The sequence below is a fragment of the Mustela putorius genome, unplaced genomic scaffold, assembly GCF_011764305.1.
Source record: "Mustela putorius furo isolate JIRA1106 unplaced genomic scaffold, ASM1176430v1.1 tig00003863_pilon_pilon_pilon, whole genome shotgun sequence".
In the NCBI taxonomy this organism is placed as follows: Eukaryota; Metazoa; Chordata; class Mammalia; order Carnivora; family Mustelidae; genus Mustela; species Mustela putorius.
The window spans coordinates 867,984-1,012,162 of record NW_025422015.1 but is presented as its reverse complement, the minus strand read 5'-3'; positions in this window follow the sequence as shown (position 1 = coordinate 1,012,162).

The window sequence follows — 144,179 nt, the reverse complement described above, 5'->3', positions numbered from 1 at the left end:
AACTAGGTGCTTAAGCAATCTTAACCCCAGGCATAACAACGCTTGAAAGCATTCCACAGCAGGAACATATGGACTCTGGCAACAGACAATTGAGTTCAAAGCCCACACATGATATTTACAAGTTATATGTCCTTGGGCAAATTAGCTAATATCTTTAAGCCTCAGCTTTCTCATCTACAAATGAGAATATAATAATGACTCTGTAGCATTGATTTTTTTGTGTGGATGAGTGGAATAACAAAAATTAAGTATCTAGTACCATGTCTAACTCATAGTAGGTACTTAGTAAATAACCTATCATTAGGAGGATTGGTAGTAATAGTCATCAATAAAAACATTTTTGTTTGCCCTCTTTCCTTAGTTAGAGAAAATTTTTTACAAGACAGGTGAAAAAGCAGGGAGGATAATTTATAACAAACTCGAAGGTTCTAGTGGCCACCTTTTTTTAATGCTTTAATCTTTCAGATAGAAATGTAAAAGAAAAACACAGGTGTATGTATCAAAAAGTTCAGGTTAGAATGTCATTATGGAATTTGATGTACTGGACATCTCACTGTGATGGTAAATAGGTTAAAAAATTCTCTATATTAAAAAAAATGAACTAGAATTGTGGGAATGAGTTGAAAATAAAAGTTGTCCTATGAAGTAGTGATGGTTGTTCTCTTGTAGTCTTTTTTTTTTTCTTTCTTGGTTTGTTTTCTGGGGGAGGGGTCTGCCACGTGGGTTTTCAGTCAATGATGTTCCCTGAGTTAAGTCCCCTGCCAAACCAGTTGGCTCTGAGGAAACTGGTTTTTTTTCAGGCTTTTGTTCTCTGGTGGTTTTTATGTTTGTTTACTTTTTTTTTTTTTCCTCTCACCTTGACCGCTTTCGATGGTTGTTGTAGTTTTAGAGGAAAACAGACTGCACCCTGACCTCCCTCTCAGAGAGAAGCCTCAGTCTGGCTGCAGAGCCCAGATGAGTTCCCCCTTTGCCGCTGGCAGAGCAGGTTCAGAGTCGTGGTCCCTGGGTAAGCAGGATCTTTTACTTGTACCCAAAACCATGGCAGTGGCGGCAGTCTGGGAGCTCCAGACAAGCAGAGAGGTTCCAAGCAGCGATCGCACACTGATATTTTCCTGCTGGCCTGGCCACACTAATCCAAAAGAAAAGAGAGAAAGCCCAAATTCATAAAATTATGAATGAAAAGGGAGAGATCACAACTAATACCAAGGAAATAGAAACAATCATCAGAAGTTATTATCAACAGTTATATGCCAATAAGCTAAGCAACCTAGATGAAATGGATGCATTCCTGGAAAACTATAAACTCCCAAAATTGAACCAGGAAAATTGACAACTTGAATAGACCAATATCTAGTAACGAGATTGGATCGGTGATCAAAAAACTCCCAAAAAACAAGAGCCCAGGACCTGACGGATTTCCTGGGGAATTCTACCAAACTTTCAAAGAAGAAATAACACCTATTCTCCTGAAGCTGTTTCAAAAAATTGAAGCAGAAGGAAAACTTCCAGACTCTTTCTATGAAGCCAGCACTACCCTGATCCCCAAACCAGGCAAAGACCATACCAAAAAGGAGAATTTCAGACCAATATCACTGATGAATATGGATGCTAAGATTCTCAACAAGATCCTAGCAAACAGGATCCAAGAGCACATTAAAAAGATTATCCACCATGACCAGGTGGGATTCATCCCCGGGCTACAAGGATGGTTCAACATTCGCAAATCAATCAATGTGATAGAACAAATTAATATGAGAAGAGAGAAGAACCACATGGTCCTCTCAATCCATGCAGAAAAAGCATTTGACAAAATTCAGCATCCATTCCTGATTAAAACGCTCCAAAGTATAGGGATAGAGGGAACATTCCTGAACCTCATAAAATCTATCTATGAAAGACCCACAGCAAATATCATCCTCAATGGGAAAAAGCTTTCAGCATTCCCATTGAGATCAGGAACATGACAAGGATGCCCACTCTCACCACTCTTGCTAAACATAGTATTAGAAGTTCTAGCAACAGCAATCAGACAACAAAGAGAAATACAAGGTATCCAAATTGGCAATGAAGAAGTCAAACTCTCTCTCTTCGCAGATGACATGATTCTTTATATTGAAAACCCAAAAGACTCCATCCCCAAACTACAAGAACTCATACAGCAATTCAGCAATGTGGCAGGATACAAGGTCAATGTACAGAAATCAGTGGCTTTCTTATACACTAACAATGAAAATACAGAAAGGGAAATTAGAGAATCGATTCCATTTACTATAGCACCAAGAACCATAAGATACCTGGGAATAAATCTAACCAAAGAGGTAAAGGATCTGTATTTGAGGAACTACAGAACACTCATGAAAGAAATTGAAGAAGACACAAAAGATGGAAGACCATTCCATGCTCTTGGATCGGAAGAATAAACATTGTTAAAATGTCGATACTGTCTAGAGCAATCTATACTTTAATGCCATTCTGATCAAAATGCACGTGCACCCGAATGTTTATAGCAGCAATGTCCACAATAGCCAAACTATGGAAAGAACCTAGATGTCCATCAACAGATGAATGGATCAAGAAGATGTGGTATATATACACAATGGAATACTATGCAGCCATTAAAAGAAATGAAATCTTGCCATTTGTGACAACATGAATGGAACTAGAGCGTATCATGCTTAGCGAAATAAGTCAAGCAGAGAAAGACAACTATAATATGATCTCCCTGATATAAGGAAGTGGTGATGCAACATGGGGGCTTAAGTGGGTAGAAGAAGAATCAAAGAAACAAGATGGAATTGGGAGGGAGACAAACCATAAGTGACTCTTAATCTCACAAAACAAACTGAGGGTTGCTGTGAGGAGTGGGGTTGGGAGAAGGGGGTGGGATTATGGACATTGGGGAGGGTATGTGCTTTGGTGAGTGCTGTGAAGTGTGTAAACCTGGTGATTCACAGACCTGTACCCCTGGGGATAAAAATATGTGTTTATAAAAAATAAAAAATTAAAAAAAATTTCCACTAGTATTCTTCAAAGAGCTGGAGCAAATAATCCAAAAATTTGTATGGAACCAGAAGAGACCCCGAATTGCTAAGGAAATGCTGAAAAACAAAAATAAAACTGGGGGCATCACTCTACCTGATTTCAAGCTTTACTACAAAGCTGTGATCACCAAGACAGCATGGTACTGGCATAAAAACAGACACATAGACCAGTGGAACAGAGTAGAGAGCCCAGATATGGACCCTCAACTCTATGGGCAAATAATCTTTGACAAAGCAGGAAAAAATATACAGTGGAAAAAAGACAGTCTCTTCAATAAATGGTGCTGGGAAAACTGGGCAGCTATATGTAGAAGAATGAAGCTCGACCTTTCTCTTATGCTGTACACAAAAATAAACTCAAAATGGATAAAAGACCTCAACATGAGACAGGAATCCATCAGAATCCTAGAGGAGAACATAGGCAGTAATCTCTTTGATATCAGCCACAGCAACTTCTTTCAAGATATGTCTCCAAAGGCAAAGGAAACAAAAGTGAAAATAAACTTTTGGGACTTCATCAAAATCAAATGCTTCTGCACAGAAAAGGAAATAGTCAAAGAAACAAAGAGGCAACACACAGAATGGGAGAAGATATTTGCAAATGACAGTACAGTCAAAAGGTTGATATCCAGGATCTATAATGAACTCCTCAAACTCAACACACACAAAACAGACAAGCATATCAAAAAATGGGCAGAAGATATGAACAGAGACTTCTCCAATGAAGACATACAAATGGCTATCAGACACATGAAAAAATGTTCATCATAACTAGCCATCAGGGAGATTCAAATTAAAACCACATTGAGATATCACCTTACACCAGTTAGAATGGCCAAAATTAACAAGACAGGAAACAACATGTGTTGGAGGGGATGTGGAGAAAGGGGAACCCTCTTACACTGTTGGTGGGAATGCAAGTTGGTGCAGCCTCTTTGGAGAACAGTGTGGAGATTCCTCAAGAAATTAAAAATAAAACTTCCCTATGACCCTGCCATTGCACTCCTGGGTGTTTACTCCAAAGATACAGATGTAGTGAAAAGAAGGGCCATCTGTACCCCAATGTTTATAGCAGCAATGACCATGGTCGCCAAACTGTGGAAAGAACCAGGATGCCCTTCAACAGACGAATGGATAAGGAAGATGTGGTCCATATACACGATGAAGTATTATGCCTCCATCAGAAAGGATGAATACCCAAATTTTGTAGCAACATGGACAGGACTGGAAGAGATTATGCTGAGTGAAATAAGTCAAGCAGAGAGTCAATTATCATATGGTTTCACTTATTTGTGGAGCATAACAAATAGCATGGAGGACATGGGGAGTTAGAGAGGAGAAGGGAGTTGGGGGAAGTTGGAAGGGGAGGTGAACCCAACTCTAAACAACAATGTGAGGGGTTCGAATTAACGGGTGGGTGGGAGGTTGTGGTACCAGGTGGTGGGTATTATAGAGGGCATGGATTGCATGGAACACTGGGTGTGATGCAAAAATAATGAATACTGTTATGCAGAAAATAAATAAATAAATATAAATCCTTCAGATATTTGGAGTGGCAAAGAGAGAGTTTGGTCTGATATTCTCATGCATATAATCATCATGATACTATGAATATCTACAATCTTGTCTCAAAGGGGTACATTTTGGAAAAAAAAAACTTATATACGCCCCCAAAATCTCTTCTTCAGCAACTTTTTACTTATTCCCAGTTGACCTCCCTTCCATCAATATAACAACTCACAGCTCAAGTATATGTGGTGGTGTCATCCAAGATGGATCCAATTTCCCCTCAGGAGGTTTACAGGATTTGTGAAGCCTCTGACACCAATGACACACAAAACATCTATAGCCTTTGGACAGTTTTAGATGGACCCAGGATATACACAACAACTGGATAACAGTAACAATAAGAATATGTGTGAACTCTATTCAGATCCTGTGCTAAGTCATTACACTTCTTTTAATCTATATAACAGTCTTATTAGGTAGGTGTATAATTATAATCCATATTTTATAAAAGAAGAAACTGAAATACAGAGGCAAGATATAACTTGCCCAAAGTCACACACCTGAAGTAGTAGTCAAATTGGACATGTCAGACTATAAAGCTTTTTTTTTTTTTTTTTTTTTAAGTCTGCTATTATTCTGCTAAGTAGGTTACAGCTTTGGTTTTAGCGTGGGTTCTCCAATGTGTTTGGCTTTACTCAATCTGAGAAAAGTATTAGACGTGCATAAATCTTACATGAAGACTTGGAGAGAGATGAAGCTAAACTATCCTAAACACCAAAAATGTACAGTTTACTGTCAGGTGGCTCTAAATAACAGAAAAAATACATATATATGAGCTATTACTGGGTGAGCATTGTTAGCAGTTTATGATGGTTGGTTCTGGATCTCTGCTGAGGATGGTAAATGAAATGGTACAGGATTTCCCTCCCTTCATTGTGGTTGAGGAATCCACTCAAGGAGTTCTTGGAGTCTTAGAGTATTAGGAAATTCATACCAGAATTATGAAATTAGACCAACCACCTAATTAGCCTGAATTTGAAAAAAAAAATAAAACCAGATTCTGCTCACTCTGTGAGCACATTTTGGGAAATACATGCTGTAGGAAGGGTTTGACTCTATAATTACTTATTTATGTCAGAATTTGTCATATATTCATGAATTATGTCACATATTCATGAAGAAATGAAACCTCCTCAGTTTAAACTGCTTAAACTCTAAAGTCTGTCTCAACATCAAATGTGCTAACTAAAAAAAAAACCAGCCAAGTAAAATTCCAGTGTTATTTACACAAGTACAATAGATATAAAGCTGTTTTTTCCACAACAGTGGCAAGAAAGTTTTGGTTACCATTCTTGCAAAAAGTCCTTCAGGTCTCCACATCTATTGTTAGTACACCTTCCAAACAATACAGCAAGCAGTCAAAATAATTTCAGTCTCATAATCTGAAGGTCCTGAATTTTTCTAATAACTGATTCAACCACATTTAACCTGAGCTTTCTGTTGGTTCTCCAATGCATGTAAACAATTTAGCCTGGCATTCAAGGTTCTGCCTGTATCTTAGTAATCCAGTTCTTCAGCTTTCCTCTTACCTAAGTAAGCAACAGTCAGCACATTTAAAAAAAAATTATATATATTCTCATCTTAGCATCCTCATTCAGGTTTTTATTTCCTTAGGGACTTAACTGCTGTCTGTATATCTAAACCTTAGTATTTACTCAAAGACTAGTCCACAAATCCGATCTTTTTATTATTTCTTTTGTGCTCAATGCAAATTTTTCTCTTCCCCTCAGAATTAATGAACTTTATTTTTTCTATTGCTTAGTATTTTTCAGTCTAATGCTATTGTATATCTTAAAATATATTCAATTCTTCTATGTTTATATTACCATTTCAAGACAATGGTGACTATGTATGGTTAATTATAATTACTTTAAAAACAATAGATGATAGAATAATTTATTTTCAGGCTCTAAACAAGGCTTTTTGAGGAGTTTAAAATTTTTTTTTAATTAAATTTCTTTATTTTCAGCATAACAGTATTCATTATTTTTTCAGGAGTTTTTAATTTTGATGCAATCTGAGTAATTTTTTTAAACAAAAAAATTAGCTTAGAAATTGTCTTAGCTAAGAAATTTGTACTTCACCAAAGCCACAAAATTTCCTCTGATGTTTTCTTCAAGAAGTTTGGATTTTACTTTTATGTGTTATGATCTGTATTAAGGTAATTTTTGTATTAAGATTGAAACTCATTTTTTGCATGTGAATATCTTGTTGTTCCAATGTGATTTTTTGGTTAGAGTTTCCTTTCTTCACTGAATTGCTTTACATTTTTCAAAGTCAGAGTCCCATAAAACTGTGAATGTATTTTTTTTATTAATTTTTTATTTTTTATAAACATATATTTTTATCCCCAGGGGTACAGGTCTGTGAATCACCAGGTTTACACGCTTCACAGCACTCACCAAAGCACATACCATCCCCAATGTCCATAATCCCACCCCCTTCTCCCAACCCCACTCCTCACAGCAAACCTCAGTTTGTTTTGTGAGATTAAGAGTCACTTATGGTTTGTCTCCCTCCCAATCCCATCTTGTTTCATTTATTCTTCTCCTACCCACTTAAGCCCCCATGTTGCATCACCACTTCCTCATATCAGGGAGATCATATGATAGTTGTCTTTCTCTGCTTGACTTATTTCACTAAGCATAAAACGCTCTAGTTCCATCCATGTTGTCGCAAATGGCAAGATTTCATTTCTTTTGATGGCTGCATAGTATTCCATTGTGTATATATACCACATCTTCTTGATCCATTCAACTGTTGATGGACATCTAGGTTCTTTCCATAGTTTGGCTATTGTGAACATTGCTGCTATAAACATTCGGGTGCATGTGCCCCTTTGGATCACTATGTTTGTATCTTTAGGGTAAATACCCAAAATTGCAATTGCTGGGTCATAGGGCAGTTCTATTTTCAACATTTTGAGGAACCTCCATGCTGTTTTCCAGAGTGGCTGCACCAGCTTGCATTCCCACCAACAGTGGAGGAGGGTTCCCCTTTCTCCGGATCCTCGCCAGCATCTGTCATTTCCTGACTTGTTGATTTTAGCCATTCTGACTGGTGTGAGGTGATATCTCATTGTGGTTTTGATTTGTATTTCCCTGATGCCGAGTGATATGGAGCACTTTTTCATGAGGAAGACACAAAGAAATGGAAAAATGTTCCATGCTCCTGGATTGGAAGAACAAATATTGTGAAAATGTCTATGCTACCTAAAGCAATCTACACATTTAATGCAATTCCTATCAAAGTACCATCCATCTTTTTCAAAGAAATGGAACAAATAATGCTAAAATTTATATGGAACCAGAAAAGACCTCGAATAGCCAAAGGGATATTGAAAAAGAAAGCCAACGTTGGTGGCATCACAATTCCAGACTTCAAGCTCTATTACAAAGCTGTCATCATCAAGACAGCATGGTACTGGCACAAAAACAGACACATAGATCAATGAAACAGAATAGAGAGCCCAGAAATAGACCCTCAACTCTATGGCCAACTAATCTTCGACAAAGCAGGAAAGAATGTCCAATGGAAAAAAGACAGCCTCTTAAATAAATGGTGCTGGGAAAATTGGACAGCCACATGCAGAAAAATGAAATTGGACCATTCCCTTACACCACACACAAAAATAGACTCAATATGGATGAAGGACCTCAATGTGGAAAAGGAATCCATCAAAATCCTTGAGGAGAACACAGGCAGCAACCTCTTCGACCTCTGCCGCAGCAACATCTTCCTAGGAACAACGCTAAAGGCAAGGGAAGCAAGGGCAAAAATGAACTATTGGGATTTCATCAAGATCAAAAGCTTTTGCACAGCAAAGGAAACAGTTAACCAAATCAAAAGACAACTGACAGAATGGGAGAAGATATTTGCAAACGACATATCAGATAAAGGACTAGTGTCCAGAATCTATAAAGAACTTAGCAAACTCAACACCCAAAGAACAAATAATCCAATCAAGAAATGGGCAGAGGACATGAACAGACATTTCTGCAAAGAAGACATCCAGATGGCCAACAGACACATGAAAAACTGTGAATGTATTTTTGTATTCTATATTCTATTTCATTAATCTGTTTGTCTATCTTGTTGAACACTACACTACCTAAAAAGCAGTAGCTTAAATAACTATAGCAATCAGCTCATTTTAGTCCTTCAACTTTGTTCATTTTTCCAAGGTTGTTTAGACTTTATCCTTTGTATTTCCATATGGATTTTGGAAGGCTTGGCAATTTATATTTAAAAAATGGATTTTGATTGAGATTTTATTAATTCTATAGTTCAATTTGGGGAGAATTGACATCATGAAAATATTGTACATGAGCCTAGTGTATTGCTCTATTTATTTATTATATGATTAATTTCTGTTGGCAATGTTTTGTAATTTTCACTACATAAATATTTCATGACTTTTGTCAAAACTCACCCCTACTTTCGTATTTTTGATGCTATTGTAAGTGGTATTAGTGACTATTTTTTAATTCGTGATTGTTAATTGCTAGTATATAAATACAATTGATTTTTACCTATTGATCTTGTGCCTCATTTAATAAACCTTGATTAACTCACTATTTCTCGTAGCACTTTTCTTAATTGCTTTGTACATTCTGCATACACATTCCTGTCATGTATGAAAAGTGACAGTTGTACTTCTTCCTTTCCAATTTGGGTGAATTTTATTTCTTTTCTTGCTTTCTTTCACTTGCTAGTCCCTTTGGTACAACATTAAGTAGGAGAGAATTGATATCCCTGTCTTGTTCCTGAACTTAGGGGGAAAGCATTCAGTTTGTCACCATTAAGTATAATGTTAAGTATAAAGTTTCCTCATAGGTGTCCCTTTTAGGTTAAAAAGTTTCTTCCTATTTCTACTTTGCTGTGAGTTTTTATCTGGAATAGGTATTGGATTTTCTTAAATACTTTACCTGTACTTACTTAGATGATTATATCTTGGATTTGTTGGTTTTTGTTTGTTAATATAGTAAATTACATTGATTGATCTTCAAATTTATTTTTTTTAAGATTTTATTTATTTGTCAGAGAGAGTGCAATCACAAGTAGGGAGAGAGGCAGGCAGAGAGAAAGGGGGAAGTAGGCTCCCTGTGGGGCAGAGAGCCTGATGCAGGGTTCAATCCCAGGACCCTGAGATTATGACCTGAGCTGAAGGCAGAGACTTAACCCACTGAGCCACCCAGGAGCCCCAGATTCATTTTCAAATCTTAAATCAACTTTGCATTCCTAGGATAAATCCCATCTGGTCATTAAATATTTTTTTGTTTTGTTTTGTTTTATAAACATATAATGTATTATTGAACTATTAGTTTTTTTTTAAATTGTATTTGATTCACTAAGATTTTATTTAGAAATTTTCTTCTATATTCTTAAGAAATATTGGTCTGTGGTTTTCTGATTTGGGTATCAGGGTAATCCTGGCCTCAAAGAATCAGTTAGGAAGTACTACTTCCTCTTCAATTTTCTGGAAGAGTTTTTGTAGAATTGATACTAGTTTTTTCTTAGTTATTATTATTTTTTTTAATAGAATGTACCGGGCAAAACATGTACTCTTGGGGTTTCTTTGTGCAAAGTTTTTTGTTGTTAAACTCAGTTTCAGTTGCTCTAAGGGATGTAATTCAGATTATCTATTTCTTCTTGAGTTAGCCTGAGTGAGCAAGGTAAAGTAGCTTGTATCTTTCAAGGAATATGTCTATTTTAGTTACGCTATTGTAGTTATTAGCATAAAGTTGTTCATAATCTCTTATTGTCTTTTAATATTTGTTGTACCTGTATTGATGTCACCTTTCTTAGTCCTGATATTGCTCATTTGTGTCTTCTCTCTTTTTTCCTGATATCTCAGTCTAGAAGTTTATTAATTTCATTGCATTTCTCAAAGAACTAGATTTCAGCTTTTATTTAGTTTCTCTATTGTTTTAATTTTTAATAAAAAAAAATCCATTGATTTGACTCTGGTTCTGGATGGCAATTTTTGTCTCTCACTATTTAAAAGAAATTTTTGTTTTGCTATCTTCTCATTTCTATTGTCTACAATAGGACGTACACTTTCATCCTTATCTTTATTCTTCTGTATATAATATGTCTCTATTCTCTCACTGCATTTAAGATTTTCTGCTTCTCACTGGTTTTGAGAATTTAATTGTGATGGCTGTGGTATGGTTTTCTGCATGTTTCTTGTACTTTGGGATTCTTGGATTTGTGTACTTACAGATTATTTTTCAAATTAAAAAAATGTCCATTAGTTTTCTTTTCTTTTTTTTCTTTTAGCCTCCCTCCTTCTTTCATGGTACAAATTATACACATACCAATGCATTTGAATTTTTCCCACATTTCATTAATGCTATCTTCATGTCTGAATTTCGTCTTGGATAGTTCTATCACTATATCATCAAGCTCATTTATCTTTTCTTCTGTAATGTCTAATGTCTACTCTGGCATTAATTCCATCAGTGTATTTTTTAAAATCTCAGTTGTAATTTTCATTTGTAGAAGTTTATTTTTTTATATCTCTCATATCTGTATTTAACATATGCAATATGTTTATAACTCATGCTTTATATTCTTACCTGTTATTTAACATTTGTGTCAGTTCTGGCTTGGTTTTGATTGATTGACCCTCATTCTGGGTCATATTTTACTGCTTTGTTGCTACCTAGTAATTCTTATTAGGTGCTAAATGAGAATTTTATTCTGTTTGGTACTGAATATTTTTGTATTACCATAAGTGTTGTTGAGCTTTGTTTTAGGATGAAGGGAAATTACATGAAAAAAAAGTTGGTTTTTTTTTGTTTGTTTGTTTTGCTTTTAATATTTGTTAGGCAAGACTAGGACAGTTATTCTTCTATAGCTAATTATTCCCCACTCTTGAGGGAAGACCATCTTGTGCATTTTACCTGGTGACCCATGAATATTGAGGTTTTTCTGTCTGGTTAGTGAGAACAGGTATGATTCCTTTTCCTGTATGAATGCTGAGAAATGTTATCTCTACCTTTTTGGTAATTTTTTTCCCCCTGGCTTGGGTAGTTGCCTCACACAGATTTGTGATCACATCTCAACTGGATACTCAAGATGAATCCTCTTCAAAACCAGATCTCTCTCTGTGACTCTGATACCTTTTCCTGGGAACTCTAGATGCCTTGTTCTCCCCAGAGTTTCAGCTCTGTTTTCTCACCTAAAAGAGTTTCCAGTCTCTCTGTATTCCTTCCTGCACTGTGACCTAAAAAGTCTCCCAAATTAACATATGGGGCAATTGTAGGTCTCGTTTGTTTGTTTCCCCTTTTGCAGAGATCAGTGGTTTTCCTTGGGTGATGCGTGTAGTATCCCATAAACCCTTTCTCATATGCTTTATCCATTTTTGGTTATTTCAGGCAACAAGATAAATTTAGATTCTTTTACTATTTGGTCAGAATTGGGAATCCAAAATAGTTTTTAGACTAAGTATCCTGTAAGAAAATGAAATACACGTTATCATTTTGTCTGAAATTTACTCATACGTAAAAAATACCATGGTTCTTGCTTGTTATAAGAATGATGGTAAACAATTTTTTCTTAAGAAACCTTGAAAATAATTGCAGTCTCATACACATAGCCTAAAAGAAATCAGAGTGGAGCAAATGAGAATCAGGCAACAGGCTAATGATGAAAATCTTAAAATATTTAGTCTGTTTCTTTTCTTTTTTTCTTTTTTTTTTTTTTGTCTGGTTTTCATGCTAATCTGAGTTTGTGCAAGATTCTAAATCTAGTTGGGATAGAGAGATTCTTCTGTTCCTTTTAACTCTTCATATGGTTAGGATCTAAGGTAGGGAAATGTAGTATAGATGAACTGAAATGATAAATGACATAGGTCAAATAGATTATTTGAGGTCATGATCCATTTTTGAGAATTATTTGTGATCTTACATTAAAATAATTTTATACTACAGGATGTTTCAATTACTAATGAAATCAACATAGTCCCACATTCTAGAAACGTCAGTTCTTTTACTGTCTTGGTAGAAGTATAGGTGATGTGGCTGACATTTGAAGGCAGAAGTTCATGGAAAGGCCAGTAATGGTGCCACAGATAAGAAACACCATAGATATGAGGAAGGAACCAAAATGGTAACACACTCTGAACCTAAATCCATCTCTTTCTCAGCTAAGAGCCCTTGTGCTGTGGCCATAAGATAAATGTGATTGAAGCTTTGATGGAGTATTGATATCAGTATCTTATTTTGTAGAGTGTGTTTTGCCATATGGTTTCCATTCTGATAATCTATTCTTATTCTCCTCTGAGAAACTATCATTGTGGATAAATATTTAAATTTTTCCTTCATCCAGTTCATTACTTAGGTCTGAATGGTCCTGGTTACATTTGCCTATTTAAGTTAAAAGGGTTGAACTTGGGGTATGAAAATTTCAGCCTCAGAATTTTTCAGAACCATAGAAAAGTATCACCCTTTCAGAGATGAGGGGAAGGAAGAAAAATGAATGTGCTGAAATGTCAACCCAGGCTTTGGACTGTGTAAGGGTAGCCTGCCATATGTGCTGCTTTCCAAGTTTGTCCCTCCTACTGAATCTGTGTTTTGAATTATTTTCCCCACGATGTGTTAGTTCTTTTTTCCAAGTTGAACCTTATTTTATTTTCCTTGCTAGGGCCCATTTTATTATTCCAACATTTCCCATTTTAGTATCATCTGCAGAATTCATTTAGACCCTGTTTACTTCCTTGCTGAAGTCTCTGAGACAGAGTGGGACCAGCCCTGGTTCAGGCCATGCATTCCCTCTCTTCCATGCAGCCCTCATCATCCACACTGGCCCACATAAAGGAGAATTTAATATGCTACAAGTTTTCCCTCTGGAAGGTGATTTCTTAGGCTTCCCTATAACATAAAACTGAAGTGGAAAATGGGAAGAATAATAACAACAGTATGTTTGCCTTTGCAGCTTGGGAATAGAACAATCAATAAACATTTATTAATCTTCACTCAACACATGTCCAGACCTTGGCTAAGTAGTGTGGGTGATATAAAAGGGGGAAAACCTTGTCCCCTTCTTTGAAAAAAATGTAATGTAATTTAGCAAAAAAAAAACCATAAACACATACAAATATATAAATGCGGTTCTGGAGCAATGAGAAGATACTGTGCATGGATACACTGATGAGAGATGCAAAATGGAATTGCCCAAAGAGTGGAAAATACGCACATGGATCATAAAGCTCCGGAAATATTTTGCAGGGGTGGAAGAGCTTATAGGCCAAGTATTTATCCATAAATTCATACTGTTCTATTCCAGGTATTTATTGAGCATCTACTGTATGACTGGAATTCTCCCCCGGGAGAGAGAGTAACAGGCACAACCTATGCCATCACTAAGCTTTCAGCTGACAAGAAGCAATCATAATACAGTGTGATAGGAGCTACCAACACTTTTTATTCTCGGATGCTTTCCCTGATACGAATAGCCAGGAGGGCAAGATATGATAATGCTTGGGTTGTTGAATTCGTAACTTCTTGACTCATTTATTCACTTACTCACCTTGAGTGTTTACTCTGTGTAAAAAATTAGACTAGACATTATTCAAACATGAAGAAGAATTGGACTTGGACCCTTACATCAAGATTTTGATGTAATATAGACAAAAATGCTTAAAATACGTAATGCAAAGTAGAAAATGATTGTTTTGTTTTTACTTGGCTTACATCTCAGTAGGCAACATAAACCTAAGATAATTCAAAAACATTTGTGTTATATGGGAAGGAGGTTTTAGTTGGGAGGAGGAGCCATAGTGAGTGTTTGGTGAAAATCTTGCCTTACCCTGTGAGCTACCAACCATGCCCTCTCTCCATCTGACTATTTAAATAGCATGGTTAATAATCTGAAAAGTATGAGAGCAGCAGCAGTAGCTGGAGTAACTGGATATATTCAGGCGCCTTAGTTAATTATTGTAAATTGCAGAATCTCATTTAATCTTTCTCACAATCCCATGAGATAGCAGATATTATTTTCCATAATTCACATGAAGAAATCTGAGCCTTAGAAACTAACGAGGCCCCTCCCAGCTAGTAGGGGCTAAAACTTAAACTTAAGCATGTCTATGTCTATGGTCAAAACTCAAGAAGTAATCATTGTCATGAGACCAAAAAGTTCTGGCTTTGTACAGTGGCCAAAGGCAATTGTTCTGAACCTCAGGCGCACATTAGAAACACCCAGGAAGCTTAAAAATACCATTGTTTAAATCCAATATAATCAGAATCTCTAGGGGCAGATTTCAAGCATCAGAATTTCTTAAAGCTCCCCTGGTGATCCAAATAGCAGCCAGGCTTGAGAATAAATGTCTTTAGATCTTCCCCAGAGCAAAGGAGTAAAGTAAGAATCTGAAAAACAATATATTATATTATAATATATTAATATTATATATTAATATATTAATATATTAATATAATATATTAACTGTATTATATATAATTTCTGTGGTTATGCTCCAAATTCATATGTACATTCATAAGTAAATTCTGTAGAGCTAAAACTTACCCCAGGAAAAATCAAATTCCCTGTTGCTGTGAATTGTCCTGCTGTAGGCAAAATCCACACCCTTTAGAGAGATTATGACTTTCCACCAAGTGCTCCAAGAAATCAAAATGTTTGTGTCTTCCTTGCTCCAGTGGGTCTAACATATTTTTGTGTATCAGCACTCCATGGTGTATCTACAAATTATTGAAAATACTTTTCTCTAAGTAGAAAAAAAGGACCACTTCTTTCAGAATATGGGAGGTCTAGAAGACCCAACATCAGAGGAAGTTCCTTCAAATAAATATTGAGCTCCCTTTAGAGCCATCCTATGGTTTTCCCTTGCCTTTCCTTGGCACACACCTCTGATATACATATGATATAAGCTCAAGAAAAAAATTCAAACATATATATAAGAGGTTGTGTATGAAAAATAATCTGTCCTGAATGTTACCGATGATCCATAGACAAATAGTATTTTCCTATATCCAATGGCTGTCTTAGCTTAGAATTTTAAAACACATCCTGATTTATTCATTTGACAGGTAAAGTGAAAGAGTTAAGCTATATATATTCAGGGATATACTGGAAATGAGAAAGCAGGTGGGAACATCTCTATATTGGGGTTATCAAATATTAAGTTTTCAACAATTCCCTTCATGAAAACTTTGCTTGGCAGATCAAAAATTAAAACTTATTCCTTGATGAAGTTAAGAGATCAGGGATAATTGCTGGTAAATATATCAAATTTATCAAATTATATAAAATATAAAATTTCTTTTAAAAGTTAATGTCAGGGACACCTGGGTGGCTTAGTTGGTTAAATGTCCAACTCTTGATTTTGGCTCAAGACATGATCTCACGGTGGTGAGATCCATCCCCATGTCAGACTCCTTGCTGAGCATGGAGTCTGCTTGGGATTCTCTCTTCCTTCCACCCTCCCCCATCGTGTGTGTGTGTGTGTGTGTGTGTGGTCTCTTGTAAATAAATAAATCTTTAAACATTTTTTTAAACATTAAATTCAATGTCAGGCTTAAAATAATACCTTTCTCTTTAAACATCCCTATATTCACATTTTGTACATTTTCCTAAATGTTACAAATAAATTTTATGTTTTAAAGATGTCAATTAATTCATCCAGTGAATTACAGGTTTCTAGATCTTGAGCCAATGCTTTTACTTGACAATCGAAATTTGTTCCTGGAGTATTATTATTTTAGGCCAACTAAAGCTAATGACCTTTCTGCTCTCCAAGTTTCAAGCCACAGATTTCGGGAACAGAGACCAATGAAATGTGTATCCTATGTTCCAGCAGGCAAAAGTAGCAAAGAGTTTTTCCTGTGGCTAGTAAAGGGCATGTTTCTTAATAAGAAAATGACGGAGCACTGTAAGACATCAAGTCATTTCCTGGCCTGTGTTTTACATGTGGCTTTCTATTATTATCTGATACCCTGACTTCGCACCCTTGATATGTCTGGACTTCATCTCCTACTGCATTCTAAATCTGCACTTCTACCTTTTTCCTCTACCTGTGAATTCATCTCCTTGCTTCCCATTTCTGACAAATATTGAAAGGCAATGGAGGATGTAGGAAATGGGAGCACTAATCCAAAAGGAAATTTCTTCAAAGGAAACTGAAATACATTGTTATTACTTTAGTTTTTAAGCAGGGTTCTGGTATCAGTCTCTGCGCTACCAAGTTGTCAACTGGCATTGCTTTTTGTTTATAGTCCCACAGGGAGCCCACTCCTTCCTTTCCTGCCATCAGTCGTTTATAGTTTGGCCCACCACTTCTCTATATAATCTCCAGCAGTGTTTTTCTTTTTTCTTTTTTTTATTTTAATATTTTTTCCTGTGTTTTTTTTTTTTTTAAGATTTTATTTATTTATTTGACAGACAGAGATCACAAGTAGGCAGAGAGGCAGACAGAGAGAGAGGAGGAAGCAGGCTCCCTGCTGAGCAGAGAGCCCTTTGTGAGCAGGTCAATCCCAGGACCCAGGGATCATGACCTGAGCTGAAGGCAGAGGTTTTAACCCACTGAGTCACCCAGGCACCCCCTCCAGCAGTGCTTTTCTGTGAAATAAAGGAACTCAGAAACTGAATAAAAGACAGGGGAATGGATGAAGCAGAGACGGTACATGCATATATACCTTCTTTCCCCCCTCCTTTCTTAACTAGCTCCATTTTTTATATTTGACTTCTTGTTCTTAAACATTTTGGCTTTATTCTTCCTAAAAGATCGCTGGTTTTTAATTTATTTCCAATTTATAAAATGGGTCCATGGCAGTAAAGATAGATCGCAAGGGCCATTTATAACTAATAGAAATGATGAGTGACATTGAAATGGATGAGTACAAATTATTCTTCATATATCCTTTAATTAATCATCAACTTACTGGGGGCTATGGTAATGGCCATGAGGTGTAAATAGAAATAAAATCATCTTACACCAAGATCTTATAGTTTTCTGGAATTTGTAATACATTCCCATTCAAATATCAAAAAGAAGTAGTATAATGTAGTGGAGAGAATACTGGAGCAAGTGACAGAGAAAGTCAGAGCTACCCCAACATCATAGTTTCCCAGTAAAAACCTGTTATAAACAGAACTATGCCCCTCACAAATTCATATGTGGAAACTCTAATCCCCAAAGTAACTGTAGTTGAAAGCAGGGTCTTTTTTTTTTAAATTTTTTATTTTTTATAAACATATATTTTTATCCCCAGGGGTACAGGTCCGTGAATCGCCAGGTCCACACACCCCACAGCACTCACCAAAGCACACCCCCCCCATGTCCACAACCCCACCCCCCTTCTCCCAACCCCCCTCCCCCCAGCAACCCTCAGTTTGTTTTGTGAGACTAAGAGTCACTTATGGTTTGTCTCCCTCCCAATCCCATCTTGTTTCATTGATTCTTCTCCTACCCACTTAAGCCCCCATGTTGCATCACCACTTCCTCATATCAGGGAGATCATATGATAGTTGTCTTTCTCGAAAGCAGGGTCTTTTAAGAGATAATAAAGGGTAAATGAAGTTTTAAGGATGGGACTTTAATCCGAAATGATTTATATCTTTCTAAGAAGAGGAAGAGACACCAGGGATACGCAGAAGAAAGACCATGTAAAGACTGCAAGGAGGCAGCCACATGCAAGCCAAGGAGAGAGGTTTCAGGAGAAAAAAACCCGCTTCCTGAAATACTGTCTTTGTTTTCTCTGACAGTTCTTGGTTGTTTATTCTTGACTCTTTCCCAAGCAATGTTGTTGGAGCATGTTGGAATCTGCTTCAGGTCTTCTCCCAATTTTCTGAGAGTTCTGGATCACCTTGCACACTCCTATGACATCAGTAACCACTGATTTATAGCTGGTGGATCACTATACCCAGATTTCTGGTGCAGATCTTTCTTTTTTTCTTTTTTCTTTAATTCCAGCTTTATGGGTGAATAATTGATACAGAAAATTGTAAAGTATTTACAGTGTATATCATGGTAATTTGATATATGTATACACTGTGAAAGAATTCTTCCCACCTAGTTAATTAACACATTACCTCACATATTTATCTCTCTTCTTTTGATAAATACTTTTAAGTATTTAGGGAGTAAAGAACTTAAGAGAGTACTTAGCAAATTTCAATTATACAGTGCAGTGTTATCAACTACAGTCATCATCTTATACATGGATCCTAAGACATTGTTCATCTTATACCTAGAAGTTTGTATCCTTTTACCAACCTATTTTCCCCCAGCCCTTCATCTGCCACAACCACTTTCTATCCTGTTTCTGAGTTTGACTTTTTTTTAGACTCAACAGATAAGTGATACCATGCAATATTTATCTTTCTCTATCTGTCTCATTTCACTTAGCATAATGCTTCAAGATCCATCCATGTTATCACAAATGACAGAATTTCTTACTTTCTCATGGTTGAATATTTCATGGTAAATATACACCACAACTTCTTTATCCATTCTTCTGTCAAGGGACACTTAACTTTGTTTCCATACTGTGACTATTGAGAATAATGCCATAATGAACTGGGAATATAGATATCTATTTGGTATCCTATTTTCATTTCCCTTGGGTGTATACCTAAAAGTGGGATTGCTGGATCATATGGTAGTCCTACTTTTAATTTTTTGAGGAACCTTCATACTGTCTTCCATAGTGGCTGTACCAATTTACATTCCCACCAATAGTGCACAAGGGTTCCTCTTTTTCCATGTCCTCACAACACTTATTTCTTCTCTTTTTGATAATAGCCATTATAACAGGTATGAGGTTAGAGTTCACTCTAGTTTTGCATTTTCCTGATGATTAGTGAAGTTGGATATCTTTCATATACCTATTGGCCATTTTATGTCTTCTTTGGAAAGATGTCTGTTCAGTTCCTCTGCCTGTATTTAAATTGGATTGTTTTTTGATTTTTTTTTTTTTTTTTTGCTATTGAGTGGATGATTTCTTTAAATTTTTGGAAAATAACTTCTTCTCAGATAAAAGATTTGCAGATATTTCTCTGTAGGTTGAGCCTTAGTTGTGTAGTTTCTTCCTTGATATCTCTACTGTTTTTCAGTTGCCTAAAATTGAAAATATTCAGAAACAAACTAAACTTATGTTTATTTGTTTAATGTCTCCTATTTCCTTGGAACTTCCATCTACTCATATTCTTTAAGAAGACCCCCTGGGTATTATCTCTGGTTCCCTTTTCTCCCTCAATCCCCATAAGCAACCAGTAACAAAGTTTTATGGATTCATCTTTAAAATACATGAGAGACTATGGACTCTGAAAAACAATCTGAGGGGTTTGAAGCAGCGGGGGGGGGGAGGTTGGGAGAACCAGGTGGTGGGTATTAGAGAGGGCACGGATTGCATGGAGCACTGGGTGTGGTGCAAAAACAGGGAATACTGTTATGCTGAAAATAAAACAAACAAACAAAAAAACATATGTCTTGAGACTATATTTATCTTTTTCCCTAGGATCATCATACTCGTATGTATGGGCAGATATGCATTATCTGTTTTATGTATATTGTATGATATTTAGAGTGATATTAAATATTAACATTTTAAATGTATTAGTGATTTGGAAATTTCAACCCATAAATCTACAGTTACATTGGGAAAGCACTAAAATTGGAATTTTACTTTCTTTTCAAATCATTTTTATTTTTCAAGCCTCCAGTGTTTCTCTTGCAAAATTCATTTAGTATCTATTGATTCTTACATTCCTGAAAAATCTTTCCATGGTCATGATTTCCAGATTCTACTCTAATGTCACCCTCTGCAAATTTTACTAGATCTTTTTATATTTGAATATTTCTGTATTCCTGACCTTTTCTCCATGTAGACTTGCCTGATTTAATACAAAAATGAATTATATTTGGAAAAGGTTGTATGGGTTATCTTACAACAATCCTATCTCCAGTTACATGGTTTTCTAGCCTTAACTTGAGCACTTTCAGGAACTTGGCACTCTTTATTGCTAAAAAAATTCTTCTTAGAGTTTAAAAGGTTTTACTCTTATTACTCTTTGTTACTAACATCTATCTGCTTGTCCTAGATATTTTCTCATATGGCAAAACTGGTTGTCCATAAGGCAATACTTCTAATTTTTTAAATTAATTCAAACAGTTGAATATGGACTTGAAATATTTGCTGCTTACATTTTTTCTAATTTATGACTTATTCTCTAAATATTCAATTAATAAACATATTAGATAATAAATAGTTATAATAATTAGAATTTTGTATTTCTTAATCTATGTTTCCCACCACACACATGCCCTTTTAATGTCAATGTAATGTTGTTTTATGTAGATGATATTCCCTACCCAGTGCTCTGTATTTTAGACTAAAAGTTTTTAGTTCTCAAATGGGTCCCAATACTAAGGTTTTGGATTCTGCTATGTTCTGGCTGTTCTCAGGATACTCTTTTGTTTGCCAATGTCTCTCCCAAAGTAAACCTTCTAGAAGTAGATACAACGTTGTAAAGCTGGAATCATAATAACAGAGAACAGTTATGAAATTCCACTGAATTTGATATCATGCATAGAATGAGAAAGTCACATGCTTAGGCAATTGTCTGGATTCCTCCACATCTCTCAGCTATTGAGCTATAATGCTGGTACTGAAACATATTGCATACTGATTTAGCTCAAAGTCTAACTTTCATGACAAATATTGGGTTTTAATTTCAAAGATAGGTTCAAATTAAACTGCTATTAATTCAGGGTTACCCAATTTGTAAGTAGCATTCTGAATGCAAGTGAGAACTTAATAATTGCACTTAATATTCATTCTAGTTTGGTTGACCTAGCTGAGGTCATTTTGAATCATAATTCTGTTGTTCAGAAGAGTACATTATACCTTTCAACCAAGTCTGATTAAAATGTAACACAGGGTTATGGACATTAGGGAGGGTATGTGCTATGGTGAGTGCTGTGAAATGTGTAAACCTGATGATTCACAGACCTGAACCTCTGGGGCAAATATACATTATATGTTAATAAAAGTTTTTTTTTTTTTAATGTAAAACAGGATCAAATCTTATGGCAGGCCAGTGATGAACATTCTCCTGATCTACAGGACACTGTTAATCATTAATGCAATGCAGTTATCTCTGACATACACTCACCCAATAACTTTTAAAAAATCCTACAGAGGTATTATATTTAACTGTCAAAATGCTTTGTCTAAATAAACTCCATAATATATGATTTATTACCCTAACCAAATAGTGAAAGAATTTGTTTATTTTAGTGCAGAATAAAGCCACATTATTTTCCTTATTAAAAGACCTGTACCCCAGGGATAAAAATATATTATATGTTTATAAAAAATAAAAAATTTAAAGTTGAAATTTCCCGACATAGGCCCTTCCCCTTCATTGCTCATCTTCTTGTTTAAGGAATATCTACAAATCTGTTTATAGTGTTCCTATTATTCTTCACAGTCTCTGTTTTTTCTGAGCTTTATTCTCATGGGCACTATTTTTAGAGGTGGATGCCACTCTTGTATGTTTATTTCTCTTTTGGTGGTTTTTCCACCCATCTGTGGTACATATCTTTGAAAGGATTACCTTTGATAAACTGATACATTTTTTTTGTGGAGTTTAATTTTTTTTTATTTTTATAAACATTTTTTTTAATACTATCTTATTTGTACTATCTTGAAAGCAAAGATCAAGGCTCTGGATTAGGGACAGCGTATTATCTCTTGTAGCAATTATGTTAATTCACTGTGTCCTAATCTTTCTCCTTTGGGGTGACACAGTCAGGGCCAGATGGACCATATATGTGCAAAGGAATCTTTTGCCCTATGGGATAGGAAGCCCAAAATTATGAATGTGGGAATTTACATAGGCTACAGAGTTGTTCTCTCTTCCTGAAAAAAGGAGAGAAATCTTTGCTAATGGTTTAGAATTCTTTGAAATGTAAAAAATATCTCTGGGTTCCATCCTTTGAAGTGTAAACAAATATCAAGGAGGTAAAACCTTTAAATCTTCCTGAGATCTTTCATTATCTATTCACTCATCTTTTAACTAACTAGTCTTTTCCTTGATTCCAGCTTCCAGTTTTCTTTTCTCTGAAAGTTCCTAACCATACAGAAAGATGAAAATACTCATTTCTCTACACTGTCCATGAGATCACTAATCCTTGTGTAGGGACATTCCAATTAAGAAAAATATACATATACTTTTTATCATAAGATGTTTAAATAATTAGCAAGCAGATTTTTAATGTGAAGAAATAAAGGACAATCAAAGGGAAGAAATACATTGGGTACACATGGAAAGGGAAAAATAACACAAATTACATGCTTTGTCCAAATGAGATCCTTGCCTTCAAGTTTTCCATTTAAGTTGATAAGCATCTTGTGTTTTTAGACAGTAGTTTCTTGCATCTCACAAAGATAGAACAATCCAGTGATCCATGTTAGGCCTAATTAATGGCCTGATGATACATCTGAGATGGAATCCTTCTCCACTTCTCTTCTGCCCATTCTTTAGTATCTTATCAGGATTATTATGATCGTCTCTTCCTTCTAACCATTATATCTACCACCATTCTCTATATAGCAAACAAAATTTAAAAAAAAACCCAGTATAGCCTTTAAAATATCTAACAGTTTCTCAATATGCTTTAGCCACAGTGGTCTTCTCTGAGATATTTATAACAACAATAATACAGGATATTTCCACTTCAAGGTTTCTTGTATCATTTTTTTCTGACTGATGTGTCGAATGATAGCCAGCCCCACCAAACTACCCCCAAGTATTTTCCAGTTCTTCTCCTCTATCAGGTCAATAAGTTGTAGCAGATTTAGCTAATTGACCATCAACAACAACAACAAAAAATGTGTTACCTTTTCTGAAACATACAATTGTCAATGGGAATTAGTGCATTTCCCATCTTTCTTGCAGGTAGGTAGAGCTATATAACTAGTTCTGGCCAGGGGGATATGAACGGACATGTCATGTTACACTTCAAGGTTTAGCTGCTAAAGTCCTCCCCCATGCTTCCTCGTTCGTTCTGCACTTTCCGTAGGGTTAGAATTCAGGTACCCTTGAAATCAACATGTTGAAAATGTCAGTGGCTCCATCAGAATGAGTTCTTGAATATTTGTGTGAACAAGGATGACCCCACTAAACTGTGTAACTATCCAGTGCTTCTATATGAATAGAAATAACCTACTGTACTTAAAACAGTATATATTTTAGGTTCTGCTTTTTATGGCAATTAGTCTAACCTTACTATTAAAAAGAAACATTGCCTTCAACTACTCAGAAGGCAGAATAAATACCTACAAAGTTCGTAACTCTGAAGGGTTTGGACAACAGAATGTGAGTAACATGGGTCATTTGTTATTTACTGCAATTAAGAAGATATTCTACAGAAACACTGAGCTTAAACAAGACTTGACTCATGAACAGAAATAAGAGTAAAGTCTAGAAGATTAAATATTAGGAAACAAGATTTTAAAAGGACATAAGTAATAAAGGTTCATCCAGGGTTCTCATTAACAGAGGAACTCAGCTCTGAAAGATTTGAATTAAAAATTCTTCCTTTCCACTCAAGTGTGTTTCTTCATGTGACCTGAAGGAAGTGGCCATGGAGATAGACATAGGGGCATGGAAGCAAGGAAATAAATCAGTCTTGAGAATTATATCTAGGAGAAATTATAAATTGTGGTTACTGGCACCTGGTACTGACTGGAGACAAGTAAATTAGAACCCTACTGTTTTTGAAAGACTTGTGTTTCCAAAGAAATATGACCCTGCACCAAAGAAATCTTTGACTATCCAAACCTTATAGCAACTCCTTAGCTATCAAATTTGTGTTGGAGTGCTTATACATCCCTGAGGCTATTTGTTAAATGTTACTTCCTCAGACAACATTCCTAGCTGTATATTACCCATCTTAACCTGGGCACATAGAAGGTGGACATTAACTATTTTTTGAATGAATATATATATATAAAAACCTCCTCATTTGAGTTTTTACTTTCAACACATTTTCTTTCCTAAAATTTTACCCATTAAAGATGATTTACAATTTAGATGTATTCTTACTCATCTAAACATTTTCTATTTGTTATGCATACTCAGTGAAGTTTCTGTTATTCTCTCAACTCCCAGATAATAAATGTTATGACCTTTTTCTAATTTTATTGCCTCTGGACAGTTTCTCAAAACTGTTACACACAAACACACCCCATAGAGAAGTAGAATTCCTGGAGTTAGTGGGGGAAAAAAAGAACCCTAGAATTACCAGTTCATTCTTTTATCTTCTGAAGAAAGTTAATGTAGTCTTAAGCCATGATGATGTGATAGTCTTTCTTTTAATATGATAAACATTGAAGGTTGTTGACATTTGACTATGAGAATTTATTTGGTTCTTTACAAAAATATCTAGGCTCTTTTTCTTTCACTCTTTTGGCTCAAGTTAACAATGAATTGGCCACAGGTATTGGAAAAGGGTTTTCCTTTTTGTCCCTAGTTCTGTGTTGGTTCAGTGCATTTCTAGAGTATAACTCTTTCACCATATGGGCTCAGAACTCTCCTAAGAACTAAAAATATGGGAAATGAACAATACAGTATTATTACATAAAGTACTTACTCATTTTAACTTGGAAATTTGTGAGATTTATTTTTCATTGCAGCAGAAAGACTCCTTTCAACAGATCTTCTGTTTCAAGCCACATACAGATTATCATGTCCTTATCACCAGAGTTTAAGTGATCAAAGTTGACCATAAGGCCACATTCTTGTAATTCACTTTTTCAAAAGAAGCAATCTCAAGTCTTAAGATTTTCTTAGTATCTGAAATAATGGTGAGGTTTGATGAGGAAATGGAATGTGTAACAATAAACCTTTTATGGGATGTGGAGGATTTTTATTGTACAGCAGAAACATCATGGAACACAGATTCATTCATTAAATACTTTGTGTATGTGTGATTTGTTTAAAGGTTTTTACTGAATAAGAAAACTTCATTTTAGTAAAACCAACAAAAGCTCAAAAAATAAGTGTTTCTAAAAATGAATTCATGGAAACAAAAATCATTCTTTTATTTTGAAGTAGATATCTTCCAAGAAAAAAAAAAGTTATTTTCTCAGTAGGCCTACAAAGCTCATGAAGTCAAAGATTTACATGAAAATTTACTTAATGTGAATATCCCAAATTTTAGCTATAGAGAATTTTCAGCGAAGTTCTGCACAACACGTAACATCCAGTAGATGACCAATTTTCCCAGTTTGTTTGGGACTGTTCATAATGTTCTTAACGTTCTCCTCAGTTTGATCAAACTGCAGACAGGTTTTTTACTGATTCTAGGCCAAGGCCTGCTTTTTTTAAAGCATTAACTTTAGGAAACTTTCCATTGTAAATTTTCTCTGCCTCTTTGAGATAATAAATCTTCTCACAGCCACTTGACAGTTTCACATCCCAGCAATATCTTTCTGAGGGACCCAAGAGTCATCTCTGACAAGTAACCGTCAGGAAAGCATGTTATCTCTTAGTTTTTGTGTGGAGGTAGCCTAATTTCAATAAACAACAACTAGCAAACACAGATGGACTAATTCCATTGACCAATTTCCCACCTGATGTCCTCCAATACTTTCCCACTAGCTTACTTCAGCACTTAAAAACCTTTCACCTTTGTTTCAGTACAGATGAATTCATTTTCTCTCCCCTATTGCAGTAGTTTTGAATAATGTCTTCCTTGCTTTAGCTCCATTTGATGCTCTTTTCCTTTGACAGATTTCTCAGAGTTAAGATTAAAAATGCAAGTCCCAGGAACCTTTTCACTCTCTGGAACAGTTAGGTTTGTTTCTTAGCATAACCCTTTAGTTCATTTATTGATAGTTCTAAAGTCTGTTGTTCTCTCAGAAGAGCAGGAGTTGTCAAAGACCATGCTGCTTGTGTTATAGTCTGCACATCATTATTCTGCTGGATATTATTTTTAGGTGTTCAATCAATATTTGTAAAGTAGATATTGTTCATCAAGAATATAGACATGCTAAAGTCATTGCATCATTTTCCTTCATTGTTAGATCCATGTAGAATACAGGATGACCCTGTTCACTTATTTATTCATTCATTAACTTATTCATCTGTACATTCAACAAATAGTTCTTGATAGCCTCACATTTGTCAGCCTAATAGACTTTGTCCCTGATCTTAAATATTTTATAAACTAGAAGAAGAAATAGTAATGATTCAAAAAACAACAAAAGAACAATCCTTTCTCTCTCTAGATCTCTGTCTCTGTTTCTCTCTCTCTCTTTCTCTCACACACACACACACCCAGACACACACACACACACTGTAGACAGTCCTCTGGATAAATTTAGAAAGTGATATGAGAGAGTGCAAAGTAAGTAAGTTTTGGCCATAATTTCCTACTTTAACCCCTTATATTCTGTTAAAAGTTCTAAAACTCATTAGAAGACTTGAGATTTGCTTTTTAACATAATTATTCAAATATTGTCCTGGATGCAATGAGGTGGTCCAATATATTTTTGTGAATATACCAAATTGTTAAGAAGGAAAAAAAAAGTATACTGAGGTTCTTACATTAGCTACGATTAAAATAATTTGGCATGTGTTAGAAACTATTTTGGTAATCTGATTTTCTAAGATTTATTTATAATATTAAATAATGAATTTTAAATTCATGTTTTAGAATATGAATATGAGTCCTTTGAGAGAGGTTATCTTGTGGGCTAAAAGACCTCACATGACCAAACAGATGGAATTTTGCTATGGACATCATTTTTTCCTATCATTCTGGGAAAGAAAAAATGATTACTATTCCAAGTAATACAGGAGAAAGAATGATATGGCCATGACTGACGAAGATTTGTGGTTGGAAATACAGGCCACTTCTATGCCTTTCTTTTGGCTCAGTAGAATGACGTGTTCATTATATGTGTATTCATAGTTCAGTGTGTGTGTGTGTGTGTGTGTGTGTATTTGACCTATTGAGTGTTATCTTTAGATATAGACCTATTATATGCTTGCTATGACTGTAAGATTAGAATTTAGGATTCTGACAAATGACTGAAAAAAATGTTTTTCAGTTCTTTATCCCAGTGTTGGTTAATCAAGCATGCTTTATTCAACCTCGCAGAGATTCTTGTAAGGTCATCAGATAGGCTTTGATTAAAAATTTGTGGCATACTTTAGCAAAGGAATCAGCTAACAGGATATATGGTTCACAGTCAGCAAAATTACTATATGCCTGAACATTTGTTAGTCAAGTGAAAGCCTAGGAGATGGATGTATCCTAATGGATATGAAATTACTATTTGTATTTGTTAGAATATTTTAATTGCAAATAACAGAAAACTCAACAGAAATGAATTTATTGACTTTAACTCAGCAGTCCAGATCAATGCTTCTGTGACTTGGCACAGTGAATAAGTCATCTCGTTCTCTCTCTCTCTGCTCCATCTTCCATGGCACTAGTGTTCTTTCTTCAGTTCTACATGGTGGTTTGTTGATCTTCTTTTATGATGATTGCAGTCCTGCACCTCATATTATCTGTTCAATTCAGGTAGTAGAAGAAAAATTCTACTTCCACATGGTCTTCCTGGCTTGAACAGGGTTAGGGTTCTTTCTTAAAAAGCAACCAATTGTGAGGAGATGATTTGACTGGATTAAGTCTGCCAGGCCCATCTCAACAGCATTGCTACTACATTGTGGGGAAAGTAAACTCCCTTTCCAAGGAAAATCACTAAGTTTTGATAGAAGAAGGAGGAAATCAACCCTTTGTATACTAATGTTTAGAGGCAACCACTAACGGTCCCTATGTAATTTATACAAAGACTGATTAGCTGTCAAATAGACTCTTTCAACATGGCTTACGGACACCAAACTAATATACTTTTAATGTTCTTTCTTTGGCCCATTCACTGGGTGCTTTCCAGAAAGGACTCTAGGATTATTCTGTAGATTTGCTGTCTCCTTCTCTGTAATCTATTACTGCTCTTATCACCCAAAGCTCTCCAATCTCCCTGCCTCTACTCATTGATGCACATTGAACCTGCATTCTTTTATTTACTTACACAATAGCATTTGGTGGTCTATCAGGTAAAATCTCAGTGACCCATTATAAATGGACTATACATCATTACTTAAAAACTACTTTTCATTTTCTTGAAGATATATTTTCATAAACTATAACTATCTAATTTTTCCTCTTGGAAGGGAGGAAATTTATTTTTACCTAGTCTTAGTAAAATAGTCCCTTTTTTTTAAATTTTTTATTTTTTATAAACATATATTTTTATCCCCAGGGGTACAGGTCTGTGAATCACCAGGTTTACACACTTCACAGCACTCACCAAAGCACATACCCTCCCCAATGTCCATAATCCCACCCCCTTCTCCCAAACCCTCTTCCCCCCAGCAACCCTCAGTTTGTTTTGTGAGATTAAGAGTCACTTATGGTTTGTCTCCCTCCCAATCCCATCTTGTTTCATTTATTCTTCTCGTACCCACTTAAGCCCCCATGTTGCATCGCCACTTCCTTTTTTTTTTTTTTTTTTTTTTTTTTTTTTTTTTTTTTTTTTTTTTTTTATAAACATATATTTTTATCCCCAGGGGTACAGGTCTGTGAATCACCAGGTTTACACACTTCACAGTGCCACTTCCTTTTTATAAAAATGTATAGAATGATTCTTTAAAATGCTAGAAGAGAAATGTAAAATTAATTTGAGTTTAACTTTCTACCTTATTAAAATATTACTATTATTAAAATATTACTAAGCTATATCTTTGGTAAGAAGAGATGCAAAGAGAACAGAAGGCTGTGAGTTACAAATTTATACTAACTCTACTCTGTTTTCCTATTTTCAGAGATGTGAGTTAAAACTTAAGATGATAGTGGTTAATAGCAAACACACATATTACATCTATTATGTGTCAAGCAATGTTCAAAGATGTAATTATTTAATTCTCACAATAGCTCTATAAGGTAGATAATATTATTATCCATATTTTAAATAGAACTCTATCACAGAGTAGCCAAGCAACTTGCTCAAGGAACGTAACTAACAAGTGGCAGAACTGAGGTGGGGACCTGGAAAGTTTGAATTCAGAATCTATGTTTTCACTCTGAACACTATATTACTATAAAAGATTACATATTTTGAGTTGGTAGTGAGCCAAAAAAGTAACTTAGATGAAATGATAGAATATATGGGCAGAAAGATGTTTTTATTTATTTTATTCTTTTTATAATAGATTAAGACCCAGGATGAGCCTAATCAGGGAGAATATGAAGCTTTTGTTGACTTTTATAATAATTCTAGAGAACACCAACTACCTTTGTGTCCTACCTGATAATGAGTTTGAGGATGTGATTGACTTTAAGATCTTTTAGTCTAATCTCTTATCATTTTTATATCATTTCCATGAATTATTCCAGAGGTTCTCTTTATTTTGTTGTGATAAAAATCTAAGTCTTGGTTAAGAATCTCAGGAAACATGTAGAAAATAAACAGAATTGGTCTTTTAATAATTCTTAGAACTTAACTGATATGAAGTCCATGGAAAAAGTAGAAATTAATTAGCCTACATTATATGCTATATAGGTTGGTCCATTCTCCCTAAATGTGTGTATATATATATAATTTTCTGCTACTAAACTTTTTTTTTCATTTATATCACCTTTTATGAATTCCATACATTTTTAAATTTTTTTTTATAATCATATATTTTTATCCCCAGGGGTACAGGTCTGTGAATCGCCAGGTTTACACACTTCACAGCACTCACCAAAGCACATACCCTCCCCAATGTCCATAACCCCACCCTCCTTCTCCCAACTCCCCTCCCCCCAGCAACCCTCAGTTTGTTTTGTGAGATTGAGTTCTGCTACTAAACTTTTAAATAAACTTAAATAAATGTATTTGAGTTTAGAAAGAATAAAGGTACATAAGAAAGCATCAAGCTTCATGATTTTTATAAAAAACAGCCATTTCTGTTAGACATAGGAAATACTTGAGGGATACATAAAATTTGCTGTTTGTATTTTTCAATAACTCAGAAACTAGTTTTCAGCATATGACAAAATATGTTTTTAAGTGTAATTGTTTAAATGATGATTTCTGTCTTCCAGTTATAAATGCCTACTTTATCTAACAGGCATACTTCCTAAAGTTTTGAAGTTTCATGTTTATGTCTGGAAATAAATCTTTAAGTTGCATGTTGATAATGAAAAACTTGAATTGCGTCACTAATGTTGCCAGATGGTTGGATTTACTCCAGACTTAATAACTTCTAAAACCCATGAAGTTAAAAGTTCCTGTCATATTTTATGTTAATTTTAAATTTGTGTGAGTTTTAGAAATACCCATGGGACCAAATCAACTGAAATTTCTCCTTGTTTATATAATTCAAAGAACATATGTAATCTAACTTATTGATGGGATTACTATATTCACACAATAAAATAAACTACTTCATCCCTTGAGCTCACCTGCCACTCCTTAGAAATGTTTCTCTGCTCTACAACTATTGTGCTATCAGTCAATAAACACTTCTTTATCTGAGGACTGAAAGTGATCTTAGAGATTTGTTTATATGTTGGCCTCTTACTAGTGCTATAATTAAATCAGCCCTTCACAGAGCTGACCCAAGTCAAAATTGTGATGTAAATGAAGTTGGTCTTTGGTCCTCCACCTTTATTTTTATTTGGGGCTTGAATGTTTTAGTGCCTAATTACCATACCCAAGGTTTTGATGCTACCAAAGTTCTCTCTTCATCATCTCAACTGGAACTACTCACCACCCTAGAAGCAGTCCTACCTCTTCTGTCTTCACCTTGCATCCAGCAGACCCACTGGTACTTCTCCCTGGTCTTGGCTGAGATTTTTTGGCCAGGTAAATCTCCTGAATCTCTTCACTTAAAATTATTGTCAGATTGGGTCTACCCCATGTCATCCTTACACAACTGGTTTTTTTTGCTCCCAGATCAAGACCTTACCCTTTTCTTCATTCAGTTATGTTGTTTGAACCCATCGTTAGTCAGAGTACTCCTGAATCTCAGTCTTGTCCTTCGGTATTTTAGCTATTTCCTTTACCTTTATGCTTTATGCTGTTTTAATCTTCATGGCTTCTGTGATCTCATACAAAATTGTTTATGGGAAATAATGAAGAACAAAGCCCTACATGGAATACTCAGAAACACTATGTCCATTTTTAATATCATTTTTGGATTTGGAATATCAGCCTGTTGAATATAGGCTCAGCAAATCCATATTACTTAAGCTTCTACAAAGTAATATCACAACTTACAGAATTTAAGTCTTGCTGTATGGACAGTATTTTCTGAATTGCCAGTCTGTATAATGTTACAATCCCTGCTAGAGGTAGAAACAAGGCTTTACATTTAATAACTGCTCAGAGAATGTTTACTGAATGAGTGAAAATAGGTATTAGTTTGAATGTCATGAGTTATTCTTAATGATGCTTTGTTAAAGCTTCACAAAACACCTCTATTTGCCAGTTTCCAGAATTCTAGGGTCCTCTGCAAGTCTTCATAATTTTTGAAAATTACCATTTACAGTTACATTCCCAATATTTTTTAGTGAGGATGCAATGAACTTAGGCCTAAACAACTGGACTTCTTAAAATGGCTGTTGCTTTTTCTCATTTCAAATTCCTCTTCATTCTTTTAGCCTATCTCTTCTTGTCAAGGATGACGGAAGATAAATAGAAATTAAAGACAGCTTTCCCATGTGAAGACTACAAAGAGCTCTTCAGATACTGATGCTGGTTCTTGTTTGCTTTTTCTTTGCTATTATTTTTTTTATGAGTTTTATGAGGCTTTATGAACATCCTAATTTGTTTATGAAATACAGCTTATCCTAAGCCTAACTTTTCCAAAACTCTTCCTAAGTAAGTGTGTGTGTGGGTGTGTGTCTGTGTAATTCTTTTTTTTTTTTTTTTAAGATTTTTATTTATTCATTTGACAGAGAGAGATCACAAGTAGGCAGAGAGACAGGTGCGGGGAGGAAGCAGGCTCCCCACTGAGCAGAGAGCCTGATGCGGGACTCGATTCCAGGACCATGAGATCACAACCCAAGCCGAAGGCAGAGGCGCAACCCACTGAGTCACCCAGGCATCCCTGTGTGTATCATTCTTGAAGAGGGCAATTTTACCTCTCTTATTCTAAAATGTGCCCATCTGCAGGGCCGATGTGAAACTGTTGCCTGATGCTCAGCCTGCACTATTTGGTTCCTGCTTCTGTCCCAATCGATAAGTGTGTATGCCATGCTGTTATTTAATATATATTTTTTAAAATTTTATTTATTTATTTGACACAAGTAGGCAGAGAGGCAGGCAGAAAGAGAGAGAGAGAGGAGGAAGCAGGTTCCCTGCTAAGCAGAGAGCCCAATGACCTCAGCCAAAGGCAGAGTCTTTAACCCACTGAGCCACCCAGGTGCCCTTATTTAATATTTTGAATATCATCTCATCTCCTTATTTTTTAAAAATTTTTTATTATGTTATGTTAGTCACCATACAGTACATCAATAGTTTTTGATGTAGTGTTCCATGATTCGTTGTTTGCGTATAATACCCAGTGCTCCATGCAATCTGTGTCCTTCTTAATACCCATCACTGGGCCAACCCATCCCCCCATCCCTTTCCCTTCTAAAACCCTCAGTTTGTTTCCCGGAGTCCACAGTGTCTTGTGGTTCATCTCCCTCTGTGATTTCCCCCACTTCACTTTTCCCTTCCTTCTCCTAATGTCCTCAGTGCTATGCCAGAGCTCATAAAACACATCCCTCAACAGCCATGTTATTTTTTATAGTTGGTGCGTCTCTTTATGGCTTCCACTTTGGTAGCCAGAATTTTGTTTCTTAAAAGCTCACATTTCTCTAAGGCCACATGACGTAATATTAGAAACTTCTTATATACAAATTTATTGTGTTAGAAATTACGGAAGAATCATAAGAACACTTTTTTTTTTCCTTATAGTCCCTGTGGTTTAGGTCATATTTCTAGTTATATCTCAATTTTCAAAATTTAAAATGTAAATATAAATTTACATTTGTATTTTTAGAATTTAGACTTTATGTTTGATATGTCAACTTTTTATTCAGTATGATGAAAGGTAACATAACAGGATTTTTTTTTGTATATTTATTTTTGGTCCTCTTCACTAAGTTTTATGTTACTTACGTATAAAGTAGCAAACTATAACCTTTCCTTCTACAAACTTCTGAGACACTTCTTTTATTATAACCAAATGTTTTCTACTATAACTAATTTATTCACCAAGTACTGACAGAATACCTATACCAAATATCAGACATAATATTAAGATAATTAGTTTAAAAAATAAACAGAAGAACAACCTTATCTTTGTAATTCCACCATTTATTATTTATTCTGTGTCTTTTCCAATGAGATAAACATAATTTTCTCTTCCTTCCTCTTTTACTTATGTGTTCTTTTTGAACTAAGAAAGCACCATTTGTAAACCCCCTATTACAAAGTATGATAGAATATTAAAAATATTTACCACCTGTGATTAAGATTGTATGATCATTTTGTTTGTTGGGGTTCTCAACTGCTGAATACCCATCAAAATCTTTTGAGGTTTGTTTCTTTGCTTGACTGTTTTAAAATTATAGACTCAAGGGGCACCTGGGTGGCTCAGTCAGTTAAATGTCTGCCTTTGGCTCAGGTCATGATTCCAGGGTTCTGGGATCAAGTCCTGCATCAGGCTCCCTGCTTATGGGAAAGCCTGCTTCTCCCTCTGCCTCTGCCTGCCACTTCTACGTCTTGTGCTCTCTCTTTCCTGCTCTCTCTCTCTCTGTCTAATTAAAAAGCAAATAAATAAATAAATAAATAGTTTTTTAAAACGTTAAAAAATAAAATAAAATAAATTATAGACTCAAGAGTTCTACTTCAAATCCACTCCCTGAGTTGGAGTATCAGTAAGTTTGATGTGCAGCAATAGATGCTCTTTTTAAAGGTCTGCAATTAAGTCTTATAAGGATGTTGGGTTGAGAACCATTGTATGTACTCATTATGAAGAATTTCAAACTTTATGCATTAATAGACTTTCTTCTCAGTTATTTTCTTCTAGGAATGACTTCATACATTATTAACACTATTTCCTAGCTGTTGTTTTTTAGAATATCTGGTTTTAGAATTTTATGACATGTTTCCTTTCTATTCTTAAAATTTCTGACTCTGCATGAAAGGCTTTTTTGTTACTTTTAAATATTTTAATAATCTAATGTTACTTTTACTCTCTTTAGGATGGTTTCTATAGATAATGCTTGTCTTCATGAATATTTAACCAAAGAAAAATAATAAACTGAGGTGATTGGCCTAGTTTAATATCTATTTTGTATGGTGATTCATATGGGATCTTTTTTGGTAAATATTATGTCTATTAAAATAAAATTAAAATTAAAAACATCTGTTAAACTCTTTCAAAAAGGCCAGAATTCTCTTAAAAATAAAATATATGCTTTTATTGTGATTATAACTATCATACCTGTTTAGAATGTAAATTACAAATTTCAAATGCTTCATTGTGTAGCTAGTAGAGTATTTTGGACCACACAGAAGATATTGATGATAATAAATGGTTTCTTTGTCTTAAATTCAGTATCATATTCATTATTAGACTTTGAAATCTAAAATTTTAGAATAATGCCTTAACCTCAGTGGAGGAAATGTTGACCTGAAGAATGAAATTTGAAACTTGGTTCTGTTAATTCATTACATGAACTGAACACTCAAAACTTTGTCTTTAAGAATAGTAAGGCAATAATAATAATAATAATAATAATAATTTCAATCTCACTGTTATTTTTAGGAGTTTCAATGGGACAACATAAGTTAAATTATCATGTTGTTGCTTGGGAAATGGCAGAGAACTTTTAAAAAATCTACTTCGCTATTTACTATGGTACCATTATTGCTATTAGTTTGAATGAGAAAGTTCTCATAACCTTATTAGGAAACTAAGGTAGGTAAATGGTCTATGAATTTTATGAGTAAGGAGAAAGCTCGTAAAATATGTTTTGTTAATATTTCAATATGGGTGATTTGCAACCATCAAGCATTGCACTCTTGGACAGAATGACCTTCACAGGTCATTTCATAAATAGTACTTGAAGTATGCTTTGGTTGCAAGGAGTAAAATGGGCCACATTAGTCTGGCACGACATATCCTGTGGAATCAGAGTGTAACTTTTATTTTCTCATTTAGCTTTCATTGAGTGAAGAATGCAATTTCAATTGAGCACTGAATTGGAGATTCAGAGAACGGGGGTTTTATTACCAGCTCCATCACTGACATACAGTGGGCCATTAGGAAAAAATTACTTTTCTGGTCTGAACATCAGAATTCCCTTCTTTAAAATAGAAATAAATTTAGTGGCTTGGAAAATAATGTTGGATTTGGCAAATATAGATACACTCAATATTCTGGAGTGTTTGATTTAATGAAATTCATGCTGTGTTCATAATGCAAAGAAATAACAAGTAAGCATATATATGATGATGATGCAAGTAAGCACTTACCTAAATGATGATGATGATGATAAATAAATAAATAAACTACATAGGAAATTACACCAGTCAATGTAGCCATAGTTTTGAAATGTGCTGTATGGTGTTATGAATATGGAAGAACAAATTATCTGTCCCCTTCAAAAACATGGCCATCCACTCAGATTAACCCTTTGCTGTGTGATTAAAACTGGCATGAGTACCAAAGAAGTTGACTTGAATGCTCATGTTTGATCTTGGTGCTTGTAGGCAGTGGTATCATTCAGGTATCATTCAGCATTTGTATGAATGAATCTGCACTGGTGTATGTTAGTATATTTGTAGATCTCCAAACTGGGGCCTGAGGGGGTATATATAAAACAAGACATAAATGGGTTTAACTGCAGAAAGAGTGGGATAAAACAAGGCAAGGGGAGGAACAATTTCCATCCACAATGAAGCAATTCTAAACCAGTCTTTAAACCCTTCAGGAGATTTGGGTAAGACTAGGGCAAGGAAGACATCCAGAAGGTTAGCCTGACACAACAAGGAGTAGATTAATTGTTCCCTGACACTTCTGTGGACATGCTGGGGGAGAAAGCTATGCATGTAAAGACAAGTATAATTGCAAACTGGGAGGAAACTTTTTCCAAGTCTTTAACCAAAGGGGGAGGAGATTTTGATCAGGTTCAAGCTGACTCAGGAAAAATCAGGGTGAGGCTGGAACTTAGTCTCCTGAGCAGAAAGGAACAAGAAGACATGGGCCACCAGAGAAAGTCAGTGAATAACCAGTATAGTTACATTTCTGGTTGTTAATGTCTTTAAGTTTCTTATGCAACATGGATTTATACGTTTCACATTTTACATTTTAACCCACCAGATAGAGCTATATTTAAAAATGCATATTTATTATTAAATAAGTCTGGAAGACTAAATAGACAAAAATATTAAGGTTCAATCCAAAGAGAAGAAGCAGTGATATATCACTAATTCAATGCAATAAATCACAACTCAGAAAAGAGGATTAAAAAGCAGAAAAAGTGTTAAAAGATCTCTGTTTTCCAAACAAAGGAAATTCTATTTGTTTGTTTTTCAAGTAATGGCAGACATATTTGGGTAGACTTTTTGTTGTTGTGGTTATTAATAAGGATAATTCTTTTGAAGCACAGCTCACAAAAAATATAAGAATTCAGACAAGTTAAGTTGAACATAAAAATCATTCATTTTACATTTATTTTTTGAGTACCTACTACATACCTGTCAAGGAGGCATAAAAACCACCCTCAAGTGAAATCTCTCAAGCCTCCCCTGACTGTTCCAGGGAAGAAAACAGGCACCAAACTTCATTATCCTTGGTGCTCAGGGAGATCCAAACAACCAGATATTCCTAAGTAAACTGGCTGTTTTTTGCTTTGTTTTGCTTTAACTGGCAAGTGCCAATTGATGAAGAATATAATAACCAGTCATACATTTGGGTACCACTACCTTAATTTATGGTAAAGCGCCACCAGTTTTACCCATCACTGTTTTGTCCTATCATTGAAAAAGTAAACAAAGTTCTTCCAGGAGGTTCAAAAAAATTATGAAATTCAAAAACATTACTCAATAATTTGAATTTTTTTTAACACTTTGAATATTTCAGTGCCACTTGTGCTTGATGCCAAACATTCATATAAAACAAAATATTCCTGGCTGCTTATTTGGTGCCCATACCCAATAAATACAAACGAATGAGCAAGTCCAACCATATTCATATATCTCCTCTCTATGCTTGCAAGTAAAATTTTAATTTGACAAGGTGTGGTTACATTGAAAATTGGTACCGATGTGAATGCTTTCAGTGATTTTCATCAGGAGGCATTGAACAATGCCAATAGTCCCAAACTTTAACCAACTGAACCACCCAGGGGTCCCAATAGTCCCAACTTTTATTAAGCCCCAGCTATTGTGCGCTCTCTTCCAGCCAGTGCAATATGATAATATAATCTATAATATATTTCAGAGGCTTTGAAACTCTATTTTGATAAGCTATTATAAATAGTTGTAGCCATTAAAAACTTCAACCCAATATGTTTTAAATTTTTTTTATATAATTTTTTATTTTTTATAAACATATATTTTTATCCCCAGAGGTACAGGTCTGTGAATCACCAGGTTTACACACTTCACAGCACTCACCAAAGCACATACCCTCCCCAATGTCCATAATCCCACCCCCTTCTCCCAAACCCCCTCCCCCCAGCAACCCTCAGTTGGTTTTGTGAGATTAAGAGTCACTTATGCAGCAATATGTTTTAAATTTTTACGTATTTTTTTCTTCTAAATGTTTGGTCTCAAAATGACATTGAAACTTAATTGTCACTATAAAATCATTTGGAAATATTCTGTTTCAAAAGACACAATAAAGAAAATTATTAACATATATAACAATGAGGTTGAAATAGCATTTTGTCATAGTTTTATTTCTCATTTATAGGTTCACCTACATTCTTTGGAATGGATTTTTCTCTTCCATGAGTCAAAATTTAATACAAAAGTTTTGTTTTTATAGTTCTCATCATCTTCAGCTATAAATGGTGTATCTGTAGGTTGAGAAAATGAATCTTCCTATTTCTTTTTAGTCAATAATCATTTATAATTATAAGAAAAGTGTATTTCCTTGATTTCAAAATAGACTATTATTACATTTTAAGATAATAAGCTTTAGATAATACTTAGAGGTTTAAAACATTTTTCAAAACATTAAAAATATACAAATCCAGGCAACTTCACTTCTTTTTTTATTTCCATGTAAGTACAAGGAGAATTTCAGGATTTCAGCATAAGATTTACTGAATGATAATGACTTTACAAAGACTACAAGAAGCATTAATAGTGATAGTAATAATTAAAAATTACATGCTAATTGAAAATTAGGTTCATATGTGAAAACGTACATATTTATATGGTAATATTAAGAATATCACCATATAAACAAGAATACGCAAGCACATATTCCATTAGCAAAAAACAAAGGATGTCCTACATGGCTTGTGATTTCTGAAAAATCTGACTGTGTATTTATACAAGAATAAAAGTAAAAAAGGCAAATAATGTCTTTATATTATTATGAAGATAGTTTTGGTCTTGAAGAACCCCTAAAATGGTCTTGGGAGCTTCCAGGACTCCCTCAGCCATATTCTGAGAACTATTGTCCTGCTAGAAAAAAAAGAAGTAGTCTGTGAGTATAATAAGTTGAATAACTAAAATTTGTAATTTTCACATTTTCTCTTTTGCTAAAACTTTTAAATTCGAACTACATTCATATTAATAAATTCAAAGGAATATTTTCCAAAGAAAACATTGTCCCACATATCTACATTTGTAAATACATGTGTGTATCTGTGTGTGTTTGATTTATAAGGAGAAAGTTATGCTGTTTAATATAACAACTGACTTTATAATAAAAATATATATTTAGTTAAAAGTTTTTGCAAAGAAGAGTAAATAATAACTTTATGAAAGTGGTTTCTCATACGAAATCCATGTCTGCTATTGACAGGGATTCTAAAATATTTTCTTAGGCAGCATCAAAAAAACTGCAAGCACTATACGCCAAGAATACTAATCCCAAAATTGTCCAAATCATTTCTTCAACACATAAGCCCAATTGTGTCATCAAGATGATAGTGTCAGAATGAAAGAATGACACTTTTAGAAGAAATATAATAGTCACTGAGTTGTCAAATCATAGATGCTCTGGTCTGGAAGGATACTTCACAACTATCTAGTTCAGTGACCCATCAATGCCTCAATATATTCCACAGCTTCCCTAACAAATTCAGTCTCTGCTTAAATGCCTCTAAATTAATGGAGAATGTACAATTCTCTAGTGTGTCATTTTGATATGGCAATTTTACTAAAAGTCCTTCCTTCTATGTAACTGATACCGGCCTTTTTATTCCCATGTATGCCCTTCCATAATAGTTTGATCCTTGAGACAGAGTAGGACAGTTACTAGTTATGCAAGCCTTGAAAGTCACCAAAGTGATCTAACTCCACTCTCTTATGATAAATGCTTGGATTTAATTATCCTTAAGTTTTCTTTAGGTTGTTCCTGCTCTAAAAACTTATGGTTTCCTCTCTGTACACATGCACATGGGGGTGCATATGCACGCACACACACACACACACACACAAATGCATATACCATATACACCTGGTGTGTGATCTTATGTTATCATGTAATCTTTAGGATTCTAATTTCCTTTTCTTGAAACTATTAAAAATTATATCTACTTTATTTTTTCCACAGTGTTATTTTGAAACAGTAAACATGGTACAAGTGAAAATACTTGACAAGTTGTGAGAACTCTACATAATAGCAATGAAAACAACTGGTTTAAAATAAAAATTAACATTATGGAGAAATGAGTAAATGGAAGTAATAAGTAGCATATGCAACAGTTTAGTTAGTCAAAAATATACACAAATGTATCGATATATAAAGTAGCAGAATTTGGGAGATTTCTGCCTTTACTATGATAGAATAAGATTATAATAGATAGACTCATTAGCAAATAACAATTATATGCATTGGAGAAAACACACACACACACACACACACACACATGATTCTACTTGATAGTCCTGGAGAGTGAATAAAAGCAGATGCGTATTGGAGGTGAGTTGGAATTTGGAAGAAAAGATTGTCATGGGTTGAACTTCCTGTTTTTGTGACCTGAGCCTGAGGTTATCCTCAATCACAGGTGCAAGATGGTAAAGATCAACTAAGGAGCCAGAAGACAGAGTTCAGAATGTCCATGACCTATACAGTGTGGGAAGAAGTCCCAAAAAGAAAAAGGCCAAAAAAAATAAAACCCTAAATTGTAGATTCTACCCTAATTTCTGATTGACCCTGAGACCATGTTTACAAGGCAAAATCAAAACAACTTCCCCTAAAGATAGAAGGACAGAACTGGGAGATCAGCAACACAACCTACTAATCAATTTAACTATCTTCTAAAATAAACATATCAAGGATAATGGTCAAAAACATACCAAATTGGTGACTTAATTTTACAACATCAAGAAGTTTGGTGAGCCATTAGTAGACTAAATATAAACATAATGCCTAGCCACAACAAAACAAATTCACCTGAAAGCCAAAGAAAGAGAGAAAATCTTGAAAGCAGTGAGGGAAAAAGAAAATGATTTCAAAGATTTGTAGCAGAAGACTAGGGATCAAATATTTGAAACACAGAAAGAAAAAAGAATCTGTTAAGCCAGAATTCTAGTCCAGCAAAATATATGCATCAAGAAAGAAGGTGAAATAAAGATATTTCAGGTTAACTAAAAAACAATAACAAGAGAAATCACCAGCAGGTCTGTACTTCAAGTAGGGCCATTCTTTAAGTTGAAAGAAAATATGATACCAGAGGGAAACACAAAGCTTGAGAAATGAATAAAGAGTATCCGAAGTGGCAAATATTTAGGTATGTATGAAACATGTTTTAATTTCCTTAAAAATAAACATAATGGTTTAAAGCAAAAATTACAACATTGTCTTATGAAGTATAGAATGCATGACATTGGAATGCACTTGGCAATTAAAAATAAATATTGGCAGTGGTGGTAAATGGACTTTTGATTGATTGGAATGACAAATATAGAGAGGCATAGCTAGACAGAGTAATAAATACAAATTTCTTTGTGTTACTATACATAAAAGTATCTCCTGGTTTTGTCCACTGAGAAGGGATAGATTCAGTGATATCCCACTCACTCACATTGAATTAGCATATATAATACCCAGATTGTGGTTCTAAATGTCATTTTCAATAAATGGAGCCAAGGAGATGTAGTTGATTCCAGGTCAGGAACAGAAAAAATACAAGATGAGCAAAAAACACATTTTAATGCCAGAAAATAAAGTGCTCCGAAAAGGATGGGACCATGTTAAAAGTTCACAGGAACCAACCTGAAAGAGCTCCCAATGGCCAAATCCAAAATAATCTGGTAACAAAATAAATAATGATAGTATTATTATATAATCCACACAACAAAAATATTCAATGAATAGACATGAATATAAATAAGTAATACCAAGGGAGAAGGAAAAGCTCTTTCTTACAGAAGAATTCCAATTAATAAATGTGTAAGAAATGGAAGAAATAGACAATCTTTATTAGACCTTTTGCGGGAAAGATCAGGGATGTAAGCTGAAATGGTGGATGAAAGTTTGAGGAGAAACTGGGTATCTGCAGAGTCACAAAATATCTGCCCCAAGGTACTTATTAACTACAAAAGGAAAGATAATAACCTTACAATGGAGAAATCCAACAGACATCACCATAACCAAATGATTGTAGTTACCACAAATAATGAGACAGGTTGACATTATGTGGCCCTTGGTAAACTGCACTGAGAAGGGTAATTTCTTCAGTGCTATTTTTGCCAAGAGTACATAACTTCAATCTAATCATGAAATAATATTAGTCAAACACAAATAACCAAGGAGCCATCTTCAAAATGGCCAAGGTTACAAAACATAAGGAAGACTGGGAAACCATCACTCCTTGGAAAAGACAAAAGTGAGAGACTGAATATACAAATGGACAAAGGCCAGATCATGTATAAAGTAAAATCAGAACTCTGACCCACAATTCGCAGCAGCCAGTGTAAGAAGTAGACTACACATAATGGATAGTAACCAGTCTAGGAAATCAAACTACTGTCAGTAACAATCTGTCCAGAAAGCCAAACAGTACCCTTGTAGCAAAGCAACTGCCCCACCCCAACCAGCATTTGTTTAATATCTGACAGCATCTGTAGTTTTTTCCCCAGCTTCTAAATGAGGACCAACCTGGAAAAGCCAAATATTAACCCTTAAGGAATCACATATGATGCCCAACTGCAGCTTCCCTATGCCAATATCTTCCAATAAGGGCATACTTACAGTCTATTTTTTCTCCCTCCTTACGCTTTCTCATTCCTCTGCCCACCTTTGAGTCTCTGACAAATGCATGGGATGGTGGCTGACTGCCTTGCTATAGCAAGAACCATAGCTTTTCCTTGTTCTTGTTTGGGTGGTCTTCATTTTTTCCACAAAGGATACCTGACAACTGAATGCAATATGGGATAGATGGAACATTAGTGTAAATGACATTATAGGTTAGTTAATAGTTATTTTAGCAATCTTATCATCTTATTTTTGATAATTGTAATATGATTACAAAAGATGATAAAATTAAGGAAACTCTGTGAGGGATCCTTGGGAATTCTCAGTACTGGGGAAATTTTCTGTGTGCCTTCTATTCTCCTAAAATAAAAAGTTAAATTATAAACCTCCAGGAAAAGGAAAAAAAAAGTGAGAGAGGGAGGGAGAGAGAAAGTCTTTGTAATTTTGGGAAGCGAAAAACAGAAGCCATAAAGAATATATATTCGATATATTCGGTCTTATCATCAAATTTTGTTTCTCACTTCCAAAGGCATGATTGAGAAAACAAAAACATGGGGTGCCTTGGTGGCTCAGTTGTTAAGGGTCTGCCTTTGGTTCAGGTCATTATCCTAGGACCCTGGGATCGAGCCCTGCCTCGGGCTCCCTGGTCTGTGGGAAGCTTGCTTCTCCTTCTTCCACCCTCTCTGCTTGTGTTTCTTCTCTCGCTGCCTCTCTCTCTGTCAAATAAATAAATAATCTTTAAAACAAACAAACAAACAAAAACATGCCAAAGATCAAGAATGACTATCCGCAATATGTGTATTTGCCAAAAGACTTTTAACCAAAAGACATAACTAACTTTTATGAAAATAAAAACAACCTTATGAAAATGATAAAAAATACCTTTACTGCCACTTCACAAAATAATATAAAGTAATGGCTGTAAGAGCATGAGAAGATGTTTACTTAATATCTTTGGTGAGTGCTGTGAAGTGTGTAAACCTGGTGTATCACAGACCTGTACCCCTGGGGATAAAAATATATGTTTATAAAAAAATAAAAAATTATATATTTGCTGGGAAAAAAAATATCTTTAGTCACAGGAAAATGCAGATAGAAATGAGATAGAGCTACACACACATTAGAATGAATGAAATTGAAAAAAACTAATAATACCAAACATTGGTGAAGATTATGTAAGAACTCTTAAATACTGATGGTGGGAATGTAAAATCCGATGACTACCTCAGAAAACAATTTTGCACTCTCTTAAAATTTTAAATGTACAATTAACATATGATCTAGTCATCCCACTCTTAAGTATTTTCCCAGGAGAAACACACAAGACTGTGTGTTGTCTGTGCATGTCTAATTCAGCTTTATTCAGAATAGCTCTGAACTAGAAATAACCCAAATGTCCATCAGCAGATGCATGGTTAGAAAAGAAAACAAAACAAAACAATTAGAATAAAGAAATTACTAATGCATGCAATCACATGAATGAATCTCAGAAATAATTTTGCTGAGTGAATGAAGCCAGACATAAAAGAGTACATACTATATAATTTCATTTACATAAATACAAAATCTTTATAGTGACAGAAAACAGAACAGTGTTTGGCTGGATTGGAGATACAGGAATGAGTTATCTACAAATGGGCACCAGAAATTTTTGGGGGGCCATGGAAATATTCTGCCTTTTGAATGTGTTGGTGGTTTCATGGGTGTGTACATCTGTCAAAATCCATTTCATTGCACACTTGAAATGCATGCAATTTGTTCTACCTAAAACATATTTCAATCAAGTTGATAAAAATAAAATGAAATAACAATGTAATGTAGAATTTGGAGAAGCTTCAGAAATCATTTAGTGACCTTCTTTGAGGAGGGGAGCTTTGGTTAGAATTCAGATCTTTTGCTTCCAAGTTGGTGATGTACAGCATAAATGCATGTATGTCTGTATATGTGCATGACAACTCAGAAGAGTATAGGATAATCTATAAGACTTTATCACCTCTTGCTTAAATTCTGAAAGCAACTAATCCTCAGGTATTTACTGCCTGGACTGTCTACTGTGTCTTTCTTGCTAGGAAGGAAGAGGGAAGGCTCTGGGTTCTCAGAACATATTGGTTTGTCTGGCTTTTCCAGAAATGATAGGAATTCCTATTAGGATATATTTCCAAAAGCTGGAAATGTTTTCAATAAGTCATGAGAAGTTTTGGCCCAACCCTCTGTTCAGTTCATGCCTTTTGGGCTTCACAGAACATTGAATCTACAACATGTGCTAGAAACCTGGATAAGGCTATGATTGAAAACTTCTGCTGCCTATCAGCAGCCACTTTGCTTTTTTCTTCGTTCGGTGGTCCACTTCCACCTGCTTGGGAAAAGTAAACCTCAGAGCAGCAGCAGAGATGGAAGGCAGAGGTTAACCCTTCCATGGTGTTGGAGCTGGCCCTCACAGCCTCTCCTGAACACAGGATATCTGAGCTACTTTCCAAAACTTCATCTTGTCATCTACAACACTGCTCAAAAGGAGAAGTGTTTGAACATCATTTTACATTCACACCCCAGCATTTATCTGGAACAAAAAAATTCAGTTCACCTCAACATGTGAAGAGAGCTGTGGAACATCCAGAGGGTTACAAAGCACTAAAGGCACTCTGAGCCTTGTAAGGAGGCAGATGCAGTAGCCTCTATGCACTTTCAGCGCATGCGTGGAGACACGTCTTGGCTATTCATGCTGGATGCTCTTTCCCCCCGTCAGCCTTAACAGAACACAGAAGAAGGCATTTTGTCAAAGAAAGGTCTAAGCTTTATCTTGAAAAGTCAGAAAAGGACAAAGTACAAAGATGAATTTTTTTGGTTGTGAGTTTCCTTAGTTGGGAGGTGAATGTTTGGATAGCCGAATAACCAGTTCTACTGTTCTGTCCTTTGATGATGATAGCAGTCTGTCCTGTTCAATAGGATAAGGGGATGGGTTACCTCTATCACCCAACTCTTAGAAAAGACTCTGTGTTCCCAAAGTCTTAGATACTGCCAGCTTTCTTGCAGGTCTCTGGGACTCTAACTAGGAGAGTTGGTTTCCCTAATGATTCTCCCTTCCTGCATGTGGCTGTATCTGTTCTCCAACTTTTGGCTCATCCTGCTAGGTCTTTACAAAGATGCAGATGTTTCTTAAAAGTGGCAAAAAGATCAAAGAGACTTTTTTGTGCCTGACGTGCTGGAATGGGTCTGAGTTCTGTTAAATCTAATTTGGACATATTAAATAAAACCAGAAACTAGTGGCTTGCAAAGGTTGCTGGTGAAATATGCAGTTTCGAAGGTCAAAACTGCAAAATTCACAAGTTGAAAATGCCAGATTTAACTACATTCTTCTTCTTAATTGTATCTAGAGAAAAAAAAAATGGATGCTGCCACACATTATGGCTGATGTATTTTATAATATTAGTGCTTCTGTGATTAGTTAGCCTGTCCATGGACTATTGCTTGTTCTTCTTTTATTCTAAATGTGACCAAAGAGTGTATTTACCAAATGTAATGATGGCTCAAAGCAAAACTTAATATACAAACATAAAATGAACATTTGTTTCATGCAAAGCACTGAATAGGAACTGAGGAAACAAATAGAAGCATTACCCAATTCCTACCCACACGGAGGACACATGCTAAAGGGGATAATAAAATACTCGTGTAACTGCAATACACATAAGTCCCATAAAGTTGTACAAAAGGTTTATTGAGTCCGAAGAGAAGGGGTTCAGATCCAATCGATTTAGACAGATTTTATCTTTGATATACTTAAACTAATTCTAATTCTGTTTTCTCTTTCCCACCATTAGGTACTTGCTTTGAGCCTCAGGCTTGATGTCAAGGAATAAGGTTTTAAGTGATAATTAAGGTGTTGGCAGATATGACCTGTCTCAAGTGTGTCTGTATTTTGAAGCTATAAAAATCCATAGGAATGAAGCCATTGGAATAACAGGTATAAGAGCTGACGTCCTTGACTGTCATCCTACAATCCTTCAATTTAATCATTACATTTGTTTTATTTATTTATTTATTTATTTTTAAAGATTTTATTTATTTATTTGACTGACAGAGATCACAAGTAGGCAGAGAGGCAGGCAGAGAGAGAGGTGGAAGCAGGCTCTCCGAGGAGCAGAGAACCTGATGTGGGGCTCGATCTCAGGACCCTGGCATCATGACCTGAGCCGAAGGCAGAGGCTTTAACCCACTGAGCCACCCAGGCGCCCCAATCATTATATTTAAAGATAACAATAGTGTATCTTTGAATTAAGTGAGATCTCTGGATGTGTCCTATCATTCTCTATTTTATTTTATTATTTTTTTCAAGTTACTTTTTTATTTTATTAACACGTAATGTATTATTTGTTTCAGGGGTATAGGTCTGTGATTCCCTAGTCTTACACAATTCATAGTGCTCACCATAGTACGTACCCTCCCCAATGTCCATCACCCCCTATTTTATTTATTTTTTTATTTATATATATTTTTTTAAAGATTTTATTTATTTATTTGACAGAGATCACAAGCAGGCAGAGAGGCAGGCAGAGAGAGGAGGAGGAAGCAGGCTCCCTGCTGAGCAGAGAGCCCGATGCGGGGCTCGATCCCAGGACCCTGGGATCATGACCTGAGCTGAAGGCAGAGGTTTTAACCCACTGAGCCACCCAGGCGCCCCATCACCCCCTATTTTAAAAGCTCTAGAATGTTAGTTGCTAACTGTGATTTGAACATTTCTCTTTGAAATTTGCATTGTTCTGTTGTGACTGAACCATAATTTTAAATAATTGAGATACACTAAATTTTTAATTTAAGTGGAAAGGAAGGAATAGAAAAGGGCCTGATAAAGAGCTGACACTTAACACATGGAGTTTTGACCAGGTTAGTACAAGGCATCTGGTAAGCAGACTGTACAGAGTTATTCCAATATGAGTGGAAAGGAAACTTTGGATTTTAAAATATCGGAAAAAAACTGCACATAACTAAGGAAAAAGCAACAACTTGAAAACTGGATTCAGATTCTCTTGATGTGTACTTTTCTCCTATAATCTAAAATTATCCTGGGCATCAAGAAAGAAACCTTATGAGCTTCTTTCACTTCTGAAATTCTATGATCTATGATCTCACTTTCTACCTGGGTAAAATTTACATGCTTTATCACTATATTAAATGAAGCTCTGTATTGGAAGGCAAAAGACACTATTGTTCACTAAATTTAGTAAATATTAACTGAGCAACTCTGCTTCATACTTTGTCCTCTAAGCTTAAGGCATAGAAGAGCAGATGGTCAGGTTCTTAGTTGATTACTCTCTAGTGAGGGTCTAAATGGTCATTAAACAGTTAAACCTACCAAAAAACCCCAAAACATTTGTAGGCTGTATATAGAGAGGTAAGCATTCCACTTTCATTTTAAATATTTTTCTTCATTTTTTTTCTCATTGTTTTCACTAATTTTCATCATCTGGAGTGAACATGTTTATCATGTAAGAAATTGATCCTTTTAAGAGAAATAAACATTTTATTTTATTTTATTTTATTTTATTTTATTTTATTTTATTTTTACTTGTCAGAGAGAGAGAGAGAGAGATCACAAGTAGGCAGAGAGGCAGGCAGAGAGAGGGGGGAAGCAAGCTCCCTGCTAAGCAGAGAGCCTGTTATGGGGCTTGATCCCAAGACCCTGGGATTGTGACCTGAGCTGAAGACAGAGGCTTAACTCACCGAGCCACCCAGGTGCCCCAAGAAATAAACTTTTTAAAAATTGTGAGAAACTGGGGTGTCAGTCAGTTAATCATCTGCCTTCAGCTCAGGGCATGGTCCTGGGGTCCTGGGATTGAGCCCCACATCAGGCTCCCTGCTAAGTGAGGAAACTGCTTCTCTCTCTGCTCCCTGCTCTTGCTTTGTATCTCAAATAAATAAATAAAGTCTTAAAAAAAACTGTTAGAAATTACTCAGGTATTACTATAATATTTCTAAAAAGTATGTTATCTGTAAATCTTGGGCAAGAATGAGATGCAATGAATGTTTTCAGCAAGTTAAGCAGGCAGCATGTGGTAAAGCAGCCAAGGGAGTGGACTTCCTGGGGTAACAAAAAAACATCACTTCACTGTAAAATAAAGACTGCTACAGATTCTGGAAATGAATTAATCAACCATAATAGAAAAAGCACAAGAATAGGAATAACTTTACATTTTATAAGAGACAGTAGAAAGGCCAGCTAGCTGAGAGAAATGTTTGCATTGGAGGATACTTAAGAGAAAGTTCTAGCTCTGCAAGACTCCTGTCATTAACAACCTACTCATCCTTTTTAAGAAGTTTTCCTTTTTACTAAAAGATGACACCCATCCTGTGATTGGTGCCCTCACCCTATTGTACCTATTTTGACTCCCCAAATTCCCTTGATCAGTGAAAGTTATTCCAGCTGCTAAGCAGGTGGCCTCCAGGCATAGCCCAGTTTGCTGAGCCATGGCCCAGATGGTGGTGTTAAGTCTAATTCATGACATGGTGACATGAATGACTTGGAAACCTGGATGTTCTTAATTTTTTGTTTCACCTTGTCTTAAAACAATAAGAAACCTATTATGCATCTGAATTTGAATTTAAAAACTTGCACCTGTACCTTATCTTATATCTATGTATTACTGAATTTTATAAGAACTATCTGGAGTAAGGACAGAATGTCTGAATCAAATCCTGGTTTTGATGCTCACCAGCTATATGTCCTTGAGCAACTTAACCACCTTATATGCATAAGATAGGAGTAAGCACTGTACCTAACTCTTGCGGTGATTCTTATTTTAAGTGAGGAAAAAAACAACCCTTAAGATACCATACTTTTAATACACTCTCATAGATGTAAGCCATTATTGTGCCTAAAATTTCCCACTTCCCAGTGCCCAAAATCTGTCTTTGATCAAAGGAAGACAGGCCCAAATACTTCTTCACCTCTTTCATCTTTTCCTGTTAGTTTTTCCTAATTCCCTATCATAACTAGTACAATGTTTTGACATTGGAGCAAACTCATCATATTCTATTTGTTGGCATAGCAGCATTTGCAATAACATAAAGTTTTCCAGAAAATTCTGTAAATTTTAACAAATGGGTGAGCAAGTAAAACAACAATATTTAAAGATAATGGAGGACCTGGGTGGCTCAGTCAGTTGAGCATCTGCCTGTGGCTTAGGTCATGATCCCAGTGTCCTGAGATTGAGCCCAGAATCAGGCTCCCTTCTTGGCAGGGAGTCTGCTTCTCCCTCTCCTTTTGCCTGCCACTCCCCCTGGTTGGGCTTTTTCTCTCTATCTCTCTCTCTCTCTATCAAACAAATAAAATCTTTAAAAAAAAATTTAGAGATAAGAACTTTTGGTACCATCCTTTGACATTTGAATCAAACTTAACCTTGTTCTTTTTCATTGTTTAAATCACATAAGCAGCACTTGTATTTCACAGATATTTTCCAGGACACTATATTGCTCGTACATTTAAATTTTAGTCAATATGTTAACAGAAACAGTCACATTTTGAGCATATCAGAATCAATATGAATAATATATATATATATATATATATATTTTATGTGTGATGATAAAGGATTTTAGTGAAAAAGCAAGTTTTGTTTGGCTGAGTAACTTCTGGAAGAAGTTATGTTTCAATATTGGATTAGAAAGTTTTATAGCCAGAAGCAAACTCAGACCTGAAGAGAATAAACATCTTTCCCTGCCTCAGGAATGAAAACAAAACAGAACAACGAAAACATCCCAAAGGTAGTACCAAGGCCCGTGTCCCAGGAGAAAGCAGAAATGTTTCTATGGAACCTGTACGTTTCAGACAATTTAATTTAGGTAAGAACCAAATTGACAATTGACAATTGACAAACTTCAATATGAAAATGGTAGTTATTTTTGTAATGAAAAAGAGATATAGCTTATTTTTTACTTTCTATAACAGTAAGAAAGTTAAATACGTTTTATGGGACTATCCAGACACTTTCAGCTTTATACTTGTTAAATGTTTATGAAGCAAATATTAATGATAATATACTGGAAACAACTAACAAACCTTTCCTAAGAAAAATGAAGCTGTTGGATTCTTAAATGATTGTTACTGTCTCAATTTACTTGTTAACAATTGAGCAATTTATTCCTGTCCATCAAGAGAGGTGAGGTATATGAATATTATTATATAGTAATCCTGTGTTGATATTTATAATATCAAAGAATGCTAAAACAGAAAGTAGTTTATAACACTTCTAAGTCTGGCCACCTTTCTGAATTTAGATTTTATAGATTGGATCTCAAAATTGGAATGGGGTACAGAGATAAGATACCAGAACAAACCTTTTAATTTTGCTATTTTTTTTTCATGATACATTAGTGATGTCTTATAGAAATCTGAGATTTCCCAGAAAGTGGTACCAAACCTTGGAATATTAGAAAATTATGATACTATGATTTATTTCTTCACTCTTAATTAAAGAACTCAATTAATCAGTGTAGTTGTCAGGGAGAGAGAGAGAGAGAGATAGAAAGAAAGAGAGAGAATGATCTATTTTAGGGAATTGGTTCCCGTGATTCTGATAGAATCTGGCAAGTACAAACTCTGTGGGGTAGGCCAGTAGGCTGGACACACAGGGGAGAGATGATGTTGCACCTAGAATCTGAAGGTGGTCTGGAGAAGAAATTTTCTTTCTCAGGAAACCTCAGCTTTTTTCCAGTTAAGGCCTTCAACTGATGGGAGGTGATCTGCTTTATTCAGAATCTATTGATTTAAATGTTAACTTCATCTAAAAAAATACCTTCACAGTAACAAGTATTTGACCAATTTCTGGATCGTGTGGTCTAGCCAAATTGACAGATAAAATTAACCATCATGGGCACCAACGGTGAAACCAAATGGCCTATACAGAAGAGCCAAATGAAGAGTACCTGATAAAGGATGAGTATGTGTGCTAAAAGAAAAAAAAAGTGTAAAATTCATGTGTGTGTGTATGCATGTGTGTTTATTCACACACATTAAAAATATGCCTGACATTAGAACAATGAACTGCAAAGTTGAGATAACTACTTAATCAATATCTGGCCATTTTGCTGTTACACATAAAGAAAACTATTTCAAAACAGTAAGACGTCAAATTGCATTTCTATTTCTTTCTTACCTGTTCCCTGAGTAGTGTACTATTTAGGGTACTGTGGGTAATTGATTGTAATTACTAATGTTTCTAATAATTCCTGATTACTCATAGGATGCTTGATCACATATTAATTGGCTACTCCTTTCTCAGACGTCCTTTGAGTTTCAATAACTGGGCACTAACAGTGTGAGCTGATATTCATGTTAGCAGCCTAGAGTTGACATTTTGTAGTCATTATCACAGATGGCAGGTATTGGAATTCTCTCTAAGAAAGTTAGGACATATTAAGGGAAGAATATAAACTTAAAGATCCTATTCTTTTTGTTGTTGTTGTTGTCTGTCATCAAGTTTAAATTATGGGGAAATGTACCTAAATATTTTTAGTCTAAATGGGGAATTTAAAAGGATCACTGTTGAGTGGGAGTTTCTACATGAAGATTCCAGAGAAGAAGCATTTACTTAGGGTGTGGAAAATGTAGCGCTCCTGTGTGTCTCCCATGCTACTACCACACTCACAGCACTTCTGACGCCAGATGTAGAGTTTTTCCCACCATCAAGCAACACTCTGACACCAGTGTTGTGTCCTACAATTTAACTCAATTCTGACATTATCTACTTGGAGATACATTGGATCCTGCAGGAGGACTCTGGCTACCTCCATTTTGACCTCAGTTTGTACTTTTTGAATTGTTACATTCTTTTCAGCTCATCTCTTTGTAAGGGCCCATTTAGCCAGAGCAGCTCCACCTTGATTGAACAGCCATTTTGTTGTTTATGCAGTAAAACTTAAGCTGACCCTGCCCCTCCCCACCCAGGGGAACTTACTTAAAAGCAAGTCCAGGAAACCAGTCCCAGGTAACAAAGCCCAAATACAAGGGTGGAACAGGTCAGGTGGAGATAACAGCACGAATGCAGGGATGAGTCAGGCCAGGTGGAGACATCCAATCAGTGGGGTGTGGATACTGTCTTCCGAGCTACCAAGGAGTGTGAGCCTCAACTTTTGGGCACCAATTCTGACCAAGGTGATAGGCTAGTTCAAATAGCTACTATGAGGTGAACTGTAATTCAATTGGCCACCCATGTGTGACCTAGCATGACTGTGCAGCTTTCTCTGTGTGTTGCAGTCTCATTGGCCACATGTGTGTGGCCAAGGCCCAACCACATGGCCTTTGCTCTATAAAAGTTAGTGTGTAAGGCAAGGAAGGGTCGCCCTCTCTGTAAGAGGTGATCCCGACCAGTCGGTTTCATTCTCGATGCTTGGCGTGAAATAAAGCTTTGCTTGACCTTCCCTTTGTATCAGTCTCACTCCTTTGATTACAGACCTAACACTCCTTCCCTCCCTCTCTTTTTCTCTTTCTTTTCTTTCTCTTTCTTTGATTTTTTTAGATGATTTTTAAAAAAGATTTTATTTATTTATTTCTCAGAGAGAGAGAGATCACAAGTAGGCAGAGAGATAGGCAGAGAGAGGGGGAAGCAGGCTCCCCACTGAGCAGAGAGCCCAATGTGGGGCTCGATCCCAGGACCCTGGGATCATGACCTGAGCTGAAGGCAGAGGCTTTAACCCACTGAGCCACCCAGGCACCCTAAGAATGCCTTTTTCTTTTAAATCACTAAGACATTTATAAACTGAGGGACTCATGCCCTGTAGTACTACGATCTCTATTAGTTAACCATTTGTTTTTCCCTTCCTAGCTTTAGGGCAGCTGGAAGTGCCTGAGATGATACACAGGTCCAAACTGGAAGTATAGGGGGAGGGTTGCCTGTTGTCAGCATGCGCCTTGTCCTTAGCTTGCTTTCTGCTCCTTCATCACTCCTGCCTACTGATTATAAGAATCCTTGTGATTACACTAGACCCACTTGGAAAACCCAGGATAATCTCCCCATCCCAAGACCCTTAACTTAATCACATTGGCAACATTCATTTTAACATGTAAAGTAACATACTCACAGGTTTTTTGGATCTAAGACACAGTCATCTTCAGGGGTAATTATTCAGTTTATCACAGGGATTAAGAGGGCATGGATCATTATCCAATTTAACAGAGATAGAAACTGAAATAACAGGGGGTCACAGAGTTTTATGAAGTTCCACTCCAAGTTATTGGAAGAGAAGGGACTAACATCTGGAATTCTGGATTCTTAGATCATGGGAGTTCTTTTTGATCCATGTGGATGGAGTTCCTTGGACATGACCCAAGCTGGCACTTTCACTCTGATTACATTTCTGTGTAGGATAATCCAAGAAGTTAGTGACAAAGCTTAAAGTGCACTATTTTGTATTTAGTTGCTCCTCAGAGTCGTGAAGTTTGGACAGGGCACTGTTATCATTGAGACAAGTATAATACTGCCAATAAATTGCATGTCTAGGATCAGAATTGTGAGGGTCACTAAAGGGCATGAGAATATCTCACTTCTGACTTACCACCTTAATAAATATTTGAGTAACCAAGTAATTTTTGTTTTTGTGAGGTTACATGTAGACATTTCCTTAGACCAATCATGGACAAAAATTTGGGTTGACAATTACCAAGAACAACACAAAGATAATACAAGGGTCCACATAATCTAAATGTTTATTGACTATGTCCTACAACTTATTAAAGTTATAATTAGTAAAGTAAATGGTATTATAATAGGAACAGATTTATAAATGAATTGACCATTTATAAAGTTAATTATCCAATGGAGAACTAAGTACTACTCTGCCCTATGTATTATCTTACTGACTTTTGGATATTATAAATACTAAATAATACAATGCAAATACAGTGAAAATCAGTTACAAATGACAATGCTAATTTTGCAATACTGTATTGGAGAGCTGATTAAATGATAGGCAAGATCATTGACAAATTAGAATTGGAATAGTGAGACTGCTTAATATTGGTGAAGAGAAAAGTATAAGGATAATGACAAGATACAGGCTTCTACAGAGAAAGATTTGATTATTAAATAATTAATGGAGGTCCTTGGGGAAATTGATGACTATCTCAAATATTTTTGTACTTTTTATGATCCTGTTACAAAGACCAAATACAAAAATGAAGTATGTTTTTATTCAAAAAGTTCATAGATGATGCAATTGAATTCTTTTTAAATTTTGTTCAACCTAAGAATTTGGTAGAATTTCAGTTATATTTTGAATGTTACTGAATATAAAAATAGATACCATCTTAATTTGGTTTCATTTTAAGGTAACATTTATTATTTTTTAATTAATTATTTTCATCTTTATCTTAAACAATTTATTTTACATAGTATTTCCCCTACAAATGACCCTAAGATAATAAGGACTTTCTGTCTTTCAGAGTCTGTAGCCCACTTTTGTTGAGCAGGAAAGCATTTGAAGATTTCTAATTTTCATCAGTGTATGGTTACAATGCACAGCTTAAGGCTGTCAGTTTTGGGCAGTGTGTAGAAAGTTTTAAATAGGTAATTGGGACAGTGATATTTAGTTGAGCTTCCTGGGAAGACAGTTTTCTAACATACCTTCTTGGGTATTATTGGAAAAAAATACTTCCTTCATCACCACTTCCTCATCTCAGGGAGATCATATGATAGTTGTCTCTCTCTGCTTGACTTATTTCGCTACATGGGGGCTTAAGTGGGTAGGAGAAGAATAAATGAAACAAGATGGGATTGGGAGGGAGACAAACTATAAGTGACACTTAATCTCACAAAACAAACTGAGGGTTGCTGGGGGGAGGGGATTTGGGAGAAGGGGGTGGCATTATGGACATTGGGGAGGGTATGTGCTTTGGTGAGTGCTGTGAAGTGTGTAAACCTGGTGATTCACAGACCTGTACCCCTGGGGATAAAAATATATGTTTATAAAAAAAATACTTCCTTCAGAGAATAGACAAATAGACCCCCTAGAGTATTTACAGGAGCCAGAGAAAACCCTTAGAGATCTCTGAAGTGAGATAAAATGTGTGGCCACTTCTGACTGTCAGCCATAATGCCAGCATCATCAACATGAGGTTACTGCCTATGTTCTCCTCTAGGATTCTGATGGATTCCTGTCTCACCTTGAGGTCTTTTATATATTTTTGAGTTTATCTTTGTGTATGGTGTAAGAGAATGGTCGGGTTTCATTCTTCTACATATAGCTCTCCAATTTCCCAGCACCATTTATTGATGAGACTGTCTTTTTTCCACGGTATATTTTTTCCTATTTTGTCGAAGATTATTTGACCATAGAGTTGAGGATCCATATCTGGGCTCTCTACTTTGTTCCACTGGTCTATGTGTCTGTTCTTATGCAAGTACCATGCTGTCTTGGTGATCACAGCTTTGTAGTAAAGCTTGAAATCAGGTAACGTGATGCCGCCAGTTTTGTTTTTGTTTTTCAACATTTCCTTAGTGATTCGGGGTCTCTTCTGATTCCATAAAAATTTTAGGATTATTTACTCCAGCTCTTTGAAAAATACCAGTGGAATTTTGACTGGAATGGCATTAAAAGTATATCAAAATCTTCTGCACAGTAAAGGAAACAGTCAACAAAACAAAGAAGCAACCCACGAAATGGGAGAAAATATTTGCAAATGACAGTAGAGACAAAAGGTTGATGTTAGGATCTATAAAGGACTTCTCAAACTCAACACACACAAAACAGATTATCATATCAAGAAAATGGGCAGAAGATATGAGCAGACACTTCTCCAATCAAGACATACAAATGGCTATCAGACACATGAAAAAATGTTCATCATCACTAGCCATCAGGGAGATTCAAATTAAAACCACATTGATTCACAGACCTGTACCCCTGGGGATAAAAATATATTTTTATAAAAAATAAAAAATTAATAAAAAAAAAGGAAAAAAAAAAACACATTGAGATACCACCTTACACCAGTTAGAGTGGCCAAAATTAGCAAGCAAGACAGGAAACAACGTGTGTTGGAGAGGATGTGGAGAAAGGGGAACTCTCTTACACTGTTGGTGGGAATGCAAGTTGGTGCAGCCTCTTTGGAGAACAGTGTGGAGATTCCTCAAGAAATTAAAAATAGAGCTTCCCTATGAGCCTGCAATTGCACTACTGGGTATTTACCCCAAAGATACAGATGTCGTGAAAAGAAGGGCCATCTGTACCCCAATGTTTATAGCAGCAATGGCCATGGTTGCCAAGGTGTGGAAAGAACCAAGATGCCCTTCAACAGATGAATGGATAAGGAGAATGTGGTCCATGGAGTATTATACTTCCATCAGAAAGGATGAATATCCAACTTTTGTAGCAATATGGATTAGACTGGAAGAGATTATGCTGAGTGAAATAAGTCAAGCAGAGAGAGTCAATTATCATATGGTTTCACTTATTTGTGGAGCATAACAAATAACATGGAGGACATAGGGAGATGGAGAGGAGAAGGGAGTTGAGGGAAATTTGAAGGAGAGGTGAACCATGAGAGACTCTGGACTCTGAAAAACAATCTTAGAGGTTTGAAGGGGTGGGGGGTGGGAGGTTGGGGGAGCCAGGTGGTGGGTATTAAGGAGGGCACGGATTGCATGGAGCACTGGGTGTGGTGCAAAACCAATGAATTCTGTTATGCTGAAAAGAAATTAAAAAATAATCTTATAAAAAGAGTAATTTTAGGTTCATAAAACAGAAACAGTTGAATTGGGTGAACACTTGATTATTTGGAACTTTCTATAGTAATGTTCTAGCAAGAAAAACTTTTATTTATTTTTATTTTTTTAAAGATTTTATTTATTTATTTGAGAGAGAGAGAGAGAGCACGATCAGGGTGGGAGAGGATCAGAGGGAGAGAGAAGCTGACTCTCTGCTGAGCAGGGAACCCAGCTCCAGGTTCTATCCCAGGATACTCAGACCATGACCTGAGCTGCAGGAGGATGCTTAACCAACTGAAATGAATCTGTGAATTTGAATAATTTCATGTCAGGGTTTCACAGGTGACTTACTTTTTCTTTCTCAGTATCTGGACACATTCACCTTCTTTCAAATTATAAAGCAACAACTTGTACATAGGAACCTAAATCTCATTCCAATAATTTAGCAATGTTTACCTCCTGAAGAGAAGGAAATAAAATCAGATGGTGTCCTATTATTATTTCCAGATTAACAAGTTATTCTGATTGATTATATGTAGATTATATTAAAGGAAGACCATATAACAGTTGAGAGCCTAGGGGCCCATGCTGCAATAAAATTCTGAGTGAAAAAGCTGCTATAATTTACTACAATTTCCCGAGTATCTATGGTGTATTAGGTTTTTGCTAGATATTTTACATGTAATCTTTATACCAAATATGTGAGACTTTTTTTCCTTTTTACTAAAGAGTAAATTAAGCTTAGTAATTTTCCCTCTATCACAGAAAGAAAAACCCATAAATGGCAGAAACCCAGAAGTTAAACTCATGTTTAACTCAGTGAGACTCTAAAGTAATCTGATATGTCCTGGGGCTTTCATAGTTCTGCAAAAAATACACTCAGCTTGGGATTTGGAAGAGTGAGTCAAAAGGGACCATTCTTTGACTGGTAGAACCTGTGTTGGCATTTGTACATAGAGTCCTCTTTCAACAGACTCATCTGTAGACATGGTGGACCACAAAATCTTACTGACTCAGCTGTAGTGATGTAGTAGGTTTGCACTTTCATAAAGTACAGAATGTCTCTAGACAGATGACTGAATTATCCCTCCCCCTCAATTAGGCCTTTTACATGTGGTGCTCTGTCAGCCTGTCTGCCTCTCTGTTCAAAGTAGAGAGGAGGTTACCCATGTACTATGTTTAGCTTGGATCTGGCAGAGTAAAAAAAGCCAAATAATCCTGGAAAATACACAGACCACTATGTTTGCATTAGATCCAACTGTTGTTTGAGCCTATATAAACAGACTTTTCTTTGTTGGATATAATTTGAGTTCATATGCTATAGTGTTCTGTTCTTACCTGTACCTCACGTAACTGCCGCTGTGGATCCTTTGGAGAACAATGGTATCTGTTTCTGAGTGGTGTGGACTTGATACTGATGGCGACTGTCTCCCTGATTTTGTTAATAAATGCTGTGAGGAGCATATCAAGGGACCATTAAATCATACCTACCTCATGTACACAGTGTGTGGATGGAAGCTAAGTATCGTTTTTAAATCTAACACCTAGGAGTCAGCACCCTGGCATTGTATGTACTGGGACTTTCTCCATTGGTATCACCATTCCAGACACTGCTTCTGTCCTCATCTTCACAGGCCCCTTGACAAATCCAGAAGCAGACTGAAGCAGGTTACAAGCAAGGAACATACAGATCAATAAAAGCACTCAATTGGCATGGCTGGGGACTCATATTTCCATTACAGAATTAGCAATAATTAGTTATGTGAACTTGAATGAGTTGCCTAATTTCACTGAACCTTAGTGTCTTCATCTAAAAATGAGAGACTCAGCTAATTAACACAGAAGGCTCCTTCCAGCTCTGACATCCACTAGTTCTACTGACAAATGGCTAGGAAACATCAATGATTTCTCAATAAAACTTAGATACTTAAGAGATATTTTAGGCTTTCCTTTGGTAAAGCAGAGAGGGCAAACTACCAAAACAGGAACATCCTGAGACTGGGCTCTAAAGAATGGGGTGAACAGGTACTTCTTAATGCCCCATACCTGTCTTGTAGTCTCTGCCATTACTATGGTTTTTCTTTCCTTGCCTGCATAGAGCATCCAGCCTGCTACTCAGTATTGCTTTACTAGCCCTCTTCCTTGCCAATGCCTCTACTGTTTTGTTAATCACTCCCCCAGACTATGGCAGTAACCATCCAACTAGGCTCTAACTTTTAGGCTCTTAAAACTCCAGTGAATTTTAGAACTTTCTTCCAGGTTAGATTTTTTTTTTTTTTTTTTTGACATTGAGAGAAAGTGTGTGAGTGCCCATGAGTGTGGGCAGAGGGAGAGGGAGAGAGAATCTTAGGCAGGCTTCACTCCCAGTGTGGAGCCTGATGCAGGGGTCAGTCTCATGACCTGAATGAACTGAGATCAAGAGTCAGATGCTTAACTGACTGAGCCACCCAGGTTAAGATTCTTGAAGCAAAATCTGTTCATGTACCTGTCCTATAACAAAATTGAACTAAATAAAATCACCAAAAGTTAATTCACACTGACAACAGAATTGAAGCAAACTGTATTTACCTTCATAATTTGGCTCAAGTATTATTTTCCAAAAATAATTTTCATTACTCTTCACACAATATATGTTCCAGCAAACTGCCTTCATGGAGTTTCCTACTGATGTAACTTGATGTAGTGGATGCTTCTGTTATTTCTGAGAAAGTTTCTAGAACTTTTCAATTATGTCTTTCCAAATCTCTGGACACCAAGTCATATCCATCCTTCAAGATTTGGGTCAAATATCACCGCATCCTGAAAGTTCTTCATAATACTCCATTTGGAAATATTATCTTCATTTAATGTTCCATAGTATACTTATCATATTAATATATCTCTATTTCTCTTTTATATTCATATGGCCTTAAAGTTATAATTGTTCAATAAACATTTAATAGGTTCATAGTCTACACTTAAGTAGTCACGGACAAGTCATTATCCACTTCAGTATCATATTAAGATTCTAAATGGGTGGGCGCCTGGGTGGCTCAGTTGGTTGGATGACTGCCTTTGGCTCAGGTCATGATCCTGGAGTCCCGGGATCGAGTCCCACATCGGGCTCCCAGCTCCATGGGGAGTCTGATTCTCCTTCTGACCTTCTCCTCGCTCATGTTCTCTCTCACTGTCTCTCTCTCAAATAAATAAATAAAATCTTTAAAAAAAAATAACCTTTAAAAAAAAAAGATTCTAAATGGGAAGGATTAGAACAGAGAAACAGAAACCAGAAGGAGTATATTAGAATACTTGGAAAAGGGGATTTTAAATGTATACCTGTTTTGATTTTCTTTGTGGACATAATATACAACTAATTTTGAAATTACAACTAACTATAAAAGAATACTTGATACTTGATGCTCAGTTCACCACCTGAACTGAGAACAAGAGTCAGATGCTTAACTGACTAAGCCACCCAAGTGCCCCAATATTTTGATTTTTATTAAAATAACTTATAACTTCAAAAATTAAGGATTATTATGTTTATTTATTATTAATGTATTTTGCTGTTAATACTGGATTTAAAATTTCACAGGTTTCAAGTTACCTTTTTGTATAGTAATATCAACAGGGCTTATGCTGACCACAAATGCCACTTTCAGTAAGAAGCCTCTCCTGACCCCAAGCAAGGTATGTTTTTACTATGCCTTGGAATCCTTTGTCTTTCTTTAATTATACTAGCCACAATCAGCTACAGACAGGAAGAGGTTATGTTCTCGTCTTCCCCATTATATTTTGTCCTTATTCACCTTTTTTTATTTTCCAGCCACGAACTAAAATTATTCTTTGCACAGAGAAAGAAACAACAACAATAATCATAATAATAAGTGGTACATTGAACTGTAGTTCTTAAAAGGAAGCTTGTTTTTTTTTGTTTTTATAAAACTTTAAGGTCCTAAATAGTTGCTAAAATCTGAGAACTTCTCTTTGTTGCTCATCGGATCATTTTATTGTTTGTTTCATTTCTTAGCTGAATGATCATTTTCCTTCATCTTCAAAAAGCTTCTCTGTTTCATAGCACATGGAATATGTATTAAGTTGCCTACTTTTGTTTCTGTTTGTCTTGGCACATTGATTTTCTAATTCATTTAGCTAATATATGTTATCCCATCCAGGTTCATCCAATACATGTGTGGTCTATTCTGATGTTGCTTTGGAAGTAAACAATACATTTGCACTATTCCTGGTAAGAGTTTCAAAAAAAAAAAAAAAAGGAAAGAAAGAAAATATACATATTTTAGTATTGTTAACTTGTGTTTTCAAAATTTATGATTATATTTTTTGGTGGGAAAGATTGTGTTTATGTGGATTGAGACAAAGGGAATATATATCAGAGGGAGTTTGTTTGAGCACACCAGTAACTACATTTCCTTAAAGGGTGAATCATTTTTTCCTGAAACAATTTATTTTGCTTCTCTGCAATTAAAATTTTCTTTTCATGAGAACAATGGAAATGTGTACCAGGAAAAAAATTAAAACTACTAGCAGTATAAGTACTGTTTGGGGATTAAACTTGGAATTTAAAGTTTTATTACACAATCTTAATTGAGTAAAACCTTTGAGCACTTGCATGTTTTTATCATAAGAAAGATCTTTTTCTTCAAATTGAGGAATTAGGGTGATTTTTTTTTTCTTGTTTTTTCCTCTGAGATGAAAGAAATGAGTCATAAATGAAAATGAGATTGAAAAATTACCAATAAGATGTTAATTGCTTTTTTAACAGATTTTATTTATTTATTTATTTATTTATTTATTTATTTATTTGAGAGAGAGAGTGTGTGTGCATGGTAAGGGGCGGGGGGTAGAAAAGAGGGAAAGGGAGAGAGAGAGAATATCAAACAGCCTCCGTGCTGAGCATGGAGTCTAACATGGGACTCGATCTCACAACCCTGAGATCATGACCTAAGTCAAAATCAAGAATTGGACTCTTAACTGATTGAGCCACCCAGGCACCCCAAGATATTAGTTTCTTTAATGTTGCTTGTCAGAAAAGAAGAATATATAATCTCCTGGGTAATAATACAAAATGGGCTCAAACCATATGCCTAAAGTAGTATATTTCTGCATCCACAGCCTCCGTAGCAGAGAGGTAACATTCTTACTTCATTCCACAGCTAAATGGTAGAGTTCCTAAGGGCTCTTCACACTACAGTTTCTAAACTGTAGTCACTATGCAGTATCTAACCTCTTTGGGTCCTAGGGACTGGAGAAGGCAAACTATAAATCAATTAAGGAGTAAATCTGCCTGCTGTCATTGTTGATAATGTTTATCATGAGAACAACAATGTCCCAGCCAAAATTGCATTCTCCATATTTGTTTTCAAAACCTTAGACCTTTTGGACTGTAGACCAGGAAGGAAGAATGTCTTCACTTATTGCCTGGTCTGTAAAGCAGTTATCGATTTATACCCAGATATTCATAAAATCTGCAGTGTAGTTGTATCTTTTTCTGTCTCTCAACCCTCTTGTAGAATTCCAAAGTCTCTTGTGGAAACATTTCTTTCAACGTTTATGTTTGTCAATATTTACTCTGTACCTTTTGTGCATGGGTGTGTGCCTACAGGTATTTTGCTGTGGTGGTGGTAGATTATGCTTCAAACACCCTTCTACTCATGACCTTTAGGATGTGAGTTATCCTTATTGACTTTAGCATCAATAATGTGTTAGTCACTATGAAGCAGACGAGTCATATATGCTTAGTGAGGGGGCTCTGCTTCTTGCTGCAGATTTATGGGTTTAACTGGGTCAAGGGCTTTGTCTCCTGTTTCTATTATCATTTTTTGGACCAGTGCACTCACCTAGGTATATTTTTCTAATGACAGTGATAAAAATACAAGAATCAGGCAAGATTTCTTCTCCATTCCATTGCTGAAGTAAATCACATGCCAAGTCCATAGTCAAATGATGGAAATATATGCTTTGTCAATTGGATTTCATCTTTTGCAAAACAGCTATTCAAATTTTCCCCCTCATTTCTAGTGGAGTGTCTGTTTCCTTTTCTGCCTGAATTTTAGGAATATTTTGTATTTTTGCTCAGAATCTATTCTTACACTTTCACCAAGGTTTAACTCCCAGACAATTTTATGTTTCTAACTAAACAAAAGCTATCTTTTGTTTACATTAAGGTGCTCTTATCCATCCCTTAAAACAAAATACTCAAAGTCACCATTATCACTAGTTTTCTGTCTCCAAGTGACATCATTTTCCTCATTTTTTTTCCACACTGCTGGATTTATTTTGCTGTGAAATGAGGAACTCCTTGATCAAATCAGTGATGTTTGGATTATAGTGATGATGCAAAAGGCATTCCATGAGTCCATGAATGATTAATTTAGCACAGTCTAATCCATATGAAAGACAAATACATATCCAATATAAGTGTGAGTACTGGCAAAGACAAACTACTGCCCTCTCTTTAATGGAAATGAGTCCATGTAAACAACTTATCCCCAGGTTGTTGGCTGATTCTCACAGTGACTGAACCCATACTAGGTGTTCACATTGACCTCTTTGTTAATCTGGTTGGTCATTAATCAGTGACAATACCTAGATTAGCCTGGTGAGAGGATATCCATTATTTCAGACTGTTCATCAACTCCATCGCAACTACCATGACTAATTTGTACCTGGACCCATTAAATAAGTATGGTAAGTGAAGATAAAAAGAAAAGACTTAGAGACATAGGAAAAGCCATATTTTCCACCTGGTATTTTTTTTTTATATACAGTTTGGTAGACTTTCACATTGGGCTTTAAATTCTATATTCATCCTGAGAGGTCCATTCACAGAGAGAAAACATTATCTTCAAATTCTATTTCTACTCTGAGAGGTCTGTTTAAAGATCTCTTTATCACTAGTCTTCCTATTTTGTTCTTTCCACATCCCAGACGAATCTGACAACCCATTAGCATTGGCTGTGAATTGGTGCAGGACTTTAAATTCTGTTATCTATTTTTCTGGTAAGAATGGGCAGTCCCACGTATTGCCCAAAATTTGCCTGCTGCAAGGATTTTCCCTCACCACTCTTTCTCAAGTCAACTGAATAGGCTGTAATGCAACAGTATTTCATTAGTTCTTGTGCTACTATATTATGGAGAACTGCCTGTAGAGCAAGTTTGATTTTTTTCTTCCTTTGTCACCTGATAGTAGGTAATCACATGAAGCTGTAAGTCGGGTCTGAGAAAGGGTTAGAAACGCAATAGGAAGGAGCATGATGAGAATCTGATCTATCTGCTCAAAAAACATACTTGTATCTTCTGATCTGTTAAAACAATATCATATAGGTCCTTCTGTTTAATGATACTGATGCTGTGTTCACTTATCTCATGGTTCATTGTTCATTTATCTCATGGCTACTTTATTATAAACATCTAGTTCATTCTAAGAAGACAATATAGAATCGTGATTTTGATTTCATGCCAGATTTTTACTTCTTTGATCTTTAGTCTCTACTGAGTTTGCTATCAATCAAGTAACTGCTTCTCCAAAGGGAATTGTTATCCACATGAGAAGTAGTTTTCCCCCAAACATTTGAGGTATATACTGATTTTTCTATTCGGGTCAACTACTGCTGCCAAGAAAGCATCTTGATTTGCTACAAATACTTTGATTATCATTGATTCTACTGGGTTACAGGACTTATGTGGAAAAACTAATCATATCACAGCTTGAATCTATGGGAAAGCAGTCTCTTGCTCTGGGATTTGCTCACAACTAACTGATTTATGTGTTAAGTTACATGTGAAAATGCCACAGACTAGTGTGGTTTATGTTGCTTTCTAAATCTAAACAAGTCTACTCTATGTTGTACTTTCAATAACTCGTAGATATTAATGGGTACACTTGCTGGCTTTTTTCTTAGAGCAGATATCCACAGATATCACAGACCACTGAATCTCTAGAAATTTCACTGATATACCAGTGGCTTAATTTTCAGGGAGTTTATCTTCCAATTTTTGACATTCTTGACATAAGGCATCTTGACATCTAGGGTATCTGGTACTTCCCATTCACAGGTGCAATCATAATGTCATCAGTGTCATGGATCAACATGATGTTCTTTGGAACATTATAAAGTTGATGTATCTGTGGACTACATTATGACATAAAGCAGGAGAACTAATTTAGCACTCAGGGGAGACAATAAGGGTGTCCCTACTAGGTAAAAATCAAATTACTTCAGACATACCTTGCTAATGGAGAAAAGTTTATTTGCCGGCGCCATGCCACAAGCTATGGTGATTTGCTGCAGTAAAGATACACATCTGGAAGAAAGCTGCAGCTAGATTCAGTCTTTTGATTACATTAATAATAACCTAGAGTCATAGATATATCCAACTTTTGCATTGGCCAAACTGGCCAATTTAAACAAGAATGAGCTATAGATCATCACCTCTGCATCTTTCAAATCATTGATGATTAAAGTAATCTCTGTAATTCATTCCGAAATGAAGTACTGGATTTGATTTAGTATTTTCCTAGGGAGGAATAAATTTAGGAGCTTCCACTTGGTATTTCAACAATATTAGCCCTTAGTCCATGATGAGTCAGGAAGCCAGTTTGTGGATTTTTCCCCCCATTTGCTGAGTCCAGCTATTTCGACTATAAATATAGGAATTGACATGTGGGAATGCTACAGGATGTGTTCATTGATTAACTGGGCCCCATGTAAGAGACTCAGGCTAAAGTTCCTTTTATCAATGGCCTAACTTTCATATGGACTACAAGTACTATTTTGTTTCCCCAAATTCACATTAATTCAGAGCCAGAGTCCCTAAAGTCTGGTTGTTGCTCTTTTCCAAGTTCACAGTCAGCATATGTAAATAGCTTCAGAGAACTTTGAAAACATCTTGGAGAAATATTTATATATATATATATATATATATATATATATATATATATATATATAAAATTAGTTTGCTCTTGTTAAGGTAACAAATTACCACAAACTCAGTGGCTTAAACCAACACGTACATATTATCTTATATTTCTGTAGGTGAGAAGGCTGATACAGGTCTCACTAGGCATAAATCAAGGTAGGGTTATGTTCCTTTCTAACAGCTTTAGGGGAAAAATCTTTCCTTGCCTTTTGCAACTCTAGAGGCTGTCCACATTCTTGGCTTCTGAGTCCCTTCCTCCATCTTCAAAGCCAGCAGCATTACAACTATCTGGCCATTCTTCCTAGCTACATCTCCCTCTAACTCTTGACTCTCTGTCGGCCTCCTCACTCTGCCTCCTTCTTCGACTTCAAGACTGTTGTAACTACATTGGATTCATCTGGATAAAGCAGAAAAATCTCCCTGTTTTAAGGTCAGCTGATTAACAGTCTTAACTCCATTTTGTCATGTAATATAACAGGTTTCATGGATCTTTGGGGGAATCATTATTCTGGCTACCACAATACTATGACCTTATTGCAGAGGACATTACTCTCCTTCTAAAAAGACCAGACTCTCCTTCTAAAAAGGACTGCTAACGGGGTGAGAAAGCCATGCCTTTCTATGTAAGCCATGACTTTCTATGTCAATAGTTCAAATTAAGTGCCTTCTCACTGTGCCTAGGGACTTTTTGGTTATATAGATGAAGTAATACTTTAGTAAACTGGGGGCTGGGAGGAGGAAACTTTTTTATTGACTTACTGCACTCACTAGGATTTCCAATAAAATATGCAAAAGTACAAGCAGTGTGCATTCTTATGTTTTCACTGTTGCAAAGTTTTCAACATTTCACCATTAAGCATGATGTATGCTATGGGTTATAGTGTCTCTGTATTTCTTTTATTTCAATTTTATTAAAGCATAATTTATACACAAAACCAGAACATATCTGATACAATTTGATGTGTTAGGACACATACATATATACCTGTGATATCATTACCACAATCAACATAATAAATATATCAATCACCTCTGAAAGTTTCCTTTTGTCCCTTTGCTCTGTGTGTGTGTTAAGGGCAAAAACACTTACCAAGAGTTCTATCCTCTTTACGAATTCTAAAGCACACAAAACTGTATTGTTAACTATAGGTACTGTATTTTGCAGCAGGTATTTAAAAATCATCTTGTATAACTATAACTTTATACATACTGAATAACTCCCTCATCTCCCCCTCGCCCAGCCCCCAGGAACCACTATTCTATTTTCTTGTAAGTTTGTTGGCTTTAGATTCCTCTCATAAGTGGAATCATGCAGTGATGGTCCTTCTGTGATTGACTTATTTCACAAAGCATGTCTTCTAGGTCCATCTGTGATGTTGCAAATGGTACATTTTCCTCCTTTTTAAAGGCTGAATGATATCCTGTTGTATGTACATACCACATTTTCTTTATCCATTCATTTTTTATAGATATTTGTGGCTTTCCATATTTTGGCTGTCATGAATAATGCTACCATGAATATCGGAAACCAGGATCTCTTTGAAATTCATATTTTAATAGTTTTAATACTTTCAGATATATACCCAGGAGGGAGAATGCGGGATCATATGATGGTTCCATTTTTTATTTTTGAGGAGCCTCCATACTGTTATCCACATCGGCTGCATCATTTTACATTCCCATGAACAGTGCACAGCTGCTCCAATTGTTCCACTTTGTTGCCAACACTTGTTATCTTTTGTTTATGTTTTGTTTTTGATAATTACCATCATAACGGGTATGAGATGATGTCTTGTTGTGGTTTTGATTTGTGTTTTCCTAATGATTAGTGATGGTCTAATCTTTTCATATACTTGTTGGTCATTTGTATGTCTTCTTTGAAGAGACATGGGAAAACTGGCTACTCACATATAAAAGGATAAAACTCGACCACTCTCTCACACCAATATACAGTGAATGAAAGACTTAAACATAAGACCCGAAACTATAAAAATCCCAGAAGAAAACAACTTTTATGCACTGTATTTTTCATCTCAAGAATTATTTCATATACATCTCTGATAATCATTGCTATTTCAGTTGGTCTTTTTAAAATAATTCTTTTTAGCCTTTCCATTCCCTGTTCTCTAAATTATTACATCCCACATTATTACATTTATAAGTGCCATACAAAATGTGAATTTCTCTTTTGTATTTCTTTGTGTGTGTGTGTGTGTTTTTATATAAATTTTTTATTTTTTATAAACATATATTTTTATCCCCAGGGGTACAGGTCTGTGAATCACCAGGTTTACACACTTCACAGCACTCACCAAAACACATACCCTCCCCAATGTCCATAATCCCACCCCCTTCTCCCAACCCCACTCCCCACAGCAACCCTCAGTTTGTTTTGTGTGATTAAGAGTCACTTATGGTTTGTCTCCCTCCCAATCCCATCTTGTTTCATTGATTCTTCTCCTACCCACTTAAGCCCCCATGTTGCATCACCACTTCCTCATATCAGGGAGATCATATGATAGTTGTCTTTCTCTGCTTGACTTATTTCGCTAAGCATGACACACTCTAGTTCTATCCATGTTGTCGCAAATGGCAAGATTTCATTTCGTTTGATGGCTGCATAGTATTCCATTGTGTATATATACCACTTCTTCTTTATCCATTCATCTGTTGATGGACATCTAGGTTCTTTCCATAGTTTGGCTATTGTGGACATTGCTGCTATAAACATTCGGGTGCATGTGCCCCTTTGGACCACTACGTTTGTATCTTTAGGGTAAATACCCAGTAGTGCAAGTGCTGGGTCATAGGGCAGTTCTATTTTCAACATTTTGAGGAACCTCCATGCTGTTTTCCAGAGTGGCTGCACCAGCTTGCATTCCCACCAACAGTGTAGGAGGGTTCCCCTTTCTCCACATCCTCACCAGCATCTGTCATTTCCTGACTTGTGGATTTTAGCCATTCTGACTGGTGTGAGGTGATATCTCATTGTGGTTTTGATTTGTATTTCCCTGATGCCGAGTGATATGGAGCACTTTTTCATGTGTCTGTTGGCCATCTGGATGTCTTCTTTGCAGAAATGTCTGTTCATGTCCTCTACCCATTTCTTGATTGGATTATTTGTTCTTTGGGTGTTGAGTTTCCTAAGTTCTTTATAGATTCTGGACACTAGTCCGTTATCTGATATGTCGTTTGCAAATATCTTCTCCCATTCTGTCAGTTGTCTTTTGATTTTGTTAACTGTTTCCTTTGCTGTGCAAAAGCTTTTGATCTTGATGAAATCCCAATAGTTCATTTTTGCCCTTGCTTCCCTTGCCTTTGGCGTTGTTCCTAGGAAGATGTTGCTGCGGCTGAGGTCGAAGAGGTTGCTGCCTGTGTTCTCCTCAAGGATTTTGATGGAATCCTTTTGCACATTGAGGTCCTTCATCCATATTGAGTCTATTTTTGTGTGTGGTGTAAGGAAATGGTCCAATTTCATTTTCCTGCATGTGGCTGTCCAATTTTCCCAGCACCATTTATTGAAGAGGCTGTCTTTTTTCCATTGGACAGTCTTCTGCTTTGTTGAAGATTAGTTGATTGTAGAGTTGAGGGTCTATTTCTGGGCTCTCTATTCTGTTCCATTGATCTATGTGTCTGTTTTAGTGCCAGTACCATGCTGTCTTGATGATGACAGCTTTGTAATAGAGCTTGAAGTCTGGAAATGTGATGCCACCAATGTTCGCTTTCTTTTTCAATATCCCTTTGGCTATTCGAGGTCTTTTCTGGTTCCATATAAATTTTAGAATTATTTGTTCCATTTCTTTGAAAAAGATGGATGGTACTTTGATAGGAATTGCATTAAATGTGTAGATTGCTTTAGGTAGCATAGACATTTTCACAATATTTATTCTTCCAATCCCGGGGCATGGAACATTTTTCCATTTCTTTGTGTCTTCCTCAATTTCTTTCATGAGTACTTTATAGTTTTCTGAGTATAGATTCTGTGTCTCTTTGGTTAGGTTTATTCCTAGGTATCTTATGGTTTTGGGTGCACTTGTAAATGGGATTGACTCCTTAATTTCTCTTTCTTCTGTCTTGCTGTTGGTGTAGAGAAATGCAACTGATTTCTGTGCATTGATTTTATATCCTGACACTTTACTGAATTCCTGTACAAGTTCTAGCAGTTTTGGAGTGGAGTCTTTTGGGTTTTCCACATATAGTATCATATCATCTGCGAAGAGTGATAATTTGATTTCTTCTTTGCCAATTTGGTTGCCTTTAATTTCCTTTTGCTGTCTGATTGCTGAGGCTAGGACCTCTAGTACTATGTTCAATAGCAGTGGTGATAATGGACATCCCTGCCATGTTCCTGACCTTAGCGGAAAAGCTTTCAGTTTTTCTCCATTGAGAATGATATTTGCGGTGGGATTTTCATAGATGGCTTTGATGATATTGAGGTATGTGCCCTCTATCCCTACAATTTGAAGAGTTTTGATCAGGAAGGGATGCTGTACTTTGTCAAATGCTTTTTCAGCATCTATTGAGAGTATCATATGGCTCTTGTTCTTTCTTTAATTAATGTGTTGTATCACATTGACTGATTTGCGGATGTTGAACCAACCTTGCAGCCCTGGAATAAATCCCACTTGGTCGTGGTGAATAATCTTTTTAATGTACTGTTGAAATCTCTTGGCTAGTATTTTGTTGAGTATTTTTGCATCTGTGTTCATCAAGGATATTGCTATAGCTCTCTTTTTTGGTGGGATCCTTGTCTGGTTTTGGGATCAAGGTGATGCTGGCCTCATTAAATGAGTTTGGAAGTTTTCCTTCCATTTCTATTTTTTGGAACAGTTTCAGGAGAATAGGAATTAGTTCTTCTTTAAATGTTTGGAAGAATTCCCCCGGGAAGCCGTCTGGCCCTGGGCTTTTGTTTGTTTGGAGATTTTTAATTACTGTTTCGATCTCCTTACTGGTTATGGGTCTGTTCAGGCTTTCTATTTCTTCCTGGTTCAGTTGTGGTAGTTTATATGTTTCTAGGAATGCATCCATTTCTTGCAGATTGTCAAATTTATTGGTGTAGAGTTGCTCATAGTATGTTCTTATAATAGTTTGTATTTCTTTGGTGTTAGTTGTGATCTCTCCTCTTTCATTCATGATTTTATTTATTTGGGTCCTTTCTCTTTTCTTTTTGATAAGTTGGGCCAGGGGTTTATCAATTTTATTAATTCTTTCAAAGAACCAGCTCCTAGTTTCGTTGATTACTTCTATTTTTTTTTTGGTTTCTATTTCATTGATTTCTGCTCTGATCTTTATGATTTCTCTTCTCCTGCTGGGCTTAGGGTTTCTTTCTTGTTCTTTCTCCAGCTCCTTTAGGTGTAGGGTTAGGTTGTGTACCTGAGACCTTTCTTGTTTCTTGAGAAAGGCTTGTACCGCTATATATTTTCCTCTCAGGACTGCCTTTGTTGTGTCCCACAGGTTTTGAACCATTTTATTTTCATTATCATTTGTTTCCATGATTTTTTTCAATTCTTCTTTAATTTCCCAGTTGACCCATTCATTCCTTAGAAGGATGCTGTTTAGTCTCCATGTATTTGGGTTCTTTTCAAACTTCCTTTTGTGGTTGAGTTCTAGCTTTAGAGCATTGTGGTCTGAACATATGCAGGGAATGATCCCAATCTTTTGATACCAGTTGAGTCATGATTTAGGACCGAGGATGTGATCTATTCTGGAGAATGTTCCATGTGCACTAGAGAAGAATGTTTATTCTGTTGCTTTGGGATGAAATGTTCTGACTATATCTGTGATGTACATCTGGTCCAGTGTGTCGTTTAAGGCCATTATTTCATGCTGATCTTTTGCTTGGATGATCTGTCCATTTCAGTGAGGGGAGTGTTAAAGTCCCCTACTATTATTGTATTATTGTTGATGTGTTTCTTTGATTTTGTTATTAATTGGTTCATATAGTTGGCTGCTCCCACGTTGGGGGCATAGATATTTAAAATTGTTAAATCTTCTTGTTGGGCAGACACTTTGAGTATGATATAGTGTCCTTCCTCATCTCTTATTATAGTCTTTGGCTTAAAATCTAATTGATCTGGTATAAGGATTGCCACTCCTGCTTTCTTCTGATGTCCATTATCATGGTAAATTCTTTTCCACCCCCTCACTTTAAATCTGGAGGTGTCTTCGGGCTTAAAATGTGTTTCTTGGAGGCAACATATAGATGGGTTTTGTTTTTTTATCCATTCTGATACCCTGTGTCTTTTGACAGGGGCATTTAGCCCATTAACATTCAGGGTAACTATTGAGAGATATGAATTTAGTGCCATTGTATTGCCTGTAAGGTGACTGTTACTGTATATGTTCTCTGTTCCTTTCTGATCTGCCACTTGTAGGCTCTCTCTTTGCTTAGAGGACCCCTTTCAAGATTTCCTGTAGAGCTGGTTTGGTGTTTGCAAATTCTTTCAGTGTTCGCTTGTCTTGGAAACTTTTAATCTCTCCTTCTATTTTCAATGATAGCCTAGCTGGATATACTATTCTTGGCTGCATGTTTTTCTCATTTAGTGCTCTGAAAATATCATGCCAGCTCTTTCTGGCCTGCCAGGTCTCTGTGGATAAGTCAGCTGCCAATCTAATATTTTTACCATTGTATGTTACAGACTTCTTTTCCTGGGCTGCTTTCAGGATTTTCTCTTTGTCACTGAGACTTGTAAATTTTACTATTACGTGACGGGGTGTGGGCCTATTCTTATTGATTTTAAGGGCGTTCTCTGAACCTCCTCAATTTTGATGCTCGTTCCATTTGCCATATTGGGGAAATTCCCCCCAATAATTCTCTCCAGTATACCATCTGCTCCCCTCTCTCTTTCTTCTTCTTCTGGAATCCCAATTTTTCTAATGTTGTTTCATCTTATGGTGTCACTTATCTCTCGAATTCTCCCCTCGTGGTCCAGTAGCTGTTTGTTCCTCTTTTGCTCAGCTTCTTTATTCTCTGTCATTTGGTCTTCTATATCAGTAATTCTTTCTTCTGCCTCATTTATCCTAGCAGTGAGAGCCTCCATTTTTGATTGCACCTCATTAATAGCTGTTTTGATTTCAACTTGGTTAGATTTTAGTTCTTTTATTTCTCCAGAAAGGGCTTTTAGATCTCTCGAGAGGGTTTCTCTAATATCTTCCATGCCTTTTTCGAGCCCGGCTAGAACCTTGAGAATTGTCATTCTGACTCTAGATCTGACATATTACCAATGTCTGTATTGGTTAGGTCCCTAGCCTTCGGTACTGCCTCTTGTTCTTTTTTTTTGTGTTGAATTTTTCCGTCTTGTCATTTTGTCCAGATAAGAGTATATGAAGGAGCAAGTAAAATACTAAAAGGGTGGCAACATCCTCAGGAAAATATGATTAACCAAATTAGAAGAGATCCAAAATCGTGAGGGGGGAGAAGGGGGATAAAAAGAGGTTCAAAAAGGAAGAAAGGAAAAAAAAAAAAGAAAAAAGAAAAAAAAAGAAAAGAATTTAATAAAAGGAAAACCCCTAAGAAAAATATAAAAAAGAAAAAATATATATATTAGATAATATATATATATTATATATATATATATATAATATATAAATATATATTAGATAAACTAGTAAAAAATCGTTAAAAAAGAAAAAGGTAACAGTTAAGAAAAAAATTTACCTGAAGGCGAGAAAAAAAAAACAAAAAATGAAAAAGAAAAAAATTAAATTAACTGCAAGACCAAAAAAAATGACAGGGAATAAGCCCTGAGTTCTGTGCTTGGCTTTCCCCTCCTCTGGAATTCTGCTGCTCTCCTTGGTATTGAAACCGCACTCCTTGGTAGGTGAACTTGGTCTTGGCTGGATTTCTTGTTGATCTTCTGGGGAGCGGCCTGTTGTAGTGATTCTCAAGTGTCTTTGCCCCAGGCGGAATTACACCGCCCTTACCCGGGGCTAGGGTGAGTAATCCGATCGGGTTTCCTTTCAGGAGCTTTTGTTCCCTGAGCGCTTTCCGTAGAGTTCTGGAGGACGGGAATACAAATGGCGGCCTCCTGGTCTCTGGCCTGGAGGAGCCGAGAGCCCAGGGCTGCTCTCTTCAGTGCGCCCTCAGAGAACAGCGCCCAGTTACTCCCGTCTGCCTGACCTCCGGCCACGCTCCGAGCTCACTGAGCCTGCGACCGGTTCATGGTCACCCCGAGCTGCAAGCTCTCTGTCGGCTCTGTCTCTGTAGCGGGCTTTCCCATTCCAATACCCGCAAGCTCTGCGACACTCAGACACCCCTGGTCCTTCTGTGACACTGTGGGACCTGAGGCCATGCTGACCCCGTGTCGGCTTTGCCCCGGGTAGCCTCTGGAGCGATGTCCCTCAGCGGAACAGACTTTTAAAAGTCCTGATTTTGTGCACCGTTGCTCCGCCGCTTACCGGGAGCCGGCCTCTCCCCCCGGGGTCTATCTTCCCGTCGCTTTGGATTCACTTCTCCGCCGGTCCTACCTTTCAGAAAGTGGTTGTTTTTCTGTTTCCAGAATTGCCGTTCTTCTCTTCGATCTGCTGATGGATTTTCAGGTGTTTGCAATCTTAGATAAGCTATCTAGCTAATCTCCTGCTAGCTGAAGTAGTCTCAGCCTGCTACTTCTCCACCATCTTGACTCGTCCTCTTTTGTATTTCTTATCATATTTGTTATATTTAAGCTTTCAGATAAAGTTTGAAAATTGGTGTATCATTTGATTTTTTTTTTTGGTCTTCTTTTTCACCTTTTCTTATTCATCTCATTTTATTGCCTTTTTATTTCATCTTATTTTTCCCTTTCTCAAACTTGATTTCTTTGTGTATAAGCCATGTCATGCTTTTCCCCACTGAGCATGCAAAATAATTTTCTTAACTATTTGTGTTCTATAGTGAAATACTTAAAATATGTTATTTTTTCTCTGAGTCTTCCAGAAGTGTTTTGTTTTATTTTAAAGAACTTTTTCATAGCTACTTCTCTGGGGTTTTAATATTTATAAATTATTGATCAAAGGAAGGTATAACCAAATACTTTGCCAATGACTTGAATATATATAAACCCTAGTCCAAATTCTTTGTCAATCTCAGTGCAGGTGGAATCCTCTTATCATTTTAGAATTGCTGGGTACATTGTTGTGGACAGTTTATTCCTCTATCCTCAGTATCTGACAGTGTTTATTTAACCCAATGCTGCTATAATTTCACACTTCCAGTATCTGACTCTTTGAAAAGCTTAGCATATCAAGTAATTTAATATCTGTGTATATAAACATATATTTATATTATGATATAAATATAATTTATGTTATATTTTTTTCTCAACATCCATGGCATATTTCATATGAGAAACACATCTTTAGCAACACCAGCAATAGTATCCAACTCTTTAATAATATGTAAGGGGAAATTGAGAAAAACCAAACATCCTTGTTTAGAACACAATTATACAGTAAATCGTTTTTTTGTATTAATTTAAAATATACACATACTCACAAATGTACATTACAAACTATTTCAATAAAAAAACATAGTGAAAATGTTCCCCAAAGATAGTGATCCATATTTATTTCCAGAACTTTCCCTCAATCCTGCTAATACACCATCCTGTTCAATTATTATGGGAGAGGATATAAAAAAATATGTAGCACCAATACAAATATTATTTAACTTATAGAGACCTATCCAACTTCATTCCACAAATTTACAATTTTAGTGCTGAATTTTACCCTCATTTTAGTCATGAGTTCCTTGGAGAATGTTACAAATTAAAGACTTCTCCACACCATCTGGTGTAGATTACTGCAGACATTGCTTGTAGAGAGACAAAGTTCTGTGGTACTGATCCTCTGTAGATCATCTAATCCTGTACTGCAGAATCCAAACTGTATCTGTGCTCTGTATAAAACACAAGAATGCTGAAAGTCAGCCAGAGCAGAACAAAGCTTTAATCAATTCACTGTTTCTTGTTGAGGATGGTTTTGCTTCAGTGGGCAGAAATCTGATTATCCATAAAAGGCTAATAGTAAAGTTGTCTATACCCTCTGATAATGGTTTACTGACTACAGTGTTTTTCTTATTTCAGTTTCCTCACTGAAATATGACCTCCTCCCCTATTCTACTGAATTTTAAAAAGGGCAGGGTTCATTTAACTGGAATGAGTATCAGGATGAAATGAGAAGAAAAGATAGAATATTCATTCCTTTAGCAAAAACTATGATTGCATATGATGTGTCAGACACTGTAATAGGTATTGAAGTATCCAAGGATGTGTACATACCTCCTTAACCTCAAGATATTCCCAGTCCAATAGGGAAGGAAAACCAAGATAAGATAATCATTAACACTGTTGCAGGATATAAACCACATTTCTTCTATTTTCTTATCAGTGAGATGATAAAAATGAAAGTACTAGAAAAATGACTTAAAATCACAACATGGGTTTCCATGTTTGAAATTATACATATGTATATATGTGAATCTATATGTATGCACACACATACATGCTCCCTTTCCCTGTTATTTTCCTCTCTCCTTTCCTTTTTCTCTATTTTATTAAACTTTCAACTAGGAAACAAAAGGAAAACTGATTAATTGATTGTACTTTGTACACCTTGATAAAGCAACTGTGTCACATAATATAAGGCATTGAATAATCATTGAAACTCTTTGAGGTTCTATCACACTTCATAAAGTAAAAAGAGGAATTACACTTTAAACTGCAGTGAATTTTTTTTATTTTTATTAGGGATCAGATGTTACCAGAGGACAATAAAATATTGGAAACATCAAACAGAAAAAAAGAAAATTGTATTTAATCTAAATCATACTAGTAAAATAAAAGAAATTAGGAAATGTGAGGTGTTTCATGTTTCTTTTCCTTAGTCTTTCTTGCTTGTTTTAAAGTGTATTTCCAGTATTCTTCAAAGTATGATGAATTTCTTCAAGAATACTTTAAAATCATGGAACAGAAAGATGTGTTTTATCCAGTGAACCATGAAATGAGTCTTGGAAGAATAAACTTCCTCTGAACATTTTGGACTTCTACTAGAACCTTTTCAGAATTACATCTGTTTCAGTTCAATATAAATTTATCCCATTTAAGAAAAGTCATAGAAGATTTTGAATATACAAGCACTGATTTTAAAGATTCACATATATTGATATGCTTTCATTACATAAGGCTTTTTTATAATAAGAATTTTTTTTGAAAAGTTTTATTTATTTATTTCTTAGAGAATGAGGGAAAGAGAGCACAAGCACGGGGTGGCAGGCAGAGGAGAAGCAAACTCCTCACTGGACAGGGAGCCAGACACAGAACTTGATTCGAGGGCCCTGGGACCATGACTGGAGCCAAAGGCAGAGGATTAATGGACTGAGCCACCCAGGCATTTAAATTTAGATAAATTATATGCTTTTGAATTTGAACTTACCAACTGTAGTGTCTTCTCTAAAATATTTTAGTAAATGATTTTGCAGTTAAGTTAAACACAAAATACTAATGAAAATACGCATCACAGGGTCTTCCAGTAACGGCTGTATAAAGAAATCAGTGATTCCACCCATAGATGAAAATTTTGCATTTTTGAAAACTAGAACAAAATATTTTAAAACAACTGTTTGTAGGCATTTGAAAAAGTCAGAAATGTATAGTGTTTACTCCTGAGCAACTGCTACATTGGCAAGCACTCAAATGTGTGACTCTCTTGTGTGAGGAGCTCTTTAACCCTGATGCGCCCGGTTCAGGCAGCGGCAATTGGCAGTATCTCTGGCTCAAGGTGCACAGAAGAGTCCCGAAGGGCAGACAAACTGCATAACACTGCAAACACATGGGAGACCCAAGAAAGTCTGGTGCAGAAGGGTACAGAAATCAGAGACTACCTAATCTGAAGAGAGAGAACTGCTCCTGGTGAGATTTGCATGTTTGCGCTTCTGGTAGTGTGTTGCTAAACCCATGTACAGTTTGGGAGGCTTCTGAGGAGAACTGAGTCTCATGGTAAGATTGGAAGCAAACCCTAGAAGCAAAGAAACATCCAAGAGAGTAAGTTTCAAAATCTAAATATAAATTCTGCCTGATCTTTGAATCAATACTAAGCTATACAAGCTCATGGGAGACTCCCAGGGGACCAAGCTGAGAAAGTAACATCTGGCAGAAGGAAAAACAGTAAGTTTAAGATTTCTCAGTCTGAGTCTTGGCAAGTTTAATGCCTACTATAACAAAATAAGGGCAACAATTTTCAGTAGGAAAAAAAAAAGAAGTCTGGATCCCAAAGTCTTCAAAACATATTATTCACAATGACTGATGGAGCATGAACATGGGAACCACAATCAGGAAAGAAAGCAGTCATTAGAAATTGACTCTGAATGGACCCAATTGTGGGATGTAGCAGATAAAGACTTCAGGGCAACTATTCAAATTTGTTCAAAGGACTAGAGTAAGGTATGAATTAAGATTTAAAGGTAAATTAAGTATTAATGACAAAAAGATAGGAAATCACAATACAGAACTGGAAATTACACAAATGAAATTAATATTTTCCAGTTAAACTACAGAGAGAAGAAAAAATATAAAAACAAAACAGAACAAAAGATGAATAAGGTAACGGAGACCTGTGGGACCATATTAAATGGACACTATAATTAGTGGAGTCTGGGAGGAAAAAAAGAAGAGAGAAAACGAAAAAAAAATTGTTTTTGAGGAAACAATGGCTAAAAAACTTCTGAAATTTAGTGAAAAATATTAACTGATTAATACAAAACAATGTAAATCCAAAGAAAATTTCACATAGCCACATCGTAGTTAAACCAATAAAAACCAAACATAAAAAGAAAATACTGCAAGCAACAAGAAAAAATGGCATAATATATATAGGAAACACTAACAATTAATTACTGACTTCTCATCAGAAATAATATAACCCAGAAGACATTGAAATGGTACATTCAAAGTACAGAAAAGAGACTATTCATAGAGAATTCTGTAACTTACCAGACTAATCCTCAAACCTGAATGCCAAATAAATATTGAAACCAGAGAGGATTTTTTGTGAGCAGAACTCCACTTTAGGAAACACTAAAATAAATTGTAGTGACGGGAAATGGTACCCGTGGGTAAACTGAATTATGCAAAAAAAAAAAAAAAAAAAAAAGAAGGACACCAGAAATTATAAATATATGGGTCAATATAAAATACTACACAGATACATATGTGTACATATGTGTAAGTTTATACATACATGTATAAATACATATGCACAATTTTTCTCTAAATTTCTTTGAGACCTATCATTGAGACAAAAACGTCTCATACTTTCAGATTAAGAAAAATTAGTAGAGACACAGTGAGATGTTATGGTGATAAGATCAATGCAGCAAAAAATATATAACAATTATAAATGTATGGTAAATTTTTTTCATGCATTCAATGAATAAATACTTCTAATACTAAATCAGAGAATTAGCTGAAGTTAAGATTTCTAAGCACAAATATATTCTATGAATATAGGTTCAATTATCTTAAAAAAAACTTTAGAAAATCATGTCCAGCAACATATAAAAAGAATGATTATTTAGTAGGCAGCTAACAGTGCTATTATCTTTTTTTCTAAATCAACACATCCTTTCCAGTTGTTTTTATCACACTCTGTACTTTTCCCCCCCCCACTCTTCTGAGGCTCTAAGAAAGGTCTGTTTTATGCCCCTGGCAGCAACCTTCCACTACACCCTCCTTTCCATCCTGCATGCAGCTGGTGACCTTATCTTCCTTTTACTGATTATGCAGCATATCACTCTTCTCTTCAAAAACTTTAACCCCCTGTTGTCTACTTAATAAAATCTGTGCTGCTTAGTCTTTCAACAATTTTATATTAGCCTTATTTTTCATATTTCAATGAAGGGATTGTATTTATTGACTTGATAATTCCGAGTTCCACCTTCCATTTTTTTTTTCTCAATGAGTAAACTTTGGTTGATGCTGTTCCCTTTATCCAGTAATACTCTCCTTGACTTTAAGCCATTACATTTTATGTATTATGATTGATGTAACAGGCACGTGGCTAACTCAGCTGGTAGAGCATGAGACTCTTCATGTTGGGGTCATTAAGTTTGAGCCCCAAGTTTGGGGTAGAGTTTACTTAAAAAAAAGATTAAAATTCAGCTACTTCACTGAATTTTCTTCTGTGACTCTCAGATCATAATGAACACTCTTTCCTTTGAAACTTTATAGCTCTTATCCATTGGACCTTTGAAAGGAGCAAGGTAAGGTAAAAAAGCATAGAAATTTAAATCTGAGATTAATTTTCTGAGTTTTTTTAAAGACCTAGCTATGAAATCATGGGGAAATCATTTGATGCTTTTGAGAATCAAATTTAGAATGTATGTGGTAATCCACAGAGCATTGTGTAATTATTAATTATAGTTATTACTAGTAGAAGACTTTTTATATTCTCTCATGTAGTATAGTTTTTTGATATTGAAATTCTAATGTTGAATCAAGATGTCTCAGGAATTAAGACGCCAACATTTATCACCATGCTGCAGCTAGAATACAACCAACATCATTCAACAAATATGCATTCAATCATTCAACAAATATGCATTCAATAAGCACTTTGAAAACCATTTATAGTAAAGATGGTTGGTATAAATACAGTGTACATGTAGACACACACACACATAAGACATGTAGATGTATATTATATACATAAGTTAGAAATGGAAGAATAATGATAATACTTTTCATTATAAAATTAATGTGCAATATGCAGGTGAAAAATTATTTTCAACTCACCTTAGACTAGAAATTCCATTGATTCTAATAATAATATTTTCCAAAATGTGACCATTAGATTTTCTTTTGTGGCTTCCATAAACCCTTTTAAAGAATTTGTGAATAGTATTTGGTTTATTTCAAAAATGTTAACTTTGAAATTTCAGTTATGGTTTTTATCTGCTGCTGAGTTAAGGATAGAAGTTGGAAATCACTGGGGACTGCCACACGACTCCTGCTATATTCAATGTCTTCCATGTTCTCTTTAGTGTAGTATAGTCATGGAATCACATTCCCTTTTGCACCTGATAGCCATGTTTGTCATCACTGATTAAAAAATGCACTCCCATACAAATTCATTTAAGAACAACAACAGCATAATAATAATAAAAATAATATCCTTTAGTAATGTGCTAGGTATTATTGCATGAATTTTACAAGTGTGATTTATTTTAATCCTCACATTCATTTTATGAAATAACTATTATTTCCATTTATAAGTGAGAAAGTTATGGTACAGAGAACTTAAATAAACATAAAAAACACATAGTATTGGAGGATCCAATTTTTGAGGCCAAGCAGTCTGAATCTAGACCCCAAAGTCTGTGATTAAAATCTTGAGGAAAACCAACTCATTTTGTAGAATTTAATTGGTCACATATGTGTGGCAAATATTAAACCAAAGAATCTTATTTTGGCCAACTCTATGACAAAGAGAGAGTGGCAATTCAGAAATAATCAGTATGGGGTTCCTGGGTGGTGCAGTCAGTTAAGCTTCCAACTCTTGGTTTTGACTTAGGTCCTGATCTCAGGATTGTGAGTTCAAACCCCATGTTGGGCTCCTCACTCAGCGTGGAGGCTGCATGAGATTCTCTTTCCTTCTCCCTTTGCCCCTCACACTTGTGCTCTTTATTTTCTCTCTCTCTCTCTCTCAAATTAATAAACAGAGGTGCTGAGTTGTCCTGTTTGGTTAAGCAGCTGCCTTTGGCTCAGGTCATGTTCTCAGGGTTCTGGGATGCAATCCTGTGTCAGGTTCCCTACAGGGAATATGCTTGTCCCTCTTCCTTCTCCACCCTACCACTTGTGCTCTCTCTCTCTCTCAAATAAATAAAATCTTTAAAAAAAATCTTAAAAAAAAAAAGAAATAATAGGACTAGGAGGATAAGATGCTGTGATAGGCTGAAAAATTGTTCCCCCAAATACCCAGGTACTAATCCCTAGAATCTAGAAATGTTTAAAGAGATGTTGGATGTGGTCAGGTTAAGGATCTTGATATTGGAGGGTTATTCTAGATCATCTAGGTGAACACTTTAATAAAGTTATCAAAAGTATATCTGCAAAAGGGAGATGGAGGAAGATTTCACACAGAAGAGGAGAGGGTTCTGTAACCATAGAGGCAGATGTTGGTGTAACACAGCCACAAAACAGGGAATGCTGTCAACTGCCAGATTAGATTGAAAGGTCGGGGAATGGACTCTCTGCTAGAGCTTCTGGAGGGAAAGCAGCCACGCTGATATCTTGAGTTGGTCTTAGTGAATCTGACTTTGGATTTCTGACCTCCATAACTGTAAGAGAATAAATGATGTAACCCACCAACTTGGCAGTAATTATTATAACAGACATAGAAAACTAATATACTACCAAGTGAAGCTGCAAACAACTAAGATGTAGTCTCTACCCCCTGCTCAGATGCTGCACAATGTGTAAAATAGTGTGTTCCATACTCCTCTTTCCTTTTTTTTTTTAGACTTATTTATTTATTTTAGAGAGAGGGAGTCTGGGGAGAGGAAGAAGAATCTGGAGCAGACCCTGTGCTGAGGATGGAGCACAATGTGGGGCTTGATCTCAGGACAGTAAGATAATGACCTGAGCCAAAACCAAGAGTCAAACACTTTACCAATTGAGACCCCTGGTGCCCTCAGACTCCTCTTTCTTGAGTACTGAAAGTTAAAGAAAGTTATATTCCCCAGGAGGCAGAGAAGAATAATACCAGCTAATTTATATTCAGCTTGTATATTGTACCTGTGTTTGTGCTATACACTACACAGTTTGTCTTATTTAATACCCACACCAACTCCATGGGGATTCTCAAAAAATGACACAACCAAGGCACTCAGAGAGATTAATAAATTCCTCAGGTTAACCCATCTGAGACTGGAACTTACTTCTGTATTTAAACTATGTTTGGTTTAATCATTACATTCTAATGACTCTTAATCAGACACATTGTTTCCTAACAACCCAACCATGGGGAAAAAAATTGTTCTAGGAAAAATCTGGGTATAATCAGAAAAACAATGATGAAATATTGTTTAAAAGTCCCTGACTCTTCACCTTGTTTGTACTTTGACATTTGAATAAAGTTTCTAATGAGGGATATAGGAAAAGAGAAGATGGAATAGTCTTACTATCTCTTCCCTCCTAGCTAACACTTAAAAGGAAATACAGATATGAGTCTGAAATTCCTCAGCCAGTAAATCCATAAAAGATATGGCTTTCAGGAATTTAGATAGATAAAATTTAGATAGAAATAGAAAGCTAGTTTACTAGCTAGATTCCTTAATTAGAAAAGTAGGTATGATTCCTTATTATTTACATTCCATATTTTTTATTAACTTTCAATAAAAACATACTTCACTTTCTTTGAGAAGATGAATTTAATATATTGGGGGATTTTGATTTTCAGTCCAAAATTCTTTAGACTATGTTCAAAAAAGTATATTTTTAAACTCCACTGATGTTCTCTTTCTTCCATAGGATTTGACCTAGCACAATGATATCACACATAAAATGGTTGTGAATTATACCACAAATCTGAGCAAGAATGATATATTAAACTATGAGATTTTTAGTATTCTAACTTGCAAGCAAGAGCAAAAGAAAAATGTTATACTCTCTTATGAAAGGAACACGAGGGGGATAGTTCTGTTTTCTTTAATCTATGTGGGTTAGTCTGAAGACTAAGAATGTTCTAATAAATTGGCAGAAATAAAAAAACAATTTTTGATATGTCTTAATGTAAATGTACACATATGTTATATGTTATAGCATTTTAATTAAAAAGTATTGCTTCTAAATTACTTCTGAATTAAAAAGAAGTAACTCAATTGTTTAATAAAAGTATAAAAATAATAAAATATAAAAATAATAAAAATATCTCATACTGGGTAGGTTACTGTTATATTTGTGTCTCAGTAATTTACTAGCATATTAAGTAATGTTTGATAATTAAAGAATGGGGGCTGAGACAATTTAATGAATTAGTTTTAACTTTAATTGATATATAAAATATAAGATATGTAAAGTGTACATCATGATGATTTTTCTTTTTTTTTTTTTATTATTTATTCCAAGGAGAGAGACAGTGAGAAAGGGAACACAGCAAGGAGAGTGGGGGAGGAGAAGCAGACTTCCCTCAGAGTGGAGAGCTGGATGAGGGACTTGATTCCAGGAACCTGGGATCATGGCCTGAGACGAAGGCAGATGCTTAATGACTGAACAGGCATCCTCATGATGATTTATGCATGTATCCTTATGAAACAGTTCTTACCATCTAGTTAATTAACACATAATCACCTCACATATTTATCTTTTTTGCATGAAAATGTTAGGTTCTACTCTATTACCCATCACCAGGCTCATCCAACCTCCCACCAACCTCCCCTCCAAAGCCCTCAGTTTGTTTCTCAGAGTCTTCAGTCTCTCATGGTTTGTCTCCCCCTCTGATTTCTCCCAACTCACTTCTCCTCTCTATCTCCCAATGTCCTCCGGGTTATTCCTTGTGCTCCACAAGTAAGTGAAACCATATGATAATTGACTCTCTCTGCTTGACTTATTTCACTCAGGATAATCTCTTCCAGTCCAGTTAATGTTGATACAAAAGTTGGGTATTCATCCTTTCTGATGGAGGCATAATGCTCTATTGTATATATGGACCATATCTTCTTTATCCATTCGTCCATTGAAGGGCATCTTGTTTCTTTCCACAGTTTGGCGACTGTGGCCATTGCTGTTATGAACATTGGGGTACAGGTGGCTCTTCTTTTAACTACATCTGTATCTTTGGGGTAAATACCCAGCAGTGCAATTGCAGGGTCATAGTGTAGCTCTATTTTTAATTTCTTAAGGAATCTTCACACTGTTTTCCAAATTGGCTGCACCAATTTGCATTCCCACCAACAATATAAGAGGGTTGTCCTTTCCATATCCTCTCCAGAACTTGATGTTTACTGTCTTATTAATTTTGGCCATTCTAACTGGTGTAAGGTGGTATCTCAATGTAGTTTGGATTTGAATCTCCCTGATTGCTAATGATGATGAAAATTTTTTCATGTTTCTGTTAGCCACTTGTATGTCTTCCTTGGAGAAGTGTCTGTTATTGTCTTCTGCCCATTTTCGACGTGATTATCTGTTTTGTTTGTATTGAGTTTGAGGAGTTCTTTATAGATCCTGGATAGCAACCCTTTGTCGTGTCATTTGAGAATATCTTCTCCCATTCTGTGGGTTGCCTCTTTGTTTTGTTGACTGTTTCCTTTGCTGTGCAGAAGCTTTTGATCTTGATGAAGTCCCAAAAGTTCATTTTTGCTGTTGTTTCCCTTGCCTTTGGAAACATATCTTGAAAGAAGTTACTGTGGCCGATGTCGAAGAGGTTACTGCAATAGAAAAAATCATCATAAATTATTATCAACAGTTATATGCTAATAAGTTAAGCAACCTAGATGAAATGGATGCACTCCTGGAAACCTATAAGCTTCCAAAACTGAATCAGGAAGAAGTTGACAACCTCAATAAATCAATATCTAGTAACAAGATTGAAGCAGTGATAAAAAAAAAAAAAAAAAAGAAACCTCCCAAAATATAAGAGCCCAGGAACTGAGAGATTCCCTGGAGAATTCTACCAAACATTCAAAGAAGAAATAATACCAATTCTCCTGAAGCTTTTTCAAAAAATGGAAACAGAAGGAAAACTTCCAAACTTTTTATGAAGCCAACATTACACTGATCCCCAAACCAGGCAAAGACCCCACCAAAAAGGAGAATTTTAGACCAATATCCCTGATGAATATGGATGCCAAGATTCTCCACAAGATCCTAGCTAATAGCATCCAAGAGTACATTAAAAAGATTATCTACCATGACCAGGTGGAATTTATCCCTGGGATGCAAGGGTGGATCAACATTCACAAATCAATCAATGTGATAGAACAAATCAATAAGAGAAGAAAGAAGAACCACATGGCCCTCTCAGTCAATGCAGTAAAAGCATTTGACAAGATACAGCATCCATTGCTAATGAAAAGAATTCAAAGTACAGGGATAGAGGGAACATTCTTCAGCTTCATAAAATCTGTCTATGAAAAACCCACAGCAGATATCATCCTCAATGGGGAAAAAGCTGACAGCCTTCCCTCTGAAATCAGGAATATGACTCTCACCATACTTTTCAACATAGTACTAGAAGTCCTAACAACAGCAATTAAACAACAATAAGAAATAAAAGATATTCAAATTGGCAAAGAAGTCAAACTCTCTCTCTTCATAGATGATATGATACTTTCTATGGAAAACCCAAAAGACTCCACCCCCAAACTACTAGAACTCATACAGCAATTCAGTAATGTGGCAGAATATACAAAATCAATGTACAGAAATCAGTTGCTTTCTTATACACTAACAATGAAAATACAGAAATAAGAGAATTGATTCCATTTATTATAGCACCAAGAACCATAAGATATCTGGGAATAAACCTTACTGAAGAGGTAAAGGATCTGTACTTGAGGAACTACAGAACACTGATGAAAAAAATTGAAGAAGACACAAAAAGATGGAAGAGCATGCTATGCTCATGGATTGGAAGAGTAAACATTGTTAAAATGTCTATACTGCCTAGAGCAACCTATACTTTCAACGCCATTCTGATCAAAATTACACCGGTATTTTTCAAAGAGCTGGAACAAACAATCCTAAAATTTGTATGGAACTAGGAGAGACCCCAAATTGCTAATGAAATGTTGAAAAAGAAAAACAAAACAGGGGCATCACGTTGCCTGATTTCAAGCTTTATTACAAAGCTGTGATCACCAAGACAGCATGGTACTGGCACAAAACAGACACATAGACCAGTGGAACAGAGTAGAGGGCCCAGATATGGAACCTCAACTCTATGGTCAAGTAATCTTCAATAAAGCAGGAAAAAATATACATTGGAAAAAGACAGTCTCTTCAATAAATGGTGCTGGGAAAATTGGACAGCTATGTGTAGAAGAATGAAAATCAACCATTCTCTTATACCATACACAAAGATAAACTCAAAATGGATAAAAGACCTCAATGTGAGGCAGGAATCTATCAAAATGCAGTTATTGACTATAGCCACCATGCTGTACATTAGGTCCTTACAACTTACTCATCTTGTAACTGAATGTTTATACCCTTTTACCATCCTCTCCTATTCCTATCCCTTCTTTAGCCCCTGGCAACTACTTTTCTGTTGTTACTATGAGATTGACTTTTTTTTTTTTCCATGAGCTCATTATCAGGAGGATTTCTTTGCTACATATTTATGGTCTTGTTATTAAAGGTGTGTACCTTAAAAATCTTATCTACTTCCTCTTCATTTTATCATTTTAACTATTATGTTGTATATTCAGAAAGGTATAAAAATTAACATAAGCACCCATTTAAAAGTAATTATACAAGCAAAATAAAGTACTTATGCTTCTTTCCTAAGACTATTTGTCTCTCTCAATAATATCACACTAGAGGCAATAATTATCAGCATTTAGTTGCATAATTACTGTGTACTTTTTATTCTTTTCCTATAAATGTACATTTTTATTAATGTACAAACTTTTTTATCCTTTAAAACATTTTTATTACACCTTATTATGTATATCTTTTTCTTATTTGTGTTTTCTCTTAGTAGAATACCTTCTAGTCTTCTCTTCAATTTATTGAGATATAAATGACATTTAATGCTTAATGTGTACCATATAATCATTTGAACCATGTATAAATATTACATAAATGATTACCACAGTAAGTTTAGTTAATATCTATCTCTTTTTGTAGCTACAACTTTTTTTTCCTGTGATGAGAAGTTTTAAGATCTATCCTCTTAGCAACTTTCAAGTATATGATAAAATACTATTAACTAGTCACATGCTGTACATTGTATCTCCAGAACTCAATTGTCTTATAACTGGAAGTTTGTACTTTTGACAATCTTCACCCGTTTCCCTCATCCCCAGCTCCTTCTTCTAGCAACTGCTAATTCATTCTCTGTATTTATGAGTTCAGTTTTTTCCCATATTAGTGAGATCATATGGTATTTGTCTTTCTCTAACTTATCTTACTTAGCAAATGCCTTCAAGTTTCATCCATGTTTAGTCTTCCTGGTTACTGGGACTGTAGCATTAGTTTATCCTTTCTAACTGATGAATAGTAAGCCATTGTGTAAATGTATCACAGTTGATTTTTTCCTTCTGTTAGGCAAATTAATGTGTTTTCAGATTTTCTATTACAATCAGTGCTGCTATGAACATCATTGTTCATTTTTCCAGGAACACATGCACAGAATTTTCTCTAGTGTTTATAGTTTGTAATGAAAGGTTATAGTCAACTTTATTAGACAGTATTAAATTATTATACTTTCCAAAAGGGTCATATGAATTTATAAGCTCTCAGCAATGTAGAAGAATTCTCGTTGCTCTCCTCTATGATGCCATTGTAAGATATTTTCCCCAGCTATGGTTAGAGGGGTTACCTTTACTTCTATTGTCTCTGGCTTTTCTTTGTTTTTGTCATCCTAATGATGCAATACTTGTTAATTATTGTTTGATTTCTGGCCTAAGATTCTCTCTCTCCCTCTCTCTCTCTCTGTCACACCCACCCCCCCAAAATAAAAATAAATTAAAAGTATAATTTAAGAAAGATAAAATATTTTTAATAAAACAGAACAGGATAGAAAGGTAGAAAAAACAGCCTTTAAAATTAGATTGTCTGGAGGGGTGCCTGGGTGGCTCAGTGTATTGAGTGCCAACTCTTAATTTCAGCTCAGGTCATGATCTCAGAGTCATGAGAACCGGTCCTTCCCCCACCACCCCATGTTAGGCTCGATGCTCAGTAAGGAGTCTGCTTGAAGATTCTCTCCCTCTGACCCTCTCCCCACTCTCTCTCTCTCTCTCAAATAAATAAATAAATCTTTAAAAAATTAAATTATCTGTGTTTAAGTTCTAAGTACTAGATAAAATTTATCTCTAAGCACTTACTAGGTTGGTAACCTGGAACGAGTTGCCTAACCTCTTTGTACTTCATTAATATTTGTATAAGGGGGAAATTATAGATCATATCTCACATGACTGCTGTGATTATTCACTGAGATATGTCTAAGTATGTAGTAAAGCTACTGACACAGAATGTTAACAACTATGCTGTGCTTATTTCAAAAGTGTTTATTTTAAATATCCTCAAAAAAAATACCAATTTTTTTTTTATACCAAACTGTTAAAAAAAAATAGTTCACTTAGGAGATGGGTTGGTGAATAATTTTAATTATATTGTTTTTAATACATCCAATTTTTCTACAATAAGCACCTATTTTTACTTCTAGCAACTCTAAAGACATTTATTAATTGTTAATCATTTAATTCACTAGCAAGCACCTATTTTTACTTCTAGCAACTCTAAAGACATTTATTAATTGTTAATCATTTAATTCACTAGCAAGTAGGCACAAACCAGTTCATTCAACCTATGGATTAAGTTCTGTGGAGTCCCAGCTAAGTCTCTTTAGGTGTCCCCAAATCAGTATACTTTGCATTTGACAACCAATGATTGGACAGAGGATACTCAGGGATCAATTAGTGAGTATAAGCTAAAGGCCTCTCTAGATTCTTAAACTATATTCAGGCAAAAGTGGAGATTGTCATCCAGTGAGGTTTTTTTGTTTGTTTGGTTTTTGTTTTTTGTTTTTTTGAGTAAAAATTAACAACTGGCTCTCCAGAAATAAAAAGTTCTGATTTTTATCATTTGTTTATTTCTGTGGTATACCTACTATTTCTGACCTCAAGCTATTCACATCATGTCACTGAATAGATTTGGGGAAGAATGTGGAGAGATACATGATTGTGTAGAATTTCTATCAAATAGTCATAATAGATGTAAATAATCTCAAAAGTGTAAGTAATAATAAAGTGTAGAAAAATAACTAAGAAGTGATGGAGTTTGGGTAGGTGTTACTTTTGTTTTTAATATAATTTATTTAATTGACAATTTATATAATTTAGTTTTTAATTTTGGCTCTGATTAACAAAATTCCCCAAAATTTAACAATCCATTTTGTAAGCTGATATGTCGACCCTAGGATACCACTAAGAGTATCTCTAAAATATATTAGCCCATGCATATACTTGGAATATTTTTATTTTTAGCAATGAAAGCTTATTAATAAAAATGCATTCTCCTAGTTAAGAAACTATTTTCACACAAATAAGACTCACTGTGCTACTTAACAAAATGAGATTTGCTGGTTGACCTACAGATTGAAGTACTTGTAATTTCCTCTGAATTAATTATTGTTCTTTTGGATAAAATGCTAACTAACCATTCTGAATTGTGCATTTTTAAGAGTTTGACTCATAAATACTTCAGAATTCATCTCAAGAAGTTTATGACTATTTTTAATAAAAACTTATATTTCTGGATAATTCTAGATTTATACATTAGTGTGGGGAAAAAAAAGAATACAGAGAAATCAGATAGTCTTTACCCACTTTGCACCTAGGATATCATCTTACAATATTGTAGAACAATACCACGACTAGGATATTGACATTTATACATTCAAGAGACATATTTCTATTACCACAAGATTCTCTTCTATTCCCCTTTATAGTCACAAATATCCATGATACTCTGATTACCCAACCACTAGCAACTACTGACCTGTTCTCTATTTCTATAGTTTTGTCCTTTAAACAATGTTATATAAATGGAAAAATATAATGTGTAACTTTTTATGTCGCTTTTCTTTTTCATGCAGTATAATTCTCTGGAGGTCCCTCTAATTTTCTGCATTCGTCAATAGTTCATTCTTTCTTACAACTGAGTAGTAGTCTATGGTGTGGATGTACCAGTTTGTTTTCACATTCATCCTTTAAAGAATGCCTGGATTGTTACCAATTCTTGGCTATTATGAATAAAAGTGCTATGAATATTCATGTGCAGGGTTTTTCATGAACATAAATTTTCATTTTTCTGGGAAAAAAGCCCAGGGGTGAGATTACTGGGTCATATGGCTGTGCATGCATTGTTTTTAAAGAAATTGCCAAACTGTTTCCAGAGTGACTATACTATTTTACATTCTCACCAGTAATGATGAGTGATCCAGTTTCTTCACACCCTTGTCAGAGTTTGATGTTCTCACTACGGTTTATTTTAGACACTGTGATTTTAATTTGTATTTTCCTAAAGGCTAATGATGTTGAAGATTTTATTTTTTTTAATATTATTTATTTATTTATTTGACAGAGAGAGATCACAAGTAGGCAGAGAGACAGGCAGAGAGAGAGAGAGAGGAGGAAGCAGGCTCCTGGCTGAGTAGAGAGCCCAATGCGGGACTCGATCCCAGGACCCTGAGATCATGATCTGAGCTGAAGGCAGCGGCTTAACCCACTGAGCCACCCAGGTGCCCTGAAGCTCTTTTTATATGCTCATTTGCTATCTGTGTATCTTCTCTGGTGAAATATATTTTCATGTCTTGTGTCCTAATTTTTAACTGGATTGTTTGATTGTTTTACTATCTGTATTTTGAGAATACTTTTTCATATTGAGGGATACTAATGGCTTGAAAATATTTTATTCCAGTGTGTAGCTTTTTATTTTTAATAGGGATTTTCACAGAGCAAATATTTTAAAATTTTGATCAAGTCCAATTTATCAGTTTTTCCTATTATGGGTTGTGCTTTTGGAAGAAAGTGAGATTTGTTTCTATAACTCTAGATCAGAGGATTTTCTCTTATGTTCTCTAAGAGTTTTATACTTTTCAATTTTGCATTTAAGTCCAAGATCCATTTTGAGTTAAACTTTGTAAAAGGTCAATACATACCTCCTTGGTTAAATCTATTCCTAAGTATTTTATTCTTTTCAATGTTCCTGTAAGTTAGATGTTTTTTGTTTATTCATTTTATTTATTTTCTTATTTATTTTAGTTTTAAGTTTTTATTTATATTCCAATTAGCTAACATACAATGTAATATTAGTTTCAGGTATAAAATTTAGTGATTCATCACCTACATACAATACACAGTGCTCATACTCATCACCTATTTAATCAACCCCCCCCACCCCCACCTCCCCTCTAGCAACCTTCTATACTTAAGGGTCTGTTTTTTGGTTTGCCTTTCTTTTTCCCCCTCTATGTTCATTTGTTTTAAAACATTACCAGAATTCCACATATGAATGAAATCATATGGTATCTGTCTTTCTCTGACTTATTTCACTTAGCATAATAATTTCTAGCTCCATCTGCATCATTGTAAATGGCAAGATTTCATTCATTTTTATGGCTGATTGATATTCCATTTTACACACACAAACATACACACACACCACATTTTCTTTATCCATTCATCAGTTGATGGACGTTTAGGCTCTTTACATAATTTGGTTATTGTTGATAATGCTGCTATAAACATTGGGTTACATGTGTCCCTTCAGATCAGTATTTTTGTATCCTTTGGGTAAATACTTAGTAGTGCAATTGCTGGGTTGTGGGGTGGTTTCATTTTTAACTTTTCAAGGATCCTCCATCCTATTCTCCAGAGTGGCTGTACCAGTTTGCATTCTCACCAACAGTATAAAAGGGTTCCCCTTTCTCCACATTCTCACCAACATCTGTTGTTTTCTGTGTTGTTAATTTAGCCATTCTGACAGGTGTGTAATGGTATCCCATTGTGGTTTTGATTTGTAAATTCCTTCTTAAATAGTTAATTGTTAGTGTATAAAAAGAATTGATTTTTGTATTTTCATTTTGTAATCTACAATTTAACTGAATTTGTTTGTCATTTCTAACTTTTTTTGTGTGTGGGATATTTAGAGTTTGCTATATGTAAGATCATTTACTCCAAGCAGAGATAATTTTACCTCTTACCTTCTGATTTCAATGTCTTTTATTTATCTTTCTTGCCTCCTTGCTTTGACAGGATGTCCAGTCCTGTGTTCAATAGAAGTGGTGACATCCTGTAAGATCCTTGTCTTGTTCCTCATCTTAGAAGATAAGCTTTCAGATTTTTACCATGGAGCATGATGTTAACTGTGGGCTTGTCATATATGACCTTGATTATCTTGAGGTGCATTCCTTCTATACCTATTTGTCGAGAAGTTTTATTATGAAAGGCTGTTGAATTTTGTCAAATGCTCTGTCTGCATATATTTTTTAAATATTCATTTATTATTTACTTTGAGAGCGAGAGAGACATAGAGAGTGGGGGTGGGTAGGGGGCAGAGGGAGAGAGAATCTCAAGCAGGCTCCCATCTGAGCTCAGAGGTCAACATGGAGCTCAATCCCAGGACCATGAGATCACAACCTGAGCTGAAATCAAGAGTTGAATGCTTTACCAACTGAGTCACCCAGGCATCCCACCATCTGGATCTACTGAAATAATCGTATAATTTTCTCATTCATTCTGTTAAGATAGTGTATCATGTTGATAGATTTGTGGAGGTCGAGTTATCTTTGCATCCTAGCGATAAATTCCATTTGGTCATGATCTTTTAAATATGCCACTGAATTCAATTTGATAGTATTTTGTTGAGGTTTTTTGCATCTATGTTCATAAGAGGTGTTGGACTTTAACTTTCTTTTTTGGTAGTGCCCTTGACTGGCTTTGGTATTTGGCATTATAAGGTAATGCTTATAAAAAGAGTTTGGGAGTTTTTCTTTGTCTTCAGTTTTTTGGAAGAGTTTGAGAAGGATTGATGTTAATTCTCCTTTAAATATTTGGTGAAATTCATTAGTGAAGTTATCAGGTTGTGGGTTTGCCTTTCTTGGGAGGTTTGGATTACTGACTCAATCGCTTTTCTTGTTATTGGTCTGTTCAACTTTTCTATTTCTTCATTATTCAGTCTTGGTAGAGTGTATGTTTCTAGGGATTTCTACATTTCTTGTAGATTATCCTATTGATGGGTATATAATTATTCATAATAGTCTCATGACTTATTAAAATTTCTATGGCATCAGTTATAATGTTTCCCCTTTCATTTCTGGTCTTATTTATTTGAGTCTTCTCTCTTTTTATCTTAGTCTGACTAAGGGTTTGTCAATTTTGGTTATCTTTCCAGAAATCCAACTCTTGGTTTCATTGGTTTACTTTCTTGTTATTTCTTCTTTTCTTTTCTTTTCTATTTCCTTCCTTCCTTCTCTTTCTCTGTATTTTGTTTATTTCTACTCTAATACTTATTATTCTTTTTTCTGCTAAATTTGGTCTTAATTTGTTCTTCTCTTTTCTTGACATGTATTATTAGGTTGTTTATTTGAGATCTTTTTTCTTCTTTGATATAAGCATTTATCATTTTCCTCTTAATATTGCTTTTGTTGCATCCCATAAGTTGTTATACTTTGTTTTTATTTTTATTTATCTCAAGATATTTTCTGATTTTTCTTTAGATTTCTTCTTTGACCCATTGGTTGTTCAGGAGTGTGTCATTTAATCCTCACATATTTTTGAATTTTCTAATTTTCCTTATGTTGTCAATTTCTAGGTCCAGACCATTGTAGTTAGGAAAGATACTTGATATGATTTGAATCTCCTTAAATTTACTATAACTTGTTTTGTGGTCTAACATGTGATCTGTCTTAGAAAATGTTCCATACACACTTGAGGAGAATCTGTATTGTGCTGCTTTTGTATGGAAAGTTCTATGCAGGTCTATTAGATCTTTCTGATCTATAGTCTGCTATTTCTTTATTGAATTTCCCTCTGAATGTTTTATCCATGTTGAAAGTGTCATAGAATTCCCCTATGATTGCATTGCTATTTATTTCTCCCTTCAGTTCTACTAATACTTGCTTTATATATTTAGATATAAATATGGGGTACATATATATTTATAATTTTTATATTTTCCTGATGACTTGACCTTTTTATCATTATATAATGTACTTCTTTGTCTCTTGTGACCAATTTTTATTTAAAGTTTGTTTTGTCTGATGTAAGTATCATCACTCCTGATCTCTTTTTGCTTACTCTTTCCATGGAATACATTTTTCCATCCTTCACTTTCATTCTGTGTCGTTAGTCTAAAATAAACCCCTTGTAGACAGTATATGGTTGGGTCTTAAGTTTTTGTTCATTCAGCCATTCTGTAACTTGATTGGGGAGTTTAATCCACTTATGTTTAAAATAGTTATGGATAAGGAAAGCATGCTATGGTCATTTTTTAAATTATTTTGTCAATTTTTATTTCATCTTTTCCTGTTTTTGCTATTTACCTTTGTGTTTTATTAATATTTGTGGTGATATTCTATGATTCTTTTCTCAATTTCTCATGTGTAGCAAATATATGAACTATATCAAACACACACATATATATATCAAATATCACATATATCATACATATATATGCATATATTTGTGGTTATAATGAGGCTTAAAAAAGTCCTTAAACTCTTTGCATTTTTTTCTTAAAAGCACTTTGAATATATCATATTCTTCTCTTCTGGACTGCAAATTTTATGTTGAGAAATTTGCTAATAGTTTTATAGTGGCTCCATGATGTGTGATGACCCTTTTTTCTCTTGTTATTTTCAAAGTGTTTTGGCTTTAAGTTTGACAATTTTATTATGTGTCTTGGTGTAAACTGCTTCAGATTTCTCATATTTGTAGTTTCTTGGGCTTTCTGAACCCAGATACCATTTCCTTCTACAGATTTGGGAAGTTTGGGGCCACTATTTCTTTAAATAAGCTTCTGCCCCTTTATTTCTTTCTTCTTCTGAGATTCCTATAATGCCTAGATTGTATTAGGTCCTTTGATGGTTTCCAATAAGTCATTTAGGTTTTTGCATTTTTATTTTTTCCTATTTGTTCTCTGACTGGATCATTTCAAATTTCTACCTTCAAGTTCATGGATTCCTTTTCTTTATCAAGTCTTGTTATTGTTAGTTCAGTTATTGTATTCTCAGTTATTGTGTTCTTCACCTTCATAATTTATGTTTTGTTCTTCGGTATGGTTTCTACCTTTTTGTTGATATTCACATTTTGTATGTAATATACTCTTCTCCTTATTTCATTAATTTTCTTTGTATTCTTGTAGCTCACTAAACTTCTTTAAGACAGTCATTTTGAATTCTTTGCCACATACTTCATAGATCTCCACTTCTTTTTGTTTGTTACTGAGGCTTCATTTGTTAATATTAATTCTCTGTTTTTCTTATCATTTCATGTTCATGTTTTCACATTTGAAGAAGCAGCCACCTCTTCCACCTTTTCCAGTGAGGAACAATCTTAGCCAATCAGCCTGGCTAGATTCTGGGAGTTTTATAAGATGTTTTATGGGATGTGAATATTCTGTTTCCCTCCTTTCTGGGAGAGAAGTCTCAGGATTGTACATCTTCTCCTAGTCAAGCTGAGCCTTGCTGGATACTGAGAGCCATCTCTCTATTTTCCTGGGGCAGTACACTGAGATGCTTGAACATTGGGCACAAGTTCCACTTCTGTCCCCGTTGCCTGAAGAAATCTCTTGGTTATGCTCCTCATTCCAGTTTGACAGATCTGATCCAGCTGCTGGGAACTGCACTGTCTTCTGAGATACATGCTTTCTGTTGAGAAATGCGTCATCTGCTGAGATTTACAGAGGCTGCTGAGATCTGCACTCTCTGCTGATTTCCTTGCCAGTTGCTAGGGGTTGCACTGACTGCTGGGTGCTGAGCTGGCTGCTGGGGGCCACACCAGCTGCTGAGAGCCACCCATGCCTCTTCTTTGTTTTTAGCTGTTCTGAGGCATTCCATGCCAAATTCCTCAGCACTCTGGGTGAAGCAAGACAGGAGAAAATTTCTCAGTCAACATTCCAAAAGGCTGGGTATGTTGGGTACACCCTTCATTCTCTCTTTTGCTTGCAAGAGTAATCATTGGCAAATGGGATCTTTCTTGATGCTTACCTCTGCCAACGTGGAGGAGAGGGAAACACAGGTAAAGGTAAATTGCTCTTCTTACTTATTTCAATGCAGTTATTCTCAGTCCTGTGCTTTTATGGGGTACTGCGACTTCTTAACTAGTTCTTAGGGTTTTTGTAAAGGTATTCTGGTACACACATGACTGTTAAATATTTGTTTCTTTGTGCAAGGGCTAGGACTTCCTTTTCTACCATCTTGTTGATGTCAGTCCCCTTCTTCAAAACTTCTTGAGATATGTTTTTGTCAGGGCCCCTCTCCCACTTGTATCTGAAATTTCATTCCTCTTTACTCCGGAATTCCCAGTCAAATAAATGTAAGTTCTGTTCCCAGCAGTATGTTCTCACAGTACTCTTTACTGTTACTTAGTATTTTGGGGGCCCTCTGGGCCCAGGATATCCGGCACACTCTGATTCTCTCAGTCTCCTTTGCATTTGCCTACAAGTTGGAGCCTTTGGAGTCTCTCTGGAATTTATCAGTGGACTCTTTTACTCAGAGTGGGGAAGCCTTTCTTGCAGAAATGAGGGCTTGTTGGGAATTTCTGTTTCTTAGATCTTAGATCTATTAGAATCCCCCTTTGTCTTCCCTCTGCATTTCCCCCAAAGCTTCTCTTCCTATGTAGCTTTTTATACTACATCTGGATTGACCTTGCTTGTTCATTCTCTGAGGCCCATAGAAATATCTTGTCAGCAACTTTTGTGATAGATGTTATTTTTTGTTCCTAGTTGTCCTATCTCTTTTTAAGAAATGATTGGGAAGGTTCACAGTCAGTATTACTGCTACGATCATTCCTGTCTTCCATATATTGCTTTTAGAAATAACAATATTAAATATTTAAAAGTAGCATAAAACATATACAACACAATTAAATAGTGCAATACAAAAGTGTAATTTGTTCCATTAAATACTTCTCTGGAAAAGAGCTGCACAGATCAGACTAGAAGTTGTGAAATTATATACAAAAAAAGCAAAGTAATATCATGATTTGGAAGATGGATGATGTCAAAGACCACAAATTTATTAATTCCAAAGGAAAGACTGTGAGATTCTACCTAACACAGAAGATTTATAATTGAACTGTTTGTCAGAAGCAATAGGGCAGTAATCTGATATGAGTTCGATGAATTAAGGACAGCCAGAAATAATGTGGGCACAATAGTCAGAGCCCTAAAATAGTGGATCCTTGTAGATTAAAATTCAGGACACTGAAAATAATCTATTAAGTGTCAAAATGTACTGCCCAAATGATCTTGCCTAAGCAAGTCACCAAAGTGTTAATTCTCCTTAGTCTTAAATATTTGCCACATTGTTCAGGTTATTGGACTACTTCATTGAAGTGTTCGCATTGGCTGGCTGCCTCCCTATTTCATAGCCTTTTAAATCCAATGATATTACATTGAAATCATTTAGTCCAAAAGACAAACAAAAAACAAACAAAACAAAACAAAACAAAAAACCAAACTACTTCATTTTTCAAGAAAGTAAAATAGGTAGTAATCAAATATCAGGATGTGTCAACACAAAAATATGGAAGAAAAATAATATATCGTAATGTGAGGAAGTTAAAAGCAATGCTTCACATAAAAACTTGTCAATCACCAGTTGTTAATGGACAATTTGTTTAATTGTTTTAGTGGGGAGGGAAATGAGCAATTCATTAAGCAACAACATTTGAGCAAAGTAACACGTAATCCATGTTTAAAAACCATAACATTTAAAACCACAGGGATAAATTTGGAGAAATGTTTTAAATAAAAGTTAGGATTTTTAAGGTAGATAGATAATATGGGAAGATAACATTAAGAAGGCAATATTCCAGTGTGTAGTTGTTCTATCCTGTCTCCTACATTTATTCTTTCCAAAATAGCAGAGCAATTAGAAAGTCATTTCTGGTATTATAGTTTAATACCATTGTAAGCATTGTGATTTTGGAGTTTCAAAATCAGTTTGGACCTGGCTTTATTTCAGTTTTAAGAAGTGTTATATGATTCCTATTTATTTTACTTAGCAAAATTCTAGATAAAATTTTCACTCTGATAATGTCTCTCAATATTAAGATACCTCCATATGAATGTAAAAATTGGTTCCCTAACGTTATCATTATATATGTCTATAATATAAGCACCCACAGGGACTCAGCATTACAACTTATTATAACAAAATTTTGATTCATTGTGCCAAATGATGTATTGATTCTTTATTCTTCATTGTGCCCTTATTCCCCAGTAATTTATATCAAAATTGGAAAAGCCCATGAGATTATTTATGTCAATTGTGTATATATGGTGGAAATACTATATACTGCATCTTTTCCTGACTGTTTTCAGTGACATCACATTGGTAATCTGAAGTCAGTCATAGAGGTAGTATTTACACCACAAAAATCAGCAACTGCCTCAGACAGGGGTTACTTCCTTCTGTCCCTCCCTTTCTTCCTTTCCTTTCCTTTCTCCCTTCCTTCCTTCCTCCTTCTTCTTCCTTCCTTCCTTCCTTCTTGTGCTGGCAATCTAGTTGGTAAGTATTTACCAACAAACCACTAGTGGGGACCACGGGTATTAAAAATGACAGCAATTAATTGCCAAAAATAAGGTTGACATATTTGTCAAAAAGGAGAAAAGGGATATACCAATAATAAGAATTTCTTGATTTTCAGGGATTTTTGACAGTAACTAATTGATTGTGGTGTCCCTAGAAACAAAATAAATGGTTTTTTAACTAGAGCATTGCATGGCCTGTTATAGTAGGATAAAAACAACCAAACAACAACTCTATATCAAGTATTCAAGAACCTGACTTGAACTTAACAATGGAAACTCATAGCCATATAAGTTTTTAGACCCACGTCTCCTTATTGAAGGGGAAATTGAGTTCCTTTGAGGAAAGATCCAGCACCACTGCTGCCAGTACATATAGTAAATATTCCAGGCCTTCTCCAAAGGGACCCGAGGCCACAACAGAGTGACTGTGAACTAAGAAAAAGGAAATACCCAGATCTTTTAGGTATTACTACATACTGGTTCTGACTCAGAGGCCACAACATTTTACACTGGTTCTTTTCTTGAACTGCATTATGCTGGTTCGATCCTATCAATAGGAAGTGAAAATACTTTAGTGGTCTTAATAAAATATATTCAAATTGGGCAGTGAAAGATAAACCCCACAAAAGTTGCCTCTCCAACTTAATAACATTTCTAGTTTTGTAAATGTCTGGAATATGTTGAAATATCCCTCAAATTGATGTACTTCACACAATCTACCTTGAAAAGAGAGGTATAGTACTTGAAATTCTTTTCTGGATTTCCAGGAAACCTACCACATTAAACAGTACTACTTTAATGAATCAAGAGTTATCCATAGACTACCATTTCCACAAGGAGTAGAATAAAAGAAAGCTTTACAGGAAGTTAAGCCTTCAGTAAAAATTTCTCTGATACTTGGATTTTTAATCCAGCAAAAACAAGGATACTCAGAATGTTCACAGCAATAGATATGCTGAATGAAATCTCTGTTGTCACCAAAAAGAGAATCATAGCACAAACCACTAGAATTTTGGAGCAACTCAGTGCCTCTCCCTGCAGATAAAAAACCTCATTTGGGGGAACAGTTTCTGGTTTGCTATTGGAACTTGGAGAAGACTCAGGTCACCGTGGGTTTTGAGATTACCATTACTAACTCAGTGCACTCTGCCCCACTTAGCATAGTTTGGGTGTATGCAGCAGTAATCCATCATCAAATGGAAGTGATATATTAAAGACTAAGCTCATGAAGGTCCAAGAAGTAGAAGTAAGTTGTATCAGTGGGAAACTCAGATTCTTTTGACCCTGATTCATCTTATATCATCACCTCCTCTACCTTAGACTGTACCTATGATCTGTTGCTGTGTTCCTTATGACTGGTTAACAGAAGAAAAAAAAGCCCCCAAACTTGAGTCCAGTGAACAATTGAGTCTCTGCAATATACTATTATCTAAAAGGGGACAGCCATAGCAATACTGCCCCACTCAAAGGTGACCCTAAAGTACAGTGGTGAAGGAAAATCCTACCAGTGGAAATAACTTAAAGCAGAAAATTTGGTTGTCCACTTTATCTGGAGTGAGAGACCGTCAGAAATACAGAACTACAGAGATCAATAACTAGTTGTTAATGACTTGACTGGATGATTGGTGACTCAGAAGAACAAGGCTGGAAGACTGGTTATAAGGAATTCTGGGTAAGAGGTATGTGAATGGACTTTTCAGAATGAGTACAGATTATAAATACATTTGTGTCTAATGTGAAAGTCAAAAAGAAAGACAACAGAGGAGAATCTTTATTATGAAGTGGACAAACTGAGACTCTGAGGATGTGTTATTTTCTCTTCAGTTCTTGGCTAAAGAGTCCACGGAGGGAAAAATAATAGCCATGGAGATAGGAGTGAAGGCTATGCATGAGTGTGGCAACATGGGATTCTCCTTACCAAGCCTGACCTGGTTAACATTGCTGCTCAGTGCTCAACCTATTAATAGCAGGGACCAACATGGAGCCTCTCTTATGGCAACATACCTCAGAGTGATCACCCTGTTGCTTAGTTAATTACATAATGGGTATGGATTTACCATCCTTGCCTCTAATACTTCTGTAGACCCAGCCATCCCTAGACCCACAGAACACCCTAATCACTCTTGTGGAAGTCTCCCTAGCACTGTTCCTGATCAACAAACATTGCACAACAAAAAAAAAGTCCATCAGTGGGTTCACAGCTATGAAACTAAGTGGTCTTATCACATACCTCATTATCCAGTAGTTGCTGGAGTAACTGAAAAGTGGACTAGCTTACTGTCCTTGCTGACGTAGTCAGGATCCCTTTAAACTCTTAACGGTTTTTAAATTTCCCTGAATAATGGATAGCAAGTAGAATTGAATTTAGTTATGTCACTTGGAGTCAGGTAATCATTACATCCGTATAAGTTTTGTATCCTCTTCCTCAACATATTTTAAGTTCTATTTGTAAACTCCTGTCCTCTTTTGCTCCCAAACACTCAGAACTGGTTTTAATCTTTTTGCATGTGTTTTAGCTTCATTCTTTTGGCTATCTCTCCTGAAATCTGTAGCAATACAATAGTGCCACAGATCAGTTGACAGCTTTATGTAGAAATTTCATGTTTGGCAGGCTTTAATCTAGAAAAGCCTAGAGGACATTTGTCATCTGCCAAGTGAGGTCCTCAAAGCTTCTTTTCTCCCACGTTCAGAAATGACACACTGTGACCTTACACACTCCTACACTCTATGATTTCAATAAGATGCTCACCCTACTTCTTAAAGGGTTGTTGCTAATCTTAAAACTGTATTAACATTTTTCACATTTAATTTTTTCTGTCTGTTACTCAAGTTATTTTTAAATATTTGTTTATACCCTGTATCCACATCTCTAAGGACTTGCATGGGAACATCTGTGATTCATGTATTTGAATGGATTTTGGGGAAAACTGAGCCAAGCAAAGGGAATCATATTTATCTGTCATGTTAAGAATGAAGGTACTTATGTATTATTATTTTTACTAATTTTTGTATTTTTAAAGTGGAGCTTATTGATTATCGCATATTAAAACAAAACAACACTAAGCACGTTATTGAAGAATGATGGATTAGTTTGCAAAAGGCTTATGATCTTTTGATGTAAAAATTTTTAAGTCAAGACTTTTCTTTTTCATTTAAATGTATTAACATATTCTTCCTAACATCAAAATCTAGTGGCCTAGTATTTCTTTCATATGAAAATAAAATGCAGCCATGATAACTTTTTATTATAAAGGCAATATGCTTTCTATATTTAATATTCTAAACATTCATTTCCTTTTTGTTAATCTTTTAAAGGGCATGTTTAGCTTATGGGAGGAGCATAAATAATGTCACAGATTTATTGCTGTGCTAATTTTATTTATCTTTTACATGTAAATTAAATCTGTACTCTGGATTTGTATCTAGTTTCAAATGATAAATGCTGTAGGAAATATTAGTGTTAAATTGGCCTGCATTGCCAGATCTTGATGACTGGTTAAATATATTTATTATTCAAACCGGAACACTTTTTTAGAGTAAAGGGAAGTATTGACCTGAGAAGGACAGAATAACAAGTCTAGGAAAAGCCCAGACCAACTGGGACATAGGTTTACTATAGAAGTGAGGGATAAGTTACCCATAAATGTTAAGGATGGAGTCTGGAATTATTAATGCTAGTAGACCTATACATTTATCCCAATACTCTGATGTTTTGGGTAGAGATAGAATACTTTTCTTTCAGCTACCCAGTTGAGTTTTCATAATGTTCCTGTCATTTCACTGATACATAGTAAAGAAAGTGCAGCAACAAATTCACAACCAGGGGTTATTTGAACTATTTCCATAGTGCCTCAATAGGGTAATTTAGAGCCTTTGGCAAGAAAAGCACTTCTCTAAGAGAACATGTATGCACCATGATTGGTTCAGACCTTCTACTCTAGAAGCTTTGCTGCTTCATCTATGACTTATCTTTTTAAAATGGTGTGGAACAAGTCAGGAAGAGTAATTTCATGGTAAATCCTCACTTCCCTTGCCTCTTCCTTCTTGACATATGTGGTGAGTAAATGCATGATCAACTGAATCAGTCTTTCCACCTGTTCTCCACCTAAAAAGTGAAGAGGACTATAGGAAATGACACAAACAAAGCTGCATTTTAATTCATGGCCACAAACCTCAAAGTTGTTCAGAGAACTAACTGCCCAGAAATCATTATTGTCCTAGTCTATTCATTCTCCAATTCTTTTCAATATCATACACCTTCCTCATTAAAATTCCAGTGTGTTCTCCCTCTTATGCAATATTTGCTAATGATCTTGCTTCTAAACCACTGCACCATCAGAAGCAATCAGAAAAGGACTCCCACAAACTTCTGCCATCACATGTACCCATCTAACATATTCTGTACCCCCCAATTTTGCCTTCCTTCCTCAAAGTGTAGAGAAAGTGTCTATGTCCTCCCCTTGGATCCCCTCTCTTATTACATATTCAAGATATTATTGTTGAAAACCGACCTCTGTGCTCCAGAACTTATATATGTAATTTGAAGACAGAGTCTGGGTATAAAGAAGGAAGAAGCCAGGCGAAGGAGACTGGCGGCAGGTTAAGGCCTCAAAATACTGTGAGCCCCTAGGAAGAGGCTGGAGGGTTTTGGAGGGCAATACAGGATCTAGTCAGTTTTGTCAAGAATTGTGTACATGTTACCAACATCCCTCTTCAAGTCTTAAGGGTGGTACTCGGTTTCTGAAACAAAAGGGAGAAGAGGAGTTTAGCAGGAAAAAGAAAAAGGCTACTTAAAATTGAGCTTCGCTAAAACATTAGGGCAGACATTTTGATTTTTGTTCATCTTTACGCTTTTAAGCTGTTTCAATACCTCTCTAGCAATTCTTATCAACATTATCCATTGTGTTCTCTACAAGGAGGTATTCCTCCAACTGTGCTTCCATCTCAAAAACCTTCTATTGACTTCATTTACTCCTCCAGTGACTGTCTAATTTCTATGTAATCTATATAGAATTTTATTGTTGAATATATAATTAACATATACTTAGACAAAATCTGGAAAATTATCTGACCACACTTTCAAAGGAGCCATCTAAGAGTAATTGAATTATCAGATCATTCATTTTTAGTCATACATGTCTATAAATTTTAATGCCTTTCATGTATGTTTTCATGTGTGTGTACACATGATAGTTATGTAACCATGAGATTGAAAATGTATATGCCATAAAGCCTTGAAATATAATCTTAAGAAATGTAATTTACAAAGGCTGAGATGAGACGTCTTTCAATTCAAGAGTTTCATAAATTTATACCTCTTCAGGTTATTGTATCTAAAATAACATAGACAAGAAGGGTTATTTTTATGTAACTAAGCTGACCTAAAGTAATAGGGTGTCAGTACCTCCAAGAGTAAGAGCTATCTTGAAGGGCAAGAAAATTTTTTTAAAGGTTTTTTTTTTAATATAATTTTTTATTTTTTATAAACATATATTTTTATCCCCAGGGGTACAGGTCTGTGAATCACCAGGTTTACACACTTCACAGCACTCACCAAAACACATACCCTCCCCAATGTCCATAATCCCACCCCCTTCTCCTAAACACCCTCCCCCCAGCAACCCTCAATTTGTTTTGTGAGATTAAGAGTCACTTATGGTTTGTCTCCATCCCAATCACATCTTGTTTCATTGATTCTTCTCCTACCCACTTAAGCCCCCATGTTGCATCACCACTTCCTCATATCAGGGAGATCATATGATAGTTGTCTTTCTCTGCTTGACTTATTTCGCTAAGCATGACACGCTCTAGTTCCATCCATGTTGTCGCAAATGGCAAGATTTCATTTCGTTTGATGGCTGCATAGTATTCCATTGTGTATATATACCACTTCTTCTTCATCCATTCATCTGTTGATGGACATATAGGTTCTTTCCATAGTTTGGCTATTGTGGACATTGCTGCTATAAACATTCGAGTACACGTGCCCCTTTGGATCACTACGTTTGTATCTTTAGGGTAAATACCCAATAGTGCAAGTGCTGGGTCCTAGGGCAGTTCTATTTTCAACATTTTGAGGAACCTCCAAGCTGTTTTCCAGAGTGGCTGCACCAGCTTGCATTCCCACCAACAGTGTAGGAGAGTTCCCCTTTCTCCGCATCCTCGCCAGCATCTGTCACTTCCTGACTTGTTTATTATAGCCATTCTGACTGGTGTGAGGTGATATCTCATTGTGGTTTTGATTTGTATTTCCCTGATGCCGAGTGATATGGAGCACTTTTTCATATGTCTGTTGGCCATCTGGATGTCTTCTTTGCAGAAATGTCCGTTCATGTCCACTGCCCATTTCTTGATTGGATTGTTCGTTCTTTGGGTGTTGAGTTTGCTAAGTTCTTTATAGATTCTGGACACTAGTCCTTTATCTGATATGTCGTTTGCAAATATCTTCTCCCATTCTGTCAGTTGTCTTTTGATTTTGTTAACTGTTTCCTTTGCTGTGCAAAAGCTTTTGATCTTGATGAAATCCCAATAGTTCATTTTTGCCCTTGCTTCCCTTACCTTTGGCGTTGTTCCTAGGAAGATGTTGCTGCGGCTGAGGTTGAAGAGGTTGCTGCCTGTGTTCTCCTCAAGGATTTTGATGGATTCCTTTTGTACATTGGGGTCCTTCATCCATTTTGAGTCTATTTTTGTGTGTGGTGTAAGGAAATGGTCCAATTTCATTTTTCTGCATGTGGCTGTCCAATTTTCCCAGCACCATTTATTGAAGAGGCTGTCTTTTTTCCATTGGACATTCTTTCCTGCTTTGTCGAAGATTAGTTGACTGTAGAGTTGAGGGTCTATTTCTGGGCTCTCTATTCTGTTCCATTGATCTATGTGTCTGTTTTAGTGCCAGTACCATGCTGTCTTGAAGATGACAGCTTTGTAATAGAGCTTGAAGTCTGGAAATGTGATGCCACCAACGTTGGCTTTCTTTTTCAATATCCCTTTGGCTATTCGAGGTCTTTTCTGGTTCCATATAAATTTTAGCATTATTTGTTCCATTTCTTTGAAAAAGATGGATGGTACTTTGATAGGAATTGCATTAAATGTGTAGATTGCTTTAGGTAGCATAGACATTTTCACAATATTTATTCTTCCAATCCAGGGGCATGGAACATTTTTCATTTCTTTGTGTCTTCCTCAGTTTCTTTCATGAGTACTTTATAGTTTTCTGAGTATAGATTCTGTGCCTCTTTGGTTAGGTTTATTCCTAGGTATCTTATGGTTTTGGGTGCAGTTGTAAATGGGATTGACTCCTTAATTTCTCTTTCGTCTGTCTTGCTGTTGGTATAGAGAAATGCAACTGATTTCTGTGCATTGATTTTATATCCTGTCACTTTACTCAATTCCTGTATAAGTTCTAGCAGTTTTGGAGTGGAGTCTTTTGGGTTTTCCACATATAGTATCATATCATCTGCGAAGAGTGATAATTTGACTTCTTCTTTGCCGATTTGGATGCCTTTAATTTCCTTTTGTTGTCTGATTGCTGAGGCTAGGACCTCTAGTACTATGTTGAATAGCAGTGGTGATAATGGACACCCCTGCCGTGTTCCTGACCTTAGCGGAAAAGCTTTCAGTTTTTCTCCATTGAGAATGATATTTGCGGTGGGTTTTTTCATAGATGGCTTTGATGATATTGAGGTATGTGCCCTCTATCCCTACACTTTGAAGAGTTTTGACCAGGAAGGGATGCTGTACTCTGTCAAATGCTTTTTCAGCATCTATTGAATGTATCATATGGTTCTTGTTCTTTCTTTTATTGATGTGTTGTATCACATTGACTGATTTGCGGATGTTGATATTTGCGGTGGGTTTTTTCATAGATGGCTTTGATGATATTGAGGTATGTGCCCTCTATCCCTACACTTTGAAGAGTTTTGACCAGGATGGGATGCTGTACTCTGTCAAATGCTTTTTCAGCATCTATTGAATGTATCGTATGGTTCTTGTTCTTTCTTTAATTGATGTGTTGTATCACATTGACTGATTTGCGGATGTTGAACCAACCTTGCAGCCCTGGAATAAATCCCACTTGGTCATGGTGAATAATCCTTTTAATGTACTATTGAATCCTATTGGCTAGTATTTTGGTGAGAATTTTCGCATCTGTGTTCATCAAGGATATTGGTCTATAGCTCTCTTTTTTGATGGGATCCTTGTCTGGTTTGGGATCAAGGTGATGCTAGCCTCATAAAATGAGTTTGGAAGTTTTCCTTCCATTTCTATTTTTTGGAACAGTTTCAGGAGAATAGGAATTAGTTCTTCTTTAAATGTTTAGTAGAATGCCCCCGGGAAGCCATCTGGCCCTGGGCATTTGTTTGTTTGGAGATTTTTAGTGACTGTTTCAATCTCCTTACTGATTATGGGTCTGTTCAGGCTTTCTACTTCTTCCTCGTTCAGTAGTGGTAGTTTATATGTTTCTAGGAATGCATCCATTTCTTCCAGATTGTCAAATTTGTTGGCGTAGAGTTGCTCATAGTATGTTCTTATAATAGTTTGTATTTCTTTAGTGTTAGTTGTGATCTCTCCTCTTTCATTCATGATTTTATTTATTTGGGTCCTTTCTCTTTTCTTTTTGTTAAATCTGGCCAGGGGATTATCAATTTTATTAATTCTTTCAAAGAACCAGCTCCTAGTTTCGTTGATTTGTTCTATGTTTTTTTGGTTTCTATTTCATTGATTTCTGCTCTAATCTTTATGATTTCTCTTCTCCGGCTGGGCTTAGGGTTTCTTTCTTGTTCTTTCTCCAGCTCCTTTAGGTGTAGGGTTAGTTTGTGTACCTGAGACCTTTCTTGTTTCTTGAGAATGGCTTGTACCGCTATATATTTTCCTCTCAGGACTGCCTTTGTTGTGTCCCACAGATTTTGAACCGTTGTATTTTCATTATCATTTGTTTCCATGATTTCTTTCAATTCTTCTTTAATTTCCCGGTTGACCCATTCATTCTTTAGAAGGATGCTGTTTAGTCTCCATGTATTTGGGGTCTTTCCAAACTTCCTTTTGTGGTTGAGTTCTAGCTTTAGAGCATTGTAGTCTGAAGATATGCAGGGAATGATCCCAATCTTTTGATACCGGTTGAGTCCTGATTTAGGACCAAGGATGTGATCTATTCTGGAGAATGTTCCATGTGCACTAGAGAAGAATGTGTATTCTATTGCTTTGGGATGAAATGTTCTGAATATATCTGTGATGTCCATCTGGTCCAGTGTGTCGTTTAAGGCCTTTATTTCCTTGCTGATCTTTTGCTTGGATGATCTGTCCATTTCAGTGAGGGGAGTGTTAAAGTCCCCTACTATTATTGTATTATTGTTGATGTGTTTCTTTGATTTTGTTATTAATTGGTTTATATAGTTGGCTGCTCCCACGTTGGGGGCATAGATTTTTAAAATTGTTAGATCTTCTTTTTGGACAGACCCTTTGAGTATGATATAGTGTCCTTCCTCATCTCTTATTATAGTCTTTGGCTTAAAATCTAATTGATCTGATATAAGGATTGCCACTCCTGCTTTCTTCTGTAGTCCATTAGCATGGTAAATTCTTTTCCACCCTCTCACTTTAAATCTGGAGGTGTCTTCGGGCTTAAAATGAGTTTCTTGGAGGCAACATATAGATGGGTTTTGTTTTTTTATCCATTCTGATACCCTGTGTCTTTTGACAGGGGCTTTTAGCCCATTAACATTCAGGGCAACTATTGAGAGATATGAATTTAGTGCCATTGTATTGCCTGTAAGGTGACTGTTACTGTATATGGTCTCTGTTCCTTTCTGATCTACCACTTGTAGGCTCTCTCTTTGCTTAGAGGACCCCTTTCAAGATTTCCTGTAGAGCTGGTTTGGTGTTTGCAAATTCTTTCAGTTTTTGCTTTTCTTGGAAGCTTTTAATCTCTCCTTCTATTTTCAATGATAGCCTAGCTGGATATAGTAGTCTTGGCTGCATGTTTTTCTCATTTAGTGCTCTGAAAATATCATGCCAGCTCTTTCTGGCCTGCCAGGTCTCTGTGGATAAGTCAGCTGCCAATCTAATATTTTTACCATTGTATGTTACAGACTTCTTTTCCTGGGCTGCTTTCAGGATTTTCTCTTTGTCACTGAGACTTGTAAATTTTACTATTAGGTGACGGGGTGTGAGCCTATTCTTATTGATTTTGAGGGGCCTTCTCTGAACCTCCTCAATTTTGATGCTCGTTCCCTTTGCCATATTGGGGAAATTCTCCCCAATAATTCTCTCCAGTATACCATCTGCTCCCCTCTCTCTTTCTTCTTCTTCTGGAATCCCAATTATTCTAATGTTGTTTCATCTTATGGTGTCACTTATCTCTCGAATTCTCCCCTCGTAGTCCAGTAGATGTTTTTCCCTCTTTTGCTCAACTTCTTTATTCTCTGTCATTTGGTCTTCTATATCAGTAATTCTTTCTTCTGCCTCATTTATCCTAGCAGTGAGAGCCTCCATTTTTGATTGCACCTCATTAATAGCTTTTTTGATTTCAACTTGGTTAGATTTTAGTTCTTTTATTTCTCCAGAAAGGGCTTTTATATCTCTTGAGAGGGTTTCTCTAATATCTTCCATACCTTTTTCGAGCCCGGCTAGAACCTTGAGAATTGTCATTCTGACTCTAGATCTGACATATTACCAATGTCTGTATTGATTAGGTCCCTCGCCTTTGGTACTGCCTCTTGTTCTTTTTTTTTGTTTTGAATTTTTCCGTCTTGTCATTTTGTCCAGATAAGAGTATATGAAGGAGCAAGTAAAATACTAAAAGGGTGGCAACAACCCCAGGAAATATGCTTTAACCAAATTAGAAGTGATCCCAAAACGTGAGGGGGGAGAAAGGGGATAAAAAGAGGTTCAAAAAGGAAGAAAAAAAAAAAAAGAAAAAAGAAAAGAAATGAATTTAAAAAAAGAAAACAAATAAAAATATAAAAAAGAAAAAATATATATATTAAATAAACTAGTTTAAAAATGTTAAAAAAGAAAAAGGTAAAAGTTAAAAAACAAATTTTACCAGAAGGCGCGAAAAAAACCAAAAAAAAAAAAAGAAAAAAATTAAATTAACTGCAAGACTAAAAAAAATCACAGGGAAAAAGCCATGAGTTCCATGCTTGGCTTTCTTCTCCTCTGGAATTCTGCTGCTCTCCTTGGTATTGATACCGCACTCTTTGGTAGGTGAACTTGGTCTTGGCTGGATTTCTTGTTGATCTTCTGGGGGAGGGCCCTGTTGTAGTGATTCTCAAGTTTCTTTGCCCCAGTCGGAATTGCACCACCCTTATCAGGGGCCAGGGTGAGTAATCCGCTCGGGTTTGCTTTCAGGAGCTTTTGTTCCCTGAGCGCTTTCCTTAGATTTCCAGAGGACAGGAATACAAATGGCAGCCTCCTGATCTCTGGTCCCGAGGAGTCGAGAGCCCAGGGCCCCACTCCTCAGTGCGCCCTCAGAGAACAGCACCCAGTTACTCCCGTCTGCCTGACCTCAGGCCACGCTCCGAGCTCACCGAGCCTGCTACCGGTTCAAGGTAACACCGAGCTGTGATCTTACTGTCGGCTCTGTCTCTGTAGCTGGCTTTCCCGTTCCAATACCCACAAGCTCTGCGACACTCTGACACCCCCTATCCTTCTGTGACCCTGCGGGACCTGAGGCCACGCTGACCCCGCATGGGCTTCGCCCTGGTTTACCCTCTGGAGCGATGTCCCTCAGTGGAACAGACTTTTAAAAGTCCTGATTTTGTGCGCAGATGCTCCGCAGCTTGCTGGGAGCCGGCCCCTCCCCCCGGGGTCTATCTTCCCGTCACTTTGGATTCACTTCTCCACCGGTCCTACCTTTCAGCAAGTGGTTGTTTTTCTGTTTCCAGAATTGCTGTTCTTCTCTTCGATCTGCGGATGGATTTTCAGGTGTTTGCAATCTTTAGATAAGCTATCTAGCTGATCTCTGGCTGGCTGAATTAGTCTCAGCCTGCTACTTCTCCGCCATCTTGACTCCTCCTAAAGATTTTTTCATTTATTTGATAGATCACAAGTAGGCGGGGGGGGGGATGGGAGGGGAAGCAGGCTCCCTGCTGAGCAGAAAGCCTGATGCGGGGCTTGATCCCAGGACCCCGGGATCATGACCTGAGCCGAAGGCAGAGGCTTAACCCACTGAGCAACCCAGGCACCCAAGGCAACAGAATTTATCATCTCATAATGTGCCTCTTGACATAAGAATTATTTTAGGCTAATTATTTTTAAGAAACTGCAGACACAGAAGTTCTGAAAACTAGGCATAACTTAGCCTTTTGTAAGAGACATTTACATTTGTAAGGAAAATCTCTATTTGTAAAGGTGTCTTCCTCCCATTTCCAGAAGGGAATGACTATATCTCCAGACAATGTGGTCATTGGAGAAAGCATAAACTTAAATCCATATAATAGCCATACCCAGGTTTACACTGAATTGCCTGAAAAATGTCCCAGTACTGGTTCTTCCATCCCCCAATGTCCTTTTTTGGCTTTAGTTGAAGATAGTATTTAAGGTGGTAGCTTGGGCCATTCTGGAGAGTTCCTCAGCTTTTCTGTGTATCTCCCACATATACAGGAGTGAAGGGATGCAAGAGGAAACATCCCAAAAAGTGCCTTTGGCAGAAAGATTATTTTGATTTAAAACTAATAAAAACCCAGCAGCTGCAAGAAAAGTGGCCTGCATCCCTCATAGCTGCCTAAATTTACATTGGAAAGGAGAGTCTGCAAAAGGAAGAGAAGTATTAGCAGAGACCCCCAAGGAACTCATCTGTGTAATGGAACAATCTTCTTCTTTTTTTTTTTTTTTTTTCTGAAAGACTCCTTTTAAACTTCTTGCTGTTGAATTTTCTCCTCTTAGTGTCCTCAAGCCCCTCCTCCTCCCCTTGAATCATATAAACTTCATGTTACCTCATTTTCTTCAGAATTTCATGTCTGTGTGGATTCCCCTTACATATGCCTATAAAATTTGATTTTCTCCTATTAACTTGCCTCGTGTCAGTTTGAGTCTATGTCCAGCTAGAAGAACATACTACCTCCCCAACAGGAAATATACATGTTACTAAATTTCTGTTTGTTTTTCTCCTATGAATCCATCTTTTATTACATGGAGGTTTCAGCCAAACACCTAGAAAGCTAGAGGAATAATCATTTTTCTTTCCCCATAATTATGTGGAAGAATAAGACAGCTTCTCTTTTGAAGGGTTAACATGGAAATTTTGTCTTTATTATTACAATATTATCATCAAAAGGAAATGGCTCCTTTGTTTTGTGATAAAGGCCAATTATTTGTGATATACTGCAATACTATTTAACTTAAACTAAGCTTATGTTACAAAAAAGTAACTTCCAGGTTTTACCAGCATCTATCCCCATTTAAACATTTGTTAATACTATTTATTTTTAAATGCTGAAAAAGGTTAAGGATTAAGTTGTCTTCTTAAATTTCATAGCCTTATTTATTTTTGAATGTTTGTACCAATTCTTAATTATCACTACAAGTTCAAATAATGGATGAAGGCCAAATAGGCTTTATTAAACACACATTTGAGATTTTCCTTTTCTAAACACACTAGGAACACTTATATTATGACTTTGAATAGTAATGTTGGATTTATGTTACCTTAACACTTTTCAGTGTTTATTTGATTTTTTATTTCTTATAGATTAGAGCCAGATGACAGCTGTCTACACATAATTTAAGTAACCAAAACATAAAAATAATTAGCTTTGTTCAGAGCAAAAGAGAATCTTTATAGAGGCCTGTCTTGAGAAAAATGTGATGACTGAAATCTATACAAGCAGTGATGTGAGAAACAAAGGCAAGTTAAAAAAATTAAATTTCATTATTTTTACAGCCCACTGACAAGTTCTTGAAACTGGCAGAGTGACCTTCCTCTAGGAACTTAGCTGCTTCAATGTTAATACTTTTCTAAGGGCAGAAGGCAATCTTAGGTTAACATTATCCTGAACTTCAGGATCTAAAAGTCTACTAGAACATAAAAAATTCATTTGGAAACTTCCTTTATCTCTATTGCCCAAATATACATTAGCAATTATCCTCACAGTATATGACCCACTAATATACATCTGAAGGGTCTCATGACTGAAGTTTTACCAAACAGTAATAAATGACGTTTTCCTAAAAATAGTTAGACCCCTCAAGATCCTGGAAACCTTGCTTCCAAAACTCCTTAGAGACCTAGGCTATCCCTAACCCCCTCCAAACTTGAACGTATATATATATATATAATCAGCAACTCCTCATCACCTCAGTGCAGTTCTTTCTGCCCAAGTGTCCTTCGGGTCTTTATGCTTCAATGAAACCACCTTTCTGTACTGAAGATATCTCAAGAATTCTTTCTTGACATCAGCTCTGAACCCCAGCATTTCCTACATCACCGTGACCTGCATATTTTGAGCAGTGAAACTCGGGTGAGAATGAGGAAAATAAGTTTTCATACTATCATGTTCTCAAGACTGCATGTAAATTCAATATATTTTAATTAACTGAAAAATAAACTAAAATATATTAAGAAGATATATGATCTTGTACTATTGGAGACTATTTGGAATATTATTTCACAAAAGAAATGAAAACATATATTTTGACCATTTTTATGCTCCAAATATTATCTACTAATAAAATGATGTCTCTATGCTAGAAATATTACTACTAAATAATTGCTAAATTGCATAATCTTAAGAAATCTCATTTTAAAAATGTTTAGTGAAGAGATTGTATTCCTGTGTGACCTGTTTATTTCTTCTGAGTAATCCCATGCTAGTAAGAAGGATTATTATAAATGCAAACATAATTAGCATGCTGAACATGTGTGCTGCAATTAACCAATGATAACGGATCTGAACATTTGATTTCACTAGAAGCAAGTGGAAAATTAATTTTTATGGTAAACCTCTAAGTGCTGTTGTAAGGTTTTATTAATTCCAAGCTATATTTTTGTCATCATTTTTGCTGTTTTTTTAAAATTAATTGCTTTCATAATGTAAATAGAGCATTCCAAAGCAAGCAACATTGGAAGTCAGTTCACTAGGAAACATTTTAATGTGTTCTCTTGAGGAGGATTCTTATATCCTTTATTGCACTGGCCAATGATAATTAAAATTTAGAACTAAATGCTTAGAAATAGACATAAGTGTAAACAGGAAAGAAATAGAAAAGGAATCACTCAATCCTCTGTGGAAGAATATGCTTGCTTTACCTAATGTTAGTGGAATCCATTCTCCTCTGATATTACCAAATTCAGATATGTGGTAGAGCAAACATGAATGAGTGAAAAACCCATTCAATCTTCAGTTAAGTATGTTCCTTTCAGCTCTAATCCCAAACAGCCTACATCCTAGAGCAGTCTTCGATCTTGGCAGTGCATCTGAATCATTTACAAAATGTTGCCAAGATAGACTGTCCTAAGTCAGTCCTGAAGCTTCTAATGTGGGCACCTGGAGAATATCTTTATTTAGAAAATAACTTTTGTCTCTATTCTACATTATCCATGTGTGATGGTTGTGGGGGAAAATATTCCAACATTTTTACCAAGTTGGAAGCAGAGGGCCGAGTGTTTGTTTCCACTTTGGGTAGTATTAAAGGAATAAGTGATCCCAGTAAATCCTCATTCATCACTCTTAAATAGTATTTGTGTAATGACCACGAGAGTAAACTATCACATCAGGAAATTATTATGTAATCAAATTAATCCACCTAGATGAACAACTTTCTGAGTTCTGTTGCATATTTTGCACCATTTCAGAAGGCATTAAGAAGAAGAACTTAGGAACACATTTTAAAGGAGATAATTCTTTAATGTGTCTTGATACCTTTCAATCTAATGAGAACAGTTTCAGTGTCAGCTTTCACCTTTTGGCAATCATCATATAAGTAAAAGAATATTTAAACCAACTCTGCTGTTGTGTAGTATCTATGAAGTCATCTTTTGAGCTTTAATTTCATCATATTTACTTTGGAAATAAGCAGGAGAAGACATTTTTACTTTTGCAGAAAGATTCACTAAAGAATGTATTATGTGGGGAAACAAGCACTGAGTGTTATTGATATATCAGTACACGCAATCAAAATAGATTTCAAGCAGACTTAAATATGTTTTACTTGCTTTTCCAAACTGTAGGCTACTGGTCCACCTCTCCCCTTCTGACATTTAAAGAACCCAATTTGGGAATACCATTGCATTGGGGGGAAAAAATACCTTGGAAGGTATTGAACAAAGTCCAGAGCATTCAAACTTTGTAAGGCATAGGCTATATCTGCCCATTTAAGTAAATTCTTTACCACTGTTTACCACTCCATTATTTTCTTCTGGTTCTGCAGGGAGGCTTAACAATATCCTACTCTGTATTACAGCTCAAATAAAGCACAGTCTCTGAAAGAAATGCTGCACTCAATTGCCTTGTAAATGCCGGTGATTCATAATTGTGCTTCCGTAACAACAAAGTAAATTAAATTAAAAAAATTAAAATAAAAGTAAACATGCCAATGTATTTTTTGAGGAAATATTCCATACTATGAGTTTGTGAAAAATAGATCACACTTTTTTGATGGATGAGGGCAAAACATTTAGAATGATAACTTTTTCAAGATTATTATCCAAATTCATTGTGTGGGAATCTGTGTTGTTTGCAAACTTATATGTTTTATCCTATGCAATAGAAATCATTTCTTTACCTATTTTTCAGTTATGTTCAAAGGAATGAGAGTATATGGATACTAATCCTACCATATTTAAAAGAACATAAAATACAAGCATCTGGGTGGCTCTGTGGATTAAGCATCAGACTCTTGGTTTGGGCTCAAGTCTTGATCTCAGGGTCCTGAGATCAGCCATGCATCATCAGCTCCATGTTCCAAGCTTAGACAGGAGTCTGCTGGAGATTCCCTCTGTCCTTCTTCCACTGTCCCTCCTCCAACCCCCAACTAATGAGGGTGTGCATGCATGCTCTCTCTCTCAAATAAATAAATCTTAAAAAGAAATGAAGCATCATTTAGGTTTTGTTATAGAAGGAGGTGTTCATTTAGGTGAATAATATTCTAAATGAGCTTCCTTCTATTTTAATAGAAATATTTAAATTGCATTGCATGCTTTCTGCAACAAATGGATTGTAGAACACTTTTTGTTCATGTTGAAGTATCAAGATCATCATTAAAAATATGTTTTTATTATTTGTACTTCAGTGGAACTATGTCTAAAGGGATTGTTGGACTTCTAGGACATTTTGCCACATTTATGCAATGAACAATCTTTTTTTAAAGCTACATGTGCACTTAGTACCAACTTTTAAATTTTCTATTTAGCATATTTATAATATGCTGCTTCAAATCTACTATGAGCCTGAAAAAGAACTAATTTTGCTAACTATGTGGCCAAATAAGAGGGATCATATATTAAAAACAAAAGTTGTCTTATGAAATAAGAAGGTGAGATTTAGAAATTCATATGCATGCCATTTTTCTTGACCACTCTGATGTCTCATTTTCTAGTTTATATTTCTTAACAGAATTTCCTATAGTTGAACATATTCTATATATTAAATTCAGTTTTATTAGACAATCTCTGAGGTAACATTCTTTTTAGGAAACATTAAGCCCCCTGAATGACAGAAATATGACAAAAGAATCACAAAGGGTTTATAATAAGGAGTTTTCTTAATAGTAGAATAGTTATTGAGCTATTATTCTGTATAATACCTTCCTTCAGGAGGTCACAGACTATAGACAGAAATGTCTCTTAACTACAATAGAGTACTATTATAATAGACATATAAAATTCTAGGCTGAGGAGGAGAGATAAGAGGGAAGATAAGTAGAATTTTAAATTCAAAATGAAAAGTGAGAATATTTTAAATTTTTTTTTAAGATTTTATTTATTTATCAGAGGGGGGGGGAGAGTGAGCACAGGCAGACAGAATGGCAGGCAGAGGCAGAGGGAGAAGCAGACTCCCTGCTGAGCAGAGAGCCTGATGCAGGGCTTGATCTCAGGACCCTGAGATCATGACCTGAGCCGAAGGCAGCTGCTTAACCAACTGAGCCACCCAGGCATCCCGAGAATATTTTAGTCTTAGGGATTAATTCAGAAATTCACAGAAACAACCTACTCAACATACAATTGAGTGATTTCTTTTTCTAGATATGCATGTCCCATCTGCAAAGATTAGAATTTGGTCCCTTTCTTCTAAAAACTCTAGATATTTTGAAGTATTTGTTTTTAATTATGGAAATGAACTCATTCATCATTATAATTTTCCCATTCCCATTTTCCCATCAATATCCTCTATAACAAATTTCTTATTATTTATTCTTTAAAAATATGTTTGAACAAGTTTCTTTTTATTATTCATGTCCTCACTAATTTAAAATTTCCATCAACTACCTTTATTTGTCTATTTATCCTTTTATCATTTTATTAAAAATATTCAATATATATTTTCCTACTGTTAAATTTAAAGAAAACCCTTCTATATAAGGTTGATTTACTTACTTTCTTCTCTTTTCACCATTGAGATGAAACTTTATTTGGCTTTAATTCTCCCTATGATGTTTAATTACAAAAACTAGAAGTTTTAGTCTAAGGTACTGTTTCTTCCCTTACTTTAGTGTGTGTGTGAGTGTGTGTGTGTGTGTGTGAGACATGATCTTTAACATATTTTTCCAATTCTCAGTTGTACAATCATCATTATATTTGTATAGAATAATCTATCATTTTTACATATTTACTGATCAACACCATTTATTATAATCTTTGTCTTTCCCTATCTTTAATTGAATTATAATAGTTTCCTAGGGAATTTCCTCCTATAAGGTACAGAGATAGCATACATTCTGAGTCATTATACGTGGAAGGAGTACAGGGCTCCCTGCTCAGTGGGGAGTCTGCTTCTCTCTGTGCTCCCCCACAGCTTGTGTGCGCTCTCTCTCTCAAAAAATTAAAAAAAAAAGAAATAAATTCTAGCATTGTAGACAATAAATTAAAACACCAGTTTAATTTTCCTAAATAAAATGTTATTTCTGCCCATAAGCAATATGCATTATTTACAATTAGACTCAGCTTCAAGGAACATAATACAGAAAAAATAATAGCTTAAAAAAATACAAGTTCATTTTTCTCCCATGTAAGAAATTGAGAAATGAAAAGTTCAGTGACCTCTCCTTCTAGATGTGTCTGTCTTATCTAGATATACATGACTCATGTATAACTATAATGGATACGTATCATTTCAGAGAGGTCTTTCATGTGCCACTCATTTCCCCTAGGAAACAGATCTTGTCCTCATGGACCAGAATGGCTATTGGAGATCCAGTTATCAGATTTTCATTCCAAGAAACAAATTGAAAAAAAAAATGAGAATAAAATGGCACCCCTTTTCTTTTATGAAATCAACATTATTAAGTTATAAATTTCATAAAATAAAATGCACCTATTTTAAGTGTTCAGCTCAGTGAATTTTGGCATATGTATATGGTTGTGTAAGCACCACCACAATCAATATTTTAAATATTTCCATCATTCCAAAGAGTTCTCTCATGCCTCATCAGTTAGCTACTTCAACTACATTTCAAAGCAAATACTGATCTGATTATAGGATAGTATCACCTCTTCTAGAATTTCATATGAATGGAACCATTCGGTATGTATTATTTTGTGTCTGACTTCTTTTTCATGTAACAGTTTTGAGATTTATCAATTCTTCTTGTGTATTGGGAGTCTGTTCCTTTTTATTGCTGAATAGCATTTTATTTCTAAGTTGTTCCATTTACAATCCCCAGTAATTGTTTTTTGCCTGGTCTTATGGTGTATCACCCTATGAAATTTCAACCAATGACTCAAAAAAAACTCCGTGTAGATTTCTAGAGTTATTTCTTCACATATCTCACTCCTCTCTAGAATTATGCTGTACAAATTTCAAATGCCCAACAATCTCTATTTTCTAAATAAGTGAGATAGCTGATCTGTGTTTTACTTTTGCTTTCCCCACTAATATCTAGATATAACTCCCAGGTAGAAAGCTGAGACAATTGTTGGATCTACTTCACTTGGTTTCATTCTTTCTGGGATTATAATTCTATGATGCTTCTTATCTAATGTCTGCAGACAAATGCTTAGTTATTTCATTCAGTTTTCTAGTTGTCAGTATTGGGAGAACTAGTCTGTTACCAGTTAGTCCATATAGACTAGAAACTAAGAGAAAATCCCTTGCCATTTAAGTAGACATTCTTAAAGTTGCATTTAACATGTCACATACATTTCATTGGTTAGAACTTAACTCATGGCTACACTGAACTTACAAAAGGAGACTTAGACATATAGTAATATATGTAGGCAATGATATATTCAGCTGCAATAACTGCTTTATTTTATTAAAGAAATAGGGGACAGTAAGAATTGGAAGGAAATTAGAAGGTACAATTATAGGAAGCCTATATGGTTTTCTGTTTATTTTAGGTTAAATATACAGGAATACTGTCAGGAAAATATTCATGTATATACATATATATATGTATATACATATATAATATACATACAAATATATATATAATATATAATAATGTATTATATATACTATATATAATATAATATATTATAATAATGTAATATAATATATATACATAAATATATATATGTATATATATATTTGGGGCAAATGAAGAAGCAAATAAGAGGCAATAAAACTATGATACACAGGGGCACCTGGGTGGCTCAGTGGGTTAAAGCCTCTGCCTTCTGCTCAGGTCATGATCCCAGGGTCCTTGGATCGAACCCCGCATCGGGCTCTCTGCTCAAGCAGGGAGCCTGCTTCCTTCTTTCTCTCTGCCTGCCTCTCTGCCTATTTGTGATCTCTGTCTGTCAAATAAATAAATAAAATCTTAAAAAAAAAAAAACTATGATACACAAAGAAAGCTCAACTATCTAGTAACCAAAGGAATGAAGATTAAAACCACAGCCATATAGGGGCAAACATTGAAAGTCTGGCAATAAAATGACAGAAAGGATATGAAATAGTGTAAACCCTCATAAACTGCTGGCTGAAGCTAAAATTTGTACCATCATTTTGAAATGCAATTTAGAAATATATATATATATATATATATAGAGAGAGAGAGAGAGAGAGAGATGAAAATATGCATAATGTATATTCTAGCCATTCTATTTCTAGGAATTTTGCTGAGAGAAACTCTCCCAGGAACACAAGAAGACCTATATGAGGACATCAAGAGTAGTGTTCTTTGTGATAGCAAAAAAAAAAAAGCAAACTAAATGCACAAAAATAGATAAATATTGTATACAATTGTATTTTTTGAAAGATTTTATTAATTTATTTAATCGACAGATAGAGATCACAAGTAGGCTGAGAGGCAGGCAGAAAGAAAGAGAGAAAGAAGGAAGCAGGCTCCCTGCTGAGCAGAGAGCTGGATGTGGGGCTTGATCCCAGGATTCTAGGATCATGACCTGAGCCGAAAGCAGAGGCTTTAACCCACTGAGCCAGCCAGGCGCCCCTACACAATTGTATTTTAATCAATGAAATACTTCATAGCGGGAAAAATGAACTAAGAGCTTCCATGGAACATAAATTTCCCTGCCAACTTGTGTTAGCATGCATGGAACCTCTTAACATGTAGGTAAAGATGTTGGTATCTCTTGGCTAGCAATGGATTCATAAATGGTAGAAACCTGGATGAGAACTTTTTCTCCAGAGGCTCAAGTTCATTAGTTTAGATAGTTGTGTTGAGGTTACTCTACTCTCAGGTGCAAGTGTGTAGGCTATTCTCAGCCAACTATTATAATTCTTCTCTAATGTTTCCATTTCTATTCAGAGCTAGTCTCCACAAAGCCACAGGAGTAGCACCCCATTCATGTTCCAAATACACTGTCACACAGATCACTCCCTTCTTCCCACCTAACACTGACGTAATGGTTCCAGTCATATACTTTGCCTCAGATTCCACTGGCAGTAGAAGACATTTTAAGCATTGAGGACTTTTCTATGTGTTATCTACCAAGGTGTACTTTAAAGGTCTCAGCTATATGCAATGTATCATATATGCTATTTCTTTAGGCTCTAATAATCAGCTATGATTGGATGAACAGTGGGGAATTGTGAGGGACAGGGTACTGGGCTCTTGTTGAGGTCATGATCTTCCTACAGTTTATAAATTTACAACTCTTCCTCTACTTTCTAATCTATGGACCATGCCCAAAGTAATTTATTACAGTTTCCTAAGGCAGCAGGGATAGAATTTATATTCTTACCAAATATTAAGAGAAGTTGTTATTTTGGAAGTATCAATGGTATTGAAGATCCTAACCCTCCTAGGTATCTATTTTACTGATGATGTGCCTGCACTGTTTTGTTCTTCTCTGCCATGCCCACTGCTAGGTGTATATTCTTTGCCCAAGCAATTTTATAGGCAATCTTCAATGACCATTTAATGATTGTAGCATTCTCAATTTCATCCAGCCTGCTTAATTACTGGAAAGATTTAGTTTTAATGTCAATATGAGAGATCTAGTTTCACCAAGAGCAGTGTAGTTCACACAAATCATTAATTTTTTTTTTGAGTGCCCAATACAGATTCTCCTAAACAAAATAAATCAAAACAAGATCAAACCTCCAAAAAGTGCAAATAACCTTCTAGAGCAATTCCAAAAATATATAGCAAGTCCTTATGTTATCTACCTATTAGAAATTACCAACAGAGAGAACAAATGAAAAAAATATTTTATCCATTAATGAATAGTATTGAAGTTGTTTAAAAAAAAAATCCAGCACATTTTTTAAGAAGGAACATCCATTGGCATTAGCTAATCTGAATCTATCCTTGAAATTTCAAATCAAGCAAGTGAAAATAATAATCCAGATGAATTGGCAATAAAAATTAGGCAGTATATCTGTTTTTAACATTAACAGCTCCCAATATTTCCAATTTTCTGAATAATTTACAGCACAAATGTGTTAAAAAGGTAAAGCACACACACACCACAATACCATATATATCGAAAAAATAGATTTATGAAGAAATGTTATTTGGTGCACCATATCTGGAACAATACTTGAGTCTAATAAACCTGGAATACTCCATTCTGAATATTTTCTATTTTTGTTTCTTTTTAGAGATCTCTGAATAGTAATGTTTTCTACTTTCACATTTTTAATACTCAGTTATTATAAAATAGCAAAACACATTAATACAGAAGAAGCTTTCTTTCATTGCAGTTGTTTCCAGACTTTGTTTTATATTAGTATTAGCTGGGGAGCTTTTAAAAATCCAATGCCCATGCTGAACCTCAAACTAATTAAATCAGAATGTGGGGGAAGCAATGCAGATATACACAGTTTCTAAAGATTCCCCAAGTGATTCCAATATGCAGGAACGTTTCGGAATGACTCCTTTAACGTCTTGGTCATGTAATAGTTCAAATAAATGTCATTTTTATTTTAGATAAATGATGTGGAAATGTTGAGGTTCAGAACAAATGTTCAAGACAGAATTCTTGAGACATCATTGGTACAAAAATATGGTTTCATTAAAACATAGTGACAGAGCCCTTGGGCAGAAAGAGCTGCACTGGAGTTGTATAGAGTGACTGATTATATTCTTTCAAGTTGGGAGGGGTTTAGGGATAGCATAAGTCCCTAAGGAATTTTGTAAGCTTGGTTTCCAGGACTTTGTGAGGTCTAGCTATTATTAGGTAAAGGTCATTTGTTGCTGTCTAATAAAACCTCAGACATGAAACCCTTCAGATTATATCAAGGAGTCATATACTTGGAGGATGATTGCTAACATGTATCTTGAGGGGTAAAGATAAAGGAAGTTTCTAAAGGAATTCTTATATGTTTAAGTAGATTTACAGGATCATGAAGGTGGGGATAATGTTAAGCTAAGATTGCCTTTTGCCCTTAGCAAAGTATTAACATTGAGGCAGCTGAGTTCCCAGAGGAAGGTCACTCTGCCAGTTTCAAGGACGTGTCATTGGGTGTAGATAGTAAGGAAATTTAATTTTTTCTCTTGCCTTTGTTTCCCACTTCAGTATACATTGTTACCCTAAGTTAATGTTTTAAGAAATTCTGAATGAAGTGTTACAAGGTAGATCCCAGTTATCAGTATTTTTTCAAAGTTCTCCAAATTAGTCTTGTTTTCAAAAATTGGGTTTGAGAATTCCACCCCAACGTGCTCAATAACACCTTTCTTTCTTTCTTTTTTAAGATTTTATTTATTTGACAGACAGAGATCACAAATAGGCAGAGAGGCAGGCAGAGAGAAAGAGACAGAGGAGAAAGCAGGCTGCTCACTGAGCAGAAAGCCTGATGTGGGGCTTGATCCCATGACCCTGAGATCATGACCTGAGTTGAAGGCAGAGGCTTTATCTCACTGAGCCACCCAGGCGCCCCATCAATAACACCTTTCAAGTTGCACAAATGACCAGATGCAGCCAAATGATCAGCTAATAATTAGGAAATTTGTAGTATCATTTTCAAGCAACCATTTTACTAAATTATTTTCAAATACTTGTTTCCTCAGGAATGCTCTTGGAAAATTATTAATATTATGTAAATACTTTATTTTCAGTGATAAGGCAAAGGCAAACTTCAAATCAGCAAAAGATAAATGATCAAATTAAAAATTGTTCTATGGAGAGAAATTAAGAGAAATGCTCTGTAACTTCTCAGATTATTCCACTGCCTCTTACTAACTGGTAGAACTGAAAAGTTAATAGTGAAACAGAAGACCAATAATCTCCAGTGAGCACAGAATTTTATGAATATGAACTTCAAGTTAGTTGAAGTCCTGAAATCTCAGCCCATGACTAAAATAGCTTTACAAAAGAATGCTTCTTTTTTCATAATGAAATGAAGTTTGTATATCACAGCTAGAAATATCTGCCTTTATTTCAAACATATTTTCAATCAAAGAATAAAAAGTCATTTGAATGTTTACAGACAGGTAATGTGAAATCCTAGGTTTTGCAAGAAGAGAAACAGAAGTCCAAAAGGTATGAGAATGTATCACTTGTTAGTAGCAAACCTGGGTCTGGGACCCTGATTTTCTGACTCTTCACATAACAATACCTTCAGAGACCAGAAAATGGAAGGCTATAAGTAGGATACAAACTGATGGAAAGTGATGTCTTCCAAATTACACATGTTTTCTTTATAATGCAGTTAAACCTGAAAACCATTTGAATAGAGCCAAAATTAATCGGTGAATGAGTAGACAACATCACCAAATAATTCCTTTATATTTTGATTCCCTTCCCCCAGAAAAGGAATTTTGTATTTATAGAGGGATATTAGGAGACTTACTCTATCGTCATTGTGTTTCTCAGCACCCAAATCATGAAGTAGATAGAGCTTTCCCTTCAGAACAAGGATGATAAGCAACCAGAACACACTTGGTCAAGTACATTGGCTTTTTATGGCAGTGAATATGCTGATTAGCTGTAGCATCCTGGGGAGTAGTTAAGCAATCCAGGGTGCCTGGTTAAAGCTCTTGCCTTATTGATTATTAAATATTTTGTATATTATTCCTGGAGGCCCCTGGGTGGCTCAGTTGGTTAAGTGTCTGCCTTTAGCTCAGGTCATGATCTCCGGGTCCTGGGACTGAGCTCCCATGCTCAGTGGGGAGTCTGGTTTTCCTTCTCCTTTTCCCTCTGTCCCTTCCCCCTCCTCCCCTGCTCATGTGCCTCTCTCTTTAAAATAAATAAAAAATTTTTAAAAGAAAAACATAAATATTTTGTATATCACTCCTGCTGACAAAGTTATTAAAAAGCACACAATTGCAAAAATGCTCTATAAAACTTATTACATTAAATAGGACAACAACAACAAAAAAAACAATAAAGACAAAAGGTTGACACAACTGATACTTTAATCATTAAATTTCAAGAATATGCTAGGCCTGTTGAAACAAGTATATGCTATTAGTTAAGAATTAAAGAGGTAGGCTTTGAAAAGAGTGAAATATTTTAAGCAAAAAGGGAAAAGGAAATTCTAAGCCACATGCAGTATTTTTACCATGGGATTAAATAGTAATCACATTTAAATATGCATAATGCTTGAATGCATCCAAAGCTTTTGCATGTCAACGCATACCATTAATAGTTTCTGAAGATTTGTAAAGCATAATAAACTGCTTTGATTCTAGTAAATGACACTTGCAAATGTCCTGCATAAATAGAACATTCATGTGCTTAGAATGCATTTTGTTTTGTTAGAAAGCTAGCTCACTCCATACATCATTAAGAAATTTATTTAGACTTTACAGCACTAAATACCTGATTTAATATTCTACAGAATGAATAGTGAGAGACCATTCAATAAGGTCAATAGAATTTAAAACAATAATTTGATATTACTAAACCAAGTCCAAAGCTAACCAAGAATAAATGAGAATCCTCTAACTTGACTTCATTTTGTAATACTGAACTATCCTATGTTACAATATAATTATGTGGCCATTAGTGTGGCACTTGGAACAGTGTAAGACACCAACTGGTACTGATAAACATTTGCAAGTGTTGAAGATTAAAGAAGCATCCTTGTGACACAATTGGTGAGAAATTTTGAACTGCTGTAGTGCTACATGTTTCACACTTAAACTTTCACCATGTATCCTTTTATTTTTAGATCAATCAATCAGTGTCTTATAAGCACTAAGTAAAACCAGACAAAATTTGTTTCTTTCAATACTCAATGGGCTTTACTGTAACATGTGGTAAATATGTGCCCCATGAAATGCTTTTGGATTCCAATACTCTGGTGACTTAAGGGCCTCCAGGCATCTGGTCTTCTATTCAGTTTATTAGATGGCTCATTTTAAATGCAGACTTTATTTGTAAAGTTCAATTTGTTGAATTAAACTAAAATGAAAATGAAATGGTATCCGTGGTAAAAATGCTGTTCATAAATATGAAGCCGATGATGATGAGTGGTAAGATTAAAGAAGGATTGTCTCCAGGTTCCGATGGGAATTGTAAATACTTGCTGAAACTACTCACAGTACTGGATTTTCCAGAAGCAAAAGTGGAATGTTTCAACAAATTTGTGATTTCACCTGCTAATCAATCTGGCAAAATGTTGAAGATGGGATGATGTGATAGTGATAAATTATGCTTAAAATAAATCAATGTTTTTACATTGGATTTTTTTCTATTGAACCATTCTTTTAGATGAAAATGTGTTATTTTTAAAATAAGAAAATTGAGTCTAAACTATCTTGTTGGCAAGTTAGAAAATGCACCCTTGTTGCCAACCAGCAACACAAGAAGTCAAAAACTCAGAATTTATCCAAGTGACATATTTCCCAAATTCTCAAACTTCAACACACACTTCAAGATCCATGGTAGCATTCCAAGGAAGGTCAAGGTAGGATATTGACTGGAAGAGAAGAGGGAGGGAATTCCATCCCTCATTGAAGGAATGACACAAACAAAGGTTCAAAGATAGCAGAGTGGAAAGTAGTGGAAAGTACGTTCGGAAAATGCAGTGTAATTCAGTGTGCCCAAAGGGTAAGGCTCTTGTGGTTGGAAATAAAAATGGGAAAGCAATTTTTGTACTGATATCAAAACCTCACATGTGAGGCTAAGGAATTTTGAGTTTGTTTTGTGAGAGATGTTAATCACTGAAGGGTTTTGAATATAGTGAGGAAACAACTCTGAACAAAGTCAGGCTCTCTAGAGAGAACACATTGGCTTAACATACATTAAAGATCAAGGGAGAAATCTTGTATTTTAATCTTATCAATTTTGGGGTAAAGGTTTGAATTACCAAATCAAGATGTAACAAAAGCATTCTCCCTATGGTAGGATATTGCCCATCTTTTTTTGTTTGTTTGTTTAAGATTTTTATTTATTTATTTGACAGACAAAGATCACAAGTAGGCAGAGAGGCAGGCAGAGAGAGGAGAGGGGAAGCAGGCTCCCCGATGAGCAGGGAGCTAGATGCGGGGCATGATCCCAGGACCCTGAGATCATGACCTGAGCCGAAGGCAGAGGCTTTAACCCACTGAGCCACCCAGGGGCCCCAGATATTACCCATCTTGACTCAATCTTTCACATTTAGAATCACAAGGTATAAAGGGGTTTTGGAAAAGAGGGATGAAATAGAAAAACTTTATGATTCTTAGAGGACATTTTTGGTTTCCAGCTTGGTATCCATGCAAGATTAATCCTAACACTGAACACAACTGTGTCTTTTCAGAGTTGTGATTCTAATAGCAGAATGTAATAAATGAGTACCCAAGGCAACTTGAATACAAAACCAAGGGTATACAGAGATATGTTCTCTTCTTTTGCTCATATAGGAAAGTGGCATTTCTGGCATGGACAGAAGAAAGAAAAAAATACCAAATATTTTTGACTTTTGAAAGTTGGGAATGAAAGGTTCACATATAAAAACAAAACAAAGAAATAAACTTTAATACAGTTTTGCATCCAAATACATTTTTTAGTCAAAGAACCTAATTTTTTTCCAAAGAAGAATGAAAATATTAATGATGTCTAATAGGTATGCTCTAAAGATTTAAGAAGGTAATATTCTTGTGTCTTCTGGTTAACTGATGAACTGAGAAGAAACTCAAAAAGGAAAATATGAGAATTCTGTAGCATGCAAATATAGTGATTTTGGTTTTATTTCAAATAAAAGATCATGTCATCTGCAAAGAGAGAGAGTTTGACTTCTTCATTGCCAATTTGGATACCTTTTATTTCTCTTTGTTGTCTGATTGCCGTTGCTAGGACTTCTAATACTATGTTGAACAAGGGTGGTGAGAGTGGCCATCCTTGTCGTGTTCCTGATCTCAATGGGAAGGCTGCAAGCTTTTTCCCATTGAGGATGATATTTGCTGTGGGTCTTTCATAGATAGATTTTATGAAGTTCAGGAATGTTCCCTCTATTCCTATACTTTGAAGTGTTTTAATCAGGAATGGATGCTGGATTTTGTTAAATGCTTTTTCTGCATCAATTGAGAGGACCATGTGGTTCTTCTCTCTTCTCATATTAATTTGTTCTATCACATGGATTGATTTGTGAATGTTGAACCATCCTTGTAGCCCAGGGATGAATCCCACCTGGTCATGGTGGATAGTCTTTTTAATGTGCTTTTGGATCCTGTTTGCTAAGATCTTGTTGAGAATCTTGGCATCCATATTCATCAGTGATATTGGTCTGAAATTCTCCTTTTTGGTAGGGTCTTTGCCTGGTTTGGGGATCAGGGTAGTGCTGGCTTCATAGAAAGAGTCTAGAAGTTTTCCTTCTGCTTCAATTTTTTGAAACAGCTTCAGGAAAATAGGTGTTATTTCTTCTTTGAAAGTTTGGTAGAATTCCCCAGGGAATCCATCAGGTCCTGGGCTCTTGTTTTTTGGGAGGTTTTTGATCACTGCTTCAATCTCCTTACTAGAAACTGATCACTCAGCAGAAGTCAAGCATCTGCAGATAATGGTCCCTGTGAAGAATTAGTATGATTTGGAGACCTAAGATTTGAAATCAGTTTCACCACATTCATTAACAAAAGCTTCTTTCTTGGTCAAAAGACCATGTTCTATCTTCCCAACAATATGTTAAAAGGGTCAAATATTTTATTGTATGAAAGTGATATTTCAACTGTTATATTCTTGAGTGAAAGTTAATATTCAATAAGAATATTTTTAAAAGAAACAAGTTATTACTAATATTAATAATAGACTACAATATGTGTATACATAAAAGCTGTTATGTATTGAGTTCCTGTCTTGTGTATTTTATATATATACATATAAGAGTATACATATATAATTTTTTCTGATTCTCTAAGTAATATTATCAGTTATGTCTTATTATCCCCAGCTGTTCTACAGATAAAGACCAAAAGCTTCACAGAGTACAAGTAGAAATATGTTCCTCAGTGGGAAGGCCTGACTTCAGTTCCACATCATTGCTTCCTTCTGCTGGGTGTATCAGAGGTCTCTTCTGATAAGTGGCCTGCAAAGAAGACATAATGCCATTGTTTTTACTTTGAACTTAAAAGAAAGATGAGGAAAACAATTACGTATATTTTTTAGACAGTAGCTCACCAAATACATGACTGCCTCTAATATGAGAAAAAGAGTCCTAGCGTCAGGGTTAGATTCCAGCTAGGTTGTTGTGATGGATTTCCCTAAGAAGGTGAAACTTATCAGGACTGTGTTGCTCTCCTAATCTAGGTCCTGTAGCAACCACACAAATAAGGGATTGGGGAAACAACATTACAAACGTGCTAACAGTAAATTCAATATAGGTGAATCATGTATCACACCAACCAAAATCTGGATTACTCCTCTCCTCAAAAATCTGGCTCTCCCATCTGGCTCTCATGGATGTATACTTTTCACCATGACACTCAGGGCATGTTTCACAATTTGATTCAATTGTCTTTGTGATTTCTCTTCTCCTGCTGGGCTTAGGGTTTCTTTCTTGTTCTTTCTCCAGCTCCTTTAGGTGTAGGGTTAGGTTGTGTACCTGAGACCTCTCTTGTTTCTTGAGAAAGGCTTGTACTGCTATATATTTTCCTGTCAGGACTGCCTTTGTTGTGTCCCACAGATTTTGAACCGTTGTATTTTCATTATCATTTGTTTCCATGATTTTTTTCAATTCTTCTTTAATTTCCCGGTTGACCCATTCATTCTTTAGAAGGATGCTGTTTAGTCTCCATGTATTTTGGTTCTTTTCAAACTTCCTTTTGTGGTTGAGTTCTAGCTTTAGAGCATTGTGGTCTGAAAATATGCAGGGAATGATCCCAATATTTTGATACCAGTTGAGTCCTGATTTAGGACCGAGGATGTGATCTATTCTGGAGAATGTTCCATGTGCACTAGAGAAGAATGTGTATTCTGTTGCTTTGGGATGAAATGTTCTGAATATATCTGTGATGTCCATCTGGTCCAGTGTGTCATTTAGGGCCTTTATTTCCTTGCTGATCTTTTGCTTGGATGATCTGTCCATTTCAGTGAGGGGAGTATTAAAGTCCCCTACTATAATTGTCTTTGGAGTCTCATTTTCTATCTCTCACCAACCATTCTAAATTAACATCATCATTCCTCCAATTCTGGAACAAATTTTATCTTTTCACGCTATTTTCTTTTCCTTTTGCTAGTCCCAGAAGATATATTTTTCTCTTACTTTACCTTAAAATTTTTCTCATTTTTCAGATGTAGCTTAACTCAAAAGTTAGCTTCTATCTGTTCTATGAAAGACAATGTCCAAAGAAGACAAGCCACAGACTGCAAAAAAATATTTGCAAAAGACACATCTAATAAAAAAAGACTGTTACTTGGGGGCCTGCTTGGGTGACTCAGTCAGTTAAGCATCTGACTCTTGATTTCAGTTTAGGTCATGATCTGTGAGATCAAACTGCATGTCCAGGCTCTGTGTTGGGCTGGAGCCTGCTTAAGATTCTCTCTTTCCCTCTTTCCTTTCTTCCCAACCCCCTCTCTTCCTCTCTAAAAGAAAAAAGGGGTGGGGGAAGAAAGGACTGGTGTGTGTGTGTGTGTGTGTGTGTGTGTACACACACGTATACATACCTCAGGAAAACAACCAGACTGACTACTGATTAATGGGCCATAGGCCTGAACAGACACACCTTACTAGTGAAAACTTACAGATGCAAAAAAGAGTATGAAAAGATGTTCCACATTATATGTCACCAGGGAAATGCAATGAAAATAAAAATGAGCTAGCACTACACAACCAATAAGAATGGCCAAAATCAAAAACACTGATAACACCAAATGCTGGTGAGGGTGTGGAGCAGAATGAGAAACGGAATTTCTCATTCAATCCTGGTGGGAATGCACGGGTTAACAATTACTTACAAAATTAAACCTACTCTTACTGTACAATTGTCCTCTTTAGTATTTCCCCAAAGGAGTTAAAAACCTAAGTCCACACAAAAACCTGCACATAGATGTTTATAAGAGCTTTATTCATAATTCCAAGACTTAGATGCTACCAAGATATCCTTCAGAAGGTGAAGGGATAAACGGAAACATCCAAACAATGGGATATTATTCAGTACCAAAGAGAATCAGCTATCAAGCCATGACAAGACATGGAGGGAATTTAAATGCATATTCACAAGGGAAAGAAGCCAATCTGTAAAGGTTACATACTGTATGTGACATTCTGAAAAAGACAAAACAAACCGGACAGTAAAACTATCAGTGGTTGCCAGGAATAGGGAGGGGTAGAGAGGAATAGGCAGAGCACAGAGGATTTTTAGGATCCTGAAAACACTGTTCAGGGTGGATATGTCACAATACATTTGTCTAAACCCAAAGATACAGACTTTGGGTGATTATGATGTGTCAGCATAGGTTCATCTGTTGTGTAACAAAGGTGCTACTTTGATAGGGGATGTTGATAGCAAAAGACACTATGCATGTGGGGGGGCAGCAAGTATATGGGAAATCTCTGTACATTCCACTCAATTTTACTATGAACATAAAACTTCTCTAAAAAATAAAGTCTTTTAAAAAATATTTTATTTATTTATTTGACAGAGTGAGAGAGGGAACACAAGTAGGGGGAAAGAGATAGGGAGAAGCAGGCTTCCCGCTGAGCAGGGAGCCCAATGTGCAGCTCCATCCCAGAACCCTAGGATCATGACATGAGCTGAATGCAGACACTTAATGACTGAGCCATGCAGGTGCCCCTAAAAAATAAAGTATTAAAGAAGAAAAAGGAAATGAGCTCTGTCCTATATAATTAGTTCATATTATTTGTGCCTATCTATCTGTTGTGTCACTCTAGTTTTTAGAAATAATTAGTAATCTTCAGACTGTATTTCTAGTCCTTTAATGCCTAACATAGTAAACATGCCATAGCAGCTACAATATTTGTTGAAGTAGCCAAATTTATTTCAGAACAAAATGATGATCCTGTTCTTGTCAGATCAGATCCTACCTGTAATTTGGGATAGCAGATTTTAATACAAAAGTTGATAGGAGACTCTTTTCTAGAAGCCGATACCTGGAAGATTGAGGGACTCAAAAAAGTACCACATGAAATATGTTGAAAGAAACTGAAAATTGTTAGGCTGGGAGAAAATGTAGAAACAGAATGATTTAGCTTGTTCCATTTAATTTGCTGTGTGCTGACAAGTAGACAATGAATCACAATTACAGGGATGCAAAGATAAAGAATGAAGTTCTAAATTAGATATGTCCATGTGCAGGAGGCTGATGCAGCAGAGAGTTCTATAGCCACAGGGGGTTTCAGCACATGTGAAAATGTTGTAGAGGAAATGCCACTATTTATTTATTTATTTATTTAGAAGATTAATTAATTTATTTATTTGACAGAGAGAAAGAGATCACAAGTAGGCAGAGAGGCAGGCCAAGAGATAGGGGGAAGCAGGCTCCCTGCTGAGCAGAGAGCTGGATGCCAGTCTCCATCCCAGGACCCTGAGATCAGGACCTGAGCTGAAGGCAGAGGCTTAAATCACACAGTTGGGTGTTATAAAATATTTAACACCATTAGATGAATTGCTTTGATGTAGAATGTAAAGATACTAATTTATTTTATATACAAACTATTATAGATTAGATGACAAAATCATTTAATGACATGAAGCTTAGTCAGTATTTAGCAGACATTTTGGGGAAAGGGAACAAGAAGTGAATAAGGTAGAATTTTCAGACTTTTTAGGAATAGGTTGCATTACAGCCTACCACTGCAAACTTTATTTTAGAACGGGTTGATGGTGCACCTGGTCTGCTCAGTGGGTTGTGACTGACTCATGGTTTTAGCTCATGTCCTGATCTTGAGATCCAGCGTCACCCCCTACTGTGTGTGTGTGTGTGTGTGTGTGTGAATGCATGCATGAACGTGTATGTGCACACACACACACACGCACACTCTCTCAAATAAATAAAATCCTTAAAATGGGTTAAAACACATCATATGCGGAATTTGGGGTAAAATAACTTAAGACCTTATCCACATTTGCTCTGCAAAAAGTAATAAACTAAAGGATTAACATGTGTTTTGAGAATTTTGAAATAGACATTAGTCTATTGAGTTTTTAATGTTATATCAAACCCACACATGGGTCAGTTTATAACTGATATTTAAACAAAATTCAGTTATTCTAAAAAGTAATCTGGCTATAACTGCGGATGGAAGGGACCACGACAATCATCATTCTTTTGACTCATTCATGGAAATTCTTGCCATTCTATCTCCCTTCCTTCGTTTCTGAATCTTTGGAGAAATAAATCTGAGGTATAAGTGGTATGAAGGAAATGAGCTTAGTTGTTGTGGTGATAGGAGTGAAAGTCTTCAAATATTAAGGATAATAGGCTGCTTAATCTTGAACTTTTCCTTCTATAAATTTCCTCTAATAGTTCAGAATAGAAAAATTGTAGAACTTTATCAATTTTCTTTTCTCCTCCTTATCACAACTTGTGATCAAATACTCTTTTTGTTATTTTATTTATAATTCAGAGATGGAGAAATACTTTGGATAAGAATCTCAGATAAAATGTCATGCTTACTAAGATTTAGATGAAAACCACATCTCAAATACCTTATTAATCATCTGAAATTAGAAAATTTTGGACAAGTGATAATCACAGTTCTTATAACCCCAAATCCATGTGTGTGCACACACATAATCTGTTAAATCAGAAGCAGAAGTATCTGACTGTGTTTTGTAATTATTCACAAGATAGACAAAAGAAATACTTTACTGAAGAGATTTATAATATAAATAAAAGTATTGTCTATTTAAGCTGTCACTGTGTCCATTCAGATCAGTAGTGGTTAGTGGTCATTTTAAGCCTAATGCAACAAGTATTTAAAACTAATCTCCTCTGCTCACTCATACCCTGAGAAGCCACAGTGGAATTAGGAATTTATGTAATTTCTGTACTGCCACATTAAGTTATGTGCATGCAAAATCAGGTTGTATTAGAGCTCATGTACCAAGAGTCTTTGGGGACTGAAAGTAATTGCTCTATTTAGAAGTTGGAATGCAGTTTTAGGTCTTCTATTCCTACTGCATTAGGACCAGGGTTGTACCAACCTGCTATAATTTAAAGCCATTATTGAAATCCTCATAGTGTGATATAATTCCTTTCACATCTTTGAAAGCATTGATATAAAGCAGCTTATGTCCCAGGATTTTTCTCACAATGACATAGTAGTTCACATAATGTGTAGTCCAGAAAATATGTTCTTTTGTTATTGAATGCTGATTGAATAGCTAAAATGGCCAATTTTTGGTATATATTCAATATGAAGACAGCTGAGTAGGACTATCAAACTTGGTGAAAAGACATAAAATTAACTTAATCCTGTGGGAGTTTGCATCATATCAGCTTCTCTCTTTAATGAAAGAGAACTTGATTATATCACACAAAGGATTTTGTCAAATTTCATAATAACAGTTTAAAAAATTCTTGAAAAACCTCTTTTCATAATAACTAATTGAAACCCTATCTGAAGCCACCAAATTAATATTTTCCATTTTATTGCATGTGCTATGAATAATCAATTTTATCATGAAGAAAGACCACTCGAAATAACGTTATGGACTTATGTAGAACAGACAGGCCACCGAATAGTTCAGTTAATACAATTTCATCTGAATCACATACCAGTCAGGGCTCCAATCAGAAATAGACGATCTACTCAAAGAGATCATTTGAGGAGCACTCACATAGGATTCATTTATGAATATGAGAAGGTTGTAGAACAAAAGAAGTACAGCAACCCACTGCAGAAGCATCCAAGTTTTTACCACTCCTAGGACACAGGAACAAGGGAAGGGTAGAGTTCTGGGACTCTGAAGCAGATAGTTATATAAACTCACCAGTGACCTTCAGTGTAAGGACACAGTCAGCTCAATGCAAATGCTTAGTGGGGAAAGCCCAGAGTAAAATACGCCCTGACTTCCTCCTTCTCTCTTCCTTCAATTCGATCTCATGTGGGCCCTTCTAGACGTCACCTGGAGCTGTGATGAAGTTTTAACATCATCCACAAGGCCGAGTCTTCTAGGGCAGAGAACAAGATGGGGGAAAGTAGAGAAAGGACATGGAAAAGCACACACAACAAGGAGAGTATTAAAACAAAACAAAACAAAACAAAACTTTTTTTTTTCTTTTTTTCAGGACGAAATGAAACACATTGCCTGTATAAAGTCTGGGAAATAAATAAAGTACATATTGGTATAGACTATTCCTTCCTGGCAATTATGACTCTTCCTATTGAAAGCAGAAAACAATAGCAAAAAACAATAATAAGAGCAAAAACAAAAAGTAAACAAAACTCCTCAAACACACTTCAAAAAATGTAGGTATTAGGACAGCCTATGGGGTTGGTTTGATCTTGTCACTCAAATGATGACACTAAAGACACAATTTCTCTTTGTTTCTCTGTCTGCTGTAGTGTTAGTGTTAACCTAAAGTTGACACTTCATGGAGGCAAAATGGCTGCAACACTTCCAAGCTTCACACCTGTGTCCCACAACATGTGGAACAAAAATGCAAAGAGAAATCTGCTCCCTGCAATTTTTTTTTTTTCCCCCACACACAGCTTCCAGAAAAATTCCACTTGTATCATCTATGTGTCCTGAATTGAATCACTTGAACCAGTCTCTGTGGTCAAAGGGAAACCATGTACGGATTAGTTTAGAATGAGATCATTGAAAGCAATAACTGACAGAGAAATAGGATTAGCATTCTCAAACTGAAGGCTGAGTCAGCATCACTTTCAAGTACATATGATGGCTACACCGAGGAACAGGCAGAATTAATATTGTGGAGAAAATCTCAATATCTAGTATTGTCCCCTTATTCCATACAATCCCTTTAACAGATGAGAAAATAGGTTTAAACAGGTAAGAAACATTTCCTGATGGCATTTAGTTACTAAATAATGGGGCTCAAATTACATTTTCAATTTTGTAGCTTAAAAGCCTATATTTTCCAGCCATAAAAATTGCTGTTAAGAGTACTTATGTGGTGTATAGGGGGCTTGAAGATGGCGGAGAAGTAGCAAGCTGAGACTGCTTCAGCTAGCCGGAGATCAGCTAGATAGCTTATCTAAAGATTGCAAACACCTGAAAATCCATCGGCAGATCGAAGAGAAGAAGAACAGCAATTCTGGAAACAGAAAAACAACCACTTTCTGAAAGGTAGGACCGGCAGAGAAGTGAATCCAAAGCGACGGGAAGATAGACCCCGGGGGGGAGGGGCCGGCTCCCGGCAAGCGGCGGAGCAACCACGCACAAAATCAGGACTTTTAAAAGTCTGTTCCGCTGAGGGACATCGCTCCAGAGGCTAAACCGGGGCGAAGCCCACGCGGGGTCAGCGTGGCCTCAGGTCCCGCAGGGTCACAGAAGGATCGGGGGTGTCTGAGTGTCGCAGAGCTTGCGGGTATTGGAACGGGAAAGCCGGCTACAGAGACAGAGCCGACAGTAATCTCGCAGCTCCGTGTTACCTTGAACCGGTCGCAGGCTCGGTGAGCTCGGAGCGCGGCCGGAGGTCAGGCAGACGGGAGTAACTGGGCGCTGTTCTCTGAGGGCGCACTGAGGAGTGGGGCCCTGGGCTCTCGGCTCCTCCGGGCCGGAGACCAGGAGGCCGCCATTTGTATTCCCGTCCTCTGGAACTCTACGGAAAGCGCTCAGGGAACAAAAGCTCCTGAAAGCAAACCCGAGCGGATTACTCACCCCGGCCCCGGGTAAGGGCGGTGTAATTCCGCCTGGGGCAAAGACACTTGAGAATCACTACAACAGGCCCCTCCCCCAGAAGAAACAACAAGAAATCCAGCCGAGACCAAGTTCACCTACCAAGGAGTGCGGTTTCAATACCAAGGAGAGCAGCAGAATTCCAGAGGAGGAGAAAGCCAAGCACGGAACTCATGGCTTTTTTCCTGTGATTTTTTTTAGTCTTGCAGTTAATTTAATTTTTTTTCTTTTTCATTTTTTTTTTTTTTTTTTTTTTCTCGCCTTCGGGTAAAATTTTATTTTTTTTAACTGTTACCTTTTTCTTTTTTAACGATTTTTTACTAGTTTATCTAATATATATATATATATATATATTTTACATTTTTCTTAGGTGTTTTCTTTTTTGTTAAAATTCTTTTCTTTTCTTTTTTTTTTTTTTCTTTTTTTTTTTTTTTTTGTGTTTTCTTTTTTTTTTTTTTTTTTTCTTTGTTTCTTTTTTTTTTTTTTTTTTTTTTTTTTTTTTTTTGCTTAGGTGTTTTCTTTTTTTAAAATTCTTTTCTTTTCTTTTTTTTTTTTTTTTTTTTTTTTTTTTTTTTTTTTTTTTTTTGTTTTTTTTTTTTTTTTTTTTTTTTTTTTTTTTTTTTTTTTTTTTTTTTTTTTTTTTTTTTTTTTTTTTTTTTTTTTTTTTTTTTTTTGTTTTTTTTTTTTTTTTTTTTTTTTTTTTTTTTTTTTTTTTTTTTTTTTTTTTTTTTTTTTTTTTCTTTTTTTTCTCTTCCTTTTTGAACCTCTTTTTATCCCCTTTCTCCCCACTCACGATTTTGGATCTCTTCTAATTTGGTTAAAGCATATTTTCCTGGGGTTGTTGCCACCCTTTTAGTATTTTACTTGCCCCTTCATTTACTCTTATCTGGACAAAATGACAAGACGGAAAAATTCAACACAAAAAAAAGAACAAGAGGCAGTACCGAAGGCTAGGGACCTAATCAATACAGACATCGGTAATATGTCAGATCTAGAGTTCAGAATGACAATTCTCAAGGTTCTAGCCGGGCTCGAAAAAGGCATGGAAGATATTAGAGAAACCCTCTCGAGAGATATAAAAGCCCTTTCTGGAGAAATAAAAGAACTAAAATCTAACCAAGGTGAAATCAAAAAAGCTATTAATGAGGTGCAATCAAAAATGGAGGCTCTCACTGCTAGGATAAATGAGGCAGAAGACAGAATTAGTGATATAGAAGACCAAATGACAGAGAATAAAGAAGCTGATCAAAAGAGGGACAAACAGCTACTGGACCACGAGGGGAGAATTCGAGAGATAAGTGACACCATAAGACGAAACAACATTAGAATAATTGGGATTCCAGAAGAAGAAGAAAGTGAGAGGGGAGCAGAAGGTATACTGGAGAGAATTATTGGGGAGAATTTCCCCAATATGGCAAAGGGAACGAGCATCAAAATTCAGGAGGTTCAGAGAATGCCCCTCAAAATCAATAAGAATAGGCCCACACCTCGTCACCTAATAGTAAAATTTACAAGTCTCAATGACAAAGAGAAAATCCTGAAAGCAGCCCGGGAAAAGAAGTCTGTAACATACAATGGTAAAAATATTAGATTGGCAGCTGACTTATCCACAGAGACCTGGCAGGCCAGAAAGAGCTGGCATGATATTTTCAGAGCACTAAACGAGAAAAACATGGAGCCAAGAATACTATATCCAGCTAGGCTATCATTGAAAATAGAAGGAGAGATTAAAAGCTTCCAGGACAAACAACAACTGAAAGAATTTGCAAATACCAAACCAGCTCTACAGGAAATCTTGAAAGGGGTCCTCTAAGCAAAGAGAGAGCCTACAAGTGGTAGATCAGAAAGGAACAGAGACCATATACAGTAACAGTCACCTTACAGGCAATACAATGGCACTAAATTCATATCTCTCAATAGTTACCCTGAATGTGAATGGGCTAAATGCCCCTGTCAAAAGACACAGGGTATCAGAATGGATAAAAAAGAGTACTTATGTGGTGTATAAAATGTCTCATAGTCTTCTGACAAAGGACTTTTAAAATATAAAGTACAGGAATCAAAAGTGTAGATAGAATGGATAATTCAAGTAAACCCACTTTAAAGAAGCACTTTTTAAAATATGAGCCCTAATTAATCAATTTTGTAATAGATTAAGGACTAAGGTTCACTAACATATTTTTGGAAACAAAATTTGGAACAGAGTAACTCAGAACAAGAACTGCTAATATTCAGGGAGCAAAACATATATAAGTATTTGGAAATTCTAAACATAAGATCAGAAATATGTATGAATTAAAAAATAATCAGTATAAATTATAGAAATTATATAAATTATAGAAAGGAAGAAAAGAAGTAGTCTATTGAGCAACTTGTTTCTATGAGTGAAATACTAAGTTTTTAATATATATTTAAATATGCAGGTATTTTTTTTTATCTCCTTAACTATATTGACTAATTTGCCATTTTTTTTATGCTTTTGCTTGTGCCTTTGAATTTTTTACATGGTAGATAGTAGTTTCATATTTAATAAAATCTACAAAATACTTAATTCTGACGATGTTTAAATGTATTTTTTCTATTTATATCCTTATATTCTTAGACCAGATCATGAAACTAAGTACTCCTGCTTGCCATCTCCTCTACCTTCAGAACTAAGCAAAAACAGCAACAACAAAACACACACACACACACACACAGAACCCAACTCTCATTCCTTTAGGACAGTGTCACTTCTGAGAAAAGCAAAGAGATCAAAGACAAAGTTAGAAGGGAAATGCCAGATCTTATAGGCTCAGAGAGATTCTCTCATATCAAGAAAAATTTAATTCTTTGTTATGTGCTGTGTGCTACTAAGCACAGTAACAAAAAGAAAAAAAAAATCATCGACCTAAAATGTTTGATTTGATATCATGTTCCTTGGGAGTTAATAAGGGTTTACAACCTACTTCTAAGCCCCAGATATAGGACATAATATTGGGCTTACTGATGAAATATAAATGAATATTTGGGAAAGAGGAGGTGCAATTTATCCATATAATGTTAGAGCTCATTGTAGGTATCAATTAGACTTTTTCATTGTTTTTAATTGTATTTTTTAAATGGTCAAAAATTTTATAATATAGAAGAACAATTCCTGCCCTTTCTAGGAGCTGACAAAAAGAAATTCGTATTTAGATTTGAAAGTTGAGATATTGTGGGATAAAATATAGGGAAGGAGCATGTTGTGATGTTCCCCTCAAATGCTGGGGGGAAATTTATGACCAAATTGTGGTGACAAAGCACTTCTTTTATTACTATTTCACTTCTAGGAGATTCCTTATAACTATCAAGGAAGTATTTTAGCTGTCTGTTGGTACACTGACATTAAATTTGGTATCTATAGCTGGATGCTACCAAGGAATCCACAAAATCATGCCATATATGGAAAATACAATTTAAACTTCAGATTAATCATGTATTCATATTTACTAAACATGGAATATATATTACCTCTTTGATAATTCTTTTATGAGTTGGCAAAATATAGCATAAATGGTAAATTATGTGAGGCTACACGGGCTGGATTTATTCCCTGTTAGGAAGAAAGTTTTATTGGGCTATGACGATCGTTCATAGCTCCTTCCTCCTCATCTGCTCTTTATTTGGGCCAACAGTGAAGAATCTGTGGAGAATCAATGCACTCAGTATTGGAAGATTCAATATCAGGGTTAAGTTTCACTTAAGCCTTTGATTTGGTTGAAAGGAATCCACTGTGTAGTTGATCTTTGTGTTGTCTTCAGAGCCTGCTAAAGTTGACTTTATTCATAAAGGCCACATTCCTGCCAACAAACAGAGAGGTTCTCAAAGCTTTGCTGTACAGACAGCTATGGGGAAAACACAAAGACATTAATTAAGAATGTAAGTATGGTCTGGCTCAGAGTTTTAGTAATAGGTAGAAATAATTCCCTGGGATCCTAAAGTGCCAGAAACATTTTGTCCTCAGGTTCACCTTAAGGCTCCCAGTGCCTTCTCAGAAACCTAGTGTCCTTTATTTCAGTCCGCTTATCCTTTAGCAACATGCTCTTTTTATTAAAACAAGGAATCAGGATTCCCTGACTTAAAACTTTCAAGCATAATTAGTTTGTTGAAATTTCTGTACTTATTTGCATAACTAAACTGAAGTTAGAGAAGAGTAAATAAATTAACATTTGTTGAGCAATTGTTGTCCCATGCTGACAAAATGTTAAATATTTGACTTGTGGAAGAAGTTCTTGAGGAAAAGATCTATTTATCCTAAGGAGATAGAAGAGAAAAATAATTGACAGAGGAAAATATATGATATAATAAAAATTATGTAAAACAATATATCATTTCTTTATATTAAAATATTTATGATTTAAACAGTAATTGTCTTGAGAGGCACATAGTAAGTTGAGGTTGTGGACTTCTCATTTGCCACTGCACATGTCTATTTTACCAAAACCCCTCAATATATATTATACGTATTCATTTCCATTTGCTTTAAGAACAGATTAAAATACACAAGTTTACAGGTGTTTCGCTGATTGTAATTTAGTTTGACTCCATCTTCAGGCTATATTCTCACCAAATAAGCTATCTCTCAATGATTTTCAGGATGAATTATTGCTAGTATTGATTATTAGAGACAATTAAATCCATTTCAGGCTTACATATAGGTGTTAAAGTATATCTCAGAGGGTCAATTTTTTTTTAAGATTTTATTTATTTATTTGACAGAGAAAGAGAGAGAGAGAGTGAGCACAAGCAGGGGGAGTGATGGGCAAAGGGAGAGGGGGAGGCAAGCTTCTCACTGAACAAGGAGCCCGATGTGTGGCTCCATCATCCCAGGACCTGGGATCATGACCTAAGCCAAAGGCAGAGGTTTAATGGACTGAGCCACCCAGGTTCCCCTTAGAGGGTCAATTTTTTAAGCTTCTTTTCCAAAACTAAACATCTTAAATTCCTTCTTGCTTTAAATCTCAGGTTTTGTTTTATTTTTGCCCTTATAAACTAGGTTTCTGCCAATTGATTCTAATTATTATTTAATAATTTAATTTAATTAAGAAATAACTGTAAAAGGATAAATATTCTAAACATAAGATAAACCTTCCACTTTTAACATCATTTTATACATTTAACAACTCTGTTTAGCAACTTAATATTAGTAAAACCATAGCAAATATATTTAACATAAATCTGAGAGAAACTGCTCTGCATGGCAAATTGTTTTGCTTAAAAATAACATCATTTGGAATACATTTTTTTAATGATTTTTTTAGGAGCTTGAAACAAAAGTCAAGTCATGAATTGTTTATATAACACTTTGGACAGTTTTTTTCAGCATATACAGAAAGATTTTCTGAAAGTGGAAATGTACTTGACTACCATGCTCATTCCTTTTGATGGCTCATTTTAATAATGTTCACTATTTCTCAGGAAGTGTTACCATTTGTTATGAATTGGAGTTCTTAATACCTTACCACATTTTTAAACACTGCAGAATTATCAGGGCTGCCCTGATCTCATTTCTCATTCTAGTCCCCAGGATATCTCAAATTCCCTCATATCTTCAATTTTCAAATATACATGGATGACTCATATAGTCCTATTTTCTGCTCAGCTTTCTCTCTTAAATTCTAGACTGCAGCTTCCTAGTGGAAATATTCACATGAATGTATTCCAGATACATTACACTTGACTGTCCAAAACTAAACCCCTGCCATCCCCCCTCTTCTGAATTCCTCACTTTAGTGAATGGTATTATGTTTCTCATAGTTCTAAGACCAGGAACCTGAGGGCAATTTTTACTTTTCTTTCTACCTTATCCCCCTATACATATCTCCCACTACTTCCCCTAAGTAAATGTATAAATGGGTCAAAAACTGGCGGGATGGAGAGGCCCTGCTTCAGGATAAAATCCATTACATTTTGGTTTTGGGAAAAATTAAAAGATTGTATAAAAAAAAAAAAAAAGACCTTTCAGGGTGCCTAGGTGGCTCAAATAGTTAAGTGTCTGCCTTTGGCTTGGGTCATGATCCCAGGGTCCTGGAATCAAGTCCTACATTGGGCTCCCTGCTGAGCAGGAAGCCTGCTTCTCCCTCTCCCTCTGCCTGCTACTTCCCCTACTTGTGCTCTCTTGTTCCCTGTCAAATAAATTGAAAAAAAAAAAAAAAAAGAAAGTAAAAGAAAAAAGAAAAAAAAAAGGACAATTTCAATTCCTAGTTTACTAACAGATTTAAAAAAAAAAAATTTGTCTTACCAAATCCCCTGGTTACCATTTTCTCCTT